Source organism: Camellia sinensis, chromosome 4 (assembly GCF_055761805.1).
Source record: "Camellia sinensis isolate YWXY chromosome 4, ASM5576180v1, whole genome shotgun sequence".
NCBI classification, from domain to species: domain Eukaryota; kingdom Viridiplantae; phylum Streptophyta; class Magnoliopsida; order Ericales; family Theaceae; genus Camellia; species Camellia sinensis.
Window position 1 is genome coordinate 87348747 of NC_138964.1, and position 144179 is coordinate 87492925.

Here is a 144179-nt window from a genome sequence, read left to right on the forward strand (position 1 = left end):
AGGCCCATCGGCCTTAATATATCTAAAAACAGTCATAAGTGCACCATGGGATCCCCGGACCCGTCAAAGCGATTAATATGTGGTATCTTAAATCTGTCCGGCAGCGTCATGGTTGTGTCTGTGTATCCATCTTTGATATCTGGAATGGTCTTGACACCTTGAGATTTCTCGAATAGCTTTTCAAGATTACTTACTTTTAATGCCGTGGGGTCCACCTCGAATTCGAAGGGAGAATCCGGCTGATTGATAGGAGTGGGTGCCTTGGATAGTTGAGGTAGAATCAGGGGCGTAGCCGGCCCCGTTGGGATGTCTGTATCCTCCTAGGCATTCTGGACATTCGTTGTCTCCCCAGGTATTGGGACTCTTGGTGGGGGGTTTGGTGTGAAGCAGATGCTCCGGTTTGCTGTTGTAGCCGGGTAATTAGCTCTGCCTGTTGGGCCATGACAACGGCCTGCTGTTTGACAAATTCTGCTTGACGAGCAGCGTCCTCTTGTATAGCTTTCATGCTCTCTTGGAGCTGACGCACCATTTCTTCTATTCCTGCCATACTGCCCTGATTTATATGAACTACTGGTATGTCTATCTCTGTAGTAGACTTGGAAATCTCAACCTGACTGTTCAAAGACCACTGATCTGGCAATCTCGGTACCGATACACTACGTCTTCTCGACCTCCGCCTGACAACCGGGGGTAAGGAATAGAACACTGGTTGTCCGTCTACTAGATCCTCAGATCGATGGAGTCGACGACCTCTAGTCCAGAGTGCTTGGGGAATATCTGCTTGGTCGGAAGCAATTGTGCTAAACTACCTAGAAAAAAGATAAATAAAGCAATAATAAGGAAATAAACAACCAGAAAGTAGACAGCATAACGGCTTAAATAAACACGACACACAGTCGAGTATAAAAACACGCAATTGATAAGCTGAATACACTATTCTCCAACATTGATCATTGTTCCCAAATTACTGCCCCCATATCTAAATCTGATACCCGCAGATAACTGATTCTCAAAACACTGATGCCCGCAGGCCTGATACCCAGACTTGCAAGCTGGTATGTGCATTCCTGTAGAAGTCAACTTCAAAAAGCACATACCAAGCAAGCAAGAGCCAAAACACTCCTATTTTGGGTAGGGTTTCCCTATCCTATTGTCAGGAGCGAGGGTTTCACTACGCGCACAGCGGTTTCAAACAACCTATAATCGGGTAAGCAACCTGTCCTAGTTTGGGATGGTTACTATGGATTCCGAATATGCACTAGGTTGAATGGTCAAAAAGGCTGCCCGGTAGAAATCGGGGTTTGCGTTCCCATCGTGGCAGAGTCCGTAACCGGTTAGCCTTATGGCACGCTTCTCAAAGCGAGCCTCCGACAAACCGTTCAGGAATAGTAGATGGCAAACACGGTGTCCTAGGTGCACCAATGCAAATGCAATGCAAAGAAAAACATAAGTGTAGTCAAAACAAGATATCATGAGTTCGAGTCAAGTTCTCTAAGTCCCCAGCAGAGTCGCCAGAAACTGTAGACGTCCCTGAACGTCCCGAGAGGGAATCCCGTTTTGTTCATTTGGGCTTACTACAGTTCGGACTCAATGTCATGGTCCTGTATCTAATCTCGCGGAGTGCAATGCAAGACCGATGAATCATCAAAGAGTCCAAATCTGGCAAATTGTTTTGAAAAATTGATTTTTAGAAAAAAGTGCCAAACATAGACTGCTTTGCTAGATACAGAGTCGTCACCTAAATATTTTATTTTGGAGGAATTTAGGAAACCCTGACTCTTGCCTAAGGCCACGTGTCCGTCATCACCAAAATTGCCTTGGCTCGGGAACTTGGGTATGATTGGGGAAGGTCATTTCATGAGTACCCCCGCTCGCCCGATCAAAGATCGGCCACTACTAAGCATGATATCGCGTTTTGAAAACATATGTGCTCTTATTCCGGTTATTAACCTAGAATTACTATGTGATGCGCACAGCATACAAGTATAGATTAGATTGCCTAAGTTGGAACAAAGCATTGCATATCCGTTTGTTTTGAAAATGGATTGAAGTTTGCTACTCGCAAGTAGGCTAAAACACGGGTTTCGACGAATTATTCCAATTCAAGCAACCCAACCTTCACCCATAGGCATTCAGGCGGTTATATCACATAAGCAAATAGCCTCATGGTAAGCATGCTATCATGGCAGTCACTCACACGCATGCAAGGATGCTAAAGCATAAATACTTACCTAGCACTCCGAGCCAAAGAAAAAAGCTAATTAGAAAACATGCATGAATCCTAACTATGCAGAGATGCCTAATGCAACACATGCAAGAATGTAACTAAGATAGGCTCGGCTATTCTAAAATGGCATATTAAATACAACAACTAATACACATATTCAACTCGGAATTGAAATACAATGCAGTTAGTATGATACGCCGAGCCTGGTGCATGCAAGACAGATAAATGGATGCAAACATGCGAGCATAAGTATGCTAATTGAAACATGCCCTAAACTAACCATCAAAAGCTAGTAAATAAAAGGGAGAAAGACGTGGGGTTGGAAGACATTCACACATGCACGCACACTTATTACAATATTGCCCTCTCTCGGAGGGTCCGAATAAATAATACAGACCGAATAATTAATCAACTACCCTAGCTAATTAAATATTACAAAGCCCCTAAGTAATTAACAAATTAATTACAAAACAATCTAAGTATAAAATTAAAGAGGCCGCCGCAGCTCTGCCTCGAAATGGTTGGATGATGCGTGCTCGATTCGCCTTGCTCGGAAACCCATTGTCATGCCTCTGTTGCCTCTGTTTGCACTGTTCTGCACCTCTGAGAATTGTAAAAATCCTAAAGTTGCTTCTGAACCACTCCCTGAGCACTTTGGGATGCCACCGGCCAAGAGAAAACACCACCGGCCATGGACATATGGTCATCGACCAAAAATGGGATCACCGGCACGATTATGGTAGTCGACCGGCATTGAAAGTTACCGACCAGCCATTTCTTCCTGCAGAACACTGGTTTTGCTGCAACAGAGGACAGACAGTGCATGGCATGGAATTTGCAAGCCAAATGTATGCACGACCACCCTCCCTATCATGCTATGAACTCAAGGGAGTATGGCTCCTGACCCTCGGGCCACCAATCACGCATTTCGATGCATGATGGCCAAAGATGTCAAGTGTGCAAATCAATATGAATGAATGCAACAAAACAAATGAATGCTACACACTCTATCATGTTGAATCAAGAGTGTCGGCGACCGAGGATTGAGGTACGTTTCATCACTTCAAGTACGAACGTCCCTCATTCCTCATGTTTGGTTTGATACCCCAAACCAAACCCAATGCAATGCATGCAAGTATGCCAAATTTAGTGCAATGCATGCAAACAATGCAACATGAGCATGCCAACTCAAAGTAATGCAATGTAACATGAATATACCAAGTGCAACATGGCTCAAGCATGCGCACGAAGGCTAAAGTAGCGAGCATGCTAAATGCAAAGCAACCTACATAAGCATGAGACAAAAGGTAAACTAGCAAGTATGCGACAAGATGTACCATGTTAAGCATGCGTCTATATACAAAGATAGACTTAGACCATAGTGGGAAGACCTCAGCCACGTCGAAAACAGTAGCCAAAGTGATGAATTAAGGCGCCGAAAGGGCAAAACACGCATGTTCACACATTGATCCATAAACTATGCAACAATGCACAATCCTCAAATATGAGTGAGATGTGATAAACATGAGAATATGACAATGCAATAAGCTCTGAAATCATGTTAAGAGTGATGCCAAATCAACTAAACAAGACAAGCATGGCATGCTAATGGACTTAAAGCTCAAAGCTAGCCAAAGGACTTGAACCATGGCCATATCAACCAAGTCCCAAGGGACCAAGGTGACCCAAAATAGTCTTAGGGAAGACCAAAATAAGGCTAGAGCATGCATGGATTAAGGCCAAAACATGTTAAGAAAGGCGAGTACAAAACAAAGCGTACACAAGGCCACAAGAGGAAATTGCACTACACCCATTACAACCAAGCATGTCATGACTTAATCAAGGAAAATCAGAGTTATAATGTGCCAAAAGGAGCCCCAAAACCCACTGATATGGTAGCCCAAGCACTTAAACAAAGAGGCATGCACAATGACCTATTTTAAGGCACAAAAGAACAACTCTTCAAAGTTTTGAAAGGATGGCAAATGCAAGCATACAAGCATGGAGCATGGACTGAAATAGCATGATAAATGATTCCAAATCACTGAAATAACCCAAATAAGGCATGCTCATGACTCACACACTCAAAGCTAACAAGCTAGGATACATGGTGGCTATACGCAACATGGCAAACATGACCAAATCAACACCAAATAGAGCTTAAACATGTCAAAACATGGATAAGAGCTTCATGAAGTCAAGCTAAAACATGCAAGTATGGTGGTCTAAATGCATGATACATGTTATGACAATAGAGGGGATTACAAAGCAAGTGCATGATGCAAACAATAGGCCATCAAACCAACATGAAACAGAGGTCTAACATGATAGACTAACACCAAATACCCTCTGAAATGGAGCCAAATAAAGCTATGCAAACATGCTACCTTTATGAGCCCTAAATGCAAGCAAATGAGTCACAAGGGGAGAGGGGTGTCCCTCCCCTATATAAGACCTCAAAACCACTTCTTCACCACTAAAAATCCTCTGGATTTCAGTGGTGAGAAGGTCAACACACGAAGGGTTCCAAAGCCCAAAGAGGAAGGCACAAAAGGGGTCAAACAAGGCTTAAGAGGGGGTAGACAACCCCTAACACCAAAATGACCTTAGGCAACTATAACAAGTATGAAAATACAGAACTTTTATCAATTATAGACTAAGATTGAAACAATATGAAAATAGGTCTAAAACCTTAAGCAAAAATAGGGAATAAAAAGGTAAGTTCTCACCCTTGAAGAACACTTCAAGAACACCAACTCCAGCACCTCTTTTTGATCAAAAACCAACTCAAAACTCTGAAATCAACCCCTTAAAACCTCAGCAACCAAAGTATAGTGTAACATTAGGTGTCTTAGTGCAAAACTAAGAACAAAAACCCCTTTTGAACACTGTTACACACACAAATATAGAGAGAGAGGGAGATATAGAGAGAGGGTGATATGTATCATATATCACAGGTTGTTCAACCTCTGGAAAGGGAGGGGAGGCCCTCCTTTTATAGGAATTCAATTCCTAAGCTTCTTGGAGAAGCCAACACAAAGGAGAAAATCCCTCCATACACGTGTATAGAGAGGGTGTATTGTGGATGCTAGCTGTGATAGCTGGCATAAAATATCTGTCAAAAGCAGATAGGAAGGGGTCGGCTGGAAAATATGGCCGATTGACTAACAAAAATGGCCGGCCGACCAAAAACATTGCCGACCGAGCAAAATCTTTGGCCGGTAGCAAGAAAACAAGGCCGGTGACCTCAAGCCAAGGCCGGTGAGGTGTGGGGATGGCCAACAAGCCATTCCCTGCCCTCAGAAGCAAAAACACAACCGTTTGGTACATAATCAAGCACAAAACAAACAAGTCGAAAGGTCTTGAGGCAAGGCGCGCGACCAAAACCTCCCAGAACTAAAGACGAACACGAACATGGATGATCATCGAGTGTTCAAACGATGACGTCCAAGTCTTGAGGACAGTCAAAAATGGGGTGTCTACAGGGGCTTATGTGGAATTACATAATTGTCCATTAATTATTAAGTGTCCATCCAGAGCTTGTGCACAAATTAGATGATACAAGCGATCAACTTTATTTATTTATATCTAACATTTACAAGTTCTACATCGAAAAAGAAAGTACAATATCTACAAATATATAGTCGACAAAAGCCAAAACTTGAAGACAAGGTCTTCGTCTGGAAGCTCGGACTCCCAAAGGTAGAAAAATAAAAGAAAAAGACTCATGGCTTGATCTCTCATTCATAACAGGATCCTCGCCATCACCTACATACATATAGGGGAGAGGGATAAGCTAAGGCCCAATGAGGCCTAATGAATAGTAGTATGGTAAAGTGGTTAATAAATGAACACTGATGAACTTTATTTAAAACCAAACACAATATCACTTTGAACATAATATAATTTGCATATGATAATAAAATTGAACTTGCAAGCACATACAAAGCGATGACATTCTCAAAGCATTTCGGAACAGAACATAATCCACAACATGTGATTGAAGAGCTTAGTTTGCAGAAGATTATTGGCTTGATTCCCAATAACCAATAGATTTCAAGAAGTCATCTTAGTACATGATACAAAAATATAGGATGTTCATTCATGGCAAAACAATATCATACTTTTCATAAACATCCCATACGTTTGCATTTTGAATCATAATTTTTAAGAAACATAACTTTACTATATTACTACTCACAATTGGCTTTGCGAATAAAGGTTTAATCGTCCTCAAGCTTAACCTATACAAATCAAGAACAAAAACACTTACGCATTGAACAATCTTAAACCTCCTATATCACTTGTTATGCAATTAGTCTTCAATGTTTTTTTCTATTCAAGTGTGTTTCAAGTGGGTTTCTAATCATGTCCTCCTTGTGTTTATGTGCCAAAACATGCCTAAATGTGCCCCAAAAATGGAGGAAAACAAGTGAAACAAAATGTGAAAATATGCTGAAATAGGTCAGTCCACTCGAGCGATTACTTCACTGCTTGAGCGGTTAATGGGTCCTATCAGAATTTGCAGGCCTGTAACACAAAATACTGGAAGTTGCAAAAATTTGCTCAAGCAGTATTCTCACCGCTCGAGCGGTGAACTGACTTACACGAATTTTCAATCCTGCAAAAACTCAAACTTTTGGATGTTCGCCATGTTTGCTCGAGCAGTCTTCTCACCGCTCGAGTGGTGCTGAACAGAGAATTGCTACTCGGAAATTGCTCTATTCTGTAGGTTGTTCCAAGCTTGCTATGGCTGATTCCTATTGATTTTTCAACTCCCAAACATGCATAGAAGGTACTAAACGTGGTAATAAGATGGTTTCTTTAAATCAAATGCATCAAGCTCTATTTATTTCCAAAATATGAAACATAATTCAAAGCTAAATGAAAGACTTCATGATTCTTCAATTTTTGTTTCAAAAACTCAAAACCAAGTTATGGAATCATAGGAAATCAAGGAAACATGTCAAAGAAGGTGCAAGAACATTCAAAATCTCAAGAACCAACTTAAAAGATGGAAAATCCTAAGTTTCTTTCCTTGTTCTTCATCCTAGCTAACCCCTTTTATCCCTAATCTATTTTCTTCGTAGCTTTTTCATAATTCATGATGCTAAATAAGTTTACTACAAGATTTAAGGTAGAAATCTCACCTTAGTTGTGATAACCCTGTTTTGTGCTATGTTATGTTAATTAATTATGATTGTGTTTGTGATTATGTGCTTAATTTAATTTGAGTGCTAATTATGTGTAATAGTTTGTGTTTGTGAAGTCATATCTATGCACTGTAGGAAAACCTATTCAACTTACCATTATAATTTGGAATTGAAGGCCGTAGAGGCGATAGGAATTGAAATTGAAAGTACCATTGTGATTAGCGTAATTTTTAGAGCCTATGGTGAAATTTAATTAAAAATTGATTTAGATCAAAATAATTAGATCAATTTAATGATTAATACTAAGCTTGGATTAGTAATGTTGATTAGTCTAGCTTTTAAATACACGGGAAATTAATGTATAAGCTCATATTTGAGCTCATTTCTCATACTTGGCTGAATTACACTCTAGAGAGAGAGAGAGAGAGAGAGAGAGAGAGAGAGAGGGCAAAAATTGTGGATTTTGGCTCAAAGCTTGGGAATTTGGAAGCTAGGCTCAAGAAATTAGTTAAATTTGAAAGAATTGAAGCTTTAGGTGAGTGATTAAACTCTAATTTATGAGTTCAAGATCATGGTTATGTGAATTCAAAACACTATGAAGCTAAGAATGAGATTTGAGTTGAATATATAATGAAATTGGAGTTTGTATATACATGCATGTAAGCATTCACCATGATTATGTACATTTGAGCTTGAGGCATGTTAAACATGAAGAATTGGTATTTATTTTAGACATGCATCCATGAATTATAGGATTATGGAACTTGGTTGAATAACTTTTGAAGTTATAGAGCTCAAATCCACATTTTGATGATGATAGAAAAGAGTTCAAGTTTAGATTCATACATGCATGGAAGTTTAGAATAATGATTTTCCAAATTCATGAAGTTTTGTGTATAAGAAATGTAATTCATCAAGTCTTAGTGTTCAAATACATGTTTTCAAGTTTTTGGGTAAATCATGCATGAATTTGGCCTTGGATGTGTGTGTTTTGAAGCTCAAATAGTGAGCTGATTTCCAGAATTTGAGACCTTTGCTCGAGCGTAAAATGAAGGCAACCATAAGTTTTGCAAACATTGATGTTCACTCAAGCTCGAATAATTGCGCTCAAGCGATCACTCACATCTTTGAGTCTTGGCCCGAGTGAGAGAAGCTACGCTCGAGCGTGAAAATGAAGCAACTAATACTTTTGCAGAACAAAGGGGTCCGCTCGAGCGAGCAACGCTACGCTCGAGCGAGGGACCTTGTTTCAGAAATTTTGAAAAGTTGTTTCATGTTTCGATTTCTATTCTTTTTCATTTATAAGAACTCTTAGGCATGCATTGAGCATTGTAAATGAACTAAAGGAATAAGAAAGAGGCCTAAGAGAAATAAACAAGTAAGAACGGATTGAATTGCTTGTGACCCAATGTGTTATGAAATGTGTAGGGTCAAGTGCGAGGGTAAATCCATTGATGGAACATTGTGAGTAATATCTTAGTAAAGATATATTCAAGTAAGTTATTTTCCAAATGCTACTTCTGTATGAGCTTCATGGATTTGTTGGTTTGAATCATGAATGAGTATCCTATATGCCTAATTTTTGTATAAGGCTTTGTGAAGAACGTGATTTGGGCCCAAGGCCGTTTGATTCGTTTGATAAGAGTATGAATTGGGCTTGAGGTCATTTGATACATTTGATATAATTGAATTGGGCCTAAGGCGACCATTTGATACGTTTGACTATGAATGTGATGGGCCAAAGGCTGTTTGAAAAGGGAATCTACTATTTGATATGTTTGACTATGAACGTAATGGGCCAAAGGCCATCTGAATACAAATGTAATGGGCCAGAGGCCGTTTGAACATGAATGTGATGGGCCAAAGGCCATTTGAATGAAAAGGTAATCATAATCATGAATATGAAATACACATAAATATGAATATGGAAAATAATGGGTCCGAGGCCGTTCGATATGTTTAAAGTGTTTAAAATGGGGCCGAGGCCGTTTGATGAATCTGACAAAGTTACGCAATGGGCCTGAGGCTGTTTGATATGTTTGATAAGGATCTAAAATGGGCCCGAGGCCGTTTGACATGTACAACAAAAACAAAGAATGGGCCTAAGACTGTTTGTATATGAAATTTATGGGTTTGATGTACTTAATATGAGTCTCATTCACATCACCTCTTTACTTTGGTATTATTCACTAAGCATTCACTCACTCTTATTTATATGTATATAGTTGAGCAAAGAGATGTCCAACCCCAGCCTCAGTGAAGAATGTGAGAGAAATCCAAGTTTTGTAGAGTCAGCCCGGATGTCTCACGCACGAGATTTTGTTTTTGTTCCTTTGTTTTACTCTTTTGCTACCTTGGTGGTCCTGTTGGATCACCTATGTATGTAAGTTTTTAGTTGACTGCCTATGTGTATGAAAGTTCTTGGATGTACAAGATGTTAACTTTGTTTATATGGTGTGAGTTATTATGGAACGCGTATGAAATGTTTTTGATATGCCATATAAGCACAGCTCATTGGACAATTTTTAAGTTTGCTTCTGCTTTGGCCCCTTTATTACTATTAAGATACGTTTAATCTTGTTTGAGGCCGTAGGTAATCTCATGATTACTGGCCGGTAATGCCCTTAATCTATAGGGATAAGTTCGGGTCATGACAGAGTGGTGTCCGAGCATAAGTTAATAACTTATACACTGGTCCAAATGAGCAATAAAGTGTCTAGAAAAGATCTAAGATGCATTCATGTGAGAAGTATGCATTTGAATGCATTAAGAATATGCTTAAATGTTTTGGAACGAATGACTATGTGACATAAGGATTGTAGTCTACTTGTAACTAATGACCATATTGGCGAGTCCTATGGTTTGAGAGCACACTAGGCCTAGTAAGAGGCAAAGGAGAGTAGAATCACAATCACAAGCATAGTTTCATTCCCTGTTTCCTTTTATTTTTTCGGATTTGTCCATTGGGAGGTCTAATCAGACACAATTTCCTCGAGTGGGTCATAGAATAAAGGACCACCATTTTGTTCCAAGTGGAATTAGTTGGGTCATGTTAGATGTTGTTACCCTTAACGTGGTCAGAACCAGTCTCAATAGTGTGGGGTAGTAGTGTTGTTGAAGATTAGTGGAGCATTTTGGTTGTTTTGGCATTGTACTGCTATATAATTAAATGTAGGGCCTTGTGTCTATCAATATTGTGTTCATGTATTTTGTTGGCTTGAATATAGTAAACTTGACTTGTGATGTTTTATGAATTTACTTAAATTAAGAAGTTATTGCCGGGATTGGGGAATATTAGTGTCATTACTAATGTGTTAGTATAGTATAAGTTGATATGCGTAGTGACTTGTGAGCTCTTCTTTGGTTAAACGTTGTTGTTAAGAATAATAAAAATGTATTGGTGCGAAGTAAGTCCGAGGGGTTTTGTGGATTGAGTCGTTTTGGTGTAGGGATAAGAGTTTTATAAGAGGTAGGTAGAGAGAATTTCTTGGTTGGGTTTTGAGAGTGGTGGTGAAGTTACACTACAAGAAAAAACACTTTTGGCGACCACCTTTTTTGAAATAGTCGCAGATATTTGACTTTCTGCGACTAATATTTTTTTGGTCGTTGATGAGTTGTGTTTTTGCGACCAACTACATTTTGGTAGCTAATAAGTAATTTTTTGCAACAAAAAAAAAAAAAAAATTGGTCGCGGAAAGTAATGGCGAGAGAGGGGGAAAAAAAAGTAGGATCTCAAAACCTTTGGTGACCAATAAATTGTGGTCACAGAAAGGAAAATACCATATGTTGTATCAAAACTACATAGTTTTGAATGTTTCCTAATATTAATTAAATTTGTTACTATTTTAAATAACTATTAATAATCAGTTCAAAAAAAATTATTAATAATTAAATAATAAATTATTAAGAATATAATAGTAATTATTTTTTAATAGAATTATTATTTATTGATTAAAATCATAAATTTTTTTAAATTTATTTTTTCATTCAAAATATTAATTAAACTTTAATAATGGTAAAATTACAAATATAAATAATAAAACTTAAAAAAAATATAAATTAAAACCAATTTTAACTACAAAATTTTGTCCCAAATTCAAATTTCTTCTCAATGTTTGAAACAAACCCTCCAAAATTTTACCTAAATTAAAATTCCCTTCTAAAATTTTCCCTAAATTTCTACAACCTAGTCCCCCCCCCAAAAAAAAAAACAAGAAAAGGAAAAAATTAAGAAAAACTAGTTTGAGGGAGATATGTTCGAGAGAGAGAGAGAGAAGACGAAGAAGAGACAGAGATGGAGGGAAGAGCAGTCCTTCGGAGCGACGACTATTGCTTTGCTCGTGATTGCCAATGCGTTGTTCGAGCTGTCCTTCGGAGTTACCTCCTTCGCAACCCTGTTTATCTTCGCTTCTCCCTCCGGTCGACGAAGACCAGCAGATGAAGCAAACGGAGTTGTCTCACCTCTCCCTCCGGTCGGAGCTCTATTATCTCTCCCTTCCACCGCCCAATTTTAGGTGCATGTTCAGATAGTAGGGTTTTGAGTTTTGATTTGAGGCTTTTCAATTTGAAAATTAGGGTTTAGGGTTTTTCAATTTCAAAATTTGGGGCTTTTAATTTGGGGTTTAGTGTTTAACTTGGATGCATGTTCTAAATGTTTAACTTGGATGCTTTTCAATTTGTTCTGAATTTATTATTTTTTCTTGTTTGGTTTCCTGAATTTATTTATTTATGTTCTTTATTTTATTTTTTTATTTTCATGCTTTTATAACATCTATATGATATTCAGTGGTCACTTGCAAAAAGCTAACTGGAGCTTGTTAGGTAAAAACTGAAGTTGATACTAGAAGATATGGAAGACAAAAGTTATGGAATTTTAGTCGTGTTGTTGCCTTAGTGACATAACATTACTGTTTGTGTTTTTATTCATTTTCTTATTCATTTGAATTATAAGATAAGCTCTCAGTACTAACATTTTTTTTAATTTTTACTTCTGGTACAAAAATCCATGAGTTGCTAATATTAACTACACCTAGGAGCAAATGTATTCCTAAATAATCTTGGAGACACTTTCTGTAAGAGTTGCAATATCTATTTTTCTTCAGCTCATAGCACATGTACACCACACTGTCGTGTTTGTTTGTTTGTTTTTTTTTTGGGTATCTATAAAGGATACATTATTGTGCAAAGGGTTGGATTTTTTCCCCTCAGGTGCGATTACTACTGTATTGAATTTTTGAAAACCAGTAAAGCAACAATTGTTTCCTGATGGTTCTCTCTTTCGTTAAGCTGAAAATTATTTTTTGTTCAATTATTGTTTTGGTTTGAATGGGTTCAATTTTTGTACTGTTGAAAAAATAAATAATATATCAACATGAAATTTTCAGGGTTTTTTAGTTGATTTCAAGGTGTCTGTGTTAATGAATAAATAGATATATGAGTCTCCTTAATTTGTGTATTTCGATCAAATTCATTATGTGCTCTCTTGTTCAAATTTATGGATGTGTCTTCTATTGAAAAGAGAAAATATTGATTAACGGTAGTGTCTCTTCCCTCTCTTAGCCGAATATAGAATCAATAGTTTCAGTGATTTGGTTGTTGAATCAATACTTTGAATTGAATTTTGAATGTTGGGTGGTAATAGATTTTAAGGTTTTGAAATGAATCATAAATGTAGGATTTCAAGAGTTACAAAAAATAAAACATAAAAAATTGATTGCTTGCATGGTGTTTGTTGAATTGCCATAATGAATATGTTGCTATATAGTTTCGAGCTTTATACAATAAATGTTTCTTTTGGGTGGATTGTACATGTCAAAATGATTTGGTTACTTGATTGTAATGCATTGTTGTTCAATATAAGAATAATCAAACATCGAGCATATCATCTATTGTTGGAATAGAGCAACAAACATGATTGTAACATCAATAATGAAATATAAACACCGGAATCATATAATTTAATATTTTGTGATTGCATATTTGTACCTTTGAATCATATGATATACTAGATGTATTGCCACTCAAGTTTGAATCTTCGATAGATATCTACTAAACTTGCAAGACTTAATTGAATTTTTCTGTATTGATTGTAATAAAATTTTCTATTTCATTCTTTATGCTTTGTTGTAAAACATTTTATAATTGAATGATTGTTTGACAAGATAATATATATTGCTGCTGCTACATTTTTTAGCCAAGTATGGATTTTGTACAAAAGGAATTAACATTGGCAAACATTGTCTCATTTTTTACTCATCGTTATTATGATTTTTTTTTCTTTCTATTTTTCCTCATAGGTCTCATGAATGATTTTGAAGAAAGATCAAAGTTTTGATTAATATGTCAATGTTTTGAACACCCAGAAGGAGAATAAGAATTTGGTGTTGGAATAGAGTTTTATGATGGGAATGATTTCAATTTTTCCAATTATTCAAATGAAAGCCAGTACCAGAGCAAAACCAATTCTCTAAACACGACATGGCCTTAAAGTTACAGGTTTCTCTCTCTCTCTCTCTCTCTCTCTCTATATATATATATATATATTTTTCTTTGTTTAGTTTCATGTATGTTTTACTTAGTGATACAGATTTTCATTATTTGTTTCATGTGTTTCTTTGATTAATGCAATCTGCTTCGTTCCTTAAAAGAAAAAACCATAAATGGTGAAATTTTGTTGGCTTCCTTTTCTTAAAAGGGTTTCTACTCTAATGTCATTAAATTAAATTATGCATGAGGTTATTATTTTTTCCCACTCTTGGTACTTCTTCACGTCATTGATTTACAAGTGTTTCTTAATATTTGTTTGTTTTCATTTTTATTGTCTAATGGTCAGTTATTATTAGGTATAAAATAGTCATTATGAAAATTTAAAATTTGTAGGTTTGTCTATATTTACACGACAAAGGATTACACACAAGCCCAAACCCTTTTAAGAAAAAGAAGCCAAGAGAATTTTTTATGTTGATACTCAAAAAGAAAAGAAACAACATAAAGAAGGTGAATATTATTTCTGAATTGAAATTAACAAAGTCCACGCATTATTATGGCCCCGTTTGGTGGAGCTATGGGAAAGTGATTATAGATTATAACTTATAGCTGTGAATATAAGCTGATTTTTGACTTATAAATTAAGCTTTTCCTCCCCCACTCAAAGAATAAGTTGATTTTTGACTTACAAAAAGCTATAATCTGTATTGTTAAGCTGAACCAAACACATCAAAATAGCTTAAATTAAGCTAAAAGCTGAAATAAGCTGGAAATTAGCCTTACCAAACAAGGCCTATGTTAGGTGATATCGTATTATAAAAGAGAAGGGAGCATAGCTAGATTTTAGTCTATTTTATTTTAATATTTTTAAAATAAAAATATTTTTAGAATTACCAGTTTCTCTTTTCTTTTGAGCATGGGTTAGCTGTCAAAAAGTTTGTAGTCTTTGTTCTTTCTAGGAGGATCATCTTATGCTGGCAGTGAAAAATGGCCTTGGTTATTTTGTTACACTTATTTTTGAGTATTACTAATTATATTTATCTCTTGCGAGATATTGAAATTTAGAGACGAATTCTCTTGTAATTTTTTTGCACTAAACAAAGCTCAATTCTAAGTTGGTTTATATCTAAATAACGTTTTTCTCTCCATATAATTTTCTACTCTATCTGTTTATAAATTTCAGTTCAAAACACAAATGTAATGGGCACTAGTTGGGCATTAGTTAGCGTGCCTTGCACGCGGCCTTTTCGCTAGTAACTATAAGAAATTTTGAATCACTATGTATTATCCTATGGGTGAAAAAAAATGTTGGCTTTTAATTTTGATTTCTTCACAAACCAAGCCATACTTTCCCTTGTAAGCTTTATTTTTATATGTTAGTTTATTAATTTATCTTTTTATATGATGTAGTTGAGATTTGTATGAGGTTTTTTCTTCCACTTTCTGGTAAGGCTCTGTGTGATTGCTAATTTGGGAGTGGAATTAGATCCTCAGAATTTTAAAAAATTAAATAGAAATGTAAGCAAAAATATTATAATCAACAACGCTTACTTCAATTTTTTTTTTCTTTTTTTTGCAGGTAGCTAGAGGTGTAGTCATGCATGTTTATGGACATGAGTTTGCTTGTGCATTAATTCTAAGTTGTGCTTATACGTAGAGTTTTTGATATATTTCTCATCAGACAAATATGGCACACACTTGGATATGAATGGTTTTTGAAATCTTTGATGGTTTTGTTAAATATGTTTTTGATGTGGTGAATTCATTGTAAACTAAATGGATAAATGGATGGTTATTTTGTAAACTAAATGGATGGATGGATGGTTATTTTGTAAACTAAATGGATGGATAGATGCTTATTTTGTGATAGGTGGTAGTAATTTGATAGAGTAATTACTATTTTGACTTCCTTTCGATGGTTTTTTGTTTGTAGATTAGATTGTTGATGGATTGGTACGTTGAAATTAATTGGATGGACATGAATTATGCATTAATTGCAAATGTATTGTAGGTATTACAAAAAAAAAAAAAAAAAAAAAAAAGCATTACATTGACAAAAATGATATTTAAAATTGAATTTTTTTTGCGACTAATATAATTTTAGTCACAATAGGTCCATGAGAAGCTTACTGCTGCGATCGACTTTTCGTGACCAAAATATGTCATCGCTAAATGACAACTTTCCATGACTAAGCTAAGTTTGGTCTCCAAAAACCACTTTTCAGCCAATAAAATCAGTGGTCGCAATTGTTACCTTTCAGCGACTAGCTTTTTGGTCGCAAAATGAACAACTTTCGAGAAATTGAAACCCTTTTTGCAACCAAAGTATATGGCCGCAAATGCTTACTTTCCGCGACCAACTTTAGTTTTGGTCACCAAAAACCTTATGTGACGGGCTTTTAGTGACTAAATTGCAACCAACTTCTTTTGGGCTCTAAAAACCATCAGTGACTAGATATGATTTTTCTGCGACCAAAAAGTTGGTCGCTAAAAGTGTTATTTCTTGTAGTGTTAGTGTTAGTTGTCACAACCATAGCTCGCCCCTAAAGGTTCAGGCTGTGACCGACCAGTAATCCCGGATTACCTTTGGCCTCAAAGTTAGAATCAATTATAATATAACAATGGGGCTTAGGAGAAACAATGGCATAATATAAAAATAGACCATTGAGTAGTGCATACACACCAAAATCATAAGTATTAAGAACCTTAGACTCCATACAACTTATATACAATATCTCAAAATTAGACCTCTCACCCAACATCATTCATATAAGTTGCAAAATTATCCAAAAAAACAAAAGCAAAACAAAAGTTGGGTTGACAAAGCTTGACTCCTCTTGAGTCTAAGTTCGCCTTTTCACGGAGGCACCTCCAAAATGGCTTCAAGGGGGTAGAAACAGAGGCGACCTTAAACTTGACATTCTACCTGCTCAACTACATATATATATATATATATATATAAGGGAGAGGGGTGAGTTGAAGCCCAGTGAGTAATATTAGTATAAACGTTTATATGAATGAAGTCCAACATGATATAATCATATCTTCCATTTTTGAAATAATACATGTCAATAAGCAATTCAATAGAATTCAATCATTTCAATCCCTTCTTGCAATAACCATAATCAATTATTCATTGCAATAGCGATAATCAATCATTCGATTTACGTGGTACATCTAATAGAGTTTCAATAGACAATGTGTTGAAGCCAATAGGACCACAAGGGTCAATCCAATGGGACCATGATAGGCCATTCAATAATTCAATGTGGACCATTAAGGTCTAACATTAGAGATCTCTGTGTTTTAATTAATCTAATGGGCCATGGTATTGTTTTCCCTAGGCAAGGGCCAATGGCCATGGTAGTGTTTACCCCAGGCAAGGGCCTCACTAAAGGATGTCACGAATATGTTTCAAAAATGGACATTCATTCGTGAATAGCAAAATAGAGTTAAAAAATACCAATCTTGCACAATTTTCGAATACATTTCTAACATCACTTTATAAAGACATTACTCACTGTGAGTTAGATCGATACTAGGCCTCGGACCTCCACGTACACAAATCACATAACACCAATACACATTGAAGCACACGTTCAAAACAAGAGATGTATCTTAATTATTCTCTTACATGTGTTTCTAGCTTATTCATGACTAAGGATGTTCAAATGATGCCAAAGAATGCCTAAATGGGCATGAGGATGCAAACATGCACGTATAAGTGTTAGGCAAAGTTTGCTAAAAATAGGGTACTCACTCGAGCGCACATTAGGTTGCTCGAGTGGTCCAAAAATATGAAGAGGGTTCGCTTGAGCTCACACTTGGTCACTTAAGCCATCTACAAAGACTACAAAAGTACTGGATGCTCAAATTTGCGCTCGATGGTCTCTCCACAGTCGTTCGAGCCAAGTGCTGAACAAAAGTAAGTTTGCTTGAGCGCACACTTGGTCGCTTGAGCTAACAACTAAATGTCTGTAAAAGTACTAGATGCCTTCATTTTTTGCTTGAGTGAAGGATCCTTTGCTCGAGTGAAATGGACGAATTCTGGGTTTTCCAGATTTGTGTCTGAAGTTCGAAAACATTCCTTTCAAGTTGAAAGCCAGCATGGTTGGTCTCAAAAGCTTAGAAACACTTTATAAAACATGAATCTTTGGAAATTATGAAACCATGATCTCAAATTCTCTATCAATTCTTCAAAACAAAGGTTAAAACATCAAGTTCTTGACATGCATGCAACAAGCTCAATTCTTTTCTTACAAAACAAGCCTATATAAAGTGTTGAGTGCAAAACCACGAAGAATCTCAAGGGATGTCTCATGTAAGTCCCATGCATGTATCAATATTGAAGAAAACCAAGTTCAAAGATGAAGAATTTTGCATGAATGTACACAATTCACTACACTTTTGATGATTCTTGCTCAATTATTTCAATTACATGCAAATGGTCCTAGAACTTGGTGAATTAATCTTCCTACATGGATTATCTTCATGAATTAGAGGTCAAGGTCATACCTAGAGCTTAATTTAGGCCTTAGCTAAGCTTGAACTCTTCAATCTCCCCTTAGTTCTCTTGAATTCTTCTCTCTCTCTCTCTCTCTCTCTCTCTCTAAAATGTTGAGCTCTCTCTCTAGTGCTCAATTTTTAGCACATAGTTGATGCAAAAATGAGCTCCTAAGCTAAATTAGGTCATATATATATATAGGTTGATTAAGGCTTCACTAATCACCTATGCATAAGTCTAATCAATTGAGCTTAAGGCTATACGATTATAATTAATTTATTCTAATTATTTTGATCTGAATCAAATTTTAATTAAACTTACAATATGGTGCTAAATATTCCAACTAGTCCATTAAATTAACCAATTTTGGTTTCTGAAGTCATTTGGGTCCTCAATTTCGAATTTTAAGTCGACAATTAAATAGATATTTCGCAAACGTACAGATAAGTATCAAATAAACACATAATCATGCAATTTATGCCCAATGAAATACTATATAAAAATAATTCGAAGGTCGGGGTCGTCACATTAGTAATGGAATGTGTCTGAGTTGGTGTGAGTAGAGGTTTGTTGGTGACCCTAATAGTCACTTGAAATTGAACGAAGTGTCTAATCATTACATAAGTATAAAGGTCATCAGGGGTCGGTCATGAGTGGAAGTCGGGTAATATGGTTGCAAGAAAGAAATGAATGGAAAGGGTAGTCATATTGTAATTAGTTCTTGGAAGTCTAGCATGGACACAAGTGTTTTGTAAGAATGTGGGTGTTGAACCCATGTAGGGGTAATTAGTGTTGGGAACTCATCGGTAGTTGGATGCTGAGTGTTAAGGGGTAATGGTGTTTATTGTCCTATGTCTGGAAGAGGATTACAAGTAGTCACCTCATAAGTTGTTTGTTTTGGGCGAGAAATTGTGTAGTTAAAGGGTTCTTGGAACACATTCTAAGGTGTTGAAGTTGGATTGTGTGAGTGTGGTATTTAGTGTGAGTATATGTGGAAATTCTTTGACTTGGTAGAATATGAAATTTTGAAAATGAGAAATGTGATTGTTAATGGGTGATAATGAACCCAAAACAAAACAAAACAAAAAATAAAAATTTATGAGCATGCATGTACATTGTTATCTCTCAAGACGATTGTTGCCTTATTAAATTGTTGTTTTGATAAATGTCAAGATTAATTGGTAGAGCCACCGTGGCTGTGATCGGTGATCTTCAGTGACGGTTGGTGGTCATTGGGGGTGATGTTGAAAAAGGGGTGTGGAAATGCAGTTTCTTATATTGTGGCCTTGGTTGGCAGTGAAATTGAAATTACTGTTGTTGGTTCTTGAAAACTTTATGGGTTCGGAAATTTTGTTTTACATCCAGTGTGAGTGGGAAAATTTTATGTTTTGTTATATATTTAATCATTTATTTATTTATTTATTTATTTCCACTCATAATATTTTCTATATACTCAAAGAAGCATTTTCAAAACAATGGTAAATTTTATGGTAAAGTAACTAGTTCCTTAATTTTGCTGAGTTGGCGTAAGTGATGCATTGAACACGGGTTGGTGGTGAATAATGGAACATATTGTCTGATGGGTTACTAATATTTAAATGTGTTGTATCATATTACAACTTGTGGGTCGAATTTCTTTCTAGTTGGAGGATTGAACACGGGTTGGTTGTGAATATGGGTTAGTCTTGAGTTTGGGATGTTAATTATCTGAAGTATTGTGTTTTGTTTTGCGTGGGTTAGCATAGTTAAACCGGTTGAACCGAATTTTCTTGGCGAACTCTATTTATTTGTGAGAGCTCATAGGTTGTCTTGTGTGATAGTTCTTGAATTTCGGAGTACTAATTATCCAGTGACTATTAGATGTTGGGTATATTGTCTTACGAGTATAGACGCTCTTCTGTTGGGTTTTAGCTACATGAATTTCGGTAAACTGTCTGGTCCGTGGAGGTGTTCATAACATTTATTCAAATGGTGTTTCTATTTCTAAAGTTGCTTGTTGTGGGGGATTCTATTTGTTTTGGCCTTTTGTTTGTCAGTTATAGTCAGTGAGTCGGGGATGACTCATTTTCTTTAACCTGTTGACCTTTTACTCGGAGCCAAGAAGATACCATGGTGATGGTTTGGGAATCTGGGAAGTTAGCCCGGGAATGGGTTGAGTTTTTTTTATTGTAAGTGCAGTTCATTAATGTTTCCTTTTTTCGTGTTGGGTAAATCTTAAATTTTGGGGACAAAATTTCTTAAGGTGGGGAGATTGTAGCACTCCGAGAAAATTTTCTTTCTCATCGCTCGAGTGACGGATTGATCGCTTGAGTGATCTCGCGAGTCAACTAGTACTTTTGCAAATTTGAGATTCTGGGAGATGTTGATGTTCGCTTGAGCACAGGGTTAGTTAATCTAGTGGTCTGCCTTTGTTTGATTTGAAGTTCTGGGAGTGTAAGTTCTATGCTCGAGGGAATGTTTTATCGCTCGAACGGTGTGGTGTCTCTAATGCTAGAGCGCAAGAGTGGTCGCTTGAGCGATCTGTTCGTGATCAACACTTTAAAAAGTCATTTTGGGCCATTTTTCTTCATTCTTTCTAGATTTTTCTCTTCTCTCTCTCTCTCTCTCTCTCTCTCTCTCACACACAGCCATTGTTGAGCTCCAAGCTCATTAAACCTTAGATTTCATCTCCTTAGAGTGAGAATCTCACCTTGATTCCTTATACAAAAATGTAGAGCACAAAGAGAGCTTTATTTTAATCGGAACGGATCGTGTTTTCGTCGACGTTGGATTTTTGGGCCTTCTTCTCTCTTTGTTAGAGATAGGGATTTCTTTGCTTCTCTTCAATATCTTCTTATAGATAGATGGGTGGTATATTTGTATTACATAAAAACCTCATGTTGAGGAGATTTTCTAAAAGGCATGAAAAGGAAGTGAGGGTGTTCAAAATAAGGGAGTTAAATGTAAGATTAAAGAGGATTAAGGAAGTTTTGGGTAGTTAGAACCGGGTTTTGTGCTTTAAAGTACAAAGCCCTAAATTTTGTCTAACCCTAGTTATGATTTTATTTTCTTTAAATGATGAATTATTTCAGTTGGCTCTAAATTCTTGAAATTAAGTTTATGTTTGGTTAATTAAATATAGAAGGGATGATTATAATATGTTGTGAGATTGATTATTGTGAAAGGAGTTTACGTCATAGTAAATTGGTAGCGAGAAATTGGACTAATGAACTAGGAAGATGGGTATGATCTTGAATGTGTTGTGAAATTGAATAGAAGGTGTTAGTGTTGGGAAGTAAAAAATGTTGTGGGATACAAATTGTAATTGTTTCTACAGATGAACTTTTATTCTTATCATGGAATAGTTATGTTGGGTTATGCATAATGAAAATAATGTATGAGTGTTGTTGGTTTGATTTATGAGTTGTAAAGAATGAATGATATGATGAATTGATGGATTGTGATATTGGAATACAGGTCCATTTTCTTCCGACTCGTGACTGGTAAAGCGTGGCGCTTGATAGAGGTTTCGCTTTTCTTTCAGAGTAGCACTCGGAAAAACGTGTGGTTTGTTGAGATATATGGAGGTTCTGCATTCCTTCCGGTTGGTGACCGATAAAGCTTGGTGCTTGAGATAGGTTCCATCTTCCGAAGTGGCGCCTGGTAAACTGTGTTGGTATGGCTAGGTGAAGCTGGTTATTGTTATGTGGTTACTCGTTGAGAACCTTGTGGTAATTCCGTTATATGATTGTGAAAATTATTTGATGTAAAAGTGGAAGTGTGTAATATGTGAATGTGTTGAAGCGCAGAAGTGTTTCGGGTTTGTGGGTTAAGGAGTGTGAAAGGTGAACTAAAAGTAATAATGTTTGGTCGATTTGAACCTTATCAAAGGAAACGAGTTTTAAGGGAATTATGTGACTGAATTTTGAAATGATAAAGAGTAAACAAAGGAAGTTTCTACGAAATGGCAAGTGGAATTTTATGAATATGTAAATCTATTTTACATATAAAAAGACACCTTATTTACATATGTATCAATTGATAACATTAATGATCACATATATCTATTGATCTAATTGTTGGGAATCATTGTAGATCCCTATTGGACCTAGTGTTCGTCCGATGTTGTTTAACTATTTTATAGGAACGAAGTCGGGCGAACGGTTAGAAGATTATGAAGTCCTAGTTCAGTTAGACTTCTTATTGTGTAGTGTAAATAAAGTGTTAGAACATTGTATATGATTATTGTGTAATCTTTCATGTAAGCCTTGTGCATGTATTTTGAACATTTCTATCATTGTAATTATGTGAGAGAGAACCTTATTTATTCTATCTAACTCGTCTTATTCTTGTAATTATAAATTGGAAATGGATGCTTATAAGGAATTTGGTAATATATCTGAGTAATAAAATTTGGGGTACGACATGATGTTTCAAATGTGGCCTAACACATGATTATTATGTGACTAAATGAAGCCTAAAACATGTTGTTCTAATAAAATAAATAAAACATATGAGAAAAAGGCAAAAAAGCTAGTAAGATGAATAAGCTACATGATGGAATGATTACCTAGCAACCTAACATGGATAGATACTGAAAAATGAAGCAAAAAGGTGCTGAGATACAAAAGCTAAAGGAGTTTTACCTGTTGGTTTGATTAAATCGAAGAAAACACGAAGAAAAATGTAAAGAAACTCAAGTTTATTGCTTGTAAGCCTCGCGCAAGCTTCGGTTTCTGAGGTAGTTCGGGTTCTCCATGTGACAACCAAACCATTAATGCATCATGTATATCTAATTATTCATGCACTCATGTTATATGTTATGTGTTTGTGTAACTTAGGACTTGCTAGCAATAGGATGAGAAGAAGAAAAAGTTTGAAAAATTATGTTAGAGTTTGTTTTGTTATGTGTTTTGAGTTAGGGGATAGCTTAGAATTTGATTTGAAAACCATAGGATATGCCTATACCTTAAGTGAGGAGCTTAAAGACCTTAGTCTAATGAACTTGACCATTTCATACTATTTGCTAATTTGCTAATTAGGATTAGTGGTAATTAAGTATAATTAGTGAACCTTAATTAGGATTAATTAGGTTAAGTATAATTAGGATAAGATTAGATTAATTAGTCCTAACCTAGATTAGCTAAAATAAGTAAGCAAGATTAGCTAACTAATGAAATGTTAAAACTTTTTCCCTAACTACACACAATAAAACCTTATGTTCCCTAACCAAACAAATAGAAAATTTAGCCCAGCTCAAGAATCAACGTGAGGAAGGAAGAACAATGGAGAAGAAAAGGGGGAAAAAAAAGGAAAAAAGGAGAAAAGGAAGAAAATTTAAAGGAGCCAAGAATTCAAGCCTAGAAATCCTAAGAAAATCACTGCAAAGTAAGAAACTCAATCATCTTCCATAATTTGATATCAAAACCTAGCTAAATACTCATTAGGAACAAGTTTTGGAAAGATTTATATAAAAGAAAAAAAAAAGTTTGAAAATAAGGAAAGGGTTTGGAGAATTCCTTGAAAAATCATGTTTTGAACTGGTTTTGAGCTAGATTTGATCTATACAATGGATATACCACAAACCTACACCTAGAAAGCCTTAAAACTTGTTTTGATGGATTGGAAGTGTTTGAATAATAAGAAGAAAAGATAGGAAGTTTGAATTAAATTTTGGTTTTCATGAAGCTTGATCTTGAATTCATTTATCCAAACATGTTTTCATCAGTTTGCAACATGTATTTATGCATTAAGATGTTTTATATCATGTTTTGAAGTTTGAAAACATGAAAAATGAGTTTTCGTAGCCTAAGAATAGATAGAACGGCCCAGCCCTAAAATTCCTATTCTTCTTCCGCGCGTACGGCTGGAAGAACCACTCTCTGCATGTGCGGAAATGGCCTTTGCATGTGCAGCTAGCTAATCCAGAAAATATTTCAAGATTGCATTAATTGCACACACGTCCCTGCACATGCGGCTAGGGTTCTGCACATGCAGCCTTGTTCCATCGCACATGCGGATTTCAGGGGCATTATCTATTTCATTTTCAATTTGTTTTCTTCGACCCTCGAGTATCCTTACACGCGTTTTAAACCTATTTGAAAGTCAAATACACATAGAAACCAATCTAAATCAAGTTAAAATAAGAAAGAAAAACAAAAGTTAAGTTTAGGAACTGATTTGTTATGTTAATGCTTTGGATGTTCAATGTTTTCTTCTTGTTTTTGTAAGTCAAGTCTTGAAGAAGTTAAACCATTGTGCAAGAAGCCAACTGTGAGTAGTAGTATAGCAAAGTTATGTTTGTTAAAACTATGATTCAAAATGCAAATTTATGCTATGTTTATGAAAATTATGATATTGTTTTGTTATGAATGAACATCCTATATTTTTATATCATGTACTAAGATGACATCTTGGAACTTGTTTGTTATTGGGAATCTTGCCAATAAACTCTTGCTAACTGAGCTCTTGCCACCGGTTGTAGCCTCTTGACTCATGACTCAAAGTGCCTTGAGAATGTTCATCGTTACATATATATTGCAAGATAAGCATGTTTTGTTTGAAAAGCTATATTGTGTTCAAAATGATCATGTGCTTGGTTTTAATAAAGTTTGTTGGTGTTCATTTATATACCACTTTGCTATATTGCTATTCACTAGGCTTTGGCTCACCCCTCTCCCCTATATTTATGTAGGTGATGTTGAGGAATAGGTTGAGGAGGAGAGATCCAGTTAGAAGTCTTTTACTTTTCTTTTTCTACTTTTGGAAGTTGTCACTTGAGAGGATGCTCTTGTATATAAGTTTTGACTTTTGTTAGGTGTATATTTGTAAATATTGTATTTTTCTTTTGGATGTTGAACTTGTAATGTCCAAGATAAATAAATAAGATGTATGCTTGCTTTTGTTTACATATGACTTATGCACATGCTCTGGATGGACTCTTCGTAATTAATGGACTTTGTTTTCCACATAAGCCTTAATGTTTTAGTCTAATCATGTCTTGTCTTGCTAGGCCTTTGGTAGTCAAACACTACTGGCTGGTCATAACTACTATCCTGTTTGGGGCAGGATGGGGTGATGACAGAGTGGTATCAAAGCGCACACACACACACACACACACTCCATCCTTCAGAGCATAGAACTTCCCTTGAATAACTTTAGGAATGCATTCATATGGAACGTTTGTGATGATATGTGCATTTTAAGTGTTATTTGATATTCGAATATCATGTATTTGTATTATAAATGCTTAACTCATGCCTTGCATGCATAACATCATGGTGAGAGAAAGAGTCCAGTCCTCTACCAGCCGTATGGATCGACTTGAAAGGATGTTAAAATGTGTGGTGGAGACGGTAGAGGCATTAAGACAAAGGAATCAAGAACAACCACAAGCATAACAACAACCACTACCACAGTAGCAACAATAGCTACCATAGCAATAACTACCTTTGTAGATGGATTTTCCAGATTAGGCAACAATGGCACTAATATGGGAATACAAGAAAATGAAGCCAATCCAACTTGAAGAAGGAATTGATCCATTGAAGGCAGAGGCTTGGTGTGACGACCCTAGCACGCATATCATAATTATATTTATTAAATTATGTGTTAATTAATAATTGTGATATGTGCCTTTGATTACTTCATGTATATTTGTTCTATTTGAAAATTATCTATTTGCATTAGAAACTATCTGTCATGATTTCTGTTAAGAATTTGAAATTGGTGGTTTAAATGATTTTAGAAACCGAAATTGGCTATATGAATAGACTAATTGGAATATTTAGAACCTTATGGCAAGTATGATTAAAAACTGGTTCAGTTTAATTAATTAAGCTGTATTTAATTAGCCTAATGTTCTAATTGATGTATTAAGCTATCCTCACTATATAAGTGAGCCATAAGCTCATCCTTGAACTCATTTTGTCCTCCTTTGAAGTGCAAAAATCTGAAAATGGATTGTAGAGAGAGAGAGAGAGAGAGAGAGTTTAGAGATTGAAGGCAAACTTGGAGGGTTAGCTTGAATTAGTCAACATTGTGCTAGAGCAAGTGTATTTGAAGACTCTAGGTAAGAATTTAACTCTCAATTCTTAAAGATAATGTGTTTTAGAGTTGAGTTCATGGGTTATATATGATCTTTTGCATGTATTTTGGTCATAGAAGTCAAGAAGATGAAGAAACTTTACATACATGCATGAATATGTTGAGTTTTACCATGTTGGGTTTGAATTCTAGCATCCATGTTGAAATTGTGATTTAATTTGTACAGGCATGTTTCATTCATCATGTGTTAACTCTTAAATTCATGTTTTGGAAAAGAGTTTTGTACATGCATAGAGCTTTTGAACTCAAATTTGGTAAATTCATGAGTTTTGAGAAAAGAACTTGAAAAAACTTACATGCATGAGTTTTTGGGTCCAATTTTGGTGGATTTAAAGTGATTTTGAGCAAATGGTTTTTGAGAGGTCATGTATACATGTTTTCCAAAGTAACTTTGTGTTTTTGAATGAGCCATGTATGACCTAAGGCTTTGATTTTGCATTTTTGGAGCTCAAACTCTGTTATGGAAAGCCCAAAAATTCTACAAATCGTTCGAGCGACCAAGTGTGAGCTCGAGTGAACTTGATGAGCTCCTAGCATTTTCGTTATCTTTACAGACCACTTAAGCGACCAAAGGTTGGCTTGAGCGAATTGACGATATGCTTTGCATTAGCTCGAGCAACATATAATTGCCTTGAGTGCAAATAAGACCCATCCAGTACTTTTGCAGACCTCTATGACCACTCGAACGACCAATAGTTGGCTCGAGCGAAGACCCATATATCAACATATTTTGAAAAGATGTTTTGTGTTCATATTTTGGTCCACATGTCTTTCTGAGCATTCTTAGACATGATTTATGACTCATTAAGGAACTAATAAGTGAGAAACCAACAAGAATGACTGAATTAGAAAAGAGAAGATGAATTATTCGATTTGAACTATGTGTTCTAATGTGTGTGCTTATGTATAATGTGTAGGTTTGAACGTTGTGGAAGAACATCAACTTACTCAAGGTGAGTAATATCTTAGTAAAGACATTTTGTTATATGCTATTTTCTGAACCGCTTTTATGGTAAATCTTGGAACTTATGGTTCTTGAAATATGAATGTGACTTTGAATGTTTCAATGTGACTTTGAATTGAATTTGACAAAGATTAAAGCATAATAGACCCAAGGTCGTTTTGTATTGATGGGCCTAAGGTCGTTTTGTATTGATGGACCCAAGCTCGTTTTGTATATGATAGGCCCAATGTCGTTTTGTATTGATGGACCTAATGTCATTTTGTATTGATGGACCCAAGGTCATTTTGTATATAATGGATTTGAGGTCATTTTATAAATGATGGACCCAAGGTTGTTTTGCATATGAGCTGGACCTAAGGTCGTTTTGCTTTGATATGATCTACTTGAATCTGATATGAATGGGAAGAGTATTTCAAATGATAAACTTATAAGTATGATTTTGTGTAATACGAATATGATCTTATTTAATACGAATCTCATTCATTGACCTTTTACTCTGATGTTATTTACTGGGCTTTAGCTCACTCTGTATTTATATGTATGTAGGTAAGTAGCGGCATGTCCATCCCTAGCCCTAGTGAACCTGTGAAAGAACACCGAGTTTTGTAGAGTTAGCCTAGGATGCTTCACACATGAGTCTTTTGTCTTTTGTTTGTTTGTTTTTATTGGTTATGTTTGACCTCGCCTGTATATAAGTTTTTGAGGTTGGATGAAATGATCTTGTGAATGGTCTTGGTTTTATAATGTCTCTTCTATTATGAATGGATGTGAGTTATTAACTAAATGAGATGTCTATGATGTGCCATATATGCACAACTCATTGGACAAAATTTATTAGTTTGTTTCCGCTTTTGGCTCCTCTAATATTTAATATTTTTGTTAATTCTGTCTTTGAGGCAGGGTAATCCGGGATTACTGGTCGGTTACGGTCTAAACTCATAGGGGCGGGTTTGGGTCGTGACTGTAACGCCCTAAAAAATAAACCCATCATAACATACATTCACAATAAATAGAAGAGATTTCATATTATAATCATCAGAGTATTCTTACAAAAGGTATTACATGTTGACAACAAAAGTAAATGCCCTTTAGGCTTACAACTTTCCAAGTCAACACTTGGTTACAAAAAGGAGAGTACTAACTCTACACAAAATAAGCCCTAGGCCTGAGAGACATGTAATACAACAAAAACAATGAAAAGGAGTCTGACGGCCTCAAGCCTCCCAAGCTACGTTCTTGGAGGTGGCATAACACCTGTACCTGAAAATGATGTCCCATATAGGGTAAGCCAACGCCCAGTAGAGATATGCTAAACATAATATGAGCAATAACTAAAACATTAGCACTTGATAAATGTTTAACTCAAATAAACCAACATACAATACAATCCAGTTCCATAATCTTTCACTTATCCAATTCTCAACTTATAAACACGGCTCAGAACCTGGCCAAACAACTTAGATGGGACTACATCTCATGCCAACAATATTCCAAACTGCCATTTTATGGAAATTGCGTCCGCGGGAGCCGGCACCCGTGTGTATTTATTTTCTTATGGTCATTTTACGGAAATTTCATCCGCGGGACTCGGCACTCATGTATAGATATTCTTGGATTGCCATTTTACGGAAATTTCATCCGCGGGATTTGGCACCCATGTATAATTATTCTCGAGTTGCCATTTTACGGAAATTTCATCCGCGGGATTTGACACCCATGTATATTCATTACCAAATTGCCATTTTACGGAAATTTCATCCGCGGGATTTGGCACCCATGTAATCAAATACTCATCACATACAATGACTAATCAATACAGAAATTCGGTGTATTATTCCAACCGTCATACTCAATGACATACTCAAATTGATTAGTTTTAATTCACCTAATCATTATGAAGTGTCTACAACAATCAAGACTATCCTGGACTGATAGCCCAAAGCAGTTATCTCTAAACAAATAATAAATGTCATTAATTACGCTAATGACCCAAATATACCCAAACATGGTATTTTTCCCCTTTCCTCAATATTGACCCAAAGGTCCAAATATTACCAACAACATCAATAACCTCCTTTTTAGACCCAAAACACAAATGTTTGAATCAAAAGAATAAAACCTCTCTTTCCAATATAACACATCTCAAACCCTAACTTCTCAAATCAAACCATTTATACAAAAAGCTCAACATTTAGGTTAAAGCTCATAAAAATGTGTAGTTGTCCCTACCTCAAATTTCGGAGCTCGACGGAGAAGATGATGAAAACTCAAAGTGCTCCAAATCCACAAATTTTCAGATTAAAAAGAAGCCCAAGTCACCCTCTATCTTTCTTACAAAGAGGTTAGGGTAGAAACACACTATAAGTAGATTAATCCTTAGAGAGAAGGTGAAGTTTAGAGTGAGGAGCTCTCAATTTTGGATTTGGGAAAGTAAGAGAGAGAAAGGAAATGCGAAAAGTGATTCAAAATCACCCAGCTGCCATCTGATATACGACTATCCCGCTTGAGCGGAGAATAGGACGCTCGAGCGGAGAACAAAAAAAACTGGACCCACTCGAGCGTAAAAATACCCGCACGAGCTCCAAGACACAGAATCAAAAAGCACCCGCTCGAGCGCAGAGGAAAACCTGCTCGAGCGTAGATTACCCTCTCCCAGTATTTTTACAGACATTGAACACCCGCTTGAGCACCAAGAGGCCCGCTCAAGCGTGACCCGCTCGAGCGTAAGGAAATCAGCTCGAGCGTGAAAAACGCACCTGCAGAAGTTTTGCAGAGGCACAAAATGCTGAAAGTGTTTAAACTCCGCTCGAGCACAAAGGGACCCACTCGAGCGGACCACCAAAAATCTGGGCAACAAGGAATGGGACTAAAATTCAACCAACCTGTTCGAAACACGCCCAATACATCCTAAAACTCAAATATATGGAATTAAAGGATGTCAACAAGACATATACAACAACCAACTCCACGAAACCTGAGTCCGGATACAACAACCAAAGAAGGAAGAACCAGGATCGCTATAGTGACACTTGGGTACTCGAGGTAAAGAAATTTTTTTTGAAGTTTTACCATGTCCGGAAACTCAAAAGGTTGCACTTGCCACATTAACCCTGGCAAAGGAGGCACGTAGATGGTGGATTCTAGTAAAAGGCTAACATGAAGGTATTACTTGGAACCATTTTCTGGAAATCTTTAACAAGTACTTCCCACAACCTATTAGGGATAGGAAAGCATCAGAGTTTCAATCACTTAAGCAAGGAGGGGGCACAATAGCAGAATATGATGCCAAGTTCACGAAGCTAGCTAGATTTGCTCTGCACATGGTAAATACCGAGTACAATAAAGCTAGGAAGTTTGAGAAACGGCTACGAGGACCACTCTGGGATAAAGTGAATCTTTTTAAATTGCCTACATATGTAGGGTTTTTAGATAGGGCAATTATGGCTGAGCCGGATGCAAAGGATGAATAGAAGTCCAAGGAATGGTATAATAAGAGACAAGGGTATGACACCAGAAAGGGGCAAGCAAATCAACCTGTTAAAAAGCCAACTGAAGGAACTAGTAGTGGCACTAGTCAAGGGTGCAAAGTTACCCTAGTTTGTCCAGATTGTTGGAAAAATCATTTTGGAATTTGTCGTCGAGCTTTAGGGGCTTGCTTTGAGTGTGACTAAATAAGACATCAAGTGAGGGATTGCCAAAGGCTCGGCAAAATTCTTCTAGAGGTGTAAGTAGTTTGTTAGGGTCAGTTCAGAAATTAACCGCCAAACCTAGCACCTCGGGGAAAGAATCGGTGAGACAAGTAAGGGTGTTTGCCCTAGTCCCTGAAGATGCTCGGAGTACAAAGCCCGTTGTATTAGGTATACTCACAATGAACGTATACAATCATCCCTCTCACCTTAGTACACGTGTCATCCATGCATGCACAAGTGCGGGGTCCTATACCCTTGGCTTGCTTGTGGCTCATGTAAGCCCGAATTGCCTTTTGATCAATATTTTTGATAAAATCGGTCACTAAATTTAGAAAATGTATTTGATCAAAGAAAAATTAGGCTTTCCACTCTTTCTTGGGGTTAAAAAGTTAGTTTTTGGCTAAAAATGGGTCTAGGGATAAAATGGTGATTTTTGCAAAAAGTCAGTTTTTGGCCAAAACAGGTTTATACAGCAACTCCAAATAACCTTAAACATTCTAAAGATAAAATAATTACCATTTCATCATCAGGAGGCTTGCAAGCATCTAAAGTCTTAGGGTTAGTCAAAATGGGTTGTCAACAGCTGTCTTTTTTTGATGGAGCTTAAACAATCCTATAGTGATGAGAAGTGAACGAGACCATCCCTATTGACATGATCGTAAGGCCTAAGGCAATGCAATATATTCATGCAAGTGATCGAACCCTTAGGTTGCCTACATATCCTTGATTGCAGGGAATTAGATCAATGCAGTTCGAGGGCAGTTGTGCAACAATTCATTTGTACATGAGTGTGTATGACAAGCACTCAAACATTTGCCAAGCATGCAATAATCAAAGAAGAAGAGAAGATAATACCTGCCATACTCACCTTGCTATGCCGAAGTGATCTTATTCCAATCCTTTCCCAAGTTTTCCATGTGCTCCTATTCTACGAGGAATCAAAATTTTATTTGACTTGGTCACCACTTCTTTGTCCCAAAGTCAATAGCCCAAAGATTTTTATTCAATTAAACTCTTTCCATAATTTCCAAAACTCTACCAAAATTTGATTTCAAAATTTTCTAAAGAATTTTGGATTTTACTCCAATAAATCAATCAAATTATCATCTTCTAGGCAAATGTCTTCTAAGGGAATTCAAAATTTTATTCAAAATGAAAGACTTGGTCATCACTTCCTTGTCTAACGCTTTTCCATAAAATCAAAATTCTCCAAAGTCAATAATCCAAAGATTTTTGTCCAATCAAAACCTTTCCATAACTTCCAAAATTTCTCTCAGATTTTTTAATTTTTAATTTTTAAATTCTCTCCCAAGGAGTTTCATATTTTATTCTAAGTATTTAATCAAGGGATTATCTTCTAGTCAAATACCTTATTGAAATTTTATTCAAAATAGTATTTTTGGTCACCACTTCCTTATCTACCATTTTTCCAAAAAATTGAAATTCCCCAAAACTTAGTAACTTCAAGATTTTCATTCAATCAAACACCTTCCATGATTTTTAAGACTCTACCTATGATGGAGATTTTTGATTTTTAATTTTAAAAAGCTATATCTTGATTATATACCTTCTTATAGAATTGGGGTTCTACTTAATTTCCATGTTAGGAAGACAATCATTACAAATTGATCACTAAGGTAAGATTTAAATTTCAGATTCAAATTCAATTTCTTTAATTAGGAACCATTTCCTAATTTATCGTTGATTTCTAGAGTCGCAATCATTGTCTAATTGGACTCAAATTTCCATAATCAAATCACTACCCCCAAATAACCTCAAATTTTCATAATCAGATCACTACCCCCAAATAACCTCAAATTTTCATAATCAAATCACTCCCTTTCTGACCATTGATTTTCACAATCAAACCACATCATTTCCATTCAAGACAAGATACCACAAAAGCACATAATTTGCAGTCATGCCTATTTGGGTAGGGTTGCCCTATCCTAATTTGGAAAGAAGATCTTAGATTGACTAAATCACACAAAAGGCAATAATACAATCCTAGAATGAGGGTATCCTGTCATAGTTTGGAAGGTGCTAAAGCTCTCTATATACAAAAGGTAAGTTTTCTCAGAAAAGGGTACATCAATTATTACTATCAATATACCTCTCATTTCACAAGGAAATGATCAAATAGTAACTAATAGCATAATCTAACGCTTGCCTTATTGACATAACATAGCCTGCGAATAGTGTCTGGGATATTATGCAATAATGCAAGTTTCCTCAGTTCTAAAATGATGCAATGCAATTAACAATTAACCACTAATCTTATAAAATAGAAATTTTTAAGTCAAGCTAACTTAATTCCCCAGCAGAATCGCCAACTGTGGGCTTTGTGCCTTTTTCAAGTCTAAGACATTGCTTCCCACACCAACTTATTTTGACACAAATAGTAACCACTTAACTTTTCAAGGGAAATTAAGAAACCTTTAACAATGAAAATAAAGTTAAAGGCTTAGTCGGTCTAATAAAGAAAATTTCGGGTTCAGGAGCTTAGGTACAAAAGGGGAAGGCCATTTACATGGAAGCACCCCGTTTTGCCCAATTCGAAGATTGGCCTCTACTCACTTTCTTTTTTATGATTTTAGTGGTTAATTATTCACATAAATTCATTATTAGACCTAAAACCTTTAACTAACCTAAAACTACGTGATTTGAAGAAAAATGAATATCATTTATTTTAGATTAAGAGGCCATATTTTTGTAAAAAAGTGATTTTTCATTAAAAAGTGGATTTTATCAATCCATGGTTATAAACCCAATCTAAAATTAACAATATTCATATAACATCCAAAACATACAATTTGGCAAATAAAGAGCATCTAACTTGTATAATTGAAAAACGATGCAAATAGCAAGCACATGTACAGAAAATTGAGAGGAATTACCCAGATACCCACATAGGCGTCTTACATGCAATAAAGAAAGTGAATATGACCTAAAATGCAACTAACACACATAAAACGCAACCTAGGCCCAGTTTGAGGCTACTAAAATGATGAACATGCACAAAGGAGCAAATAACACACAACGAAAATAAAGACAATGGTATAAATTATCTACATGATGTTTCAAATCAGGCCTAACATGTGATTATTATGTGACTAAATGAAGCCTAAAACATGTTGTTCTAATTAAATGAATAAAACATGTGAGAAAAAGGTGAAAAAGCCAGTAAGATGAATAAACTACATGATGGAATGATGAACTAACAACCTAGCATGCATAGATACTGAAAAATGAAGCGAAAAGGTACTGAGATACAAAAGGTAAAGGAGTTTTACCTGCTGGTTTGATTAAACCGAAGAAAACATGAAGAAAAATGTAAAGAAACTCAAATTTCTTGTTTGTAAGCCTCCCTCAAGCTTAGGTTTTTGAAGTAGTTCGGGTTCTTCACCCCCTAGGATGATTTTCAGTGTTTTAGAGTTGCTATGGGTGGGGAAATTTTGTGGCCAAGGAAAAGGAGGGAGAGAAAATGATGTTTTTGCTCTCAAACTTACAAAATGGCTCTCAAAATCTTAACCCCCTAAAAGGGAGAGGGATAGGTCCCTTTTATAGGAAGAGAGAAATGTTCTGCAGTCCCTTTAAGGTTCCCATCGCTTCCATTTGCTGCCTTCTACCAGAGATGCACTAATATTGAGTTGCCAAAAATAATTTTGTCATGCTTGGATGTGAGCACTTAGAATGGACATGTGCACCCACATTGGATGTGTGCAATCACAATGTATGTGGGCACTCACATTGAATGTGAGCACTCACAATGAACATGTGCAATCATACCTCTCACTTTAGTACACGTACCATCCATGCACGCACAAGTGCGGGGTCCCATGTCCTTGGCTTGCTTGTGGCTCAAGTAATCCTGAATTGCCTTTTGATCAACGTTTTTGAGAAAATTGATTACTACATTTGAAAAATGTATTTGATCAAAGCATAACTAGGCTTCCCTATATTCTTGGGGTTAAAAAGTTGGTTTTTGGCTAAAAACAAGTCCAAGGATAAAATGATCATTTTCGTAAAAAGTCAATTTTTGGCCAAAATAGGTTTATACAACAACTCCAAACAACCTTAAACATTCTAAAGATAAAGTAATTACCATTTGATCATCGGGAGGCTTATAAGTGCTCAAAATCTTAGGGCTAGTCAAAATGGGGTGTCTACACAAACCTGGTTTGACTTTTCAGATGTTTGTACGATTTAAAAATTTTGGCATAATAGGTGTTCTCGTATGTACGACCAAGTGGGTCGGCACGTACAGGGGTTATGATCGCACATGTGGAAAGGGGGCCGCACATACGGAAAAGGAAAGCTGTGGGATTTTGTGACCTATAGTAAACAACACATGTAGTGGGGGTTTCCACATGTTCATGAGAGGGGCTCCGCACGCGCAGCTAAATGTGTGAATAGTCTCGAATTTCGTGCCCTTTAGCTACTAGTTGCATATCTTTCTCTTTTTCTCTCATGTCTCTTATATATATCTCTCTCTCTCTACAAATCCACCCAACACTCACATTTCTTCAAATCTATCATGATCCATTAAGATTTTGGTACTAGTTCCTTATACCAAAATGACGAGCATTTCGAGAGCGATCAATGGAGATCAAATTTCGACATCGTCAAATTTTGGGATTTTGGCTTCCCTTCTCTTATAGATTATGAGGCAGGGATTTCTTTTATTCTTCTTAATCTAGTTGTTGTTTATGGATAGATGGTACTTTGTATTGCATGAAAATAAGATTTGATGACAAGAAGAACTTTAGGGCTTTGAGTTGTAGTAATGGATATTGTGATTTCTTGTTTAATATGAAAGAATGATGCTACTAGATTACCTTATAAGGTATAAGGATAGAAAGGCCCTAATTAATTATGGTAAAACCCTGATTTTTATGAGTCTATCAAATTGGAAATTGAAATGTACATATGTGAAATTAATATTATTGTTTGAATTCCTTGGAATTGTTGGACATTAATCAAATGTTTTTTGAAAGCATGAATTGGTACGTTTTGGAGAAATTAGAATTGAGTAGTTATTACGAGTAACATTTGGGTTCGGAAGTTGTAATTTAATGAAATGTTAAGAATTCGAGTAATGATTTGGTTCGATGACAACTCAGGAATTGTCGCCTAATTCTTTATGAAATTTCATTAAGAACATACTATTTAGATTGTAATTTAAAATAAAGAAAATCGTGACTAGTGTAATGAAATTAAAACTAGAGTTGGCATTATTAATGAAGACCTTGTCTTCGAGTTTTAGCTTTTGTTAGCTGTATTGTGACGACCCCAACATGCATATCATGATTACATTTATTTAATTATGCGTTAAGTTTTAATTGTGATATGTGCCATGTGATTAATGTGTGTATATCTGTTTGATTTGAAAACTATCTGTTATGATTTCTATTTAGAATTCAAAATTGGTGGCTTGAATTATATCAGAAATTGAAATTGGCTATATGAATAGACCACTTGAAATTTTTAGAACCATTTGGTATGTTTGATTAAAAATTGATTCTGTTTAATTAATTAAGTTGTGTTTAATTATCATACTATTCTAATTAATGTATTAAGCCATCCTATATATATATATATATATATGAGCCTTAAGCTTATTTTGAGCTCCACTTCTTCATTCTTGAGATCATTTTGTTGGAGAGTCCTTTAGAGAGAGAGAGAGAGAAAGAGAGAAGGAAAACTTAAAGGAGTAGCTAGAATTGGTCAAGATTGTGCAAGAATTAGAGTGTTTGAAGGCTCTAGGTAAAAATTTAACCCTCAATTCTTGAAGATAATGTGTTTTGGAGTTGAGTTCATGGAATTAACATGATCATTTGCATGTATATTGTTAAAGGATGTCAAGAAAGTGTTATAGCTTTACATGTATGCATGAATATGTAGAATTTTGTCATTTTGGGTTTGAATTCTATGATCTATGATGAAATTGGAAGTTAGTTTGCACGTGCATCATTGTTTCATAAGTTTTGAAAGCTTACTTTTATGTTTGGAAAGCCAAGAAAAGAGTTTTGAAATTAATTCTCACATGCATGAAGGTTTGAGTTCAATTTTGGTAAATTCACGAGGTTTTGAGCAAATGATTTATGAATGATCATGTATTTAAGGTATCTAAAATGTTTTTATAGTTATCAAAGAGTTTTCATGAGTTTGGAATAACCACGCAAGCTTTTACATGTTATAATGCATTTTTGGAGCTCAAATTCTGTTTTGGAAAACCCAGAAATTCTGCAGACCACTCAAGCGACCAAGTGGTGGCTCGAGCGAACATTGCGAGCTCCCAGTACTTTTACAGTCTTCATAGTTGGCTCAAGCGACCAAATGGTGGCTTTAGCAAGCTGAGAATATGTATTGAGATCGCTCCAGTGACCAAAAGTTGGTTCTAACCTCCAGCTTATTTTCGGCATGTGTTTTAAAAGATGTTTTGAGTTCAAATTTTCGTTCCCATCCCTTTCCGAGCATTCTTAGGCATGAATTATGACTTATTAAGGATTAATAAGCTAAGAAATAGCATAATTAAATGATTAGAAAAGAGAAGAAAGATTCATTCAGTTTTAACATTGAGTTTCAATATGTGTTATAATGTGTCTGGTTATGTGTAATGTGTAGGTTCGATCGTTGAGGAAGAACATCAAACTAGTCAAGGTGAGTAATGTCTTTGTAACGGTATTTTTGTATGAATTACTTTGTAATTAGTTTAGCTATACGATGGTTTGTGAAACCTATACTTGGTACACGTTATGAGATATGACAAGATTTTCGAATAAGTACTTTGAGACACTAAGTTATGCTTTGAAACTCCGAATCGTGTACAATGTGATAAGTTTTCCAAAAATAAGATTTGCTAAGAATGAATGAGTTTCCTTTTGAACAATAATTATGAGTTATGCCTTGATCATTCGGTAACTACTAATTTATCTATGATCTATAAGTGACATTTCGTATAAGTTATTGAACCGTTGTAAACATTCTGTATGATGTCTGTCCTTGATGATTATTCTGCATAACTTTGATAGCAATCGTTCTGTATGGATTCTATACGTAATTGACATTTTGCATGTTTTTGATAGGAATCATTCTGTATAGTGTCTACACGTAAAAGACATTTTGAATGAGCTTATCAAATGTATAAGGCACCATTGTGATGTTTCGTATTTTGTATAAGTCATCCAAGTGATGTTTCGTATTCTGTATAAGTCATCCAAGTGATGTTCCGCATTCTATATAAGGCATCATTATGATGTTTCACATTTTGTATAAGTCATCAAAGTGATATTTTGTATGAGACACCAATAAGGGTGCTCTAAATGAAGTCATTCTATATGAATGTTTCGTATGGTATTTCAGTAAGCAAAATAAGGCCTTCGGGCACTTTGCAACATGTTAAGTTATGAAAGGTTTGATAAACTATAATTGTTACTATGATAAGTTATGAGACTCATTCATTTAACCCTTTTACACTGAGATTACTTATTGGGCTTCCAGCTCACTTCGTTATATATATGTATGTAGGTAAACATTAGGAAGTTCCGCATTAGAGCTCGCATTGGAGTCAACCTTTTGTCAAGCCACCTGAGATAGGTCTCTGTGTTGAGGCCTTAGTTTTTATTTTGGCCAAGCTCGAGAAGCTTTGGTCCGGTGTAGTCTGTTATGCTATAGTTTTGATCTTGGGTTATGTATCTATAAAATGAATGTTTGTGAATATTATGGTGTGATGTGAGATGTATGGTATATATGTTTCCGTTCATGGCATGTATGCACAACTCAATGGACAAATTTTATATTCTGCTTTCGCTTCAGGCCCCCGTATATTTAAATATATATTTTGTTAATTGTGTCTAAGGCCGTAGGTAATCTCATGATTACTGGCCGGTTACCTATGGGGGTGGGTTTGGGTCGTGACATGTATATTTATAACTGTTGTACTTTCTTTTTTGGATGTTGAGCCTATAAAGTTAAAGATAAATAAATAAAGTCATTTGTTGTATCATATAATTTATGCACTGGCTTTGGATGGACTCTTGGTGATTAATGGACAATGTCGTTTTTTTACATAAGCCCCAATGTTTTCGTCCAAGCTCGTTTTGTCTTGCTAGGCCTTTGGTAGTCAGACAGTATTGGCCGGTTATAACTTTTATCTTGTTTGGGGTGAGATAGGGTCATGACAGAGTGGTATTAGATCACAAGTTTGTACTCATACACACTGTCCTCCAAAGCATAGGATTTTTCCTAGAAGAACTTTAGGAATGCATTCATGATGAATGTGTATGACTAGATGCACATCTTATGTGTTAATTGTTAAGCCATCATATGCATATATTATAATTGTTTAACATATGCTTTGCATACATAGCATTATGGCGAGAGAAAGAGCTGAGTCCTTTACCATGGATCGACTGGAAAGAATGTTAGAAGGGGTAGCAGAGGCAGTAAAGGCTCTAAGACAAAGAAACCAAGAACAACCATAACAAGAACAACAACCACCGCAATAGTAGCTATAATTACCATAACAATAGCTACCTCTACAAATGGACTTCCCAAACTAGGAAACAATGGCACTAATCAGAGAATACAAAAAGATGAAGCTAATTGAATTTGAGGGTGGAGTTGATCCATTAAAGGCAGAGGCATGGGTGCTAGAAGCAAAAAAATTCTTTGAGGCCTTCTTTTGCACATAAACTTAAAAGTTGCACCTGCCACCTTCACCCTAGCAGATAAGGCAAGTAGATGGTGGATGTTAGTAAATGCCCAACATGAGAGGATTACTTGGAACCGCTTTTTGGAGATATTCTACGACAAGTATTTCCCACAATGAATCAGGGATAGGAAAGCATCAGAGTTCTAGGCACTTAAACAAGGTGGAGGCATAATAGTAGAATACGATTCAAAGTTCACGGAGCTAGCCAGGTTTGCTCCACACATGGTCAATACTGAGTATAACAAAGCAAGGAAATTCAAAGAAGAGCTTAGAGGACCGCTCCGAGATAAAGTGAATCTCTTTAAATTTTCTATATATGCGGAAGTACTCGATAGGGCGATTATGACTGAGCTAAATCTAAAGGATGAGCAAAAATCTAAAGAATGGTTCAATAAGAGACAAGGGTATAATACAAGAAAAGGACCAGCAAATTTACCTATCAAGAAGCCAAGTGTAGAGATTACTAGCGGTGTTAGCTAAGGAAATAAAATGGCTCAAATTTGTCCAGATTGCAATAAACATTGTCATGGAGTTTGCCGTCGAGTTTTAGGGGTTTGCTTTGAATGCGGCCAAATGGGACATCAGATAAGGGATTGCCTAAAAGCCTAGCAGAATTCATTAGGAGGGGCAAGTAGTTCATCGGGGTTGGTCCAAAGGCCAATTGCTAAGCTTTGTTCCACGGGGAAATAACCGACGAAAAGCAAGGGTGTTTGCCCTAGTCCTAATAGATATTCAAAGTATAGAGCCCGTTTTATTAGGTATACTCTCCATTTGTGCTCATGATGCGTATATTGTGATAGATTCGGGTTCTACACATTCATTTGTGTCTTGTGAATTTGTGAATAAGTTGAATAAATTGCCAGAACCTTTGAATTGACTAATGTCGGTATCTACATCGTTGATTGAATCTATGATATATACCTCTATCCATTGGGATTGTGAAATATTAATTAAGAATGTTAGCTTGATTGCCGATTTACTGCCTATAGAAATGAGTCATTTTGATGCCATTTTGGAAATGGATTGGTTGTCAACTAATTATGCTACAATAGACCGTGTGTCCAAGTCTGTCTCATTTCAACCACCAAATAAAGAAGAGTTTTCCTTTCAAGGAAGAGGCATTGTACCACCACCATATCTCATTTCATCGATGAAGGTATGTAAACTAGTCAAGAAGGGATATCGGGGATATTTGTGTAGTGTTTTGACTGTACTCGGATCTGATAGCAGTTTAAATGACATAACAATAGTAAAAGAATTTTTGGATGTGTTTCCTGAAGACCTATCGAGCAATTTGATTGATAGAGAAATTGAGTTTACAATTGATGTTGCCCCGGGAACTCAACCAATTTCCAAGACTCCTTGCAGAATGTCGCCAGTAGAGCTAAAGGAGTTGAAAATGCAATTGCAAGACTTATGAGACAAAGGCTTCATCTAACCTAGCATTTCACCTTGGGGTGCACCTATCCTATTTGTGAAAAAGAAGGATGGAACTCTTCGTCTATGCATCGACTACAGAGAACTGAATAAGGTGAGTATAAAAAACAAATACCCATTGTCGAGAATTGATGATTTGTTTGATCAATTTTAAGGGGCACATGTCTTCTCCAAGATTGATCTTAGATTGAGGTATCATTAGCTCAAAGTTAAAGCAGAGGATGTTGAGAAGACGACATTTAGAACTAGGTATGGCCATTATGAGTTTTTGGTTATGCCATTTGGGGTTACTAATGCTCCGACAACATTCATGGGTTTGATGAATAGAATTTTTAAACTTTATTTGGATGAGTTTGTTGTAGTCTTCATTGATGACATTTGATTTACTCTAAAAGTTAGGGGGACCATGAACAACATTTGAGATTGATCCTTTAAACTCTTAGAGATAAACAATTGTATGCAGAGTTAATGAAGTATGAATTTTGGCTGACTAGTGTGACATTTTTGGACATGTTATTGATGAAGAGGGTATATCTATTGATCCCTAGGAAATTAAAGTGACAGTAGATTGGCCAAGGCCCACTAATGTAACAGAAGTTCGGAGTTTTCTTGGTTTGGTAGGTTATTACAAGAGATTTGTCAAGGCTTTCCCCACGATAGCAGTGCTACTTACTTAGTTGGCACATAAGGCAATATCGTTTGAATGGACAGAAAAGAGAGATTCTACCTTCCAAGAGTTAAAGGCAAGACTGATCATAGTGCCAGTTCTTGTATTACCATCAAGTATAGAGGGATTTGTTATCTATAGTGATGTGTCTCACAAAGGATTAGAGTGTGTTTTGATGTAGAACAACAAAGTCATTGCTTACGCTTCCCGCTAATTAAAGCCATATGAGAAGAACTATCCAACTCACGACTTGGAATTGGTAGCCGTTGCTTTTGCACTAAAGATATGGCATCACTACTTATACAGGGCTACATGTGAGGTGTTAATAGATTGTAAGAGCTTTAAGTACTTGTTTACCCAAAAAGAACTCAACATGAGGCAGAGGAGATGACTGGAACTAATGAAAGTTATTGATCTGCAAATATAGTATCATCCTGGCAAAGCAAATACAGTAGTAGACGCCCTCAGCCGGACGCCAATGGAAAATTTGGCATGTATACTCACCAAACAAGGAAACATACTCCAAGACCGTCAGAAGATGGAGATAGAATTGGTCCTACACGAGACAGGAGGAACTTTAGCTGCATTTTCCACCCAACCATCTATCATTGAAGAAATCAAACAAAGACAAATGGAGGATGCTTATTTCAAGAATTTTTTTGAAGAAATTGATTCAAAGCCAAGATCGGGATTCTCAATCAAAGAACAAGTGCTACCGTTTGAAGGCAGATTATGTGTTCCCAACATATTGGAGTTGAAAAAGAAAGTCATGGAGGAAGCACAACGCTCTAAGTTTGCAGTCCATCCTTGAAGCACCAAAATCTATCAAGATCTCAAGCAAGTCTACTGGTGGCCAAATATGAAAAGGGACATAGCAAAGTTTATTTCTCGCTTCCTTCAATGCCAACAAGTAAAAGCCAAGCACCAGAAGCTCGCCAGTCTACTTCAACCTCTCTCTATCTCGAAATGGAAGTGGGAACACATTATGGTTGATTTTGTAGTTGGCGTTTCTCGTATGCCAAGAGTTATGGATTCAATTTGGGTCATCATTGATAGATTGACCAAGTTTGCTCATTTCTTACCTATGAAATCCTTTTATAATGCAGGCAAGTTACCTACTTTGTATATAGATGAGATTATTTGACTTCATGGTGTGCCTGTTTCTATTGCATCAGATAGAGACTCCAAATTTGTGTCTAGATTTTGGCAGAGTTTACTGAAAGCATTGGGAATAGAACTAAAATTTAGTACTACCTTCCATCCGCAAACCGATGGTCAATCAGAACGGACAATACAAACTTTGAAAGATATGCTTCAGTTATGTGCATTAGATTTCAAGGGAAGTTGGGAAACTTACCTTAGCAGAGTTCGCTTATAACAATAATTTCCAAACAAGCATTGGCATGGCACCTTATGAGGCATTGTATGGAAGAAAAAGTAGATCACCAGTTTACGGGATAAAAGTTGGAGACAAACCAATGTTAGGGCCTGAAATTGCCCAAGTTACCATAGAAAAGATTAAGGTAATTCAACAACGACTTAAAACTGCCCAAAGCCAACAAAAGTGTTATGCAGATTTAAGGAGGGATGTAGAGTTTGAAGTTCGATATAATGTGTTCCTAAAAGTTACTCCAATAAAGGACCAAACTCGATTTGGGAAAAAAAGGAAGCTATCTCCACGTGTATAGGGCCATTTGAGATCCTTGAAATGATTGGTCTAGTAGTATACTGGGTAGCACTACCACCAGAGATGGATCAAGTTCATAATGTTTTCCATATCTCCTTGTTATGAGGTTAAGCTCGAGATCCTTCCCATGTGATTGACTACTAGCATTTGGTTATTAACAAGGATTTGAAATACAAAGAACGACCTATTGAGATTGTTGATCGCCAGGTGAAGAAACTTAAGAATAAGGAAATACTAATGGTAAAGGTTATATGGCAAGAACATTACGAGAGAGATGCTACTTGGGGAGTAGAGGAGGATATAAGGATGAGATACCTTAGTCTGTTTCTGAACTAAGGTAAGACAAGTTTGGAGGACCAAACTTCATAAGGAGGGGAGCATGCAACAACCAAATCCATTCATGCATCATGTATGTTAATGGTTTATGCATTCATGCTATATGTTACGTACTTGTAAGACTTAGGGCTTGCTAGTATTAGAATGAGGAAAGAAGAAGTGTGGAAGGTTATGTTAGAAATTTGTTTTGTTATGTGATTTGAGTTGGGGGATAGCTTTGAACTTGATTTGAGAACCATAGGGTGTGCTTAAACCTTAAGTAAGGAACTTGTAATAAACGTGATCATTTCATACTATATGCTATTTTACTAATTAAGATTAGTGATAATTAAGTATAATTAGTGAACCTTAATTAGGATTAATTAGGCTAAGTATGATTAGTATAAGAGAGATTAATTAAGCTCAAATATGCAAGATTAGAGGTTTGATGATATTACAACTTTTGCCCTACCACATACAATAAAACCTTAGGCCCCCAAAACAAACAAAAGAGAGAAGAATTAGCCATATTCAAGAACCAACGAGAGGGAGAAGGAAAGGAAAAGAAGAAAAGAGGAGGGGGGGAGAAAATGAAGGAACTTCAAGAACTTCAACAAAAATTCAATCTAGAAGTGTTTAATGGTAAGAATTCAAACTTAAATCTTGTAATAGACCCATCAAACATCTAAGGATTGGAAGAAATTAGAATCAAAATGAGTTAAAAAATGAAGAACTTGGAAGAAATAGAAAAGAAGTTGAGCTAGGAAAGAACAAATGCTAGAAAGCTTAGGAATTTACTCTTTTGATTGAAGTTTTGATGATCTTGGTGCACATGGATCTCCACTTTCACATATTCTTATGATTTTCAAGAGTTTTCATGATTTAATTTATACTTTGGAATGAAAGAAAAGAAAAGTTTTGGAAAAGACTTGAAAAGAAACTAAATCAAGGGGTTTGATCTTTTAAGCTTAGGATTTCATTATGTTTTGATGTTTTGATTTGGAAAGCAACTATAATTCTAAGTTTCCTATTGATTTTGCATATTTTTGGGTGTTTTAGCTTGAACCCTAAGCTTGAGAATGGAAAAAAAATGAGTTGGAACAAACATACTTTTTGGACAGTAGGTTCTTGCCTAGAACCGCACGTGCAGTCGGGCTTCCCACACGTGTGGCAGTCCACACGTGTGGTAGTCTTCCTCCAACAAACATTTGGCTACTAGAATAATTGTAAGTGCGCACGTGCGGTTTTGGTCCAACACATGCGAAAATCCCCTATTTTGTATACTCTTTTATTTTGTAACCCTCTTTCACATAGGATACTTCTTGGACCCATTTGGCACATAAATATGGTTTAAACCAGACCGAGAATGATGTTAGGATACTTGAGGAAATTTAGGGAAATGCTTAACTAAGTTAGAGAACCAATTTGTTATGTTAATACTTAGGATGTTCATTGCTTTGTTTTTGTTTTGTAGGTCAAGTCTTGAAGAAGTTAATCCCTTGAGCAAGGAGCCAATTTTGAGTAATAGTGTGGTAAAGTTATGTTTGTTAAAACTATTATTCGAAATGCAAACTTATGATATGTTTAAGAAGCTATATTATTGTTTTGCTATGAATGAACATCCTATACTTTTGTATCAAGTACTAAGATGACATCTTGGAACTTGTTTGTTATTGGGAATCATGCCAAAAACTTTGTACTAACTGAGCTCTTTGCTACGTGTTGTGGATAAGTTATTTGAAAAGTCTTGGAATGTTCATCGCTATGTATATGCTTGCAAGTTAAGCTTTGTTATCGTGTGCAAATTATGCTATGTTTATGATAACCCCATCGTGTAATACTTTATATTTAATTAATGATGGAGATTTTAATTTTAATTGTCTACTATTCTGATTTAATTTGGGAATTATGAAAATTATGGAGACCGATTCGTATACGATTCTATTGAAGATTTATTTTGGAATTAGAAATTGAAAGCCTGATTGGCTCAAGATAGAATAATTAGTGAGTTGAATTATTTTAATATCGAGCATCGGACCATATGAGAGTTTAATTAAATATTCGATTCAGATTTGTAAAATTGAGATTTGATTAATTGGGTCCGAATTGGAGTTAATTACGTCATGAGGAGTGGGAATTAAGATTATTGCGAATTAAATTTATTTATGAGTATTCAATTTGAGTATGTAATTTATTGACGGAGACCTTGAGTTTCACCTGAAATTGAAGGCCTTATTGATGTGAGAAATCAAAATTGATGACAGAAATAAACTTAATTTGATAATTGAAGCCTTTTGGGAGTTTGATTAAAAAATCTGATTTAGATTGATAAATTTAAATATATTTAATTGGGCTCTAATGGAAGTCCAATTAGGTTAATTAAATTATGTGGGAATTGTGATTAGTCATGACTAGTTTGATTATGTCGTTGTTGTGGAATTGCATGTCTAAGAATGTGAATTATAAGGATTTGAAGTTATATTTGTTGATTGTAGAAAAATCTATTGAAATTATAGTTTTAAACAAAAAATTGAGGACCTTAGAGGTGCCAGAAAATGAAACCAATTAAATGTTTATGATCAGCATGATTTTTAGAGCCTAGTATGAAGTTTTGTAAAAATCTGATTCAGAATGAATTAAATTGATTTTTATTAAATATTATATTTATAAGTATATGGGCCTTAGTTGAGATAGACTCAACAAAGAAGATATTTTGGGAGAGAAAGGGTTCTGGAGAAGACAAGAAGAACCGAAGGAGAGAAAGAAAGAAGAGAAAGAAGATAGGAGAGAGGTTAAAAGAATTGCATCAAAACTCAATTCTTAACAAGTCCAAGGTCAGATGCCTAACTTAATCTCTGTAGAAAAGTTTCCTATTATTCAAGATTAAGAAGAAATTAGGACTAATTTGAGTTAGAAACAAAGTTATGGACAAGAAAATGGAAAAGAAAGGGTAGGATGAAGAACAAGCTTGGTGCCCAAGATTCATACTAATTCCATCTAGGTTTTGATATTTTTGATGCATTAGAGGCTTTATCTTCATGTATCTATATGATTTCTAAGAGTTTTGAAAGCTTGATTCATGCTTTGAAAGGGTGGAAGTGAGAATTTGAAGAGAAAAGAAAAAGAACTCATGAATTCCTTATGAAAAACATATGTTTTGATCTTTATATCTTGGAACTAATTATAGTTTGAGATTGATGCCTTGAAAAGGATAATGATTTCATAAAAATTTTCAAGAGTTCTATGAGCCTAAAATCATATTTTGGAACCCTAAAAAAAAGTGTGAAAAAAAAAAAGATAAGAAAAGAGCGAGATTTTCGGAACAAAACCGGTGTTCTGGAACAGCATTTTCCGGCACCCTTCTCGCACGCGCGGCACCCCTGTTTCAACCCAACTTCAAAAAGGCATATCTCTTTCATCCATACTTCGCTTTAAGCAATTCTTGAGCCTAAATTCTAGCCCAAGAAGTCTAGTTTTTAAGCGTGATGATCTCACATCAAAATTATAAGTACACAAATATATATGCTCAAATTAGTGAAGACTGTGCATTTTCCCTTTAACTGTTTCGTGCCATTCATACCCTAACTTAGTTTTCTTTCGTTTCTTGCTATTTCCTTAAATCATAAATATGTAAAAAATGATATTTTCATTGAAAACATATGAAATTGTTGTTGGATACCTAAGACTTTTCAATATGCACATTGAATACATAGTTAAAGAATGAATAGAAAATTTATGAACGAATAAGGAATGAATGAACTGAATAGATGAAATGTGAATTAAGATATTGTAGTTGCATATGTTTTTGTAGGTTTCTCAGTCGAGGTGGCTCAACCGATAAAACACTGTGAGTAATAGTAAAGTAAAGATATGTTCTTAATTATCTATTTTGATTTATGAACGACATGATTTTTTGAACATCGTATTTTGTTCTAAATGAATGCGTTTTCAAGAAATATGATATGGTTTATGAATATGAAATGTGGACTGTTTGTAATATGATAAGTGGGCCCAAGGCCGTTCTATTCATGCTACGATATGTTAGGCCCAAGACTGTTCCGTTCTATGTGAGAGATGGAGACATGTTTATGTTCCATCTACTCCACGATAAGATACAATTGGACCTGAGGTCATTTTGAACAGTTGTGTTAACATGTGATTGGGCCTGAGGTAGTTCTGTACTAAGTGTGTGCCCAAGCTTGTTCTGTATCATATGTGGGCCAGAGGCTATTCTGTGGACCCAAGGTCGTTCTGTAAATGTGATGTGAATATAGGTTTTTGGAAACTGTTGTATGACTCATGTTTAAAAAAAATGCTATATTACATGAATGAATGAATGTCCCTTTCTGAAATGCATTCGTGATCCTTTGTATATATACCAAGTAACACGTAAAATGTTTTGTAATGGATTCAGATATATGTTTCATTTGAGAAAGCATGGATTTTGATAGCATAAATGTTTTCTCTAAAAATGATTTAAGATACGTTTCGGAATTGTAAGACATGTTTCCTAATGTTAAGGACATCATTCATTAACCTCTTTACTTTCTTATTACTCACTGGGCTCTAGCTCACCCTTATACATATATATATATATATGTAGGTGAGTAATCGAAGGATCAGTATTAGAGTTTATCCCAGAGTCCGCCTCTCCGTCAAGTCACCCATGAATTGCCTCTGTGTAGAGGCGTAGTCTTATTTCGCCAACCCTAGTTTTGTTTGAAGTCTTTCATATAGGGTGTGAGATATGTATAAGTTTTGTCATTGTATATGTAAATATTGAAAGTGTAGTTGAATGGTTTAATTATTTCAGGTCATCATGTATGCATAGCTCAATAAACATTTGTTATTTTTGTTCTACTTTCGCTTAAGGCCCCATTATTGAATAAAAGTTTTTTGAAATTTTTTTTTTGAGGCCTAAGTACAGGTCAGTCATGGCCTAAACCTTTGGGGCGGGTTTGGGTCATGACAGAGTGGCATAAGAGCACGAGTTAAGATCTCACGCACTTTGTAGCTGTCCCCGAACGCCTCGGGAGGATGAGTCCCGTTCTGTTCATTTGGGGTCACTACAGCTCAGGACTCTCAAATTGTCACAGCTCGTAATCTGAACCAAAGAGTCCAAATCCGGCAAATCGTTTTGAGAAAACAGATTTTGAAAGAAGTGCCAAACATGGACTGCTTTGCCAGATACAGAGTCGCCACCTAAATATTTTATTTTTGGGAAATTTAGGAAACCCTGACTCGTGCCTAAGGCCACATGTCCGTCATCACCAAAGTTGCCTCGGCTCGGGAACTTGGGTACAATTGGGGAAGGTCACTTCGTGAGCACCCCCGCTCGCCCGATCAAAGATCGGCCTTTACTAACCATGATATCTATTTTTGAAAAACATTATGTGTTCTTATTCCGGTTATTAGCCTAGATTTACTATGTGATGCGCACAACATACAAGTATAGACTGGATCGTCTGAATTGGAACAAAACATTTCATGTTTGTTTGTTTGAAAATGGTTTGATGGTGCTACTCGCAAGTAGGCTAAGACATGGATTTGCCACCCTCGGGTGGACTTAGAAAAATATGATTTTGCCACTATCTAGTGGGCTTAAAACACACATTTGATGAATTGTTCCAATCCAAATAATCCAACCTTCACCCACAGGCATTCAGGCAGTTATATCACATAAGCAAATAGCCTCATGGTAAGCATGCTATCATGGTCATCACTCATACGCATGCAAGGATGCTAAAGCATAAAAACTCACCGAGTACTCCAAGCCAAAACAGAAACCGATTAGAAATCCATGCATGATCCTAATTATACAGAAATGCCTAATGCAACACATGCAAAATGCAACTATAGCAGGCTCGGCTATTCTAAACATGGCATATGAGATGCAACAGCTAACAAGTATTCAACTTTGAAATTGAAATACAAATGCAGTTAGTATGATGCGTCGAGCTCGGTGCATGCAAAACAGATGAATGATGCAAACATGCTGTCATACTGTATGCTAATTGAAATATGCCCTAATCTAACCATCATAAGCGGATAAATAAAAGGGAGAAAGACGTGGGGTTGGAAGACATACAATGCACACACGCACACTTATTACAGTTGTGCCCTCGCGCAGAGGGTCCGAATAAATATATAGTCCCAAATAAATAATTACAGTCCCGAATAAATACAAAAATCCTAATTAATTTACAAATTAATCTAGGAAAAATAATAAACTGGCATGCAAGCCAGGGACTGCCTTGACTCTTCTTCAGATGATGGATGATGCATGTCTGGGCTGCCTTGGAAATCCACTGGAATGCCCCAATTAGCCTCTGTTTTGCAATTACTCTTGGAAAGCGCGCCAATCTCTGGAAGGTTGCTAATTCTTGATTTGCTGCAATAGAGAGCAGAAAAGTGGCATAGCAATGTATTTTCACAGATGTATGCATGCCTCGACCCTCGTGCCACCAATCACGTATATCGATGCATGATGGCCGAGGAGTCGATTTGCATTACTCAATATAGAATGAATGCACATGAAAACTCAACTAAAACCTAACTCCATCATGGATAATCCGGAGTGTCGGTGACTAGGAATTGAGACACGTTCCGTCACTCGAAGTACGAAACGTCCCTCGTTTCCCGTGCTCGGGCTAACTCCTATCCCAAGCACGATGCAATATGCATGAAATGCATGAATGCAACTAATATACAACCTAGCATACACAATGCTATGAAGTGGCATACACGATGCACGAGGTAACATGGCATACACAATGCGCTAACATACAACCTAGCATACGCAATGCTATGAAATGAAATGGCATACACAATGCACAATGGACTTATACCAACATGAGTGGGCCTCAGCCACACTCACATAGGAGGCCATGAGATGAAAATGAGACACTCGAAATGCGTGCACACATGCACGCAAACCGAGGACCGACCCTAAGGCACAAATGCCACTCTAACAAGACATGGCAAGGCGTGAAACATGGTATGCAAACATACAAATTTCAGAGGCAGTAAGTGATGCAAAACAGCCCCGAAAGATGGCAAAATGACACCCGATGCATGAAATGAAACCGAAATGCAAAACTAGGCCTATGCATTGGCCTATAGCTATACAAAACATGCACTATTTGCTTATGACATATGAAGACAGATTCAAGGAAGTCCAAAAATAAGCACATTTACAGTTTTAATCAAGGCCAAACAGTAAACACAAATAGGGCAAAACTAGCATGCAAAAATGGCCCTAAATGTGAGATAATGAAGCAAGTCACAGCTGCAGACCTCAAACAGATGAGGGACCTTCAACAATGCTGAAGAGGGGCCCAAAATATGATGTTTTACAGTTTATAACAAACCCCAAAAACCAGCACAGGTATGGCTAAGATCTCATGCAAGAAAAGGGCCAAAAGATGGACAAAGAAGCAAGTAGTGGTTTCTGGCCTCAAACACAAAGGGGCCCTTCAACAATGTTGAAGAAGGGCCAAAAATAATGTATTTTACAGTTGATGGCCGGACCCAAAACAGTATGCATGCAAGCCTAAAATACTACTCAAAATAAGGCCCAAAAGAGAGATATAACACAAAGTATATAAAGGATGCCTCAAACAGTGAAATAACCTTAATGAGACATGAATATGGGGTCAAAATAAGGCTATTTGTAGTTCAGACCACAGCCCAAAAACAGAAGCAAAAGAGGCTAACAAATCATGCAAAAATATGGCCAAAAGAGAGATATAAAGGCAAGTAGCAAATTAAAGCCTCAAACAGCAATGAGCCCTTCAACAATGTTGAATAAGGGCTCAAAATAAGTAACTTTACAGTTTATGACATGCCTCAAAACAGTCTACACGTAGGCCAAAAATACTACACAAGGAATAGGCATACAAGAAGGATAATGAAGCAAGTGCAACAAGGAGGCCTCAAACAGTGTGAGGCCCTTAAACAAACATGAATAATGGCTCAAAATAAGCCTAGTTCCAGTTAGGATCGGAGCCCAAAACAGCAAGCAAGAATGGCTTAGATAGGATGCAAAAATAAGCTTAAAAAGAAGGGAAGTGTTGCTCACCCTTGTAGACCAAACTTCAACACTTCTTGGCTTGAGAAAAGATGCCTCTTTAGCTCTGGAAATCGGCTTCAAGTGGCTGCAATGGAGGTTGGAGGTATGGTGCTAGGTGGTGGTGTAGAGAAGGGTGTTGGACTTGAAGGTTTTGAGCTTGGGAGTATAGAGGAAGAGAGATACAAGGCAAGGGCTTAGGGGGGAATTTTGTAACCCTAAACCAGCAGCTGGAGCTGCTGATATATAGGCCAAAGAGGGGGAAAAAGGGGGGGAAAAAATGGAGGGAAAATGAGTCAAGTTTCCCTCCAAAAGTGCCAAACCCTCGGACATGGGTGAAGTGTAAAAAGAAATACATGGCTAGAATGTACTTGGGGCAAGGATTATGGACAGCCAGCTCAAAAAGGGCAAAAAGGTCATTTCACCAGCTAGGTGGCCGGCCTGCTAGGTTTTCTGGCCGGCTAGCTACTTTCAGGACAAAAAAATGGACTACCGGAAATAAAAGTGGCCGGTGGGTGGTAGGAAGGTCCAATGGTGGCCGTTCAAGTGTCCAAATTGAAGCCCCGGAAGTTATCTTTCCAATGGCACAAACCTTGCATTAAAATTCCTCCTGTGGAAAAAGTTATGCCCTTTTTGGTGAAGCCACGCAGATTTCGGTCCAACCGGAGTGATGCCCTACTTCAATCAACTATATCTTCCCCGTCCGGAATTGGATTTCGGAGATTTTTAAGTGAAAAATGAAGCCCCAGAAGTATTATTTCCAACGGTGGTGGCCTCATAGCTTGATTCCAAGTATGCCAATGAATAGGCCCGATTCGGCGAGGGCTATTCGACTCTTTCTTAACGGTTCATGCCCATTTTCTCCCCCAACTAGATTTCTTCCCTCTTCTCCTCTTTTCTTCAACTTCAAACCCCTAAGCAAGGTGTTTTGAAAGATTTTTTCAAAGATTTCATCTCTCTTTCATTCTTTTCCACTTTGCCCTTGCTCGGTTTACCGAAAAGCGCAACATTTAACAAAATGCGAGCGTCAGAACATCGTAGGAACTTTATTTCAAAAACGTTTTTGAGAGAGAGGGTTTTAAGACTAAAATCTTTTGATCAAGATTGTTTTGGTCCAGAACAGGGGTATGAAGTTGAGATTTGACTCTCTCTCTTTGCCGAAGAAATTGCACCTTTCCCCTGCACACTTTTCTCCACCAAGTAAAGCATCAGTCACATCCAAGTCTTAAAGGTAGTCAAAAATGGGGTGTCTACACACTTGTCCATTGAGGATTAGCGTGTCTAGCATTCATTTAAGTTGCACGTATTTTGTAACGAAGTGATATGTTGTGCAATTCGAAACATGTATGTGAGCTTGTGTAATAAGTTAGGTATTGAGATTGAGAAGAAGTCCTCATGAAATTTTGACGATAAGCGGAGATCAAGATTTGTTTGTTTTTTTTAGCCTAAGTATTGAGACTAAGGATTGAAAGTCATTTGACAATTTGATAATTATAAGGAAATGGGAATGTGTTTTCTTAATAAATGTGGTATTGAGGCTAAGGTTAGGAATGATTATGGAATTTTGATGTTTTGACTAGAATAATGGTGAGTACAAGCATGTTGATTTGTGGAAACATGATAGGTTAAGAGACTTAGATCTTTGCTTGAAGCCATGAAAATTATATGGGTTGCATGTTAAATTAGACTATGAGAATATTTGGGAGATTGAGACATTTGATGATCAATGAAGTATGTGGAACTACAGTGATTGAGATATTTGGTGATCGATAAAGCGTATGGAATTATAGTGATTGAGAGTTAGAAAATTGTTTAATATGAATAAGGTATGTTGATGTGGTGAAAGACATAATGTATGAGCCGTAGAATCTTATACCTTTGTTGAATGACCTTGAAGGTCCGATTTGAATCGCATTCAGGCGGCGTGTCATGAGAAACAAGAAGATCAAAAAAAGAAGTTAAGTGTGGACTCAACAAAAGAATCAAAGAATGTGTTAGGAAGTTTTGTGGTAAGAAAGATCAATGAAAATATATTTAATGAATGCAAGAAGTGTTAATTTCTATGTATGCTCGAACAACTATTGGAAAGTTTAGATTCTTTCATGTGGATAATTGAAACTTGGGCTGAAATGCTAAGATAGGATAATTGAAACTTGATCTGAAATGCTAAGATAATTAGAATAGGGACACTTCGATGTGTTAAGACTGTTATTTCAAGTGCTTAAGCTAATTGCGAGTGAATTGTTTGTGTGATTAGGTCTGGGAGCCATTCGTTTGTCGCAATCATTTCGTTATAAACTGAATTGATCTTTGAGGTTAATATTATTTATTAAGAATTTTTTTGTTACTCGAATGATCTATTTTATTGAAAATGTTGTACTATGGAATTGATTTAATGCCCTCCATATAGATTCTTAGAATGTATGATAAGTAAATGTTGTTAACATGTCGAAGCAAGTTAATTGTGGCTTCCAAACATAAATGACCCTCCTATTTGATTTATCAATAGGGCTTGTAAGTTGTATGGGAATGAATATTTGGACTAATGTGGCTAAGGAATTTGTGAACCAAGATTTGAATTCGACATTAAGGTTATATTAGATACTTAGCCTACTTTGAAGGGTCATGGATTTCAATAACAAAATATGTTGATTCGTTGGAAACAACGTAGTGTAATCATGAATATCATTTGAGATTGAGCTTTGATTATTTGCGAAACATGTGAATTATTTGGAGATATGTGGATAGTAAAACAAGAATATATGAGTGTTATGGACGATGTGTTTTGTGTTTTGATGCTATGAAGTTGACTTTGAGACCTGCCATTACATTACAGAATAATTTTTGGTGACTAAACCAATTTGAGTTAATAACCAATAAATAAATGATAATGAGTTAAGCTCCTGTGATGAGAAAATCAAATTGTCACAGCCCAAATCCGCCCTCAAAGTTTGGATCATGACAGGCCAGTAACCTTAGGTTACCTTCGGCCTCAAAAATAAAATTGAAAATATTCAAATCATATCAGGGCCTAAAACGGAAGCAGATACCAAAAATAATAATAATGTCTGTTGAGCTTGTGCATACATGAAGACTTAAATTAATTTAATCGTTTAAATACACTTCCCATATTTACATACACAAATCCCACAAACTATATAGTAGCCTTTAAACAAAACTAAGCTTGGGAAATTATACTATGTCTCTACACAGAGACACTTCCTATGTGGCTTGACAGAGAGGTGGACTTCGGTACAAACTCTAATGTTGATCCTTTGATGGCTCACCTACATTTACATATAAAATACAAGGGTGAGCTAGCATCCAGTGAGTAATAATAAAGTAAAGAGGTTAATGAATGATGTCTTTAACATTAGGAAAACATATTTCACAATTCTAAAACGTATCTTAAATCATTTTAACACAAACATCGTATCAAAATCCATGCTTTTTTCAAATGGAATACATATCTGAAACCATACAAAACATTTTACGTGGTACGTGGTACGCCCACTTATAAAAAGGGTCAGAATCGCATTTCAAAATAGGACATCCATTCATTCATATAAATTAATATTTCATAAACATGAGTCATATAGCGAAGTAAAAATATTCGTATTCATATCACATTTTCTGAACAACCTCGGGTCCAAACATATCATATCATATCACTGTTCTGAACGACCTTAGGTCCAAACATATGATATCGTATCACTGTATCTTATCATGGAGTAGATGGAACATAGACACGTCTCCACCTCTCCTTGGGCCCAATTCATGTATCTATGGACCCAAGAGGTGACTCGTATGGATTCTAGAGGTGACTCCCACTGTAGTACTTAGTTCCGTACAACACTTTGTTCCATACCAGAAATCAATAGGTCTTAAAGACCGAACAATTCATATCATGTCATAGCATAAATGGAATGGATAAAAGAAACGGCCTTGGGCCCACCATATCATAGTACAAACAATTCACATTTCTTGTTCATAACTCATTTCACATTTCTTGTAAACTTGTGCATTTTGACAAACTACGATATTTATAGAATCATGTCATACATAAATCAAAATAGATAATGAAAAACATATCTTTACTATACTATTATTCATAATGATGGGCTTCTGGTAACAGTTGGGCGATGCCCTCGTCTTGATCTACAAACACAATTACATAACACATTCATCATCTCATATTTGCTTTTGTACTCTCCCTCTATGCATTACATTACTTTTTATGGAATTTCACATGTCTTATACATCCCCAAAGGGTCTAAATGTAGTCAGAAACATGTTTAGAAAGTCAAAAGAAATAGATGAAATTTCCCTTTGATTGTCGCATGTGCGGAAGTCCTCACCATATGTGCGGAAAGTACCGCATGTGTAGGCTCGCACGTGCTTTTATTTTAGAATCTGATGCCGACCCTGTGTTCTGCATGTGTGGGGCTCCTAGCCGCACGTGCGGTTCTGGATATTTTTGCCCAGTCCGAAAATACGTCAAGGTGTAATCTTTCCTACCCAATTGTCAAGCCCAAATTCATACAAAACCAACTCAAAAACATGATAACCCAACAGTATTCAAATGAAATCTCCTCTCAAACACATCAATTTTTGCCTCAAGTTCAAAATCAATATCTCATCTTTCATAATCTTAAAAGTTCCAAAACATAACCCACAAATACACTTGATCCTTGCATAAATCTTGTTGTATGGACGATCTAGAGTTCATTTCATATATTATTCACAAGATTGAACTCCAATCATACAAAATCAAAGGACTCAAGTTCTAATTTCTTAAATTTGGCTCAATTAAATACAGAACACAAAACCCTAACCCAAATGGGTTTCAAATCTTCAAATCTCTTTATGACTTCATGAAATTGATGAATTAATCATAAGGGTTCAAGATAGATTTCCATACCTTAGTTCAAATCCTTACTTTTCCCTTAAATCTCTTCAAGTCCTTTTTCTTCAATTTTGTCTTTAAATTCCATGGATGTCTCTCTCTCTCTCTCTCTCTCTCTCTCTCTTGGTTCTTCTCCAGAACCATCTGCTTCTCAAAATATCTTTCTCTCCTCTCTTCTTTATGTTGAGCCAAGCAAGGCTCATACACATATATACATATATATAAAATATAATATTTAATATAATCAATTTAATTCATTATAAATTAGATTTTTACAAAACTTCTTACTAGGCTCTATAAATCATGCTAATCATAACTATGTGTTCAGTTTCGGTTTATCGTGCCTCTAAGGCTTTCAATTTTCAGTCCAAAGGTCATAATTTCAATAGATTTTCTTATAACAGACAGATACAACTTTAAATCCTTATAATTCCCATCCTTAGACATGCAATTCCACAACAACCACATAATTACACTAATCATGATTAATCACAAGTCCCACATAATTTAATTAACCTAATTTGACTTCCATTAGAGCCCAATTAATGATATTTAAATTATCAGTCTAAATCAGAATTTTTAATCAAACTCCCAAAAGACTCCAAATATCAAATTAAGCTTATTTCTATCATCACTTGTGCTTTCTCACATCAGTAAGGCCCTCAATTTCAGGCCAAACTCAAGGTCTCTGTCAATAAATTACATACTCAAATTGAATACCTCAAAAATAAATTGAATTCACAATAATCTTAATTTCCACTCCTCATAACATAATTAACTCCAATTCAGACCCAATTAATCAAATCTCAATTTTGCAAATCTGAATCGAATATTTAATTGAACCCCCATATGGCCCGATACTCAAAATTAAAATAATTCAACTCAATAATTAGTCTTTCTTGAGCCAATTAGTCTTTTAATTTCTAATTCCAAGTAAATCTTCAATAAAATTGTATACAAATTAGTCTCCATAATTTTCATAATCCCCAAATTAAATCAAAATAGTAGGCAATTAAAATTCACATCTTCGTCATTAATTAAATATAAAGTATTACACGATGGGATTGTTACACAAATGGTAAGGAAGTTACTTGATAATAGAAATGGAATAAGACAAAGTTCGTGAATTATATGCAATACAAGTGGCATAAGTTTGAAGGACCAAACTTTCTAAAGGGGGAGAGAATGTGATAACCCCATCGTGTAATACTTTATATTTAATTAATGACGGAGATTTGAATTTCAATTGCCTACTATTTTGATTGAATTTGGGAATTTTGAAAATTATGGAGACTGATTTGTATACGATTCTATTGAAGATTTATTTTGGAATTAGAAATTGAAAACCTAATTGGCTCAAGAAAGAATAATTGGTGAATTGAATTATTACAATTTTGAGTATCGGACCATATGGGAGTTTAATTAAATATTCGACAGATTTGTAAAATTGAGATTTGATTAATTGGGTTTGAATTGAAGTTAATTATGTTATGAGAAGTGGGAATTAAGATTATTGCAAATTAAATTTATTTATGAGGTATTTAATTTGAGTATGTAATTTATTGACGGAGACCTTGAGTTTGACTTGAAATTGAAGGCCTTACTGATGTGAGAAATCAAAATTGCTGATGGAAATAAACTTAATTTGATATTTGGAGCCTTTCGGGAATTTGATTAAAAAATATGATTCAGACTGATAAATTTAAATATATTTAGTTGTGCTCTAATGGAAGTCAAATTAGGTTAATTAAATTATGTGGGAATTGTGATTAGTCATGATTAGTTTAATTATGTCGTTGTTGTGGAATTACATGTCTAAGGATGTGAATTATAAGGATTTGAAGTTATATCTGTTGATTGTAGAAAAATCTGTTGAAATTACAGCTTTAAATGGAAAATTGAGGACCTTAACAAAACTGATTAAATATTTATTATCAGCACAATTTTTAAAGCTTAGTATGAAGTTTTGTAAAAATCTGATTCAGAATGAATTAAATTGATTTTATTAAATATTATATATATAAGTATATGGGCCTTAGATGAGATAGACTCAACAAGGAAGACATTTTGGGAGAGAAAGGGTTTCGGAGAAGATAATAAGAATCGAAGGAGAGAAAAAAAGAAGGGAAAGAAGGGAGGAGAGAGGTTCAAAGAATTACATCAAAACTCAATTCTTAACAAGTCCAAGGTAAGATTCCAGATTTAATCTCTATGGAAAAGCTCCCTGTTATTCAAGATTAAGAAGAAATTAGGATTAATTTGAGTTAGAAACAAAGTTATGGAGAAGAAAATGGAAAAGAAAGGATAGGACGAAGAACAGGCTAGGTGGATTCATGCTAATTCCATGTAGGTTTTGATATTTTTGATGCATTAGAGGCTTTATCTTCATGCATCTATATGGTTTCTAAGAGTTTTGAAAGCTTGATTCATGCTTTGAAAGGGTGGAAGTGAGAATTTGAAGAGAAAAGAAATAGAACTCATGAATTCCTTAAGAAATCATATGTTTTGATCTATTTTTTATCTTGGAACAAATTATAGTTCGAGATTGATGCCTTAAAAAGGATGATGATTTCATAAAACTTTTCAAGAGTGCTATGAGCCTAAAATCATATTTTGTAACCCTGAAAGAAACGAAAAAAAATAGATAAGAAAAGTGCGAGATTTTCAGACCAAAACAGGTGTTCTGCAACAGCATTTTCTGCACATGCGAAACCCATTACTGCACGTGCAGCACTCCTGTTTCAGCCCAACTTCAAAAAGGCATATCTCCTTCATCTTGACTCTGTTTTAAGCGATTCTTGATCCCAAATTCTTGCCTCGGAAGTCTAGTTTCCAATGGTAGTGATCTCACATCGAAATTATAAGTACACAAATAGATATGCTTAAATTAGTGAAAACTGTTCATTTTCTCTTTAACTATTTCATGCCATTCCTATCTTAACTTAGTTTCCTTTCATTTCTTGCTATTTCCTTAAATCTTAAATATGTAAACATGATATTTGCACTAAAAACATATGAAATTGTTGTAGGATACCTTAGACTTTTCAATATGCACACTGAATACACAATTAAAGAATGAAAAGAAAATTTATGAACGAATAAGGAATGAATGAACTGAATAAATGAAATGTGAATTAAGATATTATAGTTGCATATGTTTTTGTAGGTTTCTCCGTCGAGGTGGCTCAACCGATAAAGCAATGTGAGTAATAGTAACGTAAAGATAAGTTCTTAGTTATCTATTTTGATTTACGAACGACATGATTTTTTGAACATTATTTTGTTCAAAATGAATGCATTTTCCAGAAATGTGATGTGGTTTATGAATGTGGAATGTGGACTGTTTGTAATATGATATGTGGGCCCAAGGATGTTCCGTTTATGCTATGATATGTTAGTCCCAAGGCCATTTCGTTCTATGTGAGAGGTGGAGACATGTCGATGTTCCATCTACTCCACGATAAGATATGATTGGACTTGAGATCGTTCTGAACAGCTGTTGACATGTGATTGGGCCTGAGATAGTTCCGTACTATGTGTGGGCCCGAGGCCGTTCTATGGACCCGAGGTCGTTCTGTAAATGTGAAGTGAATATGGGTTTTTGGAAACCATTGTATGACTCATGTTTAAAAAAAAAAAATGCTATATTTTATGAATGAATGAATGTCCCTTTTTGAAATGCATTTGTGACCCTTTGTATATAGATGTACCAAGTAACACGTAAAATGTTTTGTAATGAATTCAGATATATGTTTCATTTAAGAAAGCATGGATTTTGATACCATAAATGTTTGCTCTAAAAATGATTTAAGATATGTTTCGGAATTGTAAGACATGTTTTCCTAATGTTAAGGACATCATTCATTAACCTCTTTACTTTCTTATTACTCATTGGGCTCTAGCTCATCGTTATATATATATATATGTGTGTGTGTAGGTGAGCAATCGAAGGATCAGCATTAGAGTTTATCCCAGAGTCCGCTTCTCTGCCAAGCCACCCATGAAGTGCCTCTGTGTAGAGGCATACTCTTATTTTGCCAAGCCTAGTTTTGTTTCAAGTCTTTCATATAGTGTATGAGATATGTATAAGCTCTATCATTGTATATGTAAATATTGAAAGTGTAGTTCAATGGTTTAATTATTTCAGGTCATCATGTATGCACAGCTCAATAGATATTTAATATTTTTGTTCTACTTCCGCTTAAGGCCCCATTATTGAATAATTTTTTTTTGAAATTTTGTCATTGAGGCCTAAGTACAGGCCGGTCATGGCCTAAACCTTTAGGGGCAGGCTTGGGTCATTATAGAGTGGTATTAGAGCACGCGTTAAGATCTCACACACTTGTCCATTGACCATTAGCATGTTTAGAATACATTTAAGTTGTACGTATTTTGTAATGAAGTGACATGTGCAATTCAAAAGATGTATGTGAGCTTGTGTAATAAGTTAGGCATTGAGATTGAGAAGAAGTCCTCATGAAATTTTGATGATAAGCGGAGATCAAGATTTGTTTGTTTTTTTAGCCTAAGTATTGAGACTAAGGATTGAAAGTCATTTGACAATTTGATAATTATAAGGAAATGAGAATGTGTTTGCTTAATAAATGTTGTATTGAGGCTAAGGTTAGGAATGATTATGGAATTTTGGGGTTTTGACTAGAATAATGGTGAGTACAAGCATGTTGATTTGTGGAAACATGATAGGATAAGAGACTTAGATCTTCACTTGAAGCAATGAAAATTATATGGGTTGCATGTTAAATTAGACTATGAGAATATTTGGGAGATTGAGACATTTGATGATCAATGAAGTATGTGGAACTATAGTGATTGAGATATTTGGTGATCGATAAAGCATGTGGAATTATAGTGATTGAGAGTTAGAACATTGTTTAATATGAATAAGGTATGTTGATATGGTGAAAGACATAACGTATGAGCCGTAGAATCTTATACCTTTGTTGAATGACCTTGAAAGTCCGATTGGAATCGCGTTCAGCTGGGGTGTCATGAGAAACAAGAAGATCAAAAGAAGAAGTTAAGTATGGACTCAACAAAAGAATCAAAGAATGTGTTGGGAAGTTTCGTGGTAAGAAAGATCAATGAAAATATATTTAATTAATGCAAGAAGTGTTAATTTCTATGTATGCTCGAACGACTATTGGAAAGTTTAGAATTCTTTTGTGTGGATAATTAAAACTTAAGCTGAAATGCTAAGATAGGATAATTGAAACTTGATCTGAAATGCTAAGATAATTAGAATAGGGACACTTCGATATGTTAAGACCATTATTTCAAGTGCATAAGCTAATTGCAAGCAAATTGTTTGTATGATTTGATTGGGAGCCATTCGTTTGTCGAAATCATTTCGTTATAAACTGAATTGATCTTTGAGGCTAATATTATGTATTAAGAATTTCTTTGTTACCTGAAGGATCTATTTTAATGGAAGTGTTATACTATGGATCTGATTTAATGCCCTCCGTATAGATTCTTAGAATGTATGATAAGTAAATGTTGTTAACATGCTGAAAGAAGTTATTGTGGCTTCCGAATGTAAATGACCCTCCTATTTGATTTATAAATAAGGCATGTAAGTTGTATGGGAACGAATATTTGGACTAATGTGGCTATGGAATTTGTGAACCAAGATTTGAATTTGATATTAAGGTTATATTAGATACTTAGCCTATTTTGAAGGCTCATGGATGTCAGTAACAGAATATTTTGATTCATTGGAAACAAGGGAGTGTAATCATGAATATCATTTGAGATTGAGCTTTGATAATTTGGGGAACATGTGAATTATTTGGAGATATGTGGATAGTAAAACAAGGATATATGAGTGTTATGGACGATGTGTTTTGTGTTTTGATGCTATGAAGTTGACTTTGAGACCCATCATTGCATTGCAGAATAATTTTTGGTGACTAAACCATTTTGGGTTAATAACCAATAAATAAATGATAATGAGTTAAACTCCTATGAATCGAAAAGCAAATAGTAAAGAAGTTACTTGAGAACATAAATGGAATGAGACAAAGTTGGTGAATTATTTGCAATACAAATGGCTCAAGTTTTATGGACAAACTTTCTAAAGCGAGAGAGAGTGTGATAACCCCACTGTGTAATACTTTATATTTAATTAATGATGGAAATTTGAATTTGAATTTTCTACTATTCTAAATTAATTCGAGAATTATGAAAATTATAGAGACTGATTTGTATATGATTCTATTGAAGATTTATTTTGGAATTAGAAATTAAAAGCCTAATTGGCTCAAGAAAGAACAATTAGTGAGTTGAATTATTTTAATTTCGAGTGCCAGACCGTATGGGAGCTCAATTAAATATTTGATTCAAATTTGTAAAATTGAGATTTGATTAATTAGGTCCGAATTGGATTTAATTATGTTATGTATCACGCCCCGAATTTTAATTACTTGAAAACATTACCAAAGCCTGTAAATTTAGGTCCATATTTTTTTTATACATATACAAATATCTATTACACTTGAGTAATAGGAATACAATGGTACAAGTTCTTTCTCTCTCAATGAAAATTACAATGTCAACAATACACGCCAATCTCCTACTGTGAAGCTATAAATGAATAAAATACAATTACAGGATGCATCACATCTACAGTGAAATTACATATAAAAGACACATGGACTTCTCAACTCTTCAATCAAAGAATCCAAACTTTCTTCCTGTAAAAAGGTAAAACAACAACAGAGTGAGTACTAATGCCCCGTAGGAATCTCATAGTTCTCAATCAATAACTAGCACACAAATAGAAAAGATCATGCATGCGGGGTGATACCATATAGTAGAGTGCCGTTTTATAACTTCAAAATATCATAAGTAGAGTACCTTTTCTCAAAAACTATTTGAACACTTTTAAGAAAATCCTTCAGCCACTAAAATTCGTCCATTAACTTTAGAAAACCATAGATTCTTGTGAAACCAACATGTTTAAGAAACAACATCATTTAAAAATTATTAACGAATTCCCAAAATATTTCTCATTTCATTTCCATTTTTTTCCCTTATACTATTTCCAATCACTATAACTCCATAATGTCAAGATCCAATTTCCTTTATGTTCAAAAAGACAATCCTCATACACTCAACTCCAACTTGCCCAACAATTACCTCACATTAACGTTTGCATTACCAAATAGAATACAAGCAAGACACAAGAATATCAATCCCTTTTTAATTCAATTCCTCTATTATTTACAAAACAAAACTCATAATCTTCCATTTTAATCACAAGCAATCCATTGAGTGTATCAACACCAATCCATAATCCAATTACCATTTCATTTTCCATTCTTTCAATTAATCTCATATCAAATACCGGATCCAATCACAAGTCATCTCCATGACTCGCAGGCTTTACCGGTCACAAGCTGGAAGGAATGCCGAACCTCACGCTTTACCGGTCACAAGCCGGAAGGAACGCGGAACCTCACGCTTTACCGGTCACCATCCGGAAGGAACGCGGAACCTCAACATACCACACGCTTTACCGGGTGCTACTCCGGAAGGAAGGCGGAACCTATCTCAAGTGCCACGCTTTGCCGGCTCAAATACGGCAAGAAACGGGCCCCAAGATATCATCACAATCCATCATTACAATTACTGGACAATGCCAACACATCTTCCATTATTTCCGTAACACATTAATTCAATATACATCCACCATTTATTAAAATTACATTCACATAACAAGTACAAATATGTTCCATGACCTTCTTCATTATCCATTAAATCATTCATTGTTTTGTCACACAAAAATATAACAACACATCCATAGAGGCAAAGATTCATCTTTAAAGTGTTCATAATTCTTGGGTTCAAACTATTTCTTTACTTTTCCATATTATCATCAAGTCTTCAAATTCAATTTTTTTAAACACATTGATTATCAATTACTACCCACGGTTATCAATTAAATCTCCAACATTTAATTTTCTTTGATACAACTCTTTCATATAACATCGTCATATTTCACAATCTCCCATTTATCATTATTCATACTCATCTTAACCCAACATAGACTTAATTTCATAAATTTAATGTTGATTGAAGTATCATCCTCATTTTTCAAAATAAAACTTCATAACTAGAGTTAAATATAAAGTTGGGCTTTTAGTTTTGAGGTATACAATCACTTTCTAATTATACAATAAAATTCTTAAATCTTCAATTCATCATCTTATCACAAATTCTGTATCATCTTTCAATTTCCCCCCGGGTACCAACACAACACCACCCAACCCAACTCATCCCAAACTCAACATGACCCAACACAACACAACTCAAACTCAACACACCCAACACAACTCAACTCAACACAATTCAACATGATTCAAACACAATTCATCATAATCCAACACAATTCGGTTCAACATTATTCAACACAACTCAACATAATCAACCTTATTCAACATAGTCAACACAATTCAACATAGTTCAAGGTGAACTCTTAAACCTTTATTTCATCCTTTCACCCCAAGGCTCATGTCATCCATAATCATTTCCCCAATCTTCATTTCACATTATAGCATAATTTACAACATCCATAACAAAGGTTCAATCGCTAATTTTTAACATAATTTTCAAACACCTCCAAAATCCAATTAAACTTGTATATATATAATTTAACCTACCAATTTCATGATTCTACTTTCAATTTGGGTAAAATCATTGTTTATCGTCATGAATCAACTTAGGGTTTTCAAGAAAATCAAGAATTTCAAGAAAAATTCAAACTTCTTAAACCACTACTCTTTATTCCAATCTTCCCATTGATTAAACACCTAAGGTTCATAATCCACCTTATTAACTCAACAATTGAACCCCCAACACTTCAAACCCTAAACCCCAAAATCATGATGTACACTATATGCTCAAAAATGTGAGTTTTATATGTATATACTCAAAATACCATAAATCTATCTATTTATGGAAGTATTGAAGGAGAACTAGGACCCCTACCTCAAGAATCAAGCAAGAAAAGAAAGCTTTGAGAAGAATCCTTCACCAATCCAAATTCTATTCGGTTGAAAATGTTGATCTTCAAGCCTTTTTCATTTCTTTGTAAGAGATCTTAGCCAATCCTTAGGCAAATGGAAGGTATTTGAGGTCAAAACCCTAGGGTTTTCAGACCTAGGGTGAGAGGGATGAAGAAGGAAAAAGAAAATGCAAAGAATGAGTTAAAAATCACGTTTTTAAGCTACTAAATTCGCACAGTCCGCTCGAGCGCCGCTTTTCCCGCACGAGCGGACCTGCTTCCAGCACATATATGAAAACTTCAAATGAGTACAACTCTCTCATCGGGACTCCGTTCTTAGTCGTTCTTGTGTCCAAATCGAAGCCCCAGAAATAAGCTTTCTAACGGTTCTAGCCTCACATCCAAATACATAGTGTGAAAAATAAAAGGGCAAAAGAGTGACAGGCACCACTATACATCAATCCAATGTGAATTTAAAATTCGAGTCATCATATTATGTGGAGTGGGAATGTCACAACCCAAACCCGCCCCTAAAAGTTTGGCCCATGACCGGCCTGTACATAGGCCTCAAAACAGAATTTAGAATAATATATAATTACATAAGGGGCCATAAGCGGAAGCGATATCAATATAAGACAACATCCATTGAGCTTTGTGCATACCTGATGGTTTAATTAGATTTAAGCATTAAATACATTTCCAAATAAACATATATAATCACAGAATTTATATAGATCTAACGCACCCTTACAGAAGATTTACTAATTTATATGACTCCCAACAATAAATTAAGGCCTCCACGGGGAGACATACCCCAGGTGTCTTGGCAGACAGGCGAACCTTGGTACAACTGTAGTGTCAATCCCCGATGACTCACCTACAGAAATATACATAAAACAGAATGAGCAAAGCTCAGTGGATAATAGCACTCAAACAATTTAATGATTAAACTTGAGTTATATTATTTATAATGTATATAAGTGCAAAGGTCATATAATTACTCTTGTCTTGTAAACATTTTCAGAACGGCCTTGGCCCCAGTCTTTAAACAGAATGACTTTAAGCTCTTGAACAGAGTGGCATTAAGCCCTTAAACAGAATGGCATTAAGCCCTTAAACAGACTGGCATTAAGCCCTTGTTCATGCATGTATGAACTCAAGAGGTGTCTCGCACGGATTCTAGAGGTGACTCACACTCTAGCACTTCTGTACAGCACTTTGTTTCATACAAGAAATATAGAATGGCCTCTGGCCTAACAAATTATACAGAATGGCCATGGGCCCAGATTGGCTTTAAGCCCAGTTCACATGTGTATGGACTCAAGAGGTGTCTCGCACGGATTCTATTGCAGCACTTAGTTCCGTACAACACTTTGTTCCATACCAGAAATCAATTATATCATGTCATAGCATAAATGAAATGGATAAACAGAACAAAATAATCCCAGACTCATAGGAATACCATTCACAATAGTGCACATAAATTTTGCCCATGGTTTATCACAAGTTGACATAGTTGTCATACATATAACAAATCATTAACAATAACTATTAGCATATAAAGCAACCCATAATTCTATCCGATTAGCCATTTCGATGATTCATTGTAAGATATTCAAAGCATCATGTTCTTAGTAGGTGGGGCTTATATTCACAATTTCTTCCTGTCGACAATTTGTACACTATTAATTCATGCAGAGACATAGGCAATCTACAGTTTCTAATCATTTATAACAGTTAACGTAATTAACTTGCGAAGAACAGAGCGTTAATAATAAGAATTATTAACGGTAGGTAAATGTACAACTACAGTACTATTACTCGCAGTGGTAGGTCTCTGATAGCGGTGGAACGATGTCCTCGTGTCGACCTATAAGTACAGTGCACAACACATAATATGAGATTATACTCGATCCTTTACTTATTCTCTTTGATCATTCAATCAATTAGCCATGGTGGTACCAAGCTCATTATTCCTTAATAAGTTATACTCCATGTCTTAGAAAACAGGAGAAATCAATGGGAAATGGTTTAGGTGAAGAAATGGTATAAAATTGGTTGACAAAAAGTGAATAGTCGTCACTAATTTGGGCATAACTATTTCTATATTTAGAATTTTAGAGTGACACGACTGCCATTGGAAACTAGACTTCCGGGGCTTGATTGTAGGCTCAAGAATCACTCAAAACGGAGTCCCGTGGAAAAAGATATGCTTATTCAAATGTGGCTGAATAGAGTTGTCTCCCGCACGTGCGGGAAACAGAGCCGCACATGCGGCACTGGGTAGTTTGCAGTCCGAAAATGGATGAAAAATTGGAACTTCTCATTTTCAAAATCAAACCTTAATTCATGTAAATCAAAGCCCAAAACCCTTTAATACATGACCAATTTCACATTATCAATCTCCATCAAACATCGTAACTCAAAATATGATTCAATTCCCAAGCACAAGAACATAAGAGCATAATATAGCCATAGTTGGGGTTCAAAGTTCGCATCTTCCATATCAATCCTTGATTTCATGTAATTGATGCTTTAAATACAAGGATTCAAGATAGATGGTCATACCTTAGCTCAATCTTTGTTTTTCTTTTTGTTCTCTTCAATTTCCCTAAGCTTCCATGGTTGATCTTCTTTCTTTTTCTTCAATTTCTTCAAACCCCCATGGATTTGAGAAGCTTGCCTCTCTTTCTCTCTTCTTCTCCTTGAGTTCTCTCTTTCTCACGTGTCTTCCTCTCTCTTTCTACCTTAGATATTGTTAAGTCAAATATCTTGAGTTCCCCAACTCACATAACATGTCTCCATATATATAAATATGTACACACTTAAGCTTTCCACAATAAGGAGGCCAAACATGCCCTTACGAATCGCACAAAATCAAATTTCAATTATACTTCCCAGATGACTCTAAAAATTATGCTGATCATAAATATGCCCTCTGTTCTGGTTTCTGAAGCCTCTACGGCCTTCAATTTTGTAGTACAAAATTAACCACCCAAACATGCATTAACGAATCAAACAAATTAGAATTCTAATTAATTTTCCCAAATAGTTCTAAAAATTCCTATTAACATACCCGAGTACTCAATTTTGATTTCTGAACCCGTAAAGATCGTCAATTCCAATTTTAAAGTCATAACTCAACAGATAGTTCTTCAATTCCAATAGATATAATTAAATTAAAAGACATTATCCCCTAGTTAAATAAGGATGACTTCTTATACGCATTTTGTGGTCGTTACATTCTCCCCACCTTAAGAAGTTTGGTCCTCCAAACTTGTTTCACCTTGTCACAAGTCTAGTTCCGTCTTGGACATATAACATTTCTCAATGATTTTGCCATTCACAATGCTATACAGTCAATTTCAATGGAGTTTGCTCCCAAAATCACAAGTAATTCATCTTTACTGACTAATTGGTAACCCAATTGATAATAATACTTAATAGCATCAAAGCATCGTCTCATTATTCACAACCCTTGTACGTTTCAATTTATTACTTCGAAAGTCATACCTTCCAAATACTATAACAATTTAAGGGTATTCAAAAATGGATTCACTTCAAGTGTTCGATTACATGTGAATCATAAGCTATCAAACATAATTCAAAACTCTTTAGGTTTACAAACAACCCTAATTATCATAATTTCTCAAAGGTTAAGGAAACATTTACTACATAATCATGTTTCAAAGGCATATGCTTCTTGCAACAATTAAACCCAGAATAACAAATAAGTTCTAAATCAACGACTTCGTGGCTCTTTGCTTACTATCAAAATTAGACTCATCAGTTCAAATCAGATTTTTAACAGACTCCAAATAACAACTCAAAACCCAAATCAAGGAATTACATGTTCAGAGTAAATTATTAGTAAAATCAAATACAGATCAAACCTTAATGGTCACAATTCCCAAATTACAGTAAGGTATAATCATTTAAAAGCCATGTTTGCTTGGAAGATCTTAAAGTCAACATCATGACATCAAGCACTTAATACATTTACCATAAAGCTGTTATATTCTTGTTCCAGCAACGTCAAAGTAGGCTGAACATCATGCCTAATCCAATCCTTATTGTTCCATATTTAGTAAAACATTCTAATCATGGACAAAAATATTTTCCAAAAATATGTAATACATAAAATTCATCGAACCTTTCATAATTACACACAATCCGTTGTTCAGAGACATTATTCAGAAACTTATCAGACCTTTCAAAGATTATTAGATGATGGGATAATTACCAATAGCATTGAACTTATTTAAACTTTGACAGAACAATCTCTGATCCAACTTATAACAGATAGAACTGAATGACTTCAAGTTCAACATAGAGCATTCATCAAGTATGCCACAATAAATTATCATATGGAAAATTCATTCATGCATAGCAAAATATCTCTTTCAGAAAACTTGTCACATCCTGAACATTCGAAGTTTCGTAGCATATCTAGTCATTTTGGGGAAATTATTCGGAAAGCTTATCATATCATAAACATGTCGAAAGTTCATAGCATTTTTATCATTTCAGAAAATACTTATCATATAAAACATTTCGTAAGCAAAATATAGATTTCATTAAACATCGTATAGCATAGCCATTTTCAAAATCATTGATACAAAAGTATCTTTTACAAAGACATTACTCACTTAGGTCCATGGTCAACTCACACAAGGTCACACTTTATTCATCTACGTTGGAGGTACCAAAGTTAATTAATGGTATGACATCTCTAAATAACACGGATCACATAAGTTTCATTCCAATGATCACTCATTTGTAGATCACATTAAAGAAACAATCCTTGAATTAATTCTCATACAAAACAACAACGATGAGTTTATGATAACAATATGTTAGGTTCAGAATGAAAATGCATCAGAACAAAATTATGTCTTCCAGGCAAATGGCAGTCCATAAAAGAAACACAATTTTCCATTTATTTACATTCATTTACAAGAATATATGTTCGAACTGAAAGGAGGAACAAAACTTCACTTACCATCCCATAGAAAGATTCACAACAAGACCTTCTTTTCACCAATGATCCACTTCAATAACCCAAGTAATTTGATTAACAAACATATCATCTCGCTACGTCAATAATGCCCATTCGTATTCTTACACGTGGTAAGACAACATAAGTATCACCTCATTCTTACTACCTTTCCCTCAAGCCACTGCATACAAATTAGCTTAATACATAAGATCATACCAAGTCATTTAACTCCATGGTTCAAGATTTCAGATAATATTTTCCTTCGTCAGCATACATATCTCAATTCCCTTAACATACACTCTATCTCTACAATGAACGTACTCAACACCGCCCATATTCTAGTCAAAATTTCAATTTCCCTGCATCACTAAACTTCCATAAAATTCCACCGAATACTACGTGATCACAGATCATAATACTTGTATTTATTAACATTCCATTTCATCCCCACTCCTAGAGTCATAAGATGCAGACTGTTAACATATCGCATATCATTCAAGTTTCGCATACCTAGTCATAACACACACAAGCATACAAAGATGTGAGTGGGGCAATTCCTTTATCTCTACTTCTTATATCAAACCATTCTCAAGTCCCATACTCGTTATTAATCATTATATTTCTCAATTGCCACACACTTCATTGATTCACAACAACCTCAGTTTTCCCAAAATTCCTCCTGGTCTAATTTCACATATAACACAGATAGAAGCTAAGTTTAATCTCTTTTTCACATTACGTTTCCACAAACATGCTTATACTTATCAATTTGAATAGCCGAAGAACACCGATATTCCACATCTTTCAAAACTTTAGCATTATGTAAGCCATTCTAACTTCATAACAATTATCCAATTTTCCTTAGTCACAAATCTCAATCTATGAAACAAAACATATGAATCTTCTTTTATTACCCCAAGGTCTATGAGAATTCTCATTCTTAATCTCAATACTCAACGTATTGTACAAGCTCCCATACATCTTTTAAAGTGCAAATCATATCCTTTTGTTACTAGATACGGGCGATTTAAATGCATTCTAGACACTCTAATGCTCAATGGACACGTGTGAGATCTTCACTCGTGCTATGATACCACCTGTCACAACCCAAACCCGCCCCGAAAAGTTTGGTCCATGACCAGCCCATACATAGGCCTCAAAACATAATTTAGAATAATATATAATTACATACGGGGCCTTAAGCGGAAGCGATATCAATATAAGACAACATCTATTGAGCTTGTGCATACCTGATGGTTTAATTAGATTTAAGCATTAAATACATTTCCAAATAAACATATACAATCACAAAATTTATATAGATCTCACGCACCCTTACAGAAGATTTACTAATTTATATGACTCCCAACAATAAATTAAGGCCTCCACGGGGAGACATACCCCAGGTGTCTTGGCAGACAAGCGAACCTTGGTACAACTCTAGTGTCAATCCCCGATGACTCACCTACAAAAATATATATAAAACAGAATGAGCAAAGCTCAGTGGATAATAGCACTCAAACAATTTAATGATTAAACTTGAGTTGTAATATTTATAATGTATATAAGTGCAAAGGTCATATAATTACTCTTGTCTTGTAAACATTTTCAGAACGGCCTTGGCCCCAGCCTTTAAACAGAATGGTTTTAAGCCCTTGAACAGAGTGGCATTAAGCCCTTAAATAGAATGACATTAAGCCCTTAAACAGAGTGGCATTCAGCCCTTAAACAGAATGGCATTAAGCCCTTGTTCATGCATGTATGAACTCAAGAGGTGTCTCGCACGGATTCTAGAGGTGACTCACACTGTAGCACTTAGTTCCGTACAACACTTTGTTTCATACAAGAAATACAGAATGGCCTCTGGCCTAACAAATTATACAGAATGGCCATGGGCCCAGATTGGCTTTAAGCCTAGTTCACATGTGTATGGACTCAAGTGGTGTCTCGCACGGATTCTAGAGGTGACTCGCATTGCAGCACTTAGTTCCGTACAACACTTTGTTCCATACTAGAAATCAATTATATCATGTCATAGCATAAACGAAATGGATAAACAGAACAAAATAATCCCATACTCATAGGAATACTGTTCACAATAGTGCACATAAATTTTGCCCATGGTTTATCACAAGTTGACATAGTTGTCTTACATATAACAAATCATTAAAAATAACTATTAACATATAAAGAAACCCATAATTCTATCCGATTAGCCATTTCGATGATTCATTGTAAGTTATTCAAAACATCATGTTCTTAGTAGGTGGGGCTTATATTCACAATTTCTTCCTGTCGACAATTTGTACACTATTAATTCATGCAGAGACATAGGCAATCTACAGTTTCTAATCATTTATAACAGTTAACGTAATTAACTTGCGAAGAACAGAGCGTTAATAATTAAGAATTATTAACGGTAGGTAAATGTACAACTACAGTACTATTACTCGCAGTGGTAGGTCTCTGATAGCGGTGGAACGATGTCCTCGTGTCGACCTATAAGTACAGTGCACAACACATAATATGAGATTATACTCGATCCTTTACTTATTCTCTTTGATCATTCAATCAATTAGCCATGGTGGTACCAAGCTCATTATTCCTTAATAAGTTATACTCCATGTCTTAGAAAATAGGAGAAATCAATGGGAAATGGTTTAGGTGAAGAAATGGTATAAAATTGGTTGACAAAAAGTGAATAGTTGTCACTAATTTGGGCATAACTATTTCTATATTTAGAATTTTGGAGTGACACCACTGCCATTGGAAACTAGACTTCCGGGGCTTGATTTTAGGCTCAAGAATCACTCAAAACGGAGTCCTGTGGAAAAAGATATGCTTATTCAAATGTGGCTGAACAGAGCCGCACGTGCGGGAAACAGAGCCGCACGTGCGGCCCTGGGTAGTTTGCAGTCCGAAAATGGCTGAAAAATTGGAACTTCTCATTTTCAAAATCAAACCTTAATTCCATGTAAATCAAAGCCCAAAAGCCTTTAATACATGACCAATTTCGCATTATCAATCTCCATCAAACATCATAACTCAAAATATGATTCAATTCCCAAGCACAAGAACATAAGAGCATAATATAGCCATAGTTGGGGTTCAAAGTTTGCATCTTCCATATCAATCCTTGATTTCATGTAATTGATGCTTTAAACACAAGGATTCAAGATAGATGGTCATACCTTAGCTCAATCTTTGTTTTTCTTTTTGTTCTCTTCAATTTCCCTAAGCTTCCATGGCTGATCTTCTTTCTTTTTCTTCAATTTCTTCAAACCCCCATGGATTTGAGAAGCTTGCCTCTCTTTCTCTCTTCTTCTCCTTGAGTTCTCTCTTTCTCACGTGTCTTCCTCTCTCTTTCTACCTTAGATATTTTTAAGTCAAATATCTTGAGTTCCCCAACTCACATAACATGTCTCCATATATATAAATATATACACACTTAAGCTTTCCACAATAAGGAGGCCAAACATGCCCTTACGAATCGCACAAAATCAAATTTCAATTAAACTTCCCAGATGACTCTAAAAATTATGCTGATCATAAATATGCCCTCTGTTTCGGTTTCTGAAGCCTCTACGGCCTTCAATTTTGTAGTACAAAATTAACCACCCAAACATGCATTAACGAATCAGACAAATTAGAATTCCAATTAATTTTCCCAAATAGTTCTAAAAATTCCCATTAACATATCCGAGTACTCAATTTTGATTTCTGAACCCGTAGAGGTCGTCAATTCCAATTTTAAAGTCATAACTCAACAGATAGTTCTTCAATTCCAATAGATATAATTAAATTAAAATACATTATCCCCTAGTTAAATAAGGATGACTACTTATACGCATTTTGGGGTCGTTACAGGGAATTAAGATTTTTGCGAATTAATTTATCTATGAGGTATTCAATTTGAGTATGTAATTTATTGACGAAGAGCTTGAGTTTGACCTAAAATTGAAGGCCTTACTGATGTGAGAAATCAAAACTGATGATGGAAATAAACTTAATTTGATATTTGGAGCCTTTCGGGAGTTTGATTAAAAAATCTAATTCAGACTGATAAATTTAAATATATGTAATTGGGTTCTAATGGAAGTCAAATTAGGTTAATTAAATTATATGGGAGTTGTGATTAGTCATGATCAGTTAATTATGTCATTGTTGTGGAATTGCATGTCTGAGGATGTGAATTATAAGGATTTGAAGTTATATTTATTGATTGGAGAAAAATCTATTGAAATTACAGCTTTAAATGGAAAACTGAGAACCTTAGAGATGCCAGAAAACAAAACCGATTAAATAATTATGATCAACATCATTTATAGAGCCTAGTATGAAGTTTTGTAAAAATCTGATTCAGAATGAATTAAATTGATTTTTATTAAATATTATATTTATAAGTATATGGGCCTTAGTTGAGATAGACTCAACAAAGAAGATATTTTGGGAGAGAAAGGGTTCTAGAGAAGACAAGAAGATCTGAAGAAGAGAAAGAAACAAGAGAAAGAAGGGAGGGGAGAGGTTCAAAGAATTGCATCAAAACTCAATTCTTAACAAGTCCAAGGTAAGATTCCTAACTTAATCTATGTGGAAAAGCTTCCTATCATTCAAGATTAAGAAAAATTAGGATTAATTTGAGTTAGAAACAAAGTTATGGACAAGAAAATGAAAAAAAAAGGGTAAGATGAAGAACAAGCTTAGTGCCCAAGATTCATGCTAATTCCATCTAGGTTTTGATATTTTTGATGCATTAGAGGCTTTATCTTCTTGTATCTATATGATTTCTAAGAGTTTTGAAAGCTTGATTCGTGCTTTGAAAGGGTGGAAGTGAGAATTTGAAGATAAAAGAAATAGAACTCATGAATTCCTTAAGACAATCATATGTTTTGATCTTTATATCTTGGAACTAATTATAGTTTGAGATTGATGCCTTGAAAAGGATGATGATTTCATAAAAATTTTCAACAGTTCTATGAGCCTAAAATCATATTTTGGAACCATGAAAGAAAGGGGGGGGGGGGGGGGAGGGGAGATAAGAAAAGAGCGAGATTTTTGGACCAAAACAGGTGTTCTAGAACAACATTTTCTGCACGTGCGGCACCCCTGTTTTAACCCAACTTGAAAAAGGGATATCTCTTTCATCCATACTCCGTTTTAAGCAATCCTTAAGCCTAAATTCTAGCTCAGGAAGTCTAGTTTCCAATGGTGGTGGTCTCACGTCCAAATTATAAGTACACAAATAGATATGCTCAAATTAGTGAAGACTGTCCATTTTCCCTTTAACTGTTTCATGCTATTCCTAGCCTAACTCAGTTTCCTTTCGCTTGTTGCTATTTCCGTAAATCTTAAATATGTAAACATGATATTTTCAATAAAAACATATGAAATTGTTGTAGGATTCCTAAGACTTTTCGATATGCACACTGAATACACAATTAGAGAATGAATAGAAAATTTATGAACGAATAAGAAACGAATGAACTGAATAGATGAAATGTGAATTAAGCTATTGTACTTGCATATGTTTTTGTAGGTTTCTCCGTCGAGGTGGCTCAACCGATAAAGCACTGTGAGTAATAGTAAAGTAAAGATATGTTCTTTGTCATGCCCCAATTTTAATTACTCGGAAACATTACCAAAAACCTATAAATTAGGTCATTTTTTTTATTAATTAAAAATTTCCATTACCCTTGAGTAATAGAAAAATAATAGTACTTGTTATCTCTCATGATGAATACAAAAATAATAAGAATACTTGCCAAGCTCTTGTTATGGAGTACAAATAAATATTTACAAACATCAATGTACAATGAGATTACACACAAGATATACATGAACTTCCTAATCCTTCAACCAATCAATCTGAAATTCTCTTCCTGTAAATGAAAATGAAACAACAAGGGGTGAACACAATTGCCCAGCAGGAATCTCATAGTTCTAAAACAATAACCATCCTATAGATAGAAATGATCATGCACGCAGGGTGACACCATATAGTAGGTGACATTTTGTAATTTCAAAATATCATATGTATCATATCTTTTTCTCAAAATTTATTTAAACATTTAAAGAAAACCTTTAACCATCAAAACTATCCCTTTTTATTAGAAAACCATAAATCTTTTTTGAAAATGAATATGTTTAAGGAACAACATCATTTTATATTTATTAACCCATTCCAAAATATTCCTTATTAAATTTTCATCTTAACATTCCTCTTTTTATTCCCATCCTCCCCTTTTACTAATTAAATTTATTAAAACTCCATAACCTCAAGTTGATGTTCCCCTAATACTCAAAATAGCACTCACACACCCCATTCCTACTAGTCTATTCATATTTGTCGTAACTCCTTAATGTAGAAATCCAAATTGCTTTTATATTCAATAACAATTACATCACATCTACATTTGCATTATCAATTAAAATCCAACATATCACAACTACATCACATCCATATTTGCATTATCAATTAGAGTTCAAACATAACACAAGAATAACAAACCCTTTTTAACAAAATGCCTCAATTATTTACAAAACAAAACTCATAATTTTCCCTTATAGTCACAAGCAATCTAGTGAGTCCATCATCACCAGCCACTAATCCAATTACCATTTCATTTTCCATTCTTGCAAATAATGTCATATCAAACACCGGATCCATTAACAAGTCATCTCCATAAGTCACATGCTTTACCGGTCACAAGTTGGAAGGAAGGTGGAACCTCACGCTTTACCGGTCACAAGCCGGAAGGAATGCGGACCCTCACGCTTTACCAGTCACAAGCCAGAAGGAATGCGGAACCTCTACATATCCAACATACCACACGCTTTGCCGGCTCAAAATACGGCGGGAAACGGACTCCAAAACAACGTTACATTTCATAAATTTTATCAAATCATCCGTCATTGTGATTAGTGGGCAAAGCCAACACATCATCCATTATTCCCATAACACATTAGTTCAAAATGCATCCACCATAAGTTAAAATTCCACTTACATAACAAGTACACATTATGTTCCACCACCTTTTTCTATTACCCACCAAGTCATTCACGTGTTCATAATTCTTGGGTTCAAACTATTTCTTTACTCTTCCATATTATTATCAAGTCTTCCAAATCAATTTTCACAACATATCGATTATCAATTACTATGTGAGGCTATAAATTAAATCTCTAGCATTAATTTCTTTGATACAACTCCTTCACTTAACACCGTCATATTTCACAATCTCCCATTTATTGTTACTCACACTCATTTTAACCCAACCTTGACTTAACACAATTTAACATAACTCAATGCAATTCAACATAATACAATAAGATTCTTAAATATTCACTTCATCGTTTTATCACAATTCTCATATCATCCTTACTATTAGTAATTTCTTTTCCCCAAGTTTGGTTTCATATTATAACATAATTTAAAATATCAACATTGAGGGGCTCAATCGCAACTTTTACATAAGTTTTCAAACTCTTTAAAATTTCAATTAAACTTGTACACGTGTAATTTAACAACTCAATTTAATGATTCTACTATCAATTGAAGCAAAACCATCATCTATCTTCATAAGCCAAACTAGGGTTTTTAAGAGAAATTAAAGCTTTTCACAAAAACACATTTTATTTCAACCCTTCTATTACTTTTTCACCCAAACTCATGACCCAAGAACACAACCCAACAAGTATACCCAACTCTCTTCAAACCCTAACCCCCAATCTCATGATTCATCACAATATGTGTAAAAACATAAACTTTTGTATTTATATAAAGAAAATACCACAAATCTATCTATAAATGAGGGTATTGAAAGAGCACTAGAAACCCCTACCTCTTGATGCAAGGAGATGACAAAGCAAAATTCACCGATGACGAAACCACGAAATATTTGGATCAAAATGCAGCCCTTGATGAGATCTACACTCTTTCTCAAAGGATTAAGGTGAAAAGATCATTATAGGTGAGTAGATCTAAAGATTTAAGTGAGAAAGTTTGAGTTTTAGAGAGAGAGAAGAGAACTCATGGTTTGAGAGGGAGGAAAAAGGAGAAAAAATGAAATACAAATATGATTGAAGTCTATTTATAGTAGTAAGGTAATAATAGAATAATAGCCCAAAGTCAAATGAAAAGAACAAGTCAAAAACCCCCCAAAAGTAGGGCCCAAACCAGCCCAAAAATCTGAAAATTACATACAAGTGTCGACCCTTCGGGCAGAGGTGTCGACCCTTCAGAAAGAAAAGCAATTTGTGCAACAGGCAAGGTGTCGACCCTTAGACAGGAAGGGTTGACACTAAATTTCATCACGTAATTTCCAGATTTAGTAACATGCAAGGGTCGACCCTTTCCAGCCTAGTGTCGACCCTTGTGGACAGCAACAAGAAGCAGGTGTCGACACCACCAAGGCTGGTGTCGACCCTAAATTCCAGCAACATTTCCAGAAACTTCACCAACAGGTAAGGGTCGACCCTTAGGAAGGCTAGTGTTGACCCCAGAATTAAATTTCTAAGTTTCTAAAGAACTTTTTGACAAGAACAAATGTGAACAAACAAACCCAACAAGTTTAAATCGAATTATACTCCTCCAAAACCAACATTCAATAACTCCAAAGCTTCCCAAAAAGAAAATAAGGGAATTAAATACACACTCCATTGGATTAAAGGATGTGGGTGTTACATTCTTAATTATCTATTTTGATTTATGAATGACATTATTTTCTGAACATTGTATTTTGTTCAAAATGAATGCGTTTTCAAGAAATGTGAGATGGCTTATGAATATGAAATGTGGACTGTTTGTAATATGATATGTGGGCCCAAGGCCATTTCATTTATGCTATGAGATGTTAGGCCTAAGGTCGTTCCGTTCTATGTGAGAGGTGGAGACATGTCAATGTTCCATCTACTCCATGATAAGATACTATTGGACCTGAGGTCGTTCTGAACAACTGTTAACATGTGATTGGACCTGAGGTCGTTCTGTACTAAGTGTGGGCCCGAGGCCATTCTGTATCATATGTGGGCCTAAGGCCGTTCTGTGGACCCGATGTCGTTCTGTAAATGTGATGTGAATATGGGGTTTTGGAAACTGTTGTATGACTCATGTTTAAAAATAATGCTATTTTACATGAATGAATGTCCCTTTTTGAAATGCATTCGTGACCCTTTGTATATAAATGGATGTACCACGTAACACATAAAATGTTTTGTAACAGATTCAAATATATGTTTCATTTGAGAAAGCATAGATTTTGATACCATAAATGTTTGCTTTAAAAATGATTTAAGATACATTTCGGAATTGTAAGACATGTTTTCCTAATGTTAAGGACATCATTCATTAACCTCTTTACTTTCTTATTACTCACTAGGCTCTAGCTCACCCTTATATATATATGAGCAATCGAAGGATCAGCATTAGAGTTTATCCTAGAGTCTGCCTCTCCGTCAAGCCACCCATGAAGTGCTTCCGTGTAGAGGCGTAGTGTTATTTTAGTTTTGTTTGAAGTCTTTCATATAGTGTGTGAGATATATATAAGCTCTGTCATTGTATATGTAAATATTGAAAGTGTAGTTAAATGGTTTAATTATTTCGGGGTCATCAGGTATGCACAACTCAATAGACATTTATTATTATTATTATTATTTTGCTTCCGCTTAAGGTCCCATTATTGAATAAAAGTTTTTTGAAACTTTGTCTTTGAGGCCTAAGTACAGGCCGGTCATGGCCTAAACCTTTAGGGGCGGGTTTGGGTCGTGACAATGTTGAAATAAGCCTGTGATTGATTTTGATAAAAATTTATTGATGTTCATTCATTTACCACTTTACTATATTGTTATTCATTGGGCTTTGGCTCACCTATCTCCCCTATATGTATGCAGGTGATGGCGAGGATCCTGTTGTGGATGAGAGATCGAGTTAGAAGTCTTTTTCTTTTCTTTTTCTACTTTTGGAAGTTGGAGCTTTCGGACGAGGACCTTGTTTTCAAGTTTTGGTTTTTGTTAGCTGTATATTTATAAATGTTGTACTTTCCTTTTTGGATGTTGAGCTTGTAAAGTTAAAGATAAATTAAATAAAGTTGCTTGTTGTACCGTATGATTTATGCACATGCTTTGGATGGACTCTTGGTAATTAATGGATAATGTCATTTTTCTGCATAAGCCTCAATGTTTTAGTCCAACCTTATTTCGTCTTGCTAGGTCTTTGGTAGTCAGACACTACTGGCCAGTCATAACTACTATCCTGTTTGGGGCGGGATGGGGTCGTGATAGCTTGGTTCTATGTACTCCTCATCACTACCTGATAGCTCGTGATGGAAGAGTATTTCAAAACTTGGGTACCTTTTCTTAGTGATCTGATCAATCTATGGCTCTGGAAAGTCACACATCAAAAAACCTTCATCTTCTTTGACAATCGCCCATTCAAAGTGCCATGGATCGGCTTATGCTTCAGTTTGAACTTCAGTTTAAACTTTCTTCCCATCCTGTTTTCTTTAATTGTCTCTTTATCTTCATAATTTTTCTTTTTCAAATCTTTCTCCGTTGGCTCAAAGCCTAAACCAAACAGATATGGGTGATGGTTGATTTCAAGTGCCACTGGTATTCCTTGTTTTCCACTCTTTCCGAGCCCTATTCCTAGTATGTAACCTTGCTTCCTCATCATCAGCACATGAGGTGCACCAACATACTTGTCTTTGTCTCTGGCCATCTCAATTGGGACTAGCCGAGCTTCTGCCAATGTAAATCTAGTGATGATACATCTTCATCCCTATGTTGAATTTCTAAAAGTAGTGTTGTTACCTCTGGAGGAGGATGGATAGACGAATCATCATATATGATTGTAATTCCACTCTTATGCCCAAATTTCACCTTCTGATGGACAGTTGAAGGAACTTTCATTAGTTGCTAAAGCCACGGTCTTCCAGAAGCATGTTGAATGTTGCAGGAACATCCAATAAATAAAACTCAACCTCTTGTTCCAATGGTTTGTTCTCTATTCCAAGCTTAACTATTCCCATCACTACTCTACTAGTGTTGTCGTAGGCCCTCACAGCTTGGGATGTTGGATTGAAATCTGTAGGTCTCAATCCCATAGCATATGCTGTCCTGGCTAGGCAAACAATCAAAGCTAACCCCGCATTGATTAGTACTATCGACTCCCACTTGTTCTAAGTTTTCAACGAGATGTAAAGAGGCCTGTTATGATTGGATCTCTCTGGTGAAAAATTGTTAGCAGAGAATGAGATGACTTGAGTATCTATAAAGGTAGTAGTTATTAATGATACCTTCTAGTCAGGAGTAGTGTCAATAGATAATTTTGTCTTTCTAAGTGCAGAGAGTATAACTTGATGATGTTCATGAGATGTCATCAACAACCCCCAAATTAATATATCTGCTTGGATGTTCTTCAGCTGTTTGAGCACTAAATCTTCCTTTTCTAACTTTTCTTTTCCTCTTTTTACCTTTTTGGCAGATGGTTCGCCCTACTCTAGATGCGGGGGTTTGAAATACTGTCCACTTCGGGTTAAATAGTCAATTTTTTTGGAATACCACTCATCGTCTGGTACATTCTCTGCCCAACTCTTATTCATATGGGCATTGTGCAAGTTGTTATCTTTATACCATTCTTTTTCTTTTATTGTAGCAAGTAGTCATTGGGCTCAATGTCAATCATTCCAATCTCTAAACCAATCCCTGTGTGGTAAAATTTTATCTTTTGAATGATCCTTCCTTGCATGATCTCAACCCAAGTGACATTCATTTCTTCTCTTTCCTTAGCTTCTCTAGAAATCTGCATCTCCTCTGTTTCATCTGGCTGATTGAACCAATTCAACACAATGGCCACAGTATACCACTCAAGTGTAGGCACTTCGAATCTTTGGGGAAGAGGGTCTTCATCACTGAATTCTTCCTATCTTTACTCCCTATATTGGATCTCATATCTCTTTCCTCTTTAGCTTCTCTGACAACTCTCATCTCCATATTTTCATGAGGTTGATCAAACCAGTTAGGCACTGTGGCAGTTGTGTGACATTCAAGGATTGGCATGGTGATTTTTAAGGACCCTTCATTAGATTCTTTTCCTTCAACATCTTCTACTTCTGTCTCATCATTTGCATTATCAATGGATTTCTTCTTCTTCTTGGTCACATCTTTACTAACCTCAAGGTTTTCAATTTTCAAGGCTTCATTGTTGTTCAATTATTCATCTTCTTGCTCGATTTTAACTTTCTTGTCTTTCTTTTCATTATCCTCATCATTTGTACCTTCTTTAGCTGAATTCTCGCTTTAAGCAACAACTGACTTCTCATTTTCGATCTTCATCTCTTGCAATTTCTTCTCTTCCCACTCAGCACCCTATCCATCACTTGTTTCTAAACCATATGGATCCCACAATTAGAATTGTACGTCTCCCAAATCATATTCCTCAAAGAAATGGAGATTATCCATCTCTTCCAGTAAATTTGCCAACATACTAAGATCCTATTCTTTCACATTTGTATTGGTAGCATTGACATTGAAGAATTCGGGTATAGCTTGCTGACACAATGTGCTTGCTTGGATCAAACTATGTTCCATGTATCTTCTCTTCCCTATTGAACAAACTTCCTATAAACAAATCATCATTAATTTCTCATGGGAGAACCCCATTGTTCTTTTGGTGTATCAGCACTGTGAGCATCAGAGTATTGTGAATTTAAGTATTCCTAACTTCCTTCCATTGATCCATGATTACATCATTCCACACATCAAGTTCAAAAATTTCTTCATCCAAACACTCTTAATCTTAGCGGTAATCCATGCCATTTTTGCTGAATTTAGTTCAAGATCATTGTTGTCTACCAGAAAATCTTCTGTTTTTGTTCTAATGTCTTTCTCTTTCAGCTCATTCTCTATCTTAGTAAATACTGAGGCATTACTGCACTCTACTCGACTTGTAGTTGCACTGATTTCATCATATAGCTCCCTTTGATGTTTAGCCTTTCAACGCAATACTGCCAGAGCCACAACTCTTGCTACCAATTCTGTTAGTGGGTTCGATTGGGGTGTACTCGAAACGCACTAGTCTGTGCTTATGAGAATGTACACATTAGGTTTAGGTAAATGGGATGGAATAATGTACAGGCTAGGGTGGAAGATGGGAAGCGTATGGATAAGGTTGACATTCGGGGGTGTAGGAATTTGGGCATGGTTTGAAAGTGGGTTGTTGGTGACATTTGGTTTCTATGGGCGTGCAATGGTTTTGTTGTTTATTAGATTTGAGATTTCATGGCAGAGGCAAAAACATTAATTGGGTTCATGACCATACTGTTGGTGGAAGACACAATATTTTGGTAGGGTCATGTTTTGGTAGGAGTGGGTCGGAACGTGGTCATGGTTCAAGAAGCTTGAGATTCCCTATATCTAAAAGGATTTTCATGACACGGGTTGAACTCATATGTAGGGGATGGAAGACCTGGTTTTGGGCTTGGGTTTGGTTGGTGGTTTCCTGAGTAACATTAGCAAATGGGTTGACGGTATTGAGTTGAGTGGTTATAGAGTTGACTTCAGTAGTTTTAGTGTTGGTAATAGCAGCATTAGCATTTCAAACATAGGATTTCATTGTAGTCTCATTTTCCGTGATTATCAGTCCTTGATTCAAAGAATTCTCAATCTGAAGCCCAATCTCATGCAGGTCCTTAAAGTTGAACAAAAGAAGGACACTCATTCTCTTCATTAGCCGATTATGCAAATTTCGTATCACAGTTCAAACCTAATCCTTCTCACTAGGGCAGTTAGTCATTCTAGTGGCTTAACTCCACCAACGGGTGATAGAGTTATTGAATTTTTCCTTGGGCTCCTGCCTGTTACTTCTAATTCACAAGTGGTGGCCTCGATTTGTGTGTTATAAGAATATTGCGCCACAAAGGCTTCAGCCAGCTCTTCCAAATTCCTTTTTACCTTGTCCTCCAATTTTCCATACCAGATGACAGCGACCCCAGATAGGGTCCTTCCAAACAGAGAGAGTTTTTGTGCTCGGGTCAACCCTATAGGCCTCAAAATGTCAATAGGCAGATGTGAACAAGTGGATCTCCAATACTTTCAAAACAGTGGATGTGCATGTCACGACCCAAATCTGCCCCTAGAGGCTTAGACCGTGACCGGCCCCAAACCTACCCCTAGAGGTTTAGATCGTGACCAGCCAATAATCCCAGATTACCCGACCTCAAAGACAAAATCAAATCATCAATAATTAATAACGAGGCTTAGCGGAAGCAATATTTAAATATAGATAAGTCCATTGAGCGGTGCATACATGAAAAATTTCATAAGTATTTAAAATTTTAATCTTCATACATTAATCAAAACATATTTACAATTAGGTTCAAACTTCAACTTTATACCATACAACTTGTTCCATAGTTTACATAATACACAACCTTCAAAAACAAACAAAAGACTTCTTCAAAAAGGGGTTGACAAAAACTTGGCGCCTCAAGAGACCAAGAAACTCCCCATCGCGGAGGCACACAAAATGGCTTCACAAGGTAGACTCTCGAGACATCTCTAGACATGTCGTCGCACTTGTTCAACTATATACAAATAAGGGAGAGGGGTGAGCTGGAGCCCAGTGAATAATATCAATATAAAGAGTTAAATGAATGAAGACCAATACATCTTGAAACATATCCTTTTGGCAATAAAAAAAATTCAAATCTCATTCATATCAAAACTTTGCAATAACAATATCCGTTCCAATTATAATACATGGTAACATCCAATAGAGTAACAAATAGACAATCTGTTGAAGCCAATAGGACCCCAAGGGTCAATTCAGTAGGACTGCAATGGGTCAACCAATAAACCTCAATGGGTAATTCAATGTGGACCATAAGGGTTTAACATCAGAGATCTTTGTGTTTCAATTAATCGAATGGGCCATGGTATTATTTCCCCCAGGCGAGGGCCTCACTAAAGGATGCCACGATTACAAGTTCAAAAAGGATCTTCATTCATAGATGGCAAAATAAGATTTCAAATAACATTCTTGACTAATTCAAAATACCATATGAACATAGCTTTATAAAGACATTACTCACAGTGGGTTTGTATCGATATAAGTTTTGGGGCGACCACCTATGGCTATCGTATCTTACTTTAATTCCCTTATGTGTGTTTCTAGCTTATTCTCTCATTAAGGATGTCTAATCAATGCCTAAGAATTCCTGAAAGAGCATGAGGATGAAAATATGCACATGGGAGTGTTTTTTCAAAAATGCTAAAAATAGGGCAGTTCGCTCGAGCACGTCTTTCGTCGCTCGAACGATGTGGCCTGTTTGAAAAAGTACTAGATGGTGCTAAAGTGGGCTTGAGCCATTACTTGGTCACTCGAGCTAAGTGTAATGCAAAGTTGGGTTTGCTCGAGCACACACTTGATCACTTGAGCCAACGGTAAAGGTTTGCAAAATTATTGGGAGCATGCAAAGTACGCTCAAGCAACGACTTCATCGCTCAAGCGAAGTGGTCAAATTCTGGGTTTTCCAAAATTGAGTTTTGAGTTCCAAAGCAAAGGTTTTACGTCCAAAAGCTTGCATGGCTGGTAGGAACATGAAGAAACACATTATAAAACATGAATACTTGATAATCATGAAACCAAAGACTTAAGATCTCTTTCAATTTTCCAAAACAAAACCCAAAACTCTATAATCTTGCCATGCATGTAATGACTTCAATTCTTTTCCTTTCAAAACATGGATATATGAGATAGTGAGTGTAAATTATGGAGAATTCTCAAAATCAATAAGTATGAACTTCATGCATGTATGAATTGTTGGATAATCAAGCTTGAAGATGATGAAATGTACATGCATGCCCAAATTAAACTCATTTCTACCATATTCAAGTTGATTCTAACGTTTTCTTTCCAATTACATGCAAATGATCCTATATACTTCATGAATTTAACATCTATATGGATTATCTATAAGAATTATGGTTGTAAATCATACCTAGAGCTTGAATTTGATGAATCTTGACACAATTCTCTTCAATTCCTTTCCTTTCCTACTTCATTCTTGATTTCTCCTTCTTAAGGTTGAAACTCTCTTCCCCCCTCTCTAAATCTCAACCAAGGGTAATGAATGAGCTCAAAACACGTTTATAACACATATTTATACCTAGGATTAGTGAAGACTAATTAATTAAGCTTAGGGTTAATTAATCAAGTTTAAGTCTAATTAATCTTAATCAATTCTAATTGATTTATTGTAATTATTTTAGTGTGAATCATATAGCGATCCTGGTTTTCCCTCCATTGAGTATTGTATTCCGGACTTGGTTCTGTAGATGTGGGTTGTTTTATTTAGCTTGTTTCCGTCCTTCAATACTTTGTATTTGAGTTATAGGATGTTTTGGGCAGGTTCGTTTCAGGTTGGTTGTGATTGGAAGCATGTGGTTACTGTCCAGATTTTAGCCTCTTCGCTCGAGCCAGGACTTTGTTGCTCGAGCGAGCCTTGTGTTGTTGCCTCTTTGCTCGAGCGAGGGTTTGTACACTCGAGCGAGCTTTTCGTGTCTTCAGGTTTTGTTCAGACGCAGCCTTGGCTCGAGCGAGCTGTTGTTCGCTCGAGCGAGCGAGCTATATGTTTTGGGCTTCTTCACTCCAGTGACTGTTTCTTCACTCGAGCGTGCTTCTGGGTTGCAGACCTGAAGCTTTGTATTGTTCGCTCGAGCGAGGCTTTGTGCGCTCGAGCGAGGTTTCTTTGTGTCTGGTCGCTCGAGCGAGGCTTTGTGCGCTCGAGCGAGGTTTCTTTGTGTCTGGTCGCTCGAGCGAGGAACATATATATCAGTTCGCAGCAGCAACTTTTTCTTCACTGTTTGATTTCCCTTTTGTCTCAAAACCCTAGATTCAACTCTCTCTCTCTACACTCACCTTCTCTCTAGGGATTGATCTAGTTCTTGGGTGTTTCTACCCTAATCTCTTTGTAAGAAAGATAGAGGGTTGCGTGGGCTTCGTTTTGATCCAAAAAACTTTGGGATTGGAGCACTTCCGAGTTTGGCTCTTCTTCCCCTTGGGTTCTCCATTTGAGGTAGGGATTCTCCTTGTTCTTTTTCAATACTCCGTCTATAGATAGACATGTGGTAGTTTTGTATTGCATGAAAATCATATCATGCTGAATTTCTTTGAAAACCATGTGGGAGAACCTAGGGTTGGTTATTTGAGAATGGTCTTTTTATCATTGATAGTTCTTGGGGCTAATTGGAGTGTAAATTAGCATGTTATTGTGGAAAGAAGAAAAAGCCCTAAATTATGTTTTGATTTGGTAAATTAAAATGGAGGGTAGTTGATCAATGTTTGTAAGTCTCTATTGTTAATACGAATTGGGTGAAGGTGTTAATGCCTAAGGGATTAACTATGGCTTTGGGGTTGTTTTGAAATGAATGCATTGAATCGAGTCAGGTTATGGCTTTATAATGAATGGAATTGGTTTTGTGAAATGAAAAAGGGGTTTTGGGAATTGGAAAATCCTGGAAGTTGATCTTGGAAATAGGAAATGAAATGTTAACTTTATGTGAGTTTCAGAAAATAAATATGAGAATTGAATTATTGTAGCATGAGTGTTGAACACACACATTTGGGGGTTTTACCCTTACCTATTGTACTAGTGTCGTTGTTGGGTTTAAGATCTCATGAGAGTTGAGTCTTTATAATAGGTGTATTAAAATCATGCATCTAGAGGGTTTGTCCTTGGTCATCGGTGGAGGATGACATGGTTGTGTTGAATTGTCGTGTATGCATTACACCTGTGTTGATTAAACATTGTATATAATGAAGTGCTACAATACATTATATATGTATAATTGTTAGGGAGGAGATATGTGATGTACTCCAGTGTGTGAGAGAAGATGGGGGATGCACTCCACACACCTATGTGTTCATATACTTTAACACATTGCTTATGTATCTTGATAGTTCATGTGTGTGCATTACACTTGTTCGTTATGCTCTGTTGTATTATAATTATTGGTGTTATACACTGCGCTTATAATCAGAGGTACCGTTACCTTCCAGCTAGCGCCTGGAGAACTGACTTAGCCGGTAGAGCAGAGTTTTATTGTTTTTGTCTCAGTGTATCTGAGTATATCATGGATCGCAGGTTACAGTTTTGGAGGGCCGAGTTCCTTCATTTGTTGATTATATACATGTTGATGATTTGTTATCTCCCTTTTATTAAAGGCATGCATGTATAGATATGAATGTCTTGGGAACAAACCAAAAAACCATTGTGAGATTTTGGGAAAGTGTGAAGGAAAATTGGGTAGTTGAAAGTATGTTTTGAAAAAGGGAAAAATCTGTTGTAAGTATGAAAATGGGAGAAAGGTAGTGGGCTTAGTGAAATTATTTTTTTAAGATGTTGTTATTGTTATAAAAGTTTGGGAACCAGGGATAATGAAAAGAAAAGAAAGATGAATCGCTTATAGCGTTGAATGAAATGGCTGTTTTTGAGAAAAGTTCATACATATGTATATTTTGTATAAACTATCACCTTACTATTCTAGTATGAGATTGGGCATTCATGATCATAGCTATCTGTAAGTAGTTATAATTGAGGATCATGTAGAGATCCTTACTGGACTATATGTTCATCCCACGTTGTTGAATCTTTTTTAGGTGTTAAGCAGGATGTGCTACAAGATTTGGATCTTCTTATTTGTTGGCCACGGGGCCTCTTTTGTGTTGACGGAATGCCATATATGAAAAAGGGTTACACCGTTCTTTTGATTCTTTAATGATTGTAAGCCTACGGGCAGTCTATTTAGAATGCTCATGTTGTATTTTAATTTGCATTCGAATGAGAGAATTGTTATTTATTTCTACTAGTCGAACATTTGAGCTTATTTCCACATGTTATCTCTGAAATTGAATTAAGTTCATGAATTTGGTAATACTTTCGAGTAATAAAAAGTGGGGCGTGACAAATCAAATTTTAATCAAACTTACCATATAATTCTAAATATTCTAATTAGCGTATTGAACTAGTCAATTTTGGTTTCTAAATCCGTTTGGGCCCTTAATTTTTGATTCCAAGTAGGTATTCTAACAGATATTCCATGAACAAATAGATAAGCACAAAATTAAACATAGAATCATCCAATTTTCTTAATAAAATAATATGCAAAAATGATATGCATGTTGGGGCTGTCATAGTGACTGTCGCCTCTGTGTACCCATCCTCTATAACTAGAATGTCACTGATATCCTAGGTCTTCTTGAAAACCTTTCTAGCTTTGCAATACTTTGGAATGTCAGATCATGTTCGGCCAAATCTAGAGGAAAAGTCCCCCAACAACTGGTTGTGGAGCAAGGATTAGGTTGTCTTAGGGGTTTGGGTTCAAACCATAGAAGTCCTCAGCAATTAATGGTGCAGCCGGTTGTGGATGGGCTAGCAAAATGGAGAGAACTCCGAGAGCAAGAGGGGCCACTGGTGCCCCAGGTGGGCCTTTCATGTCAGCTATAGTTCTAGGTTGCGCCATGACTGTCTAGTTAAGGGCATCAACAGTAGTTTGTAGGGCAGTTATCATTTATGTAATCTTAGTGGGAAACTAGGCCATAATTGAAGATGATATTGAACTAGAGAGAGACTGATTGAACTGTATTGCTGGTGGCCGGTTAACTTTCCTCCTTCCGATGGGTGATGACAAAAATACTAGCATAGGATGTCCTCGAACAAGATCACTTACTTTCCATAGATAGCCTGGATGAGTACATTGAACCTGGGGAATGCTAGGTCTCTTCAAAGCAATGGTGTTGAACCTCATAGCAAAAGAAAAGGAAAAAGGATCCCCCGATCAAATAGTGCCCTTGTAGAAGCTCATCAAAACTAGAACTCTGTACTCAAACAACATTCCCCAAACTGATCTGATAGAACCTCTGTGCCTGAAAAGAATCTCTATACCTGTCCTAGTATACAGCACATGGAAGGTAAATGAAAACTAGGATTTCTCTATCGTATTTTTTGGAAGTGATCTAGAGTTTCTCTATTCACACAAAGAGGTATCACAATAACCTAGAGAGGGTGAGTATCTTGTCTTAGTTTTGGATGGTTCTACAGTTCACTATATGCAGGGGTAGGATAAAATCAAAGATGGTGCCCCAACATGATCACCTAAATACCTCTTTACCCCTTTGTCAAGCAGCGAAAGTGTAGACACCCCATTTTTGACCGACCTTAAGACTCAGACGTCACTGATTGAGCGCTTGGTGATGTTGCATATTGTGCTCGTTCTGAGGTTTCAAAGTTTCGGCTGCGAGCCTTGCCTCCGGACTTCGGGGCTCTTGCGTGCTTTGCCTCGGTTCGCGAACCAGGCTCGGTTTTCTCTGTTTCTCTTCCAGAAGGGAGAGAGAGGTCTCGTAGATCATCTCTCAGTGGCCGTAGGCTACGTTTCGTGGTCGTAAGCCATTTTGCCCGTTTGGAGTCCGGTTTCCGATTTTTCAGAGCCGTTGGCCGTGTGCCACTGTTCGGGACCGCTTAACCACCTCTGTTTGCTCCGGTTTTTGGCATGCATGTTATTTACTCCCTTTTGAAGGACACTGCGGTCCGAAAAACCATCTTCGTGGTCGAACACCACTTCCGGTGCCTAACAGTCAATTTTCGGGGCCTCGGGCTGCGCGTTTCGGCCCCCCGAACCTCCATTTTGCATCGGTTTGAGTTCATTTTTGGCAAGGACCTCTGTTTCATTGTTAGGAAGGTCATAGAAGGGTGGGAGGCCCGCAATTGTTCTGACGACCATGTTTTATTCCTCCATCGCCCTCCGTCGCCCGTTTTTCCCACTTGAAAGCCAATGCCGACCACCCTAAGGCCACTTTTTCTTGCCCCAAACCACATATTTGTGTTGTACACACCTAGGAGGCCACCAATATCATATGGCCGGCCAGTAATTGTGTGTGACCCTTTTGAACCCCTCCTAAAAGTGGCCTTTTCCCTCTCCTGATTCATTATCTCCAGTTTTTGATCACATGGTTGTGTTGTGCACACATGAGAGGCCCTCTTTTTGGCATGGCCGGCCATTAATCTTCATTGACCCTTTTGACCCTTGGCCGATCGGCCATGGGGAAGGTTGACCGGCCACCTAAACCCTAGGAAACCGGCCGGCCATGATCCTCTCTCCAGGTACTTTACAAAAATGCCCTCTGTTTCCCCCCAGATTTTGTATCCGGGGGGGCCAACTTTTGGAGGGAAATTTGAATTCCATTCCCCCCCTTTTTTCCCCCCTCTTTTGCCTATATATCCAGGCCCTCCAGCTCCCATTTGAGAGGTTAGAAAATCTTGTCTAAGCCTCCTACATTGTATCTCTCTCTCTCTACACTCCATCCCTCAAAACCCCTCAAATCCCACACCCCTTTCTACACCACCACATAGCACCACACCACCACCATCCTTTCCAACACTTGGAGCTGATTTTACAGAGCTTAGGAGCACCTTTTCTCAAGCCAAGAGCTGCTGAAGCTTGGTCTACAAGGGTGAGTCTTCATTCTCCCTCTTTTGTGCTTTATTTTGTTCTACATCTAAGCCATACTTTATTACATTTTTGGGCTCCGATCCTAACTGAAAATAGTCATTTTTTGATGTCTTTTTCATGATTGATTGAGGGTCCTTCCATGTTTAAGGTCTCTAGCTACCACTTGCTTCTTTACCTCTCTTGTATGCCTTTTTCTTGCATAGTATTTTAGGCTCATTTGTAAACTGTTTTGAGCTTGGTCATAAACTGAAAAGTGGCTTATTTTGAGCCTTTCTTCAACATTTTTGAAGGGTTCTTCACTGTTTGAGGCTTCCTTTTGTCACTTGCCTCTTCATCCCTCTTTTGGCCTTATTTTTGCATGTTTTGTTAGCCCCTTTTTCTTGTGTTTTTGGGCTGTGGTCCAAACTGTAAATAGCCTTATTTTGATCCCCTCTTCATGTTTGATCAATGGAATTTTTCTGTTTGAAGCTCCCTTTTTTCTCTTTGTGTTTAAACCTCTCTTTAGGCCTTATTTTGCATAGTATTTTAAGCTTACATGTGCACTGTTTTGGGTTTGGTCACTAATTGGAAAATACCATTTTTTGAGCCCCTCTTCAACTTTGTTGAAGGGCTCTTGGCTATTTAGGGCCAGCAGCTGCTACTTGCTTCATTATCTCTCTTTTGGGGCCATTTTTGCATGTTAACTTAGCCCTATTTGTGTTCACTTTTTGGCCTTGCTTAAAACTGTAAATATGCTTGTTTTGGGACTTTATTGATTCTTTCTTCACACTTCATGTTCGAATAATGCATTCTTTGCATAGCCATAGGTCATTCCATGTACCTAATTTCATGTTTCGGGTCTCATTCCATGCATCGGGTGCCATGTTTCCATGTTTCGGGGCTGTTTTGCATCATATTTCAGCACTGAAATTTGCATGTTTGCATACCATGTTTCATGCCTTGCCATGCCTTGTTAGTGTTGCATGCTATGCCTTGGGTTCGGTCCTCGATTTGCGTGCATGCGTGCACGCATCTCGAGTGTCTCATTTTCATCTAATGGCTACTGATGTGAGTGTGGCTGTGGTCCACTCATGTTGGTGTAAGTCCATTGCGCATTGTGTATGCCATTTCATTTCATAGCATTGTGTACGCTAGATTGTATGTTAGCGCATTGTGTATGCGATGTTACCTCGTGCATCGTGTATGCCATTTCATAGCATTGTGCATGCCAGGTTGTATATTAGTTGCATTCATGCATGTCATGCATATTGCAGTGTGTTTGGGATAGGAGTTAGCCCGAGCACGGAAAACGAGGTACGTTTCGTACTCCGAGTGACGGAACGTATCTCAATTCCTGGTCGCCGACACTCCGGATTATCCATGATGGAGTCTAAGCCCTGTTGTGTTTTCATGTGCATTCATTCCATATTGAGTCATGCAATTCGACTCCCCGGCCATCATGCATCGAGATGCGTGATTGGTGGCACGAGGATCGAGGACTACACTCCCTGAAGAGTAGTCATGCATACATATGTGAAAATACTTTGCCATGCCCCTTTGTTGCTCTCTGTTGCAGCAAATCAAAAATCAGCAACCTTCCGAAGCTTGGCACGCATCCCGAGAATAATTGCAAACAGAGGCTAATTGGGGCATCGCAGTGGATTTCCGCACAAGGCAACTCAAGCATGCATCATCCATCATCCGGAGCAGAGTTGAGGTAGTCCCTGGCTTGCATGCCAATTTATTTCTTTCCTAATTTAATTTGTTAATTAATTAGGGTTTTGTACATATTTGGACTGTAATATTCATTCGGGACTGTATATTATTTATTCGGACCCTTCGCGTGAGGGCAATATTGTAATAAGTGTGCGTGTGTGTGATGTGTGTCTTCCAACCCCACGTCTTTCTCCCTTTTATTTACCAGCTTATGATGGTTAGATTATGGCATATTTCAATTAGCATACAGTATGCTAGCATGTTTGCATTCATTCATCTGTTTTGCATGCACTGAGCTCGGCACATCATACTAACTGCATTGAATTTTCAATTCCAAGTTGAATACATGTTAGCTGTAGCATTTCATATGCCATGTCTAGAATAGCCGAGCCTGCTATAGTTGCACTTTTGCATGTGTTGCATTAGGCATTTCTGTATAATTAGGATCATGCATGGATTTCTAATTAGTTTCTGTTTTGGCTTGGAGTACTCAGTAAGTTTTATGCTTTAGCATCCTTGCATGCGTGTGAGTGACTGCCATGATAACATGCTTACCATGAGGCTAATTGCTTATGTGATATAACTGCCTGAATGCCTGTGGGTGAAGGTTGGGTTATTTGGATTGGAACAATTCATTCACTGTGTGTTTTAAGCCCACTAGATAGTGGCAAAATCATGTTTTCTAAGCCCACCTGAGGGTGGCAAATCCACGTCTTAGCCTACTTGCGAGTAGCACCATCAAACCATTTTCAAACAAACAAACATGAAATGTTTTGTTCCAATTCAGGCGATCCAGTCTATACTTGTATGCTGTGCGCATCACATAGTAAATCTAGGCTAATAACCGGAATAAGAACGCATAATATTTTCAAAAATAGATATCATGGTTAGTAGAGGCCGATCTTTGATCGGGCGAGCGGGAGTGCTCAAGAAGTGACCTTTGCCAATCATACCCAAGTTCCCGAGCCGAGGCAACTCTGGTGATGACGGACACGTGGCCTTAGGCAAACGAGTCAAGGTTTCCTAAATTTCCCCAAAATAAAATATTTAGGTGGCGACTCTGTATCTGGCAAAGCAGTCCATGTTTGGCACTTCTTTCAAAATCTATTTTCTCAAAACGATTTTCCGGATTTGGACTCTTTGGTTCAGACTTAGAACCGTGACAAATTGAGAGTCCGAACTGTAGTGAGCCCAATATCGAACGGAACGGGGGACTCGTTCCTCCCGGGGCGTTCGGGGACGTCTACAGAAAGGAGTATCAAATAGTAACCGATGATCAAGATCCAAGGGTTTCCATTCCCAACTTGACAAAGCCCATGTCAGCGAGTCATCCTATAAAGCAAGTTGTCCAGGAGTGACAGGTGATGAATGCGAAGGGTTTGAGTGAACTAATGCAAATGCAATGAACATATCTCAATGTTAATAAATCTCATATCGAAATTTTCGAGTCAAGCTCTCTTAGTTATCCCCAGTGACGGCGCCAAAAATTGAAGAATCTCCCAGACCAGGGGGGTTTAAGCGCGCTCGATAGTTTGTACCCTCAATCTGGTTCCATAAGTACAATGTGGAACAGAATGAGAGTCCAAATTTGAAAAATCCATAAAAAAAAAAAAAATTGCTAATCATAATAAATGCCAAAAAATGGACTAAATTACCAAACTCAGAGTCGCTACCTAATCTTTTGAGGAAAACTAGAAAACCCATAACTCATGCCAAAAGACCATGATTCATCATAACCAAAGTGTCTCGGCTTGAGAACTTAGGTATGAGGAGGAAATGTCATGAATTGAGTATCCCTGCTCATCCAATCAAAGATCGACCTCTATTAATCTATGATATGAGAATTATTAACATGATATGATCATATAATCCATTTATTGTTGCTATCTTTACTATATGGAGAAGACAAGTATAGACCAAATCACCTACATTAGAATATTCTAATTTCTTACTATTTTGAAAAGAGTTTGAAAAACAGAAATCTAATGAAAAGTCAAGAAATCTGCCATGCGAGGAGATCAAAACAATTCTAATTTAGGCAATGAAACCTCCATACAATGAGCAGTCATAGAGATATAGCAAATAAGCACATAGCCTTATGGTAGCATGCTAGACATAATAAGAAGCAATCACAAGTAGGATACAAAAATAAAAGAAGCTCACCTGGTACTCCTCTGCACCATGCCAAGAGCGTAAAGGGTTAGAAAACAATACATGATCCTAGATGCTAAACTAAATGATATGTAAAGAAAAGATTAGGGATGCTCATAGGGTACTCTAGCCAAGCGAAAATAGAAAATAATTTAAGTAAAAGAATGCATGATCCTAGATGTGATATGTAATGCAAAAATCCGCACACTGTGAGTCCTAGGGGCTTTGGACACTATCAAGATGACATGAGTATCAATGAAGTGCACACCACATAACTAATCTAAAAATAATGGTCCAAGCCCAAATGCGTGCTCTTATACTAATCATGCGATTATGATGATAAAAACGAGTCTAAGCTAAAGAGTAAAAGAGTTGTGATTTAGGGTAATGGGAAGAGAAACCCATTCCAATGCGCACAATGGTATAATGCGCTAAGAAAATGATGTGACAAAAATAAAGGAAACTCTAACAAGGATAGGGAGGTTCTCTCTCTCTTACATGAAAATGAGTATAAACTATCTAAATCTATGAGAAATGGTAGTAAGATGGGAGATCCAACTTATTCTCGCAGGGAAAGTCCTATGTGGGCTTGTACATCATCAAAATTAGTGAAAATGGTAAAAAGGGCAAAAACTATAATGATAATATATCCCTTATCATAGAGGAAACCGTGCCTGGGTTTGTAACCCGTATAATAAAAAAAGAAAGCACTTCGGGCTTAGCCAAAATATAGCGATCCCGGTTTCCCTTTTTCTTTAACTATTGTACCCGGACTTAGGTTCCGTGGAGTTGGTTGTTGTATGTGCCTTGTTTACATCCTTTAATCCTTATATTGAGTCTCAGGTTGGTTGAGCTTAGGAATCAAGTCTAGTTGCCCAGATTTTGGCTTGTCCGCTCGAGCGGGGGTTTGGGCGCTCGAGCGGGGAATACACCCATCCAGTATGTCCTGTGTAGTGTTGGACGCTCGAGCGGGGAATTGGCCGCTAGAGCGGGATGTTGTGAGTGACGTTCGAGCGGCGAGTTGGGCGCTCGAGGCGGGACCTGTCTACAAAAACTTCTGGGAATGCGCATCCGCCGCTCGAGCGGGAGTTTGGACGCTCGAGCGGGAGTCTGTGAGTGGCGCTCGAGTGGGGGTTTCCACGCTCGAGCGGGGTGACTGCTATAAAAATCCGAGACCCGACTTTCTGGATCATTTTTCATCTCCCTTTTGATTCTAAAACCCTAGAACCGTCTTCTCCCTCCCCCTACACACCTTCTCTCTTAGGTTTGATCTACTTAGAGTGTATTTCTACCCTAAGTCCTTTCTTAAAAAGATAGAGTGGATCAAGGGCTTCCGTTTAATCTGAACAATCTTTGATTTGGAGCACTTTGGTTTTTCGTCATCTTCTCCATTCGAGTTCTTCGCTTCGAGGTAGGGATTTCCTACTCCATATTATAGGTTTTGTTCTAAGTTTTGGTATTTTGATATGTTGGGGGTTGTTTGGTAATTTTGGGAAAAACCCTAGTTGTTGTAATAAATTAATTTATATAATTAATTTAGGGAAAATTGGGAAATTTAGTTGAATTCATGGAATTAATGAATTTATTGATTAAGTGGTGTAGTTGGTAGTTTAATCATTCACCTATGAAAATGTTGGAATTATGTTAGTTGATACATCTATTTCCTGTTTAGAAATAACTGTTTTGGGCTATCGGTGGAGGATAGTCATGATTGTTGTAGACATTACATGTGGATTAGGGAAAAACTGAAACTACTCACATTGGTTAAGTCATTGATTTAGACTGTTGAGTTAATACAGAAAATACATGTATTGATTGTGTATTGTATATGACAAGTGTTTAATACATTGTATATGCATGTTGTTTGGGAGGAGATAGGGGATGTACTCCACGGTTTAGGGGAAGATAGGGGATGGACCTCTAAACCGGATTTGTTTGGGAGGAGATAGGGGATGGACTCCATTAGCATCACTATTATGTGTGCTTATTGATATTGAAGTGTTTTTACATGTTATTGATACAGCACTAAAATGTGTATCAAACGGGAAGTATGAAGTGTTTTGATATGAGCCTGAGTCTCATTTGTTTTATTGATATTGAAAGTAATGTGAATATGATATATAGTTCACTGTTGTAAGTTTGGCCAGGTTCTGAGCCATGTTGATAATAATGGAAAGTGAAATGTGTCTTAGACATTAGTGTCATGAGACTGTATAATGATACAATTGATTATCTTGGTTAACCATCTATTGAATGCTATTGCTTTATTCAATGCTTATATTTGGTTTAGTATATTTCTACTGGGCTGTGGCTCACCCTATATGGGAACATCATTTTCAGGTTCAGGTGATAAACTACCTCCAAGGACTTAGCTTGGAAGGATTTGACTTTTGGATTTTGAAGACTATCTTCAGTTAGTTGTTTTTTATTTGATAGTACATGTAAACATTCAAGCCTAGGGCTTTACTTGTATTTGAGTTAGAACTCATATTTTTGTGTCCAAGTGTTGGCTTGGAAAGATGTAAGCCCGTAGGGCATTTAATTTGATGTTACATGTAATGCTTTTATTTAGTAATATTCTGATGAATGAGATAATGAATTGTTTTCTTTAAATGTTGCATGTCAATGATAAATATATAATGGGTTTATTTTGAGGGCGTTACACAAAACCACTATACAGGTTTCCACCAACTATAGAAATGGGGAAGAATAAGAGAAACCAACTAAGCTTCCAATAAATCAATCAAAAATCCCAAAGATTGCTAAAAATGGAATCAAGAGATAGATTTAGAATGAAAATACGTGAATAGAAGTAGGGATGACCTCTAGACAAGTAGAGATAGGGGCCCAACTGATCATAAGCTCTCACTCGAGCTCTCTCTGATCAATTGAGGTCTTCTAACTCCAAGTCATCGAAGCAAAGGTATGTAGAAAGTAGTCCAAAATTCTCACCAAACTCTCTTTTTTTTAGTGTATTTGATTAAGTATTAGAGTGAGTGATTAGAGGGAATTAGAGATTAGGGATGCTAATTAAAATGTTTGAACCCTTTTTCTTCAACAGGGAGGGTGGTTTTTATATGCAATTAGGGCTTGGAATATGTTTCTAGATCCCATGGATCCGGATGGCATATTCCAAGATCCTTGAGACACGTCACAAGAAAGCTACTTGGCTGATGTCAAAGTAGGTTACGTCGAATAAGACTTTTCAGATTGAAATGAAGTTATTTACTCAGAAAATGCTCTTGTTATCACAACCCTAACCTGCCTCAAACAGACTGGTGTAGTGATTGGCTAGTAGTCCTTAACTACCAAAGGCCTAACAAAGCAAAAATAAGATGGACTCTTAATATAATTGGGGTAAAATTTCTTTAATGGATGTGGGAAGCCATTATGTGTTATATTGAACCCATTTACAACATCCATTCAGAGCAGTGCATAACAATATGAAAAGAAAACACACATTCTTTTTAATTTCATTACATTACATTATTACATAACTTAAATGATAAAATAAAATACAATACATGTGTCATAACTTTACAAATCAGAACAAGCACACAAGTCTGGCTTGTAATTTAACTTTTTTTCATACCCGAACTCTTCGTCACTTACATATATCTATATCTATATATATATAAGAACCGCTTAGTTTCTTGAGGTTTGTCTTTTCTTTTCTATTTTTCCCTTTCATTTTGAATAATCTACTAATGGTGGCCTATATGCTGAGGAAAGGTTTTTTTCATAATTATGCAAACATTCTTGGTCAATCATGCAACAAGTTTTTTTTTTCGTAATTACACGAATATTCTTGGTCAATTATGAAACAGGTTTTTCCGTAATTACTCAAACATTCTTGGTTAATTATGAAACATAAATCTTTTATTTTTTTAACAAATTACAAATACACCCACAAGGTATGTTTAAAATATGAATTGGTTATATAATACTAGAAATTACAACTGTTATTTGTTATAAATTTTCATTCAACGCAATACTCAGGGGGAAAAATATCAATCCTCTTATACAATAATAAATTATCACAATTATTTACTGAAAAATATTTCTCATATTATTAAAAACTGTTAATTGACTTAATGATTTATTTATTAACAAAATGGTTAATTGAAAAATATTTTTCATATCATTAAAAATTGTTAATTTACTTATTAAAAAAATTGGTCATTTGTTATGCGAGTATGATTTATGTATTAATAAGATTAGTTCTTTGTATATATATATATATTCTTTTGCTTCTTTATTAGTTCAGTAAATTATCTTAGTAGTTTTTTTTTAGATGGGAGAATTATCTTAGTATTAGTTTTATATTTATCTGTTGAGGAAAGCTACACACCATATATATATATATATATATTATAAATTTGGAAGAAATATTAAAGACTCATAAATTCTCTCAAAATGATATGGTAATAGAATCGGAGTCTATATCATTGGGTGTATAACAAAACAAAAAATGATACATGTCATACCATATAATTCTATTATATATCTAATGATGTATTCTATTCAATTCCATAGAACAATTTTTTAATTTTTAAAAAATTATCAAAATATAAAACTTAAATATACTGTAATAATAGCTTGTGCCTTGTACGGGCCTTCATAAACTAGTATATATATATATAAGGGAGAGAGGTGAGTCATTGCCTAGTGAATAGTAATACAATGAAGTAGTAAATGAATGAACATCGACAAACTTTTATAAAACAAAACATAAATCATAGCTTGAACATAACTTTAACTTAAGCAAAACATTGCATAACTTGACATGAAAATATTTATATAATGATGATCATTCCAAGGATTAACAAGGTGTTATTGGTATTATAGCCCCAATAACTGGCCTCACTAGTACCTGCACGCGGTAAAACATGATTGGATATTCCCCAAATTGTAGACTTGATTGGTTATTCCCCTAATTATGGGACATGATCCATGAATGCTATCTAAGTACATGATAGAGAGTATATGATGTTCATTCATAGTAAATCATAACATTACTTTCATAAACATATATAGTTTTGCATTTCAAATGATAGCTTTAATAAACATAACTTTACTATACTACTACTCACAAATGGTTCCTTGAACAAAGGGTTTGCTTCTCCAAGTGCTTGACCTACATAGAACACAAACAAGACATTGAACACAATTCAACTTATAAGCTCCTACTTTAATTCAAGTGCCTAAACTTACCTTATTATTTCTTATTTATTTCTTTATTTGTTCAAAGTCTTCCTAAGCTTATTCCAAATCTATATCAAGTGTCAAACTTGTATCAAATGCATGCCTAGAAACATCTTGGGTGATTAAGGCCTGAAGAATGTTGAAGTGTGTTAAAGATGCACAATGAAGGCCCTAAGTATTCTACATCAAGTTCATATACTAAGCATTAGAAAAATATCATGTTTACATATTTAAGGTTTAAGGAAAAAGCAAGAAATGAAAGGAAACTAAGTTAGGAAATGAATTAGCATGAAACAGTTAGGAAGAAAGTGAGGAGCCTTTACTAATTTAAACATATCTTTTTGTGTATTTTGAATTTGGATGTGAGACTACCACCATTGAAAACTAGAATTCCGGGGCTTGAATTTAGACTCAAGAATCACCTAAAACTGAGTCTGGGTGAGAGAGATATGCTCATTTGAAGTTGCAAGGTATAAGCTGAAACAGAGCTGGCTACACGTGCGCCCATCTTGGCTGCTTGTGTGGTGGCTGGACTGCTAGAGCAGCGGGTCAAGATAAGCAAAATGCATTCTTCACGCTCGTGGACCCAATGAAGGCCTCTTGAGCAGACAACATGCCCAGATCGAGGCTGAAACTATTCTTCATGTTCTATGGCTTCCCAATTTGATTATCTTCATTTCTAACTCTCAAAACATGATATATATAATGTCTGAAAACATGTAAATATGATGTCTAATGTATAGAAACTCTTTTTCCTGGAAAGATTTCAAGTTCAAACTTGTTAAAATCAAGGTTTAATTAAAGATTTCACTAACTTGGTCCCTTTTCCATCTTCTTTATTTCTCTTCTCTCAAATCTCTACAAAACTCATTGTTTAAGGTTCCTAACAAGAATAGGTGATAGGGAATGAAAGGTAAACACTTGTATGCTATGAATTCAAAGTAAAACATAACAAAATACATTCTTGATGCGAAATCTTTAAACCCTTTCTTAGTTTCTAAACTTTTTTTTTTTTTTTCATTTAAATTCTTTTAAAATCTTAGTCCAAATGAATTTCTAGCTAGAGTAAGTTTGCAATACTAGGTAGGGAATTGAATTTCTTACCTCCTTATGATTTTTCTTGGATTTCTAGGCTTGATTTCAAAATTTTCTTTGAATTTCTTTCCTTTCTCCTTCCTTTTCTTTCTCTTCTCTTTTGTTCTCCCTTTCTCTCGTGTGTTCTAGGTTCCAACAAATTTTCCTTCTTTTTATTTGATTTGACCTAAGCCTTTATTTGTTGTGGTAGGGCAACAAGGAAGGTATATACATTGCCTACTTATTTGTTTACCCTATTCCTTAATCCTCATCATTAGTTTAATTAATCAATCCTAGTTATGATTAATTAAGGTTAATTTCTAATTAATCAAAGTTTAACTTAATCTTACTTAGCTTAATTAATCCACGATTAGGGTTCACTAATCTCACTTAATTAGCACTACTCCCGATTACCAGAATGACAAAAGGTCTTAAAATGACAGGCACATTAAACTAGGATCATTAAGCTCCTCAATTAGGGCATGGGCATATCCTAGTATTCATAAATTCTAAGCTTAAGACATCCCCTAACTCTTAATAATTTTCAAATATTTCTATTCATAAGTTTCTTTTATTAAGACATGTTTTACACTTTTAGGTTTCTTATTAATTGCTTTCCTCTCTCAAGGCTTCCATCTTATTTCTTTTATACTTCGATCTTCAGAACATTGTAAGCTAATTAAATCGAGTATTTTGCAAAATGAGGTAGTCAATGGAATAATTATTTTGGCATAAGGTAGTCAAATATAGATAATGATAAGTTATAACATGTGGTGTGCTTTCAAGTGTCACACCTGTGAAGGCAGAAAAAACTCGGAGATGCATCCACGGATCAAAGTTGTTTTTGTCTGGAAAATGTTTGGCAGAGTATAAAAGAACCGGGCACGCATCCATGGGCCAAAATCGTTCGGCTTGTTGCAGAAAAGGTTGTTCGGCTGAGCGAAACTTATCTAACTGATTTTTGTGAAATGTTTCCCTTGTTTTTTCATTTATTATAGCTTTCTAGGCTAATTCTTCTAAAAAGTGGATCAATCATGTTTTGGAAAATACACTACCTAGAGGGGCCCAAATGAATGAAAATGTGCCAATTGCCTTAAAAACATTTTGAAAATAGGTTTGAGAGTCCAAAAAATGTTTTAGCCAAAATGTGTGTAGGGAAGGTTTGGTTCTCTCTCCATCCCTTACTTGTTGCTTAAAGTGACCTTTGGTATCTTCATCGGGAGCTTTTCATATAGCGCCCAAAAATTAAGATCAGTTAAAAATGAGGTGTCTGCACCATGATAATATGTGAACTAACTAGCCATTATCTAACATGAATAATATGATTAAAAACACTAATATTAGCAAAGAAGAAAATCAGTATCTTGAGATTTGATAATCAAACCGAAGAGCATGAGAGAAAGGTGAGAAACTTGCTTGAACGCTTCCCTCAAGCCTGGCTACGGATGGATTGTCAAATCCCGTATTTTTTAGGTTTTAATATTTTAATGGTAGGAATTGGTGATTTATTGTAGTAGTTTGGTGGTGAGATTCTTAGATGAGAACATAACCTATTTCCTTATATTTATTTTATCTCAACCTCATTACTGCTCATCTTTTTTCTTTTCCTTTTTTTTTTTGAAATTAAAAATAGATTTTTTAATTTATGCCATTTTTCTTTCTCACCAAGTAAAAAAAAAAAAAAAAAACAAACAAACAAACAAAAAATAGTGAGTCAAAACATGGTCGGCACCCCCATTTCTTTTGCCATACCTCTTGGTCTTTAATTGATGGACAACCTAGGCTATGCTATGTCATACTCCCTTATCTCATCTATCCTTCATTTTCTTTTCTTTTTCTTTTTCTTTTTAGTTTGCCTTTTCTTTGGCCACAAGTATCTTCCCCTATAAATTGAGCCAAATCAATTCTTATTTCATTCTTTTTTTAATTTTTTTTTTTTTTTTTATCTTGCTCCCACTTGCATTTTTATAATAGAAATTTTGAGTTTAGTTTGGATTGTTTAGAGTGAGAGGTAGCACTTTGATCAAAGAAGGGAACTATAGATTTTTTCAAACCTTACTTGCCTTATACCTTGGAATTTTAATAAGAGCCAGTTTTGGAGATCTATGGAGAATAGCAGATTATCAAAGTATTGGTGACGAAGGAATTATTTTGAGGTAAATGGGAGGTGTACAATATGCTTTCTTTAAATCTCTTTGCAAAGAGTTTTATTTTGAATACTTCTCATTTGTACTTCTCTTGATTATTCTGATCATTTGATTAAATTCTGTGAGTTATTTTGTGTTGACAATGTTGATTTGCCTAACTAAATAACATGATAGTACTTCGTACATGGATCGGGTGGACCCTGTCAATAATTTGCATCAATATGCTTGGATAAGCGGTTGTGCTTTTGTAAGGTGAGGCTGGTCACTGGTCATGTACTAAGTAGGACCAGGTATTTGGTCCTGGACAAGTTATCATATGTTTAGTTGATTTGTTTGTGCCAATTGATAAGTTGTTTGGTTATTGAAGCAAATAGTTTCTGCAATGTCATAAATCATTGGATCCCTGTAGATTTATTCTCTGTCTGAGCCTTATTATTCTTGTTGTATTGTATACTTCCTGAATTAATTTATTTTTCAGGTGTGAAGTAATTTAGTGGAGATCAGATTTGAAGTTCTGAAGAGATTATTTGAGTTAGATATTTTGGGGCCCACCACACTATATATTATTTTTGGAGATTTGTATAAATTATATTTTAAGACATCTGTGTAATTATTTTGGAGACGATTTGTACATTTGAGGTTATTAGTTATTTGAAATTGTAAATTTGAGGTTGACTTGATTTATTAATGGCCTAGAAGTTGGTGTGTTACATTGATTGACTTTTTTCAACCTTAAATCTACTTTTTCAAGTTGTTTTGCTACTATATTAGGTTAAGAATCTTGAATTTGGAGGCTAGGGTTTGAGTTTCACTCTTCTAACTCACTAAAAAACACTATTTTTCACTCTAACTCTTAGGAACCATCAAAAAGGTAGGCAAGCGGGTGTATTTATTGGTAAAGGTCACGCTAGGGCTTCTCCATTACTAACTTGCGGCGTCTCCCACCCAAGTCGTAAAATAGTCCCACATGAAACAAAATTTTGGGTTGTCGAGGCAATGTGTGGCCGCACATTGGAAGTGCGCCCGCATATTCTTGATAGCCTTTCTTATTTTGGGCATATCTCTCTCGTTTGATATCAAATTGAGGTAAATCAAGCAGCCTTGGAAATCTAACTCAAGGGGCTACAAGTTTGTAGGTTTAACCTGAAGACAAACTAAAAACTGATAATTTTAGATAAAAATAGTTTTTGGCACAAAAATAGAAATACAACAGCTCTAACAACCTCAAATATCTCCAAGGTTGAAATTATGATACCTTTCATCATCAGGAAGCATTGCAAGCATCTAAATCTTAATGGTTGGTTAAAATGGGGTGCCTATAGTTGCCCCTCTTTGATAGAATTTGAGTAGGCATGGGTGACAAGAGTGGATGTCAAAACTCCATGACCAACCCATTTGGCAAGATTGTAAGACTTAGAGCGGTGGCATACATCCATGGAAGTGATTGAACTCATAGGTTGCCTACATATCCTCATTGTAAGGAATCAGATCAATGTAGTTTTGGGGCATCTAATGTGCAACAATAACTATGTGCAAACAATAATCAATATGCAATCACTCACCAAGCATACATTTCAATGCAAAAAGTTTTTTTACAATGATCAATACTTACCAAATATGTACTAAGACAGAAGACATGCAACACTTATGAAAATATGTATTACGACATGCAATGATTTAGAAGATCTCACTTACCAAATATGTACTATGACATGTAATGATTTAGAAGATTCAACACTTACCAAATATGTACCACTTTAATGACTCAGATTCTAATTCTTATCAGATTGGTGTAAATTGGTGCCCGTCACTTTAAAACTTGTATGGTTGTCGGACTCTTGGCATTGATGGACCGACAAGTGAACTTTAAATATTAGAATTGAGGACCCTTGGGTGATGTCTGGAACCTTGATTGAAGCCTTAACAAAGTGTTTAGGTAAGATTAGATCAAAAGCCCCAAGTTTGAGTCTGAGTTTTTGACCAACCTTCACTCTTTTGCCCTTTTCTCCTTCCATACTTTGAATTTGAATGTGACACTGGAACCATTGGAAATCTTGTTTCTGGGGCTTCCATTTGGACACAAGAATGACCTAAAACGGAGTCCGAACGAGAGAGTTATACCTATTTGAATTTTGAGCTTCTATGCTGGAAGCATGCTCGCTCGAGCGAACGGCGTGATTTTCAGAGATTCTAGGAGGTTCTTTTCCATGCTCGAGCCAAGCTTCCTTCGCTCAAGCGACCAGGTCGCTAACAGACATTATAAAGTGAATTTTTGGCCCAAAAAACTTTATTTTTCTCCCTCTTCTCTCCTCTCATCCTCCAAACATGAAACCCTAACCTTCCAAACTCTTGATTTCTTTATTTTTTACCAAAGAGTCACCCTAAATCTTTCAAGAAGGTTGAAGAACAAGCATGGATCAAGACTTTTACCGATTGTTTTGCAATTTCATTGGAGTTTCAAGATGGGTCTCCATCCTTAGATTCCAATATTGAGGTAGGGATACTTTTACCCTATTATTTCTTTATTTTGAAGAGATTTCATGGTATTGTTGTGACTTATGAGCTAATTTGATGATCATGTTGGATTAAACTCATGTTTTACATAAATAAACCATTTTACTTAATTTTTTCTTGAAATTTCTTTACTCCTTTTTCAAAACATGTATATAAAGGTTGTTAAAACCTATATCTATGATGAAGGAGAAAAACCTCCAAATTTGGTAAAACCCTAAATTCTCAATTTGAGTAAGAAACACTAAATTGAATGGAATTTCTTTGATTCATGGAATATTATGAATAATAAAGAGATGAAAGATGTGGATGTTGATATGGTACATAAATTATGACTTGGATGTTATTTTTATCTAAAGGTTATGTGGTGTTTCATCTATTGTGATGATGGATGCTTGTTGATGGAATTAAAATGTGATAAATTGTTAATTGTGTATGAGTCCGGGTAAGAGTTGGTTTTGGAAAAATGTGGTATTGTGTTGGTACCTGCGTGGGGAGGTTAAAAAGGTGCCCAAATGCCCTGTCTAGGCTTATCGCTAGACAAATGTAGGAAAGATGTTTTAGGGTGTCCACACAGTCCTGCCATATTATAGCCAGTGAAAGTGGAAAAACGGATGGTTTTCTTGAGGAGCCCACCTCCCGCCGTATAATAGTCAGCAAATGTGGGGGCGGTTTTTAAAACTAAAGCAACTTGTGTTGGACTCTTACATAGGACTCACGGTTTGTTTTCCATTGATGTGATTGTTTAATTGTTTTGTTGTAAGGACCCGAAATGTGATTGTTGTGTCATGATATTTACATAATTGATGAAGATAACTTGTGTACATAACTACTTAGATTATTTTGTCTCAATGATGCCATAAGTTTACTCAAGTAATTAAATACTTTGTTAAGTGTATTCCTACTGGGCATATAGCTCACCCCTATTTTGTTTTTCAGGAAATAATGTTGTACAACTATAGTGGTGACTTAAAGTAGGCGGTGTTGGGATTGACAATTGAGAATATTTTGTTGTAAAGATTTGGAGTTTTGTACTAGGACTGTTAGACTTATTTTGTTATTGTGTCTTGTACACCCATGGGGTTCTTCTTTTGTAACTGTCGCCTTGTTTGTTGAACTTGGAGTTGGGTACAAGGTTTCATGGACATATAAACAAGGAAATTGTAAATTTAAATCTTAGTTCAGTGAACATGATGGCTTTTGGAGTAAATTTTTATATTGGTTGCAATGGATTCATGTATGAAATAGCAGGGCATTACAGATTGGTATTAGAGCATTAGGTTCGAATACCTTAGGCTCATGGGAAGTGACTTTGTCACAATGGGATTCCTAGGCTAGGATGGGATGTTTATGTGCCTTGTGTGCCTTGTGTATATATGTGGTTATATGTGTATGGGGTTAACTTTTGAGATATAGCTTTTATCCGTTGCACTCATCGAGATCCTTTTGGAAAGGCATCTGATCAATGCTTTTTCTACTTGGAGGTCCGTGATTGCCATGGGACTGGCTAGTATCTTAGGAGGATAACCTATATGTGCTTTATGTGATGGCATGACAATGTGGATGGTCTTATGTGAAAGTATATATTTGTGTAAATCCCTGTTTGGGTGGTGTGTAGAGCATGAAAATCTTGAGTGAGGCACCTTGGTGTGTGTCACAGGGTTAGATGTTAGCATTGGTTGTGAGTTGGCATAGGTTTGCCCTGGTGGTGGTTGGCTTGTCTTGATAGGCAGTAGTACTTTCGAATCGTTTGTGGTAGTGTGAGTGGTTATGGCACGGTAGGGGTTATGATAGGTGATTGAGAATTTGGCTAATTTGAAATTCAAAAGAGAATTTTTTTTAGAAAGTGAGTTAAATGTAGAGTTTTGAGGTAAATTAGATTATGGATAATAAGTGAAAGAGGTTGTAATAATGGTGTTGAATCTCTAGTAGTGAAGATGGCGATTTGAGGGATGGTGATTTGTTATTAACTGTTAAAATATTGAGTGCTAGAATTGGTTGCTCTCTAGAAATTATGGTGTAGTGCATAAGTAATTGGTCTCGATGCTTGATTATTGGAGTGCTTGAGTAGAAAAGAGTATTTTCAATTAAGTGGTGTAGTTATTATATCGGAGGTCGTGATGGCATAATAAATATTCTTAGAAGCCCTTGGAGTAAACATGGGAGGTTATTATGGGTTAATGGAGAGAGTGACTAAAGTGTGTTGGATTGATTGGTGAAGTCAGATCGATGTGTCCTCATAAAAATCTATGCCTGATGGTTTGAGAATCATTGATGTTAATTCCTCTGTGGCTACTTTTGGCTATGAGATAAAAGTTTTGTAATGGCTAAAGGTGTACGTAAGTATTTCGATTGGGTTTAGAAGTGTTTGTGATGACATAGCTTCTAATATTGAGGTAAAGATAAACTTTGGTAGCTGTATCTCATCTATGAGGTTGAGTTATGTTAAGTTAATCACTAGTTGGGATGCAAATGTAGAGATTTCCTTGAGTAAGAGTTATCTTAATTTTTCTTTTGGGAGCAAGCTTTTGACTTAGTTTTCCATTATATTGTGGGCATGGAGGAGATTTCAAGTTGCTAGTGGGTCAATGTAGCATTACCATTGCTCTTGGTTTTATGTTTGTCCCATCTTGAATGTTTGGAGTTAGCTCGGATTCAAGATGATTCCTTACCTTTAGTTTTAATTGGAAGTATTTGTTGGTGATGGTATTTTGTATATTTCTTGGTTAGACTATTTCCTTGGAAGAAGGAGCTAGTGTGGAGGATGTTTTTGTTGTTGTTTTTAGTCTTGAAACTTATTCTTGGGGTGACTTGGATATGCCTTACTCTTGTGGGAATGTTAGCGGTCTCTTCGGAATGAATGGTTGGAATATGCCTCGCGATCATTACTTTTGGAAATCTTATATAGGAAGGGTTTGACTATTGGTTTTAGACAAACTTTTGAGGTTAAAATGACAGTGTGATTGTTGGTTGATGTGACCTTGACGTGAATCATGCTAGCCTTGTAGTTGTTTCACTGGGAAAATAATAATAATAATGAAATAAAATAAATTTGTAAAGGGCCTACTTGATAGGAGATAGGAACTGTTAGTTGGCCTAAGGAATTGTATCGTTGCTTAGTACTAGGTGGATGGTGTTAGTAGGTTATTGCTAAGTATAGGGTGGGCATTGTGAATCACCATAGTACTAGTGTAGTGTTGTGTGCTAATTTTGGGGTAGGTTCCATGGTGTGTCGGATTTAAGGAATAGGTGTTGATGTGAGTTAGCTTGTCGACTTGGGGTGCTGAAATATGGTTTAGCTGTATACCTAGTTGTGAAAGAGCCCAGAATGAACTTAGAACATAATATTGGAAGTTTTTGGTGAACACCACGTAGGAGTAAAACTATTTGATTTGATGTTGATAGGTTGTGGAGGTTATTGGTAGTTATTGGTGGTAAGTTTATTAACTGTCGTGTGGAAGGGAGTTGGTGGGTGAGTATTTTTCATATAAATTTGTGTTCGGTCCACTACTAGTGATTGGTGTTAATTCTTAGCATCACTCTTACCTAAAAGATAGAAATTGTAAATATGAGAAGTGTACGTGAGTATTTTGGGGTTAAGTTTGGTATGTGTGACGATGGTGTTTTCATGTAATAGAAATGGGAGTTATATTGTAGCCCTTGCCCTTTTGTTATAAAAATTGTTTCATATCCTTGGAGTTAGAGCTGTGAACTCCTTATATTGATCCTTTATTTTGCTATAAGAGTAGTGAGAAATTGTGTTGTTGGTTGGTTGATCGAATACGATTATTGGGTTTACTTTGGATGTATTTGACCTTTAGTGGTAAGTGGTTTTCTTAATTAAAAGATATATAGTTATGCCAACTAGAGGGTAATCCCTTATTTCAACTTTATTCTCTGACGTTTGTAAAGGTAACATCTTAAAAGAAGTTATTCGGTGGGCTCCTTGTCAGGAAATAAAATGGTACGAAGTGCCTTTGTAATCTGGTTAGCTATGGAAATTGTGTTGGAGTGACTATTATTAACCTAGAATTTTTTTTAAATGAATGCGCATTTGCTGGTGTACCCATTCATCTTGAGTTGTGCAGGCTTTTAATGAATGGTTTGATATGATGGTTGGTGTTATTGTTTTGTGACTTGAACAATTGTGAGAGGTAGATTTTAATTTCATTGGGTAAGCCGCGGTGAATGACCTTCTGAGTTAAATTATTTTCAAGGATGGAACAACTATAGTAGTGATTGGATTGAAGTACTGAAAGTACAATTTTGTTAGAAATTTTAAATTAGAAGCGTAGTACCATCTTTAATGGTGAGAGCATTTGTTATGGAGTAAGTCTGTGTTATAAAAGGTGTTGAATTTGGGTTTGACTTTCTAGGACATCATAATCTTAGTATGGTGGGGAGCCCTGTTTTAACCTTGGAAGTAAATACCATGGCATTGACTTTAGAGAATGTGGTGTACTGTACAAGTATAGCGTGATGATTTTTCTTTACGTGGTGTTAGTAATTGTGCTTGTAACACCCGCATCCTTTAATCTATTGGAGAGTGTATTTAATTCCCTTATTTTCTTTTTGGGAGTCTTTGGAGTTGTTGAATGTTGGTTTTGGAGGAGTATGACTCGATTTAAACTTGTTGGGTTTGTTTGTTTGCGCTTGTTCTTGTCAAAAAGTTCCTTGAGAACTTAGAAATTCTATTTTGAGGTCGACACCAGCCTTCCTAAAGGTCGACCCTTACTTGTTGGTGAGGTTTCTGGAAGTGTTGTTGGAATTTAGGGTCAACCCCAGCCTTGGTGGTGTCGACACCTGCCTATTGTTGCTATCCACAAGGGTCAACACCAGTTTGGGAAGGGTCGACGCTAGTATATTGCAGAATCTGGGTATTAGTTGCTGGAAAATAGGGTCGACCCTTTCTATCCAAGGGTCGACACCTTGCTTGCTGCCAGCATTGTCTTTTCTTGCTGGAGGGTCGACACCACCACACCAGGGGTCGACTTTTGCGTGTTTATTTTTCAGATTTGTGGGTCCGAATGGACCCTACCGTTGGGGGGTGTTGGGCCTATTATTTTATTGACCATAGGGCTACTTTCTACCACTATAAATAGGCTCCAAACATAGTTTCATTTCACTTTTCTTCCCTTTCCTCTTTCTCAAACCGTGAGTTCTTCTCTCTCTCTCTAAACTCAAGCTTTTGGCACTAAGATCTCTAGATCTACTCACCTAGAGTGATCTTTTCACCGTGGTCCTTTGAGAAAGGTTGTAGATCTCGTTAAGGACTTCCTTTTGGTCCAATTAGTTCGTGGCTTCATCGTCATTGATTTTTGGGTCGTCATCTCTTGGCTTCAAGAGGTAGGGGCTTCTAATTCTCTTTCAATACCCTCATTTATAGATAGATTTGTGGTATTTTCTTTATATAAATACAAAAGTTTATATTTTTATGCATATTGTGACGAATATGAGGGGGGTTAGGGTTTAAAGAGAGTTGGGTTTATTTGTTGGGTTATAATCTTGGGTCATGAGTTTGGGTGTAAAAGTAATAAAAGGGTTAGAATAAAATGTGTTTGGTGAAAAGCTTTAATTCCTCTTAAAAATCCTAGTTTGGCTCATGAAAGATGGTTAATGGTTTTGCTTCAATTAATAGTAGAATCATGAAATTGAAGTCTTAAATTACACTTGTACAAGTTTAATTGAAATTTTAAAGAATTTGAGTCATTTATGTAAAAGTTACGATTGAACTCATAATGTTGATATTTTAAATTATGTTATAATATGAAACCAAACTTGAGGAAAAGAAATTACTAATGGTAGGGATGATGCGGGAATTGTGATAAAATGATGAAGTGAATAGTTAAGAATCTTATTGTATTATGTTGAATTGCATTGAGTTATGTTAAATTGTGTTAAGTCAAGGTTAGGTTAAGATGAGTGTGCGTAACAATAAATGGGAGATTGTGAAATATGACGATGTTACGTGAGGGAGTTGTATCAAAGAAATTAATTCTAGAGATTTAATTTATAGCCTCACATAGTAATTGATAATCGATGTGTTGTGAAGATTGATTTGGAAGACTTGATAATAATATGGAAGAGTAAAGAAATAGTTTGAACCCAAGAATTGTGCACGTCAATGACTTGGTGGGTAATAGAAAAAGGTGGTGGAACATAATGTGTACTTGTTATGTAAGTGGAACTTTAACTTATGGTGGGTGCGTTCTGAACTAATGTGTTACGGGAATAATGGATGATGTGTTGGCTTTGCCCACTAATCACAATGACGGATGACTTGATCAAATTTATGGAATGTAATGTTGTTTCGGGCTCCATTTCTCGTCGTATTTTGAGCCGGCAAAGCGTGGCGCTTGAAATAGGTTCCGCCTTCCTTCCGGAGTAGCGCCCAGTAAAGCGTGTGGTATGTTGGGATATGTAAAGGTTCTGCATTCCTTCCAGCTTGTGACCAGTAAAGCGTGAGGTTCCGCGTTCCTTTCGGCTCATGACCGATAAAGCGTGAGATTTTGCCTTCCTTCCGGCTTGTGACCGGTAAAGCGTGTGACTCATGAGATGACTTGTTAATGGATCTGGTGTTTAATATGACATTATTTGAAAGAATGGAAAATGAGATGGTAATTGGATTAGAGGCTGGTGATGATAGACTCACTGGATTGCTTGTGACTATAAGGGGAAATTATGAGTTTTGTTTTGTAAATAATTAAGACATTGTGTTCAAAAGGGTTTGTTATTCTTGTGTTACGTTTGAACTCTAATTGATAATGTAAATGTGAATGTGATGTAGTTGTAATATGTTGGATTATAATTGATAATGCAAATGTAGATGTGATGTAATTGTTATTAAATTAGAGGAGATTTGGATTTCTACATTTAGGAGTTACAACAAATATGAATAGATTGGTTGGAATATCATGTATGTGGGATGTTTTGGAGTATTAAGGGAACTTGAACTTGAGGTTATGAAGTTATAATGAATGTAACTAGTAAAAGGGGAGAATGGGAATAAAAAGAGGAATGTTAAGATGTAAATTTAATAAGGAATATTTTGGAATAGGTTAATAAATTTAAAATGATGTTCTTCCTTAAACATATTTGTTTTCAAAAAGTATTTATAGTTTTCTAACGAAAAGGGATAGTTTTTGATGGTCGAAGGTTTTTCCTTAAATGTTCAAATAAATTTTGAGAAAAAGATACGCTACATATGATATTTTGAAATTACAAAATGTCACCATACTATATGGTATCACTTTGCATGCATGATCATTTCTATCTATAGGATGGTTATTGTTTTTTAACTAAGAGATTCCTATTGGGCAATTGTGCTCACCCCTCGTTGTTTCATTTTTTTTTTTATAGGAAGAGAGTTCGGATTGATTGGTTGGAGGATTAGGAAGTTCATGTATCTCTTATGTGGAATCTCATTGTGCATTGATGTTTGTAATTATGTATTTGTAACTCCATAGTGAGAGCTTGACATGTATTATTATTGTTGTTGTATTCATCATGAGAGAGAACATGTACTATTATGATTATGTTACTCAAGGGTAATAGATATTTGTTATAAAAAAAAGGACCTAAATTTCAGGCTCTTGGTAATGTTTTCGAGTAATTAAAATTTGGGGCGTGACAGTGGTGTTAGTGACTGCGTGTGTGTCACTCAGAGGAGTGACAAGTCGTGAAAATTGCTTAGTAATTGTTTTTAGTTGATTGTGTGTGATTCCCCAAAATGGGGTTAATGGTGAAAATTGTGGTGCAAATACAAAATAAATAAAGAGTAATTGGTGGATTTTGGTAGTGGTTGTAAATAGGATGTGATTTCCCCAAACTCATAATGGTTAGTTTATTCGTGTTGTTATGTGCGGTTATTGTTTGCATAACTATAAAGAAATTGTGGCATCGCTATAGTGATGGGATTATTGTTTGGTTACGGTTGAGAGTCACCGATCGAAATATGCTAGAGAATAGAATTGGAAATATATTATGATGGATGAACCAGCTAGTAAATGTGAAACAATTATGAACAATGAATCTTATGGTGTGCATGATTCCTAACAATCTTAAAATAAATAAACATATCTTTTCTTAAAACCTAGTTTTTTTACAAATCATTTGTATGTATTTGAAACATTTTCATATAAAGTCTTCTACCATGAATGATCTTTGTTAAAATTCAAAGGTCAAAAAATATATCTTCGGATGTTCTCTTTTCTATTTGGTTATTAAATATTTTAAAATCACAAGTGAGTAATGAGAAGGCATAATCCAGTTGTGTAGCAAGCACGAGGTTTGAGGTGCTTGGTTTCGTTGAGTTGTGCTTTATTGAAGGCCATGATTGGCAGATAAAACATTTATTAAAATATTTTCTTCTTATGAAAAGGAATTGGGAACTTGGGTTGTGATGTAAGGTAATTGTTTAGAAAATTTGTTTGCTGAGAGACCGATAATTGTTTCTTGGGGTGTGAATATAAGGTGAAAGCTCATTCTCCTAAGGTTCTACATTGTTAGACAACTGAGAATTAATTCCTTGAGGTTAAGTTTATCTGAGATACGATTGTAGGGTACGTTAGAGATGCCTTTGCTTGACTTCTTGTTTCATAGAATTGATAAATTCTGGTGGCTTGTTAAAGATAATCATGTGAATGAGTTGAAAAAGAGGTTCATCAGTCTGGAATTGTCGTTCGTATTATTTGGGTGTTATCAGAATATCAGTGTGGGACTGAAATATGAAAGTTTTTTTGTAGTTTTCGAGTTAGATTTTTGGTGTGGTGAGTGTAAACCAATTGGGAGTTGTTTCTTTTCCGACTTGTGAAATTCATTGCCTTGGGAGACTCTTCTAGAGACTTATGATTGAGCAGAAATTGTTCATGATTAGCTGGAGTAAGTGTTAATTTTAGTATTCGTTCCATTTTGGTTGCTCGAAACTCTAATTTTTTTTTTGAATTGTCTAACTTCGGGGACAAAATTTTCTAAGGTGAGGAGATTGTAACGGCTCGGATTCTAATTCGTATCGGATTGGTGTAAATTGGTGTCCGTCACCTTAAAACTTGTATGGTTGCCAGACTCTTGGCATTGATGGGCCGACAAGTGAATTTTAAATATTAGAATTGAGGACCCTTGGATGATGTTTGGAACCTTGATTGAAGCCTTAACAAAGTGTTTAGGCAAGATTAGATCAAAAGCCCCAAGTTTGAGTTTGAGGTTTTGACCAACCTTCACTCTTTTTCCCTTTTCTCCTTCCATACTTTGAATTTGAATGTGAGGCTGGAACCATTGGAAATCTTGTTTCCTGGGCTTCGATTAGGACACAAGAATAAACGGAGTCCGAATGAGAGAGTTATACCTATTTGAATTTTGAGTTTCTATGTTGGAAGCATTCTCGCTCGAGCGGGCTTTTCTTCGCTCGAGCGAACTGCATGATTTTTAGAGATTCTGGGAGCTTTTTTTCCACACTCGAGCCAAGCTTCCTTCACTCGAGTGACCAGGTCGCTAACAGACATTATAAAGTAGGGGTGAGCAGTGGATATACCGATCCGCCAAAACCGAACCGAACCGATCCGCCGCATTTTGGACGGATGCGTGATAACGAGCGAACAGTTACGGATTGATTTTCTTCAATCCGCCAATTTGGCGGACGAATGGCGGATTTGAGATTTCTTTGGCCGTAACCGAACCGCCAAACCGCGAGCACCCCTAGTAATTTATAAGACTTTGTGTTGTCAATTTGTTTAAATATTTTGTTTGTGTTTTCAATTAAAAAGGATTTTAAATATTCTGTTGAAAAAAAGTTTTCAACTTGAATATCTTTTTTGAATTGAAAAAAATAAACGTATTATCTATCTATATTTTTTGGTTTTTAAATCTATCTCTAAAAATAATAAATAGAAAATATGATATATGCTGGTTGGTTTTTGTTTTCAAAAACAGATATAGATGTAACAATACAGAGACATACAATCTCTACTACTGCTCTGTTCGTGGTTTTGGTGGTATGAATTATTTTTATATTTTAACAACCACAGATTGTAAAACTTTATGTGGATGAGGCATGCTGTGATTGTAGTATGTGAATGAGACATGCAATGATTGTGATATTCTAAAGTTTCAAACTTTTTTGCTTTAGATGAGGTATGCAGTGATTGTAATATTTTTTTAAGTCATGGATTGTCATACTTATTTTATTTTATTTTATTTTATTTTGAGGAAGTGCCCAAGTTGAATTATGTTGAAAATTTATAAAATTTTAAACCGCCAAACCGATTCGCATCCATCCGCCAAACCACCAATCCGCTTAATCCACATCCGCCGGATTGGCAGACGGATACGAATTGATTTTCTCCAATCCGCCAACCTGGCGGACGGATGGCGGATTGGAAGTTCTGTGGCCGCAACCGACACGCGCCCACCCCTATTATAAAGTGGTTTTTTGGCCCAAAAACTTTATTTTTCTCCCTCTCTTCTCCTTCCATCCTCCAAACACGAAACCCTAACCTTCCAAACTCTTGATTTCTCTACTTTTTACCAAAGATTCACCCCGAATCTTTCAAGAAGGTTAAAGAACAAGCATGGATCAAAACTTTTACCAATTGTTTTGCAATTTCATTAGAGTTTCAAGATCGGTCTCCATCCTTAGCTTCCAATCTTGAGGTAGGGATACTTTCACCCTAGTATTTCTTTATTTTGAAGAGATTTCATGGTATTGTTGTGACTTATGAGCTAATTTGATGATCATGTTGGATTAAACTCATGTTTTACATAAATAAACCATTTTACTTAATTTTTGCTTCAAATTTCTTAACTACTTTTTCAAAACATGTATATAAAGGTTGTTAAAACCTATATCTATGATGAAGGAGAAAACCCCCAAATTTGGTAAGACCCTAAATTCTCAATTTGAGTAAGAAACACTAAATTGAATGGAATTTCCTTTGATTCATGGAATATTATGAATAATAAAGAGATGAAAGATGTGGATGCTGATATGGTAAAGAAATTGCGACTTGGATGCTATTTTTATTTAAAGGTTATGTGGTGTCTCATCTATTGTGATGATGGATGCTTGTTGATGGAATTAAAATGTGATAGAATTGTTAATTTTGCATGAGTCCAAGTTAGAGTCGGTTTTGAAAAAATGTGGTGTTGTGTTGGTACCGCGCAGGGAGGTTAAAAAGGGGCCCAAACGCCCTGTCTAGGCTTATCACTGGACAAATGAGGGAAAGATGTTTTAGGGTGTCCACACAGTGCTGGCGTATTATAGCCGGCGAAAGTGGAAAAACAGATGATTTTCTTGAGGAGCCCACCTCCCGCCGTATAATAGCCGATAAATGTGGGGGCGGTTTTTAAAACTAAAGCAACTTGTGTTGGACTCTTACATGGGACTCGTGGTTTGTTTTCCATTGATGTGATTGTCTAATTGTTTTATTGTAAGGAGCCGAAATGTGATTGTTGTGTCATGATATTTACATAATTGATGAAGATAACTTGTGTACATAACTACTTAGATTATCTTGTCTCAATGATGCCATAAGTTTACTCAAGTAATTAAATACTTTGTTAAATGTATTCCTATTGGGCATATAGCTCACCCCTATTTTGTTTTTCAGGAAATAATGTTGTACAACTATAGTGGTGACTTGAAGTAGGTAGTGTTGGGATTGACAATTGATAATATTTTGCTGTAAAGATTTAGAGTTTTGTACTAGGACTGTTAGACTTATATTTTTTGTTGTGTCTTGTACACCCATAGGGTTCTTCTTTTGTAATTGTCACCTTGTTTGTTGAACTTGGAGTTGGGTACAAGGTTTCATGGACATGTAAACAAGGAAATTGTAAATTTAAATCTTAGTTCAGTGAACAAGATGGCTTTTGGAGTAAATTGTTATATTGGTTGCAATGGATTCATGTATGAAATAGCAAGGCGTTACAACCACGATATGGAATATGCACCAATTGCTAAACATGTACTACTGTAGACTCCATTTTGATTGACCCTAAGACTTCGAGTGCTTACAAGCCTCCCAATAATGAAATGGTAATTACTTCATCTTTAGATTGTTTGACGTTGTTTGGAGGTGCTGCATAAACCCGTTTTAGCCAAAAATTAACTCTTTTGAAAAAATGACCATTTACCTCTAGACTCGTTTTTCGCCAAAAACCAATTTTCTGACCTCGAAAAAGAGGAAAAAGCCTGGTTATGCCTTGATCAATGAAGTTTTCCAAAATTAGTATCTAGTTTTATTAAAAACGTTGATCGGGAAGCAATTTGGGCTTATTTGGGCCACAAGCAAGCTAAGGACATGGGACCCCACACTTGTGCATGCATGGATGACACATGTACCAAGGCAGGTGGTGCACACACACATGAGTTATGTATGCGCACATACTCTATGCATGTACACTTCCAAATGTGGCAGAGCCAGTTTTAGAAACTCAATCTTGGTGCAATGTTAGAGAAATACGGCGAGAGAAAGCGATATGAAGCCCTAGAGTGCTTTCCAAGCTTCCTCTCTGCCTATATAAAGACTCATTACCCTTATTCCCATTTCAAAGGGTTAGCATTTTGAGAGCTTTTTGTAAGTTTTGAGAGTAAAACACCCACCTTCTCTCCTCCTATGTCCTTGACATTGAAATTCTCAAACCCACAGAAACTAAAAGCACTTTAAAACTTTCTAAGCCTTGAAGAAATTGGACCCTGACTCAGAGCCTTTGCTTAAGGGAGGCTAGCAAGCAAGAAAACTTTTAGTTTTCTTGTCTTTTTTTTTGCGTGCCTCCAGATTATTCAAACCAGCAGATACAACTCTCATCTGTTAATTTCAATACCCTTTTGCTTCATTTTCCAATAGTTAGTCTTAGTTTAGACATTCATCCATTTTCTCACCATGTAGTTTGTTTATTTTTCTTGCTTTTTTGCTTTATCTCATATATTCTTTTTCGCTTTATTGAAATAGCATGCTTAGGCCTATTTAATGATGCATAAATCATGCATTAGGCCTGGTTTGAATCATCATTTAGTTTTTGGTATTTTTCTTCTTGTTATTTGCTTTTTGTGCATAAGTATCATTGTGGTAGCCTCAAACCAGGCCTAGGGTCATTGTTTGTATGATTAGTTGCATGTTAGGTCATATATAATTTATGTACTGCATGAAACACACTTAAGTGGGTATCTGGGTAAGTTCTCTTAATCCTCATAGCGTATGTGTGTTCTTTGCATTGTCATTTCAATAATCCAAGTCTGTACGTCTTTCTTGCAAAATTGTATGTTTTTGATGATTTTTCATGAATATTATGGCCATGATAAAGTAAAACCACTTTTCTTGGAAAATCACTCATTTTTATGAAAAACATGGCTTTATTCATTTAATCTATGATAGATGATATTTATTTTATTTAAATCACCTAGTTTTAGGGTAGTAAGGGCTCTAGGGTTTAAAAATGGATTGTATGAAATAATTAAACAATAAAATCATAAAATAAAGAATGAGTAGAGACCAATTAGGCAAAAAATGGATGGTTTCATTCAATGGCCTTTCCCTTTTTGTACCTTAGCTCCCGAACCGATAATCTCTAATTGTGATGGATTATGTCCTTTACTTAGTTTTCATCGTTAAATGCTTCTTAATTCCCCATCAAAATTAGTTGCAACTCTTTTGATGTGGAATAAAGCAAGTTGGCACAATATGGGTGGAAACGGGCCTTATACTCGAAAAAGGTGCGGTGTCCACAACTATGACAAGATATTGTTGAATATGTGCTACGACAAGGGATATGCATCAAGTACCAAATATGTGCTATGATAAGAGATATGCATCAATTATGAAATATGTACTACCATATGAGAAATGCATCAATTATGAAATACCAAACAAAGAAATTGAATGCAATCATGCCAATTAGAGTGAAGAATGTGCATAAGTCAAAGCACAAATATCATAATTGAAATCAAGAAAATAAGGAAAAGCAACTAAACAGATTCTTAGCATCGTTCTAGGAAAACTTTCAAAAGCATAATCAAATCAAAACCATCGCAGGAGTGAGCTTGTTCAAATCATGGAAAAGAGTTCGATAGATGACTTTCTCATATTGAGGGGGGAAGGTTTGGCTCGTGTCCTTTGCTTAGTCGATAGCTTATTCAGAGATGCTTATGCTCCTAATGTTCAATCATTGTTCACAATATTCAACATTCTACAAGCTCATGAGATGGGAATTAGTGCGCTATAGATCGATAATGAAGGACATGCTACTATGGCCACCGACCAATGAAATTCACGTTTCTTCTATGAGCTAGATCATCGAGGACTTATCTAATTCTTAGAATGACGGTTTTTCAATAGTCATGGACTTGGTGCCCCTTATTTAGATACTTTCAATGTGAAATCTTGTATTTAAAATTCACTTTACCCCTTTGTGGTTTCTTCTCGGAGCACTTTATCACCTTATAGTTCAAATATGGGCAGAAGAACTCCATTATGGTTTTAGACTAAAGTGCAAAGCTAACTTTGTTAAAAGTAAGGGCAAAATTATCTCTATACCCCTATGGTATATTATCTTTCTCTCTTCTCTAATACATATAATTATTATCTTAACAACATATTTAACAAATAAAATTATAGTAAACTAAACACCATAATTTATTACCATAAAATTACCTTCATCTAATTTTTAATGCAATTTCTTATTTAATAACATTTTAAATTAAACATAAAGTTACCGTAAATTAAACCATAAGATTAATCTAAACACCTTAATTTATTACCATAAAATTATCTTAATCTAATTTTTAATTTTTAACCCAATTTATTATTTAATAAAAATTTAAATTATATATATATATATATATTAAATTAAACCATAAATTAACCTAAATAGTCTAATTTATTACCATAAAATTACCGTAAACTTCTATTTAATTTTTAATCCAATTTCTCATTTAATAACATTTTAAATTAAATTAAATTAAAATAATTAGGGTTATGGTTTAGTTAGGATAAAAATTTAATTTAGACAACAAGATGAATATGAGGGTTTTATTGACATTTTATTCAATTTTTTACTTTGACCAATATTTTTGCATTGCCCACTCTCAATTTGGGAGAGTATAGTACACTTTCCATTATTTTTAATGAAAAAACTAACCATAAAACTTTAGTCCAAATCATAAGGGAGTTCTCTGCCTATATTTGAACCATAGGTGGTAAAGTGCTCTGAGGCGAAACCACAGGGGGTAAAGCGAATTTTGCCCTTAAATATTTTAATGAGAGTGATATTTGTGTTTTACTTTTATTAGGAGTGGCGGTAGAATTGTTAGATGAGAACTTATCATCTTGGCTTCACTTTTTTTTTTTTATTAATATTTTATTCCCATTTTTCAACTTTACTTCCTTACCATGTAAAAAAAACAAAGAAAAGAAAAAAAGTGGTAGGCAAGCAAATGCCATATCACCCATGTCTCCCCATTTCCTTTTAATTTCCTTTCATTTTTTTTTATATTCTTTTACTCTTCCTTATTTTTCCTATAAGTTGAGCCAAATTTCCCTTCATTTTTTTCATCTTTTGCTTCTCTCTCTCTCTCTCTCTCTGTCTATCTCTCTGTCTATTTGTTAGAAAAGACTTTAAACTTAGATTGGGAGTGTTTAGAATGAGAGTTAGCCATTTTACATAATGTAGACACCCCATTTTGAATGACCATTAAAACTTAGATCTTGAAATGCTTTCCAATGATGAAAGATATCATAATTTCAACATTGGAAATGCTTAAAGTTGTTAGAGCTGTTGTATTACCATTTTCATGGCAAAAACTATTTTTTTCCCAAAATTACTTTTTGGTAGTTTGTATTGAAGGTTTGTTATCACCTAGAAAGAGTTGGAATTTTGAAATTGCTGTTTCACACAAAATTATAAACCTTTGAATTATATTTCCAATTCTACTTGATTCGCCTCAATCCTATGTCGGATAAGAAAGATATACCCAAAATACGAAACATCATCAAGGATGTGTGCTTGCACATACCTTGTGCGTGTGCACATCCTTGCTAAGCCAGCAATAGATGCATTTTCTCCTCATACATGTATGCATTCCTAGTGCATCTGCACATGACTTTGTGCCTGCGCACATCACTCCGATACACCTAGATTTTTGAGTGGTTACCAGTCAACGATGGAGAACCCTAGGGTAATCTTTCTTAACCCCTAAGCCTCTATTTGCCTATAAATACACCCCCTCCTACTCCCTTTTGAAATGAGGAGCACTTAGATGCATTTGGAGAGCTTTTTAGTAAGTTTGAGAGTGAAACCTTACTAGCTTAGCCTCAAATTCGAATTTTTTAACCCTAATACAATAGCTTTACCATCCTAAAGTAATCTAGGGTTGAAGAAGGAACACTTATAACCGTAACAAAGCTTGAGGGAAGCATTCAAGCACGTTTTGCTCACTTTTTGGTTGCTCTTCAATTTTGTATTCAAAGCAGCAAGTAAGTACCTTATTTATCTCAATTTTAGAACCTTTTTAATCATGTTTTCGTTATTAGATCATGGTTAGGATGTTGATTTCACATGAAGCATCATATAGGTTAGTTTATGTGCATGTTTTTAACTTTATTTTGCATGTCTTGTTTAGTTTATCAAAATAACATATTTAGGCTAGATCAGTCATGTGATATTCATGCATATAGCTCAGTTTGATCATCATCTAGTTTCAGCATATTTTCTTTCTTTTACTTGTTAGTTGTATTTTGTGTATATTCATCATTTAGTAGCCTCAAACCAGGCCTAGGTTCATATTTTGTATGCTTAGTTGCATGTTTAGGTCATATTTATTTTATGTATGCATGTAAGACGCTAAAAGTGGGCATTCAAGTAAGTCTCTTCATCCTTCATAGCATGTGCTTGTGTTTCTTTGCATTGCCTTTTCAATAATGCAAATTAGATGCTCTATGTGTGCAAAGTTATATGTGTTGAATGTTTTTTGAATATTGTTAATTTTAGATTGAGTTTATGGCCATGGATTATTAAAAATCCACTTCCTGTTAAAAATCATCATTTTTGGAAAATATGGATTTATTCTCTTAATCTAAAATAAATGATATTCATTTTTCGTCAAATCACGTAGTTTTAGGTTAGTTAAGGGTTTTAGGTCTAATAATGATGTTTGTGAATAATTAACCACTAAAATCATAAAATATAAAGTGAGTAAAGGCCAATATTCAGATTGAGCGAAAGGGGGCACTTCCAGGAAAATGGCTTTCTACTTTTGTACCTAAGCTCTAAAACCTAGAAATTTTTTGGTTATGACAAACTAGGCCTTAACTTAGTTTTCATCATTAAAGGTTTCTTAATTCTCCTTTAAAAATTAAATGGCGACTTTTGTTGGTCAGAGCTAGTCAGTGTGGGAAACAATGCTTTAGACTTGAAAAAGGCACGATGCTCACAGTTGGTGACTCTACTAGGGAATTAAGTTAGCTTGACTTGAAAATTTCTATTTTAGCAAATTAGTGGTTAATTATTAATTGCATTGCATCAATGTAGGCTCGAAAAACCTAGCTTTGTTGCATAATATACCAGACACTATACGCGGGCCATGTTATGTCAACAAAGCCAAAGTTAGATTATACTATTAGTACTGTTTGATCATCCCTTTATACTCCAAGGTGGTATGAGAGGTTTATTGATAACCATAAGTGATGTACCCTATTGACCAAACCTACCTTATGCATATAAAAAGCTTTAGCACCTTCCAAACTAGGACATGATACTTCCCTTTCTAGGATTGAGTTATTGCCTTCTTGTGTGATTTAATGAATCTTAGATCCTATTTCCAAGTTAGTACAGGGCAACCCTACCCTAAACAGGCACGAATGCACATTATGTGCTCATGTGATATCTTATCTTGAATAGAAATGATGTAATTTGATTATGAAAATCAATGGTCAGAAAAGTAGTGGTTTGATTACGAAAATCTAAGGCTATTTGGGGTGGTGATTCGATTATGGAAATCTAGGTCCAATTAAACGGTGATTGTGATTCTAGAAATTAGCGGTAAATTAGGAAATGGTTTCCTGATTAAGGAATTTGAGTTTGAATTTTAAATCTTACTTTAGTGATCAATTTGCAATGATTGTCTTCCTAACATGGAATTTAAGTAGAATTCCAATTCTATAAGAAAGTATATGATCAATATACAGCTTCCTAAAAATATAATAAATAAATTCCCCATCTTAGGTAGAGTCTTGGAAATTATAGAAGGTGTTTTGATTGAATGAAATTTTTTTAGTTATTTGACTTTGGGGGAATTTCAATTTTATTGAAAAATTGTAGATAATGAAGTGGTCTTTTATTTTAAACAAAATTTCAATTCCCCTAAAAGGTATTTGATTAGAAGATAATTGTTTGATTGAGTACTTAGAATAAAATCCGAAACTCCTTGGGAAAGAATTTTGAAAGAAAAAAATTCGTGGGGAATTTTGGAAATTATGGAAAAAAAATTATTAGAAAAAAATCTTTGGGTTATTGACTTTGGGGAATTTTGATTCTATGGAAAAATATTAGACAAGGAAGTGATGACCAAGTCTTTCATTTTAAATAAAATTTTGAATTCCCTTAGAAGACATTTGACTAGAAGATGACTGTTTGATTGATTTCTTGAAATAAAATCCGAACTCCTCGAAAATATTTTAAAAGAAAGTGATTCTGAAAAGAAAAAAAAAATGGAAGTTGTAATTTGATCATGTACTTTAGAATAAAATTGGGATTCCTTAAATGAATGATATGAATGGGGTGGTAATTGTTTAATTGATCACTTTGGCAAGAACCCTAATTCCTCGAATGATATTTAATTGGGAGATAGTTACCTAATCACCCACTTTGAGTAGAATCCTAATCATCATGTAGAAAAGGGGAAAGATCTTTAGAGAGTCAAATTAGAATATTGGAAAAATCTATTTCAAAATGCAAAATCATATCAAAATTAGAATTTACGTCAATATTTGGGGATTGTGAACTTTGACAGAAAATTAGAAATTGGGGATTGTGTTTGTTGTGCATAGGAAATCAGAATTTCAGAGATAGTCTTTAAATGAGTCATTCAGAATTGGGTCCAAAGATTGTGTCTTATCTCGTTTCGACAAGTGCCATGATCTGATGGGATGTTCTCTTTGATCCCATGATTACCAAGTCAAGTGCGCTTGGTTTGTAATACTTTTGTGCATCCCTTAAAAAAAAAAAATTTAAAAAAGCCTAGCCCATCTAACCCAGAAAATGCCTAGTCCATATAACCCCCCTCCCGGCACACACATACACACAAAAAAAATAAAATAAATTAAATTAAATAAATAAATAAATAAAAAGAGGTCCAGTCAACTCAGAAAAAGTCCATCCTACAAAAAGAATAAAGAGTTCGTCCAACTCATGAAACCTAGTCCATTCAACCCCAAAAAAAAGCGTAGTCCATCCATCTAAGAAAAAGCCCAGCCTTAATATAAAATAAATAAATAAATAAAAATAAAAATAAAAAGAAAAAAGAAGAGTCAATCCAACCTGAAAGAGCTCATCCCATTCAACAAATTTAGAAAAAAACCCAGTCTAGAAGCTCACCAAGTGTAGACCAATCAGCTCAATAAATAAATAAATAAATAAAACTCAACTCAATTAACTCGTATAACCCAACCCAATCTAAGTGCACTGCCGAGATAATGAGAATGATCAAGGACCTTCAAATAACTGTGGCCGACCTGACCTTTGGGATTTTAACTCCATCATTGACTACACCCCATGTTCAGAATCTTGCACTAAAGGCTCCTCTGACTATAGGGCTAGCTAAAAGGAGCCAACTCAAATTCAAAGATGCTGTGAAAGCTGATGACAATACAAAGGAAATAGTTCAATTTGAGACAATATCTAGACACACCTTGTGCCTTGGTGACACTATGTTGAGTGCAAATTAGCGTTATATTGATTCATCCACCCGTCTATGTGACAAAGCCATTGAGGAAACTATCAATCCTTGGGCACAACTTCAATAGGCTATTGAGGCTCTGAAATCCAAAGGGTTTTACAAGCAGTGAATCCATGCAATTTTTGAGAAGGCTATAGATAAAATTTTTGTTGCTTCATACCCTAATGCTCAGATAAGGAGTGTTGCAAGGGAATTCCACGTAGAAGGCCAAGTTGAAGATACTGAAAGTCAAAATTTGATATGCAAATGAGGATCTAGCTATGAAAACAGAGAGTCCATTAGAAACATCTATACTAACTCCAATGCCAAAAATACTCAGCTAGCACTTACCAATCCTTTTTACCAATACCTTTAAAACTAATGTTAGTTGCTCCACAAAAAGAACCTTCCACCCACTCCATATGGCCTTGTCTAAATCCATGCAAATTCTTATGGACAAGAGATATCCGAAACTCGTCGACCTAATAACCTTGTTAGAGCCTCTCCTAGCCAGCCATGACCCCTCCAAATATTGTGCCTTTCACCAGTAAGCCGGTCACAATACCGATTGATGTGTCCGCCATCGTCATAAGATTTAGGATCTCATTGACAATAAAGTAATCACTTCACTTGAAAATCCTAACCTCTCAAAAGGTTTCTTCCCTGACCACGGCAGCATCAATGCCATCAAAACCTCATGTGACAGCCCCGTTATGTATTATGCTTTTAATTCTTTTATTATACATGTGCTTACGTGCTAGGTGTAAATTTGAATGTTAATTATGTCATTAATGTGGTTTTTGACTTTATATCTGTTAATCGTAGGAATATCTATTGTGATTTCTGATATATTTTGAAATTGAAGGACTTAATGGCATCATAAATCGAAATTCATTAGTTCATTGTGAATGGCATAATTTTTAGAGTCCAATGAGAAGTTTGATTAAAATTACTTAAGATTCAATTACCTAGCCTAATCCCTGATTGGTTGATTAAGCTATTCTAGCCTTATATATATATATATATATATTAAGAATGAGATTAGCTCATTATTCCTGTACTAAAAAATTTGAGAAAGAGAGCTCTAGAGAGAGAGAGCTTGATTTTAGAGAGACGAAGAGCTTGGAAGCTAGGAATTGCATATAAGATTAAAGAATTGTAAAAGGGAACTCAAGTTCTTGAAGAATTTGCTTGATTAAAGACCTTAGGACCATCTGCGAGGATGTGTCGGCAACTGAACCGCTGTAAGTAATATCTTAGTAAAGATATTTTCTTACTCACTCTATTTTCTAAATGTCCTAATGTGGTAAGCTTTTCCGAAATTGTGATTTTGCAAGTACGAAAGAGTTTTTATCTATCTGATCAACATGATATCTGCAAATGTGTTTGAGGAAATATGAACGTATATGATGGACCCTAGGTCGTTTTATATATTTGAAATGGACTCAAGGTCATTCTGCATATTTGACAGGATGAACCTAAGGTCGTTCCGATTATCTAATAAGTTTGAATATCTGTTATCTGTTGACTCAGTGATCATTATACAGCTGTAATTGATTGGACCCGAGGTCGTTTTGTCATGTATTGGACCCAAGGTTGTTCCATTATGATACATTAATATGTGAATGATTTTATTCAAGTATTAGAACTCATTCATGTAACCTCTTTACTCTGATGTTATTCACTGGCCGTTAGCTCACTCTATATTTATATGTATGTAGGTGAGCAGCGGGATGTCCAGCCCCAACCCTAGTGAACCTGTGATGGAACACCGAGTTTTTGTGATGTTAGCCCTAGGTGCCTCATGCACGAGGTTTTTGTGTTTTGATTTTATGTTTCTTTTATTGGTCATGCTTAACCGCGTCTATATATAAGTTTGGTGTTTGTATGTTAATGACATATGTATGATCTTGGACATATGAGGTTTCTTAAGTATGTATGAGTGTGAGTTTTTAATATAGATGAGATGTTTTTGATATGTCATATATGCACAGCTCAATGGACAAAATTTTATATTTCTACTTTTGCTTCTGGCCCCATATATTAAATATGTTTTGAATTCTGTCTGAGACTGTTGGTAATCTTATGATTACTGGTCAATTATGATCCAAACCCCTAGGGGTGGGTTCGGGTCATGACACATCGCCTCTCACCAACTTTGATCCCAGCTAATACATCATAGCTGCCACTGAGCACAAACCTGTTGTGGCAATTCCTGATTCCTTGGATATCTGTTTCATCAAAAGTAAGGAGAAAGAAAAGCAGACTGCAAAGCTTTTCAAAGACTTGCAGGACCTATTCAACCTGTATGAGCTTGACCTTAGCAGTGTTGAAGCAAAATGGTGGGATCCCTGTACCATCATCAACAATGGTGGATGGAGGGATGAACTACAAAATCAACTAGGGACAATTGTTGATTTTCATTTGGTGTAATCTTCTGAACTAGGGGCAATTATTGAATGCACCCTGGAGGCACTTTTTGAACAAGGGGAAACATGGAAGAGATTTGAAGAAGATGACACCTTGGACCAATAGATGCTTGCCTCAGATTTTGCATATGGATTAAAAAATAGAACTCTTTCGCGATTGAGATAAATAGTGCTATTTTGTTAAAATTTGAGTCGTGCCATGCTAGTAATTCTGTTGTGTGTCATAGTTTGATTTATTTATTTATTTTTAATCTTCACTTGAGACTCTTGAGTCATTCATCCTTTGTCGAGTCACATTTATGTAGTCTTTTGCCTTCTCCATATTAATAAGTAAGAGTTGGGTTTTGAACATTTAATTGTGCCTAAGGCTGTGCAAAATACAGCCCAATCCACTAAAACCACACCGATCCGCACTTATCCACACTGCTCTAACCGCTAACTATGGTTTAAACTTTAAAATTTATAATCCACCAACTGAACCACTCCGCTTCGCTATAGTTAATGCATATATATTTTTTAACCTCCAACAAAATATCAATGTAAAAATGAGTGAGAGAGACTTAAGATATAAAATTTATTACAAATTAGTGGTCATATATATGAAACATATTATGTGAAATTACTTTGTTATATGTCTAAACAATATTATACAAATTAGTGTTATATATTATGCAAATGTATGATAATTAGTTAGAATATTCTTCAATCCGCCATCCTCTAAAAACCGCCAATCCTGAATATGCTAATCCGCCAATCTGCCATTCAGTTTGTAATTTTACTCTCAAACCACCCGAAATCCATGTGTGACCTAATGAAAATAGGAAAAGTTTTAATAATTCAATTGAGCAAAAGAATGGTGTAAATTTCCAAATGTGCTATTAAAAATGAAATTCCACGAATAAACTCGAGTGCTGAGAAGGATCCCCTAGATGGTTTGAATGAATTCTTAATTGTCCTTGCATGACTGCGTGTGAGTTTTCAAATAAAATTTTCAAGAAGATTTTTTTGCAGACTTACAAGATAAATTTAGCATTGTGCATGATATTCTACACTATTTTGGGAGTTCTCCTCTCATTCGAGTAACTACTTTGGCAAACACAAGTTATCTAAACCTCATAAGGACATATTTCTTCTCCATGGCATTTCCAACTTTACTTCATGTTTGAAAAGGAAAGAAAAATGAAGGAAAAAAATAATAAGTAGAAGAGAAAAAGGAAAAGGAAAAAAGAAAAAAAAATTCACCATCAAACTAGGAGTACCCATGGAATGAAATCAAGTCAATTGTGAAGAATGGGAGCTTTGCGATTAGCATTTGAAGGAGCTAATGTGAAGCTTCGTTGCTATATGGAGAAATAAAGATGACTAGCCATGCAGAAAGCCTTCTTGTTCCAGTGCACAATTTGAGAATGCATTAAGCTCAAACTAAGGTGAAACATGTTAGATTGCTAGGGTAAGGACAATTGTTGATCATATTTATTGGAATTGCTATAACACTACCCTTGAAAGACTCGTTACGCCGAAAACCTGAAAGGGCAACCCAAGGAAAACTTAGAGCAGAAAAAAAAATGAAAAATGAAAGAATAAGAGCTTCTAAGGCCAAAAACTCCAAAAGGGAAACCATGGCAAAGTTAAAGCAAAAATGGAGAGTGTCAATACCCAAGTGAACCCTAAATCGAAACTGCACCTAGCTTGATTCTCTCCTTGAGATACGTAAGCAACCTCTCCTTGAGGTTTGGCCTCATTTCCTTACCCGATTCACACCCTTAGTTTCACAATCATTCATGAGCTACAATCACCATCGTGCATAATATGTTTTGTGTGGGATAAGGAAGAACTAGTTTTGATCAATTGGTGGAATAATTTTTAGCACTTGAACTTATCAATGGAATTTGTAACTTGAGCCCGAAAGGAAATGAAACTTGATTTTTGCAAAATTGAATTTCAAAAGCAATTCTTGAATAATGAGGCATAAGGAAATCTAGGGGCACAATGAATGACCATTGACTTTGAGTTTTATCTCTTTTCTTTGTTATTTGGTTTAGTTGCTAGCAGTGTCTTGTCTCGTGTCATGGGTATGCTATCTGGTTGACTTGTCTCGTGGGTGCGTTGCTTTATTGCTTCAGGTCATAGGCATATTGGCATCTTGTTGCTTGGTATCGTGGATGTATCATCCTATTGTTTCACATCATGGGTGTAGTTGGCATTCTATTCCATTGCCTACATTAAGACTTTGTCATGTCTCTCAAACCGCACTTAGTTTCAACCATAGAAGAAGATTGACATTGCCAGTCACCTCAATTGGAGAATCTTTCATCTGGAAAATTACACGACTTGTTAGGTCTTATGGTGCCAAGATTTTACAAAATTCCTACCAACAACACATTATTTTGGAAACTATTCATTCAATACAATATAAAACCCCAAAATGTGGCTAGGTGTGCCAAAAAAAAAATAGAGATAAAAGAAAAGAGAGGTGTGAGCCGAATGAAAAGTGAGGAATTTGCATCAAACAGAGAGCAGAAGTGAAGTCAGATAGTGCAAATGCACCATATTACAGACCACTTGGGTGATCTCCACCAAGAAAGAGCTATATCGACAAGTATAACCATTCTGAAAGATGGAGTAGAATAACACCCGGCACACTAGAGGGCTACCAATTTTGAAGAATGCTAGAAACAGTTTTGTGTAGTTTGAGGTCTGCCGAGTTATTTTTCTTTGTGGAGGTAATTTTCCCTTATCAAGTCTATCCTTGGCATGTTTGTCAGTGTTAGTTTGTTAGCATGTGTACGACTCAATGTTTGATAGAATGGCATGGTTAACATTCCAAAAGTTCAAAACAAGTCCTTATGTGAAATTCATAGACAAGATGAAAGTATCCATACGAGGGGTACCAAGTTTATTGTCATGACCCAAACCCGCCCCTATGGGTTAAGGACATAACCGGCCAGCAATCTTGAGATTACCTACGGCCTCATATTCTATAGGCATAACTTGCCAGAGTAAAGGGGCCAAACAGAAGCAAAAATTAAAAACTTTGTCCATAGAGTCGTGCTTATATGCACATCAAACAGACCATATTCAGTTACGTTAATAACCCACCTCAAAATTACAGTTTCACAAAATTCATTACAGACAGGATCATTCAAAACGAGTCAACCTATGACAGGCTATTTACAGATATACAATAGGCCCTTGCCAACAAGACAAAACATAAGTACATAGCAAAAAGGCAAGGTAGGTCTCAAGAGTGAGACGCAAGGCTGACTTTCTCAAAACTCGGATTTCTCCTAGCAGACTTCACTGGGGCTGGGTTTGGACTTCCCTGGGCTCACCTACAAACACATGAATGAGCGTGAGCGATAGCCCAGTGAATAATATCAAACATGACAGTTATATGACAATATGTAGAACAGCATGCTCCAAACGGCCTTGGGCCCAATTCATACTTCTATTTAACACAGATATATATATATACTTATACAAAATTTAGATCAAGTGACTGTAGTTCCACCATACTGGCCTTTGGCCCATTCAGGTTTCCATTCTTGTCAAAACGGCCTCCGGCCCATTCATTTATGTCAAAACGGCCTTCGGCCCATCCATTTACGTCAAAACGGTTTTTAGCCCATTCATTCATGACGGAACGACCTTCGGTCCATTCATATTCATCTAAATGACCTTTGGTCCATTCATATACATCAAAACGACCTTTGGTCCATTCATTCTTATCAAAACAACCTTTGGTCCATTCATATACATCAAAACGACCTTCGGTCCATTCTTTCTTATCAAAACGACCTTTGGTCCATTCATATACATCAAAACGACCTTCGGTCCATTCTTTCTTATCAAAACGACCTTTGGTCCATTCATTGATTCTTGTCAGACTTTAGTCCACAATCCCAATTAACAGCTCATAAAGTTTATAAGGGAATAACAATTGGACATTGACAAACTTTCAAATATTGATATTACTCACAGTGATCGGCATGTTGATTTGCCCTGGAGCTTGACCCTACACGTTTCATGAACACAAAAGGGTCATTAACAGTTTAATCCGTTCTTTAATTCACATATTCCTCTTTAGGCTTTATTATTATCTCATTAACTCATTTACAATGCTTAACATATGCCTAAGAGTGCTTGCAAGTGAAACAGAACGGAAAACAGAACACAAAATGCAAAAACAGGATTTCAGAAAATAGGGTCCCCGCTCGAGCGTGGACTTCCCCGCTCGAGCGGACCCTTAAGGCCTGCAAAAGTGCTGGTTGCATCAAAAATACGCCCGAGCATGAAATAGGACGCTCGAGCGGAAGGCCTGTCAAAATAGCTCCCACGCTCGAGCGTTAATTACCACGCTCGAGCAGACATTAAGTCTGCAAAAAGTACTGGGAGCACGCATTTCCCGCTCGAGCGTCAGGTTCCCCGCTCGAGCGGACCTCAAAATTCTGGAAAACCCAGAACTGTGTTCTTGAGCTTCAACTCGAAATTCAAAGGTTCAAGATGCATGATTTCGGCTCAAATAGCATAGAAACATACACTAACATGGCATAAACCCCAAGTTACAACACAATGAAGCTCAATCCCAAGAATTACTTACATGCTTGGCCCATTTTGACTCAAATTCATTTTCCAACATAATTAATTCATGCATTCCAACTTCACATCTTCATCAATCATGCATGCATGCCAATCCTTGACTCCATTTCTATTACAATTGGTACAAATGGTGCTCATAACCATGAAGCTCGACCAAACCATACTTGCATGTATGATTCGACACCCAATTTCTCATATTCTACTCCTCACATGCTTGATTATGCAATTTCATGGCAATTCTATGCATGCATGTGCATATAAACTTCAATTTCATCATACTCAATACCATTCATGTTCTTGATCAGATATTCTCTTCGAATTAACATTATTACATACACAAATTCATGAATTAAGGGTTGATCACTCACCTAGGAGCTTCAATCTCCACCCGTTCTTGTTAATTCTAGAGTGTAGCTTCCCAATCCACAATCTTGAATCAAAATGCCTAATGGTGCTTCCCTTCTCTCTCAAAGTCGACTCTCTCTTTTCTAGAGAGTTAACTCCAGCCAAAATGATATAAGGAGGAGAATTGAATGTAACAAGGGCCCTTATATGGCCCCACTAACTTAAAATTATTAATATTAAATAATTGAGGCACTAGACCCTCAATTTAATCAGTTTAATCTGACCCGAATAAATTTCCAATTAAGTTCCACCGTAGGCTCTAAAAATTATGCCAATCACAATGGCGTAATCAATTTCGGGTTCTGTGGCCGATAGGGCCCTCAATTTAATTTCCAAAGTAGGTTACTCAAACAGATATTCCTACAGTGAACAGATAGAATTGCAAAATCACATATATTCACATAATGGCACATAAAGTCAGGCTGAACACCTAATCATATTCAAATTAAGGACCAATTTAGCATAATACAGAACAGGGGTATCACATTTATGATCATTGAAAATCCATCATTGTTCTAAGAATGAGATGAGTTCTTGACACTTGGGTGCTTAGCAGAAGCATGGGTTTTGATTGGCTAGTAGCCATAGTAGCGTATCCTTTATTATCAATTTGTGAAGCGCTGGTTCCCATAGCATGAGCTTGTTAAATGTGGAATGTTGTGAACAATCTAAACAAGGATTGAACACTAAGGGCATGAACATCCCTGAATAAGCTATCTACTAGGCAAGGGGGCACAAGCCATACCTTCCACCAATATTTTGAAGCTATTTGACAAAACAACTTTTCCCTAATTTAAGCAAGCTCACTCACATGATGATTCTGATATGATTAGGCTTTTGAAAGTTTCCTAGAATGATTCTAAGATTCACTTTAGTTGTTTTCCCTTATCTACTTAATGTCATTTGGACTCTGATTGGCATGATTGTAGTAATTCTCTCGGCTTGATTGTAATTCTCTCGCATTATAGCATGTATTTGGTAATTGTTTTCATTGCTATTTGCATCATAGTCAATCCAATAATTTTGTTGAGGCATAAAACAAACTTCTTGTTAACTTTGTTTGTCATAGAACATATCTGATTTTTAATATGTCAAAGAACATATATGGCTATTAACCTTATATGTCGTAGAACATATCTGGTTGTCAATATGTCATAGAATATATAACCTTGTGTGTCGTAAAATACATTTGGTTTGTTAACTTTGTATGTCGTAGAACATAGTTGGCTGTCAATATGTCATAGAACATATAACCTTGTGTGTCACAGAATACATCTGGTTGTTAACCTTGTATGTCGTATAATATGGCTGGTCATGTTGTAGCACATATCTAGTCATGTCATAGCACATATTGGAATGTCATCGTACATACTGAAATGTCATTGAACATATCTCACGTCATAGCATATACTGGAATGTCGTAGTACATATTATAATGTCGTAGTACATATCATATGTCGTAGAACATATCTCCCCATGTCGTAGTACATACTGAAATATCATAACACATATCTCATGTCATAGCACATATTGTAATGTTGTAGTACATATCATATGTCATAGAACATATCTGCTCATGTCGCAACACATATTTAGATATCTCATGTCGTGGTAGATATTTGAAAATTGATGTCAGGGTACATATTGCATGTCATGGTGCATATTTGGTAATCTCCTGTCGTAGAACATGTCTAGCAATTGGTGCATATCCTATGCCGTGGTACATATTTGGTAAATGATGAATCTCCTAAATCATTGCATGTCATAGTACATATTTTCTGGAATATTGCATGTCTCTTGTCGTAGTACGTGTATGGTAAAGTTTTGATCATTCTTTTTTTGGGTGAATAATTTTGAAAATTCTTAATGCATTGAACTGGCATGATTTGGCATCATAATTTGGCATATTTGTAACCACACTGTGGTGTACATTATTGCTTCGAGTTTGTTTTCCTTGTGTATTCGCAGAATAGACGCACATGGAGAACTTGGAAAAGGATTGGACCAAAATCATTTTGGTATGACAAGGTGAGTATGGCAAGTATTATCTTCTCTTCTTTTTGACTATTGCATGCTTGGTGAATGTTTGAGTGCTTGTCATTCACACTTACTCACAAACGAACTATTGCACAACTGCCCCCGAACTACACTGTCACAACCCAAACCCATCCCTATAGGTTTAGCATCGTAACCGGCCAGTAATCCTAAGATTACCAAAGGCCTCTGAAACAAATTAACAAAATAAAAGGGGCTAGTGGAAGCAAATATATAAAATACAATGTCCATAGAGCTATGCAGACATATATGGGACAAAAAATTTAAACTTGATTTACATAAATATGTATGACATCATAATTACATCAGTCTTACATCACCCTTACACAAATAACACAAAACAGGACTTAGCTTTGTTTATAAAATATACAAAAACTTGCCAACAAACAAAAGAAAATAAAGTTGGCATTGATTTCACAAAACTTGACCATTAGCAACATTTGGGAACCTCCTCGAGAGGCACAGTGGTTAGCTTGACAAAACAAAACTTTAGGCTAGCAACTTAGGCTTGGTCCCACGCCTGATCACTTACATACATAAATAATACAGTGAACTAGAGCCCAATGAATAACAACAAAGTAAAGGGTTTATGAATGATGTCCATCATAGATTCAAAAATCAGAGTTCATATTAGAAATATATTCAGATTCACATACTTACACAAAATTCATAAGCAGTTATACATGGTACATCATTAGCTCTAACAGATCAGATTAGCTATAAAAGACCCACGTGCATAGTCGGTACTGATGACCATCAAGGTCAACATCTTTGTGCGCATAGCCATGGTATTGTTACCCCCAAGCGAGGGCTATGTGAACATAGGTAGTGGTATTGTTACCTCCGAGCAAGGGCCACATGAACATAGACCACGGTATTGTTACCCCCAGGCAAAGGCCACATGAATATAGACTACGATATTGTTACCCCCGGGCGAAGGCCACATGAACAAAGACCATGGTATTGTTACTCCTGAGCAAGGGCCACGTGCATATTGGCCACTGTATTATTACCCCTAAGCGAGGGCCACATGAACACTTAATGCTAAGGATGCCACGAATACATTTTAGAAAACTGGACAATCATTCATGATTCACAAATAGCATTTCAGAAAACAAATCATATCAAATTGTTCAGAAAATACTCAAATTCAAACATAGCTTTATAGAGTCGTTACTCACAGATTGCTCTAGAGGTTGAACAAATCAGTTGAACAAAATAGATCGATCAGGCGGGTGTTAACACGTGACCTACACAAATACATGATAGATGCATATTGAACTGTGGAGGCCGAATAAAATTAGTTAGGAAGAGGCAGGGCATTTGATTGACATCCGGCCAAAATAATTCGTCCCTGACCAAGGGCTCATAAAGCCAAATAAACAAATTGGCCATATAAGGTGTCGAATATGAGCCAACACTCAACTGAAGGGCCCAATAAATAACCACATGCGAGATCAAAAATGGGCCCGAGGGTATTATAAAAAAGGAGGAATGTCAACTGAAGGAGGTATGTGAGAGTAGAGGAAGTAACTTGAAATAGAAGTAAACTAGACAGAATACTAACTTGTTGTCGAAGTGCTAATTCTGGCACCCCTGACTGAAGTGTTCATTCCTTTTTCAGGTAGCAATCAGAGGATCAAAGACGTCTGACTCGATTTTGGAGTATTTCCAAACCACTTCTCCACAATTGGCGCCATCTGTGGGAATACTCAAGTGCATCCATGGCGGGCATAACAGATGATCCTTTGATAGTTGCTGATGATGTTATGCCAAGAGATGACATCACTCCAAGAAACATGCTTGGACCGGAGAATATCACCGCGCGACGGGCCCTAAACTTCAACCCAGTAGCTCAGACCTCACCCTCAACTTCTGTGCAAGAGACTATGCAGACAATCATGGATGAACCAAAGCAAAATGAACAGAGTCTAGAAGACATGATGGCTGAGAACGAGCACTTGTGCCAAGAGTTGGCCTTGGAGCTAGTCAAATCCCAACAGCCCGCATGCCATAACCGAGGTTAATTCCTAGGTTAACCTCTAAAAACCGCCAATCCTCACCATCCCAGGAACCCAAAAAGAATATTCTTCAATCCACCATCCCAGGAACCCAGAAAGAAGGGACGAGTCGATGTATCCAGCCCATCCGAAGGAAGTCCATACGTACGACATAGGTGGGGGAAAAGAAGTGATGACTCAGATGAAGAAGATAGGCATGACCCTTTCGTACAACGCATCGCAAGGGTTGTGCTGCCTAAAAAGTTCAAAGCACCGACGTTCACCCTATATGATGGAAAATCAGATCCCACTAACCTTATTCGTCATTATAAACAAGCGATGACGTTGCATGCTGATGATGAAGCCCTCATGTATCGAATGTTTCCAAGTGGCCTAGGACCGTTGGTAGTCAAATGGTACTATAAAATGGAGCTGACTTCAATTAAAAGCTTTCATCAACTCCAAAAATCCTTCAGGCCAAGATTCATCACCAACGAAGTTCAGCCAAAGCAAGTCGAACTCTCTCTGGGCAATGCAAATTAAACCAGAAAAGACCCTCTGTGAGTATTCGGCGCGCTATTGGGAATGTTTCAACCTGGTGGATGATGCTTGCAATGATTCCATTGCCATTATCGCCTTTAAGATGGGATTACATCCTGACAGTCTTCTCTGCAATTCATTGACCAAACGGCCCTGCAAAAGAGTTTGGGCGCTAATGAAGAAGTTGAAAAATATTTTAAGGTGGAGGACGATGCCCTGCGAGTCAAGGCTAGACAAAAAGTTGTTAAGTCGGCTTCATCTAGTCTCGTTCAGCCGATAAGCGTTGTGCCATCAAGGAGTCCCAAACCTTGGACTCGGGCTAAGCGAGACAAAAAGCGTGATTCACGCCGTTCAAGCAATCAGTGTTCGCACCGATCAAACGAACAATATCAAGTGGATAGCAGGCGCACAAGACGTTCGGACAAGAAGTATACGAAATTAGCAGAGTTGATCAGTAAGATCTTATCCAAAGTACAACATCTTCTATTCTTTAAATGGCCGTCCAAAATGATAGGGCCTCCTGATTGATACAAGGAGAAGGGATAAGCGGTGTGAATATCACAAGGACCATGGCCATGATACCGACAACTGTTATGCACTGATGGACCACCTGGAAGAGTTGGTACAAGATGACCGGCTGGCATAACACGTCTAAAAGAACAATCCATCGAACACGGTAGCCCTACGGCCGGATTCACCTCCACTTAGCGTAATTCACATGATATATAGCCTACTGTCGTCAGCCAAGGTACATACAATTCAGTTGCAACCTAGCCTGCCCAAGCCAATCACACCAGCCAAACGGCCCCATGAAACTAGAAGGATTAGTTTTGATGACACCGACCTAAATGGAGTAACTCTCCCCCACGTCGATCTCCTCGTCGTCGAGCTACGTGTGAACAGATTCACAGTTGAGCGTGTTCTCATCGATCAAGGAAGCACTTTGGAAATAATGTATTACAAGATGTTTGTTAAACTCGGCTTCACTGATTCAGATTTGTTGCCAACTGATTACCCATTATTCGGCTTCAACGCCAACCCTAATATCCCTTGGGTAAGATCACACTACTAGTATGTGCGGGTACCAGATCAATAGACGTAGAATCTTTAGTCGTCAAACTTCCATCACCATACAATCTCATCATGGGAAGGACTTGGTTGCATACCATGCAGGCTATGCTGAGCAGCTGCCATCAACTACTCTACTTTCCAACTGAGTATGGCATCGAGAAAATTCGGGGTTCTCAAAGATCGGCACAAGCATGCTATCTTATTGCTGCTACAAAGAGGCCAAAGGAACTAGAAATAAACTCGATTGAAGTACCGGATTGAGAAAGCCTCAAGGACATTGGGAAAATCCTCAACGAAAAGGCAATTGAAGACCTTGATCGGATCAAAATCAATGGGAGTCTAGACAAATTCTTCATGATCAGCACCTCTTTGAACTAAATTGATAGACGTGAGCTGGTATCCTTCTTACTCGGAAACCTTGATGTGTTTGCATGGACACAATACAAGATGCCGAGGGCGGATCCAGTCGTGGCCCAGCATCGTTTAAACGGTGATCCAAAAGTCAAACCAATCATTTAGAAAAGTCTACGATCAGCCGTAGAGCATGCATCGGTCATTGTTGATGAAGTTGATAGATTGCTTGATGTTGGGGTAATTTGTGAAGTCACTTATCCCACATGGCTGTCCAATACCGTGGTCGTAAAGAAGAAAAATGGATCTTGGCATATTTGTGTTGATTTCACGGATTTGAATAGGGCTTATCCAAAGGATTGTTTTCCACTTCCCAGAATCGACCAACTTGTGGACGCAATGGCATATCATCAGTGCATGAGCTTCTTGGATGCCTACAAGGGTTATCACCAAATTGCCATGCATTCGAAAGATCAAGAAAAGACCGCATTCCTCACCCCAAGGGGAATCTATTGCTACAAGGTCATGCCCTTCAGACTGAAGAATACAGGGGCAACTTACTAGAGACTGGTTACCACTATATTCAAGGAACAACTCGGCCGCACCATGGAAGTATACATCAATGGCATGGTGGTGTAGTCCAAGGAAAAGTATGCCCATCTAGCCGATTTAGCAGAGACCTTCGGCATTCTCTGAAAGTACAAGATGAAACTGAATGCCTCAAAATGCGCATTCGGCATTGGATCTAGCAAATTTCTTGGCTATATTGTCAACCATCGTGGTATAGAAGCCAACCCGAGGTAGATCACAGCAATTCTAGAACTCGGCTCCCCTCGGTCGGTCAAGGAAGTTCATAAGTTAATGGGAATGGACGCCGCCCTCAATAGGTTTATCAGCCATTCCTCAGAACGCTGTCGATAATTTTTTCATATACTTCAGCAGGGCAAAGCATTTGAATGGACTCCCAAGTGCCAGGCCGCGTTGGACGGCTTGAAAACTTATCTTTGATCAGTACCACTCTTGGCAACTCCATCGGCAGGCGATCCACCCATCTTGTATCTAGCGGTATATGATTGGGCAGTATCCGATCGGGGGGTCAGTGTTATGCTACTAAAAGAAGACTTAGGGAACATCGAACCAATTTACTATGTAAGCAAGGCCATGGTCGACGCTGAAACACGATATCTACCACTGGAAAAACTCATTCTTGCCCTTGTGATGGCTGCAAGAAAATTGATACGCTACTTTTAGGCTCACACCATAGGGGTATTGACGGACTATCCCCCCCGGTCAGCGCTCTGCAACGCGGAAGCATCATGGCAAATCTCGAAATAGGCTTCGGAACTCGGCCAATATGATATCCATTTTTGGCCTAGAACTGCCATCAAGGGGCATGTGCTCGCTGACTTTGTAGCCGAGTTCACAGGCTGCCATGCCAACCTCAAATCTGATCAAGTGCAAACTAAACCCGACTAGCGAATATATGTTGGAGACATTTGGTAGATGTACTATGACGGATCATCTAACCAATGTGGCAGCGAGTTAGGCATAGTAATCATGACCCTCAAAGGAGCAATAATCGAGCAGGCGGTCAAACTGGGCTTTGATGCATCAAATAATGAGGTTGAATACGAAGAATTGCTAACCGGCCTTCATAATGCACTTCACCTCAGTGCATGGCGGTTACTTGTTTTCTGTGACTCGAAATTAGTCATCAACCAGTTGAAAAGGGAGTACACAGCTAAAAATGACCGTATGGCCGCCTACATGAAAATGGCAAATTTCTTGCTCACGAGATTCGACCATCATAAGTTGAATTAGATAACCTGGGATCAGAACACGCATGAGGATGCCCTTGCTTGCCTAGCCTCCTCCATTAACTCAGAAGTTAAATGAACAATTGAGGTAGGGTTCATCTTAGAACCGAGCCTCACCTCTTCAGATTAACATCATTGAACCAGGACCAAGTTGGATGGACCCTATCGCTGCATTTCTTTCCTCGAAACAGCTCCCAACGGACAAGAAGGAAGCCCACAAGTTGCGAAATAAAGCCCTGCGATACTATCTGGATCCGCGAGGAAAGTTTTACAAAAAATCTCTCTCTGGGCCGTACCTGGAATGTGTCCACCCAAATAAAGTTGAGGAACTCTTAGCCAAAATACATGAAGGTAGCTACGGTGCCCATTCTGGAGGGCGCTCATTGGCCCATTATGGAGGAACTCTTAGCTGAAATACATGAATTTGGGATTGAAAATAAGTATGAAAGATTACATTTTGTGTCATTTTTGGACTGGACTGAGTTACCCAAAACCGCACGTGCGAAAAACGGGGTTAGAACAGGGGCTCGCACACTGCTTTAATTGCACGTGTGGCCCCAGGTGCAGCACCTTCCGTGCATACAGTGAGGGGCTTCTGCAAGTACGGAAAACAGGGGAAAGACCTATCTTTTTCTGTTAACTTCTTCAACCCTTTGAATCTGTGTATGAGCATGTTTTGACCCTCCGCAATGCCTAAAGATGAATGGAAAATGAACGAATTGTAAAATGAATAAATAAAAGAAAAGTCTACAAAATGAAACGAATTATTTATCGAATGTGTGTGTGAAATGTTTTGTGTAGGTCATGTGCCGGAGGGAAAGGAGCAAGACCAAACGCCCTATGAGTAATAGTACTTATTTTGCTTCATAAAATAAATGGGTTTCATGAATATTATATGACATATGCAATGTGGACCTAAGGTTGCTTTGTTATACTATGATACGTTTGGGCCCGAGGCCATTCTATTAATGATATGATATTATATGATTGGACCTGAGGTCGTTCTGAACAACTATTAATATGTGGGCCCGAGGCCGTTTTGTACCTTATGTGGGCTTGAGGCCGTTTTGATAATAATGGGCCTAAGGCCGTTTTGTTGACATGATGGGCATAAAGCTGTTCTGTTTATATGATGGGCCTGAGGCCGTTCTGTATTATGTTGGGCACGAGGCCGTTCCGTAATATGATTATGAATGTTGTGGGAAACTTATGCTCATTCATTTAACTTCTGTACTGTATTATTACTCATTGAGCTTCGCTCATTTTATATTATGTATACATATGTAGGTGATCAGCAACATGGAGCCCAACCATAGAGTCTACTTCAAGAATTATTTTTGTGAACCTATTTGTTCGAGCCTCCAAGATGGAGCTTTTTCCATAATTCACATTATGTTATGACTTTTGTTTTGATTTTGCTATAATGGTCTTGGGATATGTAAACTATATGTATGGAGTTAAGTTTTATATGGGCATATGAATATGTGAATGTGCTATGCGATAAGCAAAGTATGTATATTTTTGATCATATTGGCACAACTCAATAGACTTCTTCATTTGTGATATGCGTCCGCTTATGGCCCCATTAGTATAATTATTTTGTATGTTCGTATGAGGCATTCGGTAGTCTATGTATTACTGGCCGGTTATGGTCTAAACCTCTAGGGGCGGGAGCAGGTCATGATAGCACTACTCAATCTCAATTCAAATCCCAAGGTTCGTTGCATATTTTCCAAAATCTTGAGGTAAACTTTGAATCTCTATCAGACACAA

General features: G+C 36.1%; 1 long non-coding RNA gene across 3 annotated transcripts; it reads left to right on the plus strand.

Annotated features, from left to right (window-relative positions):
* Positions 1 to 11552: 11552 nt before the first annotated feature.
* On the plus strand, positions 11553 to 61102 carry LOC114260612 (uncharacterized). 3 transcript variants are annotated; one of them, XR_003628695.2, is made up of 9 exons: positions 11553 to 11894; positions 13677 to 13875; positions 21827 to 22025; positions 27373 to 27408; positions 37736 to 37771; positions 45405 to 45462; positions 47742 to 47777; positions 60071 to 60106; positions 60842 to 61102. It is a non-coding gene; the product is annotated as an uncharacterized LOC114260612 (long non-coding RNA). The 3 variants fall into 3 exon arrangements; XR_003628696.2 differs by lacking the exon at positions 47742 to 47777; XR_014366734.1 differs by lacking the exons at positions 47742 to 47777; positions 60071 to 60106; positions 60842 to 61102 and having other exon boundaries at positions 45405 to 45695.
* The last annotated feature ends 83077 nt before the right edge of the window (positions 61103 to 144179 follow it).